Genomic DNA, 143,843 nt, shown 5'->3' on the forward strand with positions numbered 1-143,843 from the left:
AAGACTAAACTTCCACGCGCAATAAGAAGAGAAAAACCTCTGAGCGCGGGGAAACGAAGACCACGCCTTGCGGCCACGGAGTTTCATCCTATTGGTTTCCAACTACCCCGCCTACTGCTGGCTCGACTCAGTCTTTACTTCGCCTGACCTATGGAGATGCACAACTCGCCGCACGGGATCTTACTGAGCCACCTGTGCACTCCCATTGGACAGAAAGAGAAATGTCCGCTTGCGATTGGCGGATGCGTTTGGAAGCCCGTCTTCTTGATACTTCCGTTTGGCCACGTGTTGGATAGAACCCGTGAGAGTGAGTGATCCGTGCTCGTTGCAGGGTCTCGGTGTAAGTAGCGGTGATCTTTGACAGAAGGGGAGGGACTGGGTATTCTCCAGGCGCATTTTACAACTAGGAGAAAGAGGTGCGTCCTGTCGTCTTTCATACCCACTTAGCCTGATCTGAACATCAGTTTTGGCCCAGTTCAATGACACGCATTTAGACAGCAGCTCTGCGAAAGGCAGAGCTTTGCTTAAAGCGGGTAAGATGCAGAAATCTTAATGCTGATCAAGACAAATTCCACAAAGTTCCATTAACGTCCCTAAGTTCCATTTCCCGATGTCTTATCAATGCATCTCCCATCAATGCCCCTGGCCTGTGATGATGCGCTGAAGGGCATCACGTTAGAGATGGATGCTGGAAGCATATTCTGCTTTGCACTGATGATGTTACCTAGTTTGGATAATGAACGTCAGCAAGAAAAATAACCAACCTCAGATAGCAAGCACCAAGGATCCCACATTTCAACCCAGAACTACAAATATTTGTCTTTAGTGGTAACACTTAAAACATTATTGGTACCCAACCGTTGTAGGTAACATTTGTGTGCTTAAATTGTGTACTGTATGTATTGTCTGGATGCAATGAAAAAGTATTGTTTTTGTCATTTCACTGATGGGATAAAACTGAGTAGTTTGGGTAAAAAGGTTTTTAGCAGAGCAAGATTCCAGCTGGAAACATTCTGAGGGGAGCCAAGTGTCTTCAGCCTGGCTTTGCTGAAATCAAATTGCTTTCAATTTATTGTTCTATAGATTGGTCCACAGAAATTACAAGCTTGCATTTTCATCTGATCTTTTTGCATGGGCATTTAAATTATTTTAGGATAAAGTAAAGCAAAAGTGAGTTTCTGTTAATCTTGATAGCTTAAAGATGCTTCTTGTTCTGGATCAGACCGATTGTGCCACCAGATCACTTTAATTGAAGAGATGCTAGTGATTGAATCTGAAACCCAATTAAGCTCTGGACACTCTCCCTCTTCCTTTAATTCTCTAAGCTTGCTTCTTTGGACTCACCTATGGCCACTATGGGAATAACTACTAACAAAGTCCTTCGGGAATAGGGCAGTATATAAATTCAACTAATAAATATATAAACTTATACAACCTGGTTTAAAATTGCCTAGTAAACCAAAAGAATGAAAACAAGACATTTCCCCTCCTTTCCAGTGCATATATTTTTAAAGTGCAGGTGACAATTGATCATAATTAGAGTTTGTGATTTTGAGCTTAGAACTTGGCAATATATCAGAATGGATTGTTCTGTCTTTTAGAAATGGCCATCATAAGATGACTGAATTTGATGATGAAAATAAGGGCATCAAGCCTACTGCCTATGAAAGATTAGTACTGAAGAATGTTTCTCAATATCATTATTTGAAGATCCATTTGTAAGTTCAAATCCCTTTTTTAAATATTCCCATTCCATTTTGCTCAGTTACTGTATAACTTTTAACATGTTTGTGGCTTATTATACTTACTAATAAACCTTATTACAAAAAATGAATTGTAGGGAGTTTGAAGAAGCTGGCATTAGTTTAAATGCTGTTGATTTCAAACAACTTATCATCTCTGCTTTGAAACGGCTCCATGGTGAGGTATGTAAGTTTTGTTCAAATTATTTTGAGATAATTTTGAATACTTTGCAACTTCTGATTTATTTACAGTATATACATAGGGGGGGATTGGAATGGAAGGCTGTAAAAAGTGGTTTGATTGAAATCTCTGTATTAGGAAAACTTTTACTAACTGCAGTTGTGTTGTTGTTGTTAGCTGCGAAGACGTGTCCGACCCATTGCGACCCTATGGACAACATTCCTCCAGGCCTTCCTGTCCTCTACCATCTTCTGGAGTCCATTTAAGCTCACGCCTACTGCTTCAGTGACTCCATCCAGCCACCTCATTCTCTGTCGTCCCCTTCTTCTATTGCCCTCAATCTTTCCCAGCATTAGGCTCTTCTCCAGTGAGTCCTTCCTTCTCATTAGGTGGCCAAAGTATTTGAGTTTTAGCTTCAGGATCTGGCCTTCTAAAGAGCAGTCAGGATTGATCTCCTCTAGGACTGACCGGTTTGATCGCCTTGCAGTCCAAGGGACTCGCAGGAGTCTTCTCCAGCACCATAGTTCAAAGGCCTCAATTTTTTGGCGCTCAGCCTTTCTTATGGTCCAACTTTCACTGCCATACATTGCAACTGGGAAGACCATAGCCTTGACTATACGCACTTTGGTTGACAGGGTGATGTCTCTGCTTTTTAGTGTGCTGTCTAGATTTGCCATGGCTTTCCTCCCCAGGAGCAAGCGTCTTTTAATTTCTTGGCTACAGTCCCCATCTGCAGTGATCTTGGAGCCCAGGAAAATAAAATCTGTCACTACTTCCATTTCTTCCCCATCTATTTGCCAGGAATTGAGAGGGCCAGATGCCATGATCTTGGTTTTCTTAATGTTAAGTTTCAACCCAAGTTTTGCACTCTCCTTCTTCACCCGCAACAAGAGGCTCTTTAGTTCTTCTTCACTTTCTGCCATTAGAGTGGTATCATCTGCGTATCTTAGGTTGTTGATATTTCTTCCGGCAATCTTAATTCCAACTTTTGATTCATCTAGCCCTGCCTTTCTCATGATGTGCTCTGCATATAAGTTAAATAGGCAGGGCGACAGTATACAGCCTTGCCGGACTCCTTTCCCAATTTTGAACCAATCAGTGGTTCCGTGTCCAGTTCTCACTGTTGCTTCTTGACCCGCATATAGGTTTCTCAAGAGACAAATAAGATGGTCTGGTACTCCCATCTCTTTAAGAACTTGCCACAGTTTGTTATGATCCACACAATCAAAGGCTTTAGCATAGTCAATGAAGCAGAAGTAGATGTTTTTCTGGAACTCCCTAGCTTTCTCCATGATCCAGCGTATGTTGGCAATTTGATCTCTAGTTCCTCTGCCTCTTCGAAATCCTGCCTGCACTTCTGGTAGTTCTCGATCCACATACTGCTGAAGTCTAGCTTGTAGGATTTTAAGCATGACTTTACTAGCATGAGAAATGAGTGCAATGGTGCAATACTTTGAACATTCTTTGGCACTGCCTTTCTTTGGAATTGGAATGTAAACTGATCTTTTCCAATCCTGTGGCCACTGTTGAGTTTTCCAAATTTGCTGGCAAATTGAGTGTAGCACTTTTACTGCACTGTCTTTTAAGATTTTGAATAGCTCAGCTGGAATACTGTCACCTCCACTAGCTTTGTTGTTGCTCAGCTTTTCTAAGGCCCACTTCACTTCACATTCTAGGATGTCTGGCTCGAGGTCAGTGACCACCTCATTGTGATTATCAGGGACGTTAAGCTCATTCTTGTATAGTTCTTCTGTGTAATTTTTCCACCTCTTCTTAATCTCTTCTGCCTCTGTTAGGTCCCTGCCATTTTGGTCCTTTATCAGTTGTAGTTGTATACAACACTGAGCTAGGATTCAGGTTGTTAATAAGCTGCTTCTTTGCATATCAGCCTTTGTCTGGTGCTAGTTCATATCCTTTAAAACAGAGTGGTCACTTAGTTTCTTTATACTCTGGCACTATTTCCTGCTTCATAATAACTTCCATTACTAAAGCTTCATTACTTAAATGACAGCAATGTTTTGTTATATGGGAAAAAATAATAAGAGATGTCAAACACTAATTGGCCATGTATCTGTTTTAACCACTCAAGTCACCAAAGATTGCCATGTTCCTTGCTGTCATTTGTAGCTAAAGAGATAAATAACCCTTCCCCAAACTTCATTTATGGTTTTTGGCAGCAAAAGAATCATCTGTGTTTTAAATGAGGCAGGATCAGGCGATGCCTCCAATTACAAATACCAGCTGTTTCTCCCAGATATAAGGGGCCTTGGTGATTAAAATGTGTACAAGAAAAGTAGATTAAAAAAGAATGAAAATGATGAAAACAAATATTCATGATCATCTCATTTTGTGCATTATTCTCCATTACATCCTACAAGTTTGGACTTGTAATGAAATATATTGAAAAAACTTGCAGATTCTTCTTCATTACGTTTACCTTAAATACTAGGTTTGTAATTACATCAAATTAAACTAATTGTAGTGGTGGAATAGAATTGAACTTCTTATGAGAACTTTCTTAATGACTTTGAGATTTTAAAGTGCATCCTAGTAACTGGCATGTTTCCTTTTAGGTTGGTTCTGCATTGCCTGTTGATGTTTTGACATATGAGGAAAAAACATTGAGTGCCATACTTAGAGTATCTAATGCGTAAGACATTTTGAATACTTTTTCTTGGCAAGTGTGGTTAGATAAAGGAATGATCTCTAGCATAATAATAAAAATGAAGAAAATTCTTTTTAAATTCAAGCAAGGTGTCATAAGTCTTGTACCATTGTTTTTCAAACTTGGCAGCTTTAAGATGTGTAGACTTCTCCCATGCTCGCTGGGAAAATCTGGGAGTTGAAGTGCACATATCTTGAGGTTGCTAAGTTTGAGGAACACTGGTTTGTGGAGTTCTCTGAGCTTGATTGTTTGCTTGCAGATGCTTATTACTCAGTTAGCTGACATCATCAGGGATAGTGTGTCTATTTGCTCCCTGTTTATATTCAGTAGCTTGTCCTGCCAGTGTTGGTGGAACATGTGTTCTAATCTATTTCCTTCTTAGTTTTTTTTATTGTCTCTTGAACAGTTTGTAAGTGTGGTTTGTCTCTATGTGTCCATTGATGGCTGATTGGTCTGAATGCCTAGTTTCCAGAAATTCTCTAGCATTTTTGGATTTGACTTGATCTAGATTGCTTACTATTTCCCAGTTGAAACTATGGTTGAATCTGTCCATAGGTATGAGATTAAGGAGCTTTCAATGTGTCTTCTGACTGATAGTTGGAGTTCATGGATGAACTCTGCTCATCCTCTCCAGCAGCCTACATCCAGATAAGCATGGATTAACACCAGTCAAGCAATAAAGCAGAAAACAATACCCTAATTAAGAAATGACCAAGGAGAAAGCCATACCCTCACTAATACTGGCAGAGCAAACTGCTGTATATAAATGGAACAGACCCCATACTCACTACATTAATTACATTAAATTGTTTTATCAGGAAAGCATCAGTTGTTATCTTAGCATAAATGTTGGGAAAATTCAGCCTCAAGTTTATTTGGATGTAATTTCTGGATAGATATTGTTCCTATCTCATTGAACCTTGATTCTATTTACCATGAAATATTTATGGCTTACTTTACTTGCCTACTGATTAGTCATTTCATTAATATATCCAATGCTATTATTTATACAGTGGCCTAGCAAAACTGTGGAGTGCTCTATCACTGTTTGGTTTTTACCAGAACAGAAGGTGTGCCTTCAGGGTGATACAGGTAAGAATTGAGAAATAATCAGTTGAAAGCCTTATTTGTTCAATAAAACAGATTATTGCTCTGGCACTTTTAGATCTTATATTGAAGATGGGCAACCCACAGACTATATTCACATGTACTTCTTTCCAGACTTGTCCTGTTTTTTCCTTAAAGTATTATAGTTGTCTTTCATTGTGTGTGGGTGTATGTTTGGTGTTCTGTGTTTTATTGCTTTATATTTTTTCAATAGTTCTTTAACCTGTCCATAGAAGCAGCATAAATATATTTTTCTAAGAGTGCATTTAGTTAACTGTCTGCTGCTTTACTGTTGATTGCTTTATTTTATTACTATTTTTTTTTCTTTTTTTTTTTGGAGAATAATTTTATTCCAGCTTTTTCTGCTCTTGAGTACAAATAGCCTGTTGCTATTAGCAACTTACCGTATATACTTGAGTATAAGCCGACTCGAGTATAAGCCGAGACCCCCAATTTCACCCCCAAAAACTGGAAAAAGTTGGTGACTTGAGTATAAGCCGATCCGCCGTTCTGCAAGCCTCCGCCGCCGGCTGCTTCGTTCCGCAGCGGAAAGAAGCAGGCAGGCTGCTTCGTTCCGCAGCGGAAAGAAGCAGCCTGCTTCGTTCAGGCTGCTTCGTTCCGCAGCGGAAAGAAGCAGGCAGGCTGCTTCTTTCCGCTGCAGAAAGAAGGCTGCTTCTTTACGCAGTGGAAAGAAGCAGGCTGCTTCGTTCAGGCTGCTTCGTTCCGCAGCGGAAAGAAGCAGGCAGGCTGCTTCTTTCCGCTGCGGAAAGAAGGCTGCTTCTTTCCGCTGCGGAAAGAAGGCTGCTTCTTTCCGCAGCGGAAAGAAGCAGCCTGCTTCGTTCAGGCTGCTTCGTTCCGCAGCGGAAAGAAGCAGGCAGGCTGCTTCTTTCCGCTGCGGAAAGAAGGCTGCTTCTTTCCGCAGCGGAAAGAAGCAGGCAGGCTGCTTCGTTCCGCAGCGGAAAGAAGCAGGCAGGCTGCTTCGTTCCGCAGCGGAAAGAAGCAGGCAGGCTGCTTCTTTCCGCAGCGGAAAGAAGCAGCCTGCTTCGTTCAGGCTGCTTCGTTCCGCAGCGGAAAGAAGGCTGCTTCTTTCCGCAGTGGAAAGAAGCAGCCTGCTTCGTTCAGGCTGCTTCGTTCCGCAGCGGAAAGAAGCAGGCAGGCTGCTTCGTTCCGCAGCGGAAAGAAGGCTGCTTCTTTCCGCAGCGGAAAGAAGCAGCCTGCTTCGTTCAGGATGCTTCGTTCCGCAGCGGAAAGAAGGCTGCTTCTTTCCGCAGCGGAAAGAAGCAGCCTGCTTCGTTCAGGCTGCTTCGTTCCGCAGCGGAAAGAAGCAGCCTGCTTCGTTCAGGCTGCTTCGTTCCGCAGCGGAAAGAAGCAGCCTGCTTCGTTCAGGCTGCTTCGTTCCGCAGCGGAAAGAAGCAGGCAGGCTGCTTCTTTCCGCTGCGGAAAGAAGGCTGCTTCTTTCCGCAGTGGAAAGAAGCAGGCAGGCAAGGCACGGAGATCCGGAGACCTGCCGACGTTTGGGGAGGTTTGGGGAGGTGCCCAAACCTCCCCAAACGTCAGCAGGTCTCCGGATATCCTCCCCAAACCTCCCCAAACGTCGGCAGGTCTCGGGATCTCCGTGCCTTGCCTGCCTGCTTCTTTCCGCTGCGGAAAGAAGCAGGCAGGCAGGTCACGGAGATCCGGAGACCTGCTGACGTTTGGGGAGGTTTGGGGAGGTGCCCAAACCTCCCCAAACGTCAGCAGGTCTCCGGATCTCCTCCCCAAACCTCCCCAAACGTCGGCAGGTCTCGGGATCTCCGTGCCTTGCCTGCCTGCTTCTTTCCGCTGCGGAAAGAAGCAGGCAGGCAAGGCACGGAGATCCGGAGACCTGCCGACGTTTGGGGAGGTTTGGGGAGGTGCCCAAACCTCCCCAAACGTCAGCAGGTCTCCGGATCTCCGTGACCTGCCTGCCTGCTTCTTTCCGCAGCGGAAAGAAGCAGGCAGGCAAGGCACGGAGATCCGGAGACCTGCCGACGTTTGGGGAGGTTTGGGGAGGTGCGCGCGCACCTCCCCAAACCTCCCCAAACTTCGGCAGGTCTCCGGACGGCGGCTGCTTGGGAGAGGTGCGCGCAATCCCGGAAGCACCAAAGCCTCGGCCGCGCACAAGTCCTCGGTAAGTTTTTTTTGTTGACTGGAGTATAAGCCGAAGTGGAATTTTTCAGCCCAAAAAGTGGGCTGAAAAATTCGACTTATACTCAAGTATATACGGTATACTTCTTGAAATCCACCATTACTTATGACATCATTTCCTTTCATCTCATTCTACTTGAAATGTTTGAGTTCAGCCACTTAACCATCCTGTCCTAGGCTTGCAATTATTAAATTTGGTCTCCAAGGAAATTAATCAGCTGCCATTTATTTGCTTAAACTTGCCTGGATGTTCTTTTATGCAAAAGGAATTGGTTTTGTGCTTCTATTTGAATTTTTTTTCCCTTTCTCTCTAGACTTCTCCATTTCTTCTTGCGTTAGCTGGGAATAGCAGAGAAATGGTGCTAGATTAATTATTTGGTTGATTTTGGTTTGTATAACACCAAAATGCTGATGACATTGCCCAAGTACAGATTTTTTGGTGTGAGACTCGGGAGAATATTTTCTACAAAACCAAGCGTATCCATGCCATTCTTCACTCAACACTATGTTCAGCTTTTACACATAAATGTTGGAGACAAAGCTGAAATAATTAAGAAGTTCACATCAAAGGATATCGTTATCTTTTCTGAATTAACAGGGGATACAAACCCATTACACTTGGATGAAGAATATGCAAAGAAATCAAGGTTTGGGAGAACAGTTGTACATGGTGTCTTGATCAATGGACTTATTTCAGCTGTCCTAGGTACAAAAATGCCTGGGCCTGGGTGTATCTTCCTTTCTCAGGAAATTAATTTTCCATCTCCTTTATATGTTGGAGAAGAGGTCTTGGCTTCAGCAGAAGTGAAGAAACTGAAGAGATGTCTTGCTTATATTACAGTGTCATGTACAGTTGTCCAAAGTGGCAAAATTGTCATGGAAGGTATTGTTAAAGTTGTAGTGCCTGAAGATTCCAAACCTGTGACCTGATTGAATGGTGTATCCTATTGGTAGCTGAGGTTATAATAAGCTGTACTTTTAGCTATAATCAACTAGTTACCTAACTCTGTGAAGAATCTGAAACAGTTTAATTCCAACATTTTGATGTTGGTCTCTGACTTAACAGATTGCTTTGCCTTTTCTCAATGATAGTGTGATAGAATGAGAGTTTCAGAAGAATGCTGAGAAAAAAATCAGCATCTAAAATGTCTTGAGTTGCTTAATTTGGTTTTATATATTGAACGGATTTAGGGTCTCATGTTGAATTGACCAATGTCTATATTAGCTCTACATTTTACCAATAAATAATAATAACTGTCACCCAGGTGACAGTTTTATAGCTTAGGGCAGTTGGTGCAGTCTATCCTCTTATTAACTAGAAGTACATTGTAGATCTGTCCTCTGCTTCCTCCCACATGGGTCATTTATATAATATGTTTGATATAAACTGATAAATAAGATTAAGAACTTAATGTTATTTCCTCAAATTCTCTTCCTGAAAAAAAATCAGTACAAGCCTGGTATTCTCCTTATACAAAGAAACACTTCTCTGAAATGTTCTTACCGTATTTTCCGGCGTATAAGACAACTTTTTAACCCATGAAAATCATCTCAAAAGTTGGGTCGTCTTATACGCCCAGTCGTCTTATACGCCGGAAAATCAGCGAGCCCGGGAAGGCACGCCCTCCCCTCACTGTGGAGGAAGCAGGGCAGGCTGGCGTCTGGCGGGAGCCGGCAGGGCAGTCCTGCGCACGTGCGCGCTCCCCGGCTGTTAAGGAGCACTCCTTAGCAGCCGGGGAGTGCAGGGCAGTCCGCGCGCACTCCCCGGCTGCTAAGGAGTGCTCCTTAACAACTGGGGAGCGCGCGCGTGCGCAGGACTGCCCTGCCGGCTCCCGCCAGACGCCAGCCTACCCTGCTTCCTCCACAGTGAGAGGGGAGGGCGTGCCTTCCCGGGCTCGCTGATTTTCCGGCGTATAAGACAAAAAATCTTGAAAATCATCTCAAAAGTTGGGGGGGTCGTCTTATACGCCGGAAAATACGGTATTCTCAACTATAGCAGTTTTATCTCTGTTCTGTATTAACTTTCCTAAGTGATGATAAAAGAAATTTGTATTGTTGCTCTTAATGATCTGGGTAATTCTATTATGTAATTATACTACTGTTTGCAACCACTTCCAGAATACATCTTTGTGGGAACAACCTTAAGAATAAGCCAAAGCAAATAGAGAAGCCCAAACCAGTTTTCTTTATTAAACTATAAAATTATAGTGGTCACTGGGCTGCCAGCCAGCAAGGTCTAAAAGTGCAGATCATATACAGCAGGGGTCTCCAACCTTTTTGGTTCTACGGATTGGTGGCAGCTATGGGTGGGGGAGCGGAACGGTCTCATGCTTGTAACCTAAATCCCAAGTATGCGCAAATGTAGCTTCACATGCTTGCCTGCTGCTTTGGCAGCCCAGTTTCCAATAGGACTCAGCCGGGGGGGGGGGGGTTGGGGACTCTTGACATAGAGAATATAGTGGATAGCTAAGAAAACAAATCAATGAGTCATCAAACAAATCAATCCAGAGTTTTCACTTTAGCTGCAGATTACTTCAGACACACGCCAGAGCCAGGTCTCAGTGGAAAGCTCTCCTGCTGGGAAATGTGGAAGGATAGAAGAGCATGACCAGGACTCAGTTACAGTGGCAATGAGTGCACTATTGGAAAATCCGAAGGACCAGATCATTATGGAGAAAATCTATCAGTGGTTGCTAAGAGTAAACAGCTTGATGCTCATAATCAATACATGAGGGCCAGTTTGGTGCAGTGGTTAAAACTCCAGGTAAGAAACCAGGAGGCTTTGAGTCCTAATTCTGCCTTGGTCACAAAGCCAGGTGGGTCACTTTGGGTCAGTCTGTTTGGGCCCTAGGGAGGAGGGGGCAAAGGCAAGCAGCTTATGAAAATCTTGTCAAGAAAACTTTGTGAGTTAACATTGAATTAAGAGTGTGAACACACGCACCTATACCTGCCTTGAAATGAATATGAAATAATATGAACAATAATAACACCTAATGAGAAGGAAGGATTCACTGGAGAAGAGCCTAATGCTGGGAAAGGTTGAGGGCAAGAGAAGAAGGAGACGACAGAGAATGAGGTGGCTGGATGGAGTCACTGAAGCAGTAGGCATGAGCTTAAATGGACTCCAGAAGATGGTAGAGGACAGGAAGGCCTGGAGGAACGTTGTCCATGGGGTCGCGATGGGTCAGACACGACTTCGCAACTAACAACAACAAATATGAATACATGTACAAAAACATATCACTTATATGTATATTGTGAGCTAACATCACATATATTGATGGGACAGATAGTACAAAGTGGATTATCACAAAATGCCAATTCAGTATGGGGTAGCTATGAAAAATTCCATGCCAGCGATTATTAGTGGAATTTAAAAAAATGCCAACATTGTAATACCCTACACCACAGGTCTGCAACCCGCGGCTCTGGAGCCGCATGCGGCTCTTTCAGCCGTCTCCTGCGGCTCCCAGTCCTCTGCCATGTGCAGTCCCCCCCCCAAAAAAAGTGGGACTAAAAAAGTTCAACCAATCAATTCAAATATGTAGGGTAGGTGCATATCTCGCCTTGGCTCCACTCTTCAGTCAAACCCTGTTCTGTGCATGTGCGCATGTACGTGCATGCGCACACATTTTTTGCGGCTCCCAGTTTATACTTTTGTGAGGGAACCGGTTCTGAGTGGCTCTTTCACTGTTTCAGGTTGCTGACCCCTGCCCTACACAAATCTGTGGAATGTTCACAGTGATTTAGCACGTAAAAATGCAAGTAGAAAAATAGGGACCACTCCGGTTGGAAGGTAACAGCGTTCCGTGTGCCTTTGGCGTCTAGTCATGCCGGCCACATGACCACGGAAACATCCTCGGACAAGCGCTGGTTCTTCGGCTTTGAAACGGAGATGAGCACCGGCCCCTAGAGTTGGAAACAACTAGCACGCATGTGTGGTGGAACCTTTACCTTTAATTACCATGCTTGAAAAAGGTGACAGAAAGCTGAAGGAAGAGTAAAAGAGAGCAGCTAAAATAACCATGGGTCTCCAGCACAAAAAAGCTACCGTAGTTGGGCCCTTTAGCTTGGAAAAAGGGAGATGGGGCATGACAGAGGCCTATAAAATCATGCATGTCATGGAGGTAGTAGAGAAGGAAAGCATTTCTCAAAATGCTAGCAGTAAAAGCAAGCCAATGAAGTGGTGAAGGAGATTTTGTTTTGTTTTTTAAAGAAGCAATTCTTCACGCTGTGCATAACTGACCTGTGGAATATATTATGATGTAATGATCACAACTTGGATAGCTTTAAAAAAGAATAGGAAGGGAGAACAAATCCATCAAGCTCTTATTGGTCTCAACTAATGGTACCTTCCAGCTGGGGGCAGCATGTCTCTGAATACCAATTTCAAGGAAATTATTGTTCTTTTTCTTTGTCTTTTTTCCTGCTTGTGGAATTTGTTGTTCATGAGCAAAGCCACACGCTAACTAGACCGATACATCAGGTCTGTTCTCAAGTTAGTGAAGAATAGATTTCAGGATTGCAGCATCAAGAACATTTGAGATCCACTGTTGGAGCAATAATGGTAGTTCAGGGAAGAAAGCTGGGTCTCTTAGAAGAAAGATAATATGGAGCAATTTTCCTCTCCTCCTTTGTTACAGTTGTCAAGAAGGCAACAGCACAGAGTGCAACGATTGCATAGGTATATTGAATCAAACCTTAAATGTAATTGCCCATTTACTAAATGTTTCAATTCCAGCACAACTACACATTACTCATCATCTAAGCAAAGTGGTTATCTAATAATCAGTTACCAAAACTTCTGTAGCAAATCCTTGATTCTAGAAAGCTTTTTAACATTTCTCTCACACATATACACGCAGTCAACTAACATATATACATAATGCAAGGCTCCTCCTATTAGTGTGTTGGACTCTGATCAGCTTATTTTCATCAATCTTGTCATTGTTACAACTAAAATCATGTCAAGCAGTGGTCTAGCTTGGGCATTCTTGATTGTGGAAACACAACCCTAAACCTAACCCTGACTCTTGGTGCTTTTATTAATCTGTAATACTTTGAAAGTCTCATAGCCTATTGTTATTTTAGTCCACTCTAGTGTGCTTTTCCCTTTCCACTTGTCTCTGAAATTAAATGGAGTGTATATATTTTCTTAAGACTGGGTATTCATCATACTATTCCTTAATGCTCAATATCCATCATGATTATTGAAAAATATTATTTTCTGGGTAAGCTGGCAAAGAGGTTACATTCTGAATCTCTGTCTGATTTAGCTAACTCTTGGTTTTTGTACATCCAAAGCATTCTTCTAACACGAATCTTGTAAGTTATTCCCTGAAATGCCACAGGAAATCAACCAGTCTAATGCAGACCTCAAAATAGCTGCTATTAAGTATTCAGGAATTGCCAATCTATGAATTATCCATGAATGCCAGCAAGCTCTCATCTGTCATTGATCCATTTGGATGGGTGAATTTTTTTCAGGCTTTGAGCCAAACTGTAAATGCCAAATGATGCTCAGGTGTTGAAAAGATGTTTTATATTTTTTTCAAGTTATTCAGAATGATACTGAGGTCCATAGGACTTAATATTCTGGCATATCCTATTTCCTTTGTAGTAATCAAGTCAGCAATAACTTATCTTGACCTTTCATTTTTATTAAACTCAAAAACCCTACAATGCTACAGACCTCCATATCTCCTAGCAGTGGGACTGTTGTTGTTGTTAGCTGCGAAGTCGTGTCCGACCCATCGTGACCCTATGGACAATGTTCCTCCAGGCCTTCCTGTCCTCTACCATCTTCTGGAGTCCATTTAAGCTCACGCCTACTGCTTCAGTGACTCCATCCAGCCACCTCATTCTCTGTCGTCCCCATCTTCTATTGCCCTCAATCTTTCCCAGCATTAGGCTCTTCTCCAGTGAGTCCTTCCTTCTCATTAGGTGGCCAGAGTATTTGAGTTTTACAATCAGGATCTGGCCTTCTAAAGAGCAGTCAGGGTTGATCTCCTCTAGGACTGATCGGTTTGATTGTCTTGCAGTCCAAGGGACTCGCAGGAGTCTTCTCCAGCACCACAGTTCAAAGGCCTCAATTCTTTGGCGCTCAGCCTTTTTTATGGTCCAGTTTTCACTGCCATACATTGCAACTGGGAAGACCATAGCCTTGACTATATGCACTTTTGTTGACAGGGTGATGTCTCTGCTTTTTAGTGTGCTGTCTAGATTTGCCATGGCTTTCCTCCCCAGGAGCAAGCGTCTTTTAATTTCTTGGCTACAGTTCCCATCTGCAGTGATCTTGGAGCCCAGGAAAATAAAATCTGTCACTACCTCCATTTCTTCCCCATCAATTTGCCAGGAATTGAGAGGGCCGGATGCCATGATCTTGGTTTTCTTAATGTTAAGCTTCAACCCAACTTTTGCACTCTCCTTCTTCACCCGCAACAAGAGGCTCTTTAGTTCTTCACTTTCTGCACAATGGGACTGTGCTGAGCTTTAAATAATATACTCCAGCAGTTGTTTCCCAGCTCACAATTTAAATATAATGCTTATTCTATTAATAGTTTAATTTGCATTTTCCTGGTCTCCCAAGCTAATGGTAAAATTTATTTTTGGAGCTTTTATAACCTACCCAATTATAAAAACAACAGGCATTAATCAAAGCATGTCAAAACATTCAATCATGAATAAATCAATCTCTATCAACATAAATGCCAACAAACCTAATTAGGATTGAATAATTGATGAAATAAAACTGTTTTACAGATCTAAAATCATAATATACTTCTGTTCATTATATATATCAGAAATGATTTACATAAAGGTTATAAACAGTAAAAATAGAATTGCTCTTGGAAAACGTTAATTGTTGTAATGGTGGCTGAGGAAAGGAAGCCATTTCATAGTCTGGGCCCACCTAATTCTTATCCTTTGCAATACTCCATGGGAAACTTTCTCTCTGTAGTACAGACACAGTGTATCAACAGAATATCATCTCTAGAATATAAAGATAAGTCAAATCAGAAGTCAATAATTTCTCAGATGTTCTGTACCTAAACACTTCAGGCTTTTAAAAAGTCCCTCAGTAGTTAATTGACAAGCACAGATGTTACACCTTTGGTAAAGGACTCCACTAAGTAATTAGTATACATTCTGGTTGCAGACACAAACCAGCCTTATGGAATATATTAACATTCATCTAATCTACTGAAGATAATACATGGGCTACTATCGCAGTTTTGTCCAATATTGTATCTGTCAAAGATGATCAGGGATGCTCTTGGCTAACAAAGATACTTGACTGTGCTTGGTAAAGTAAGGCTCAGACATCCTTATCCCCAGTAAATTAATTCAGCTGAAACCACTTCAACTATTTCAAGGAACTATTTTCTACACTGGAGAGAATCGTTTCCTTTTTGTTTTTCCACTGAAGAAAAAAAGTGACCAAATCAGGGTTGTTTTCATGATTAGAATTCATGACGTTGAGGGGGTAACTCACAACCTCTTTCTGCCTATTTTTCAACCTCACCACATATGGCCACACAGGTGTCAGTAGGCAGTTATTCACAAAGCAGTTACTGAATATCAACATAACTTATCCTTTAAAATTATACTTCCTTGAAATGTAGTTCCTTTGACTTTCCAGATCACTTTTAAGAATGGTTTCAAAGCTGTTTTTGAAAGAAAGGTAATTATGAAAGGTGAAAAGGATCAAAAGGTGATCATTACACCTTTGTTTTCCAAAGAAAGTTCTTATTTGCATGTGCGAAAGAACAAGCGTAGTAACATAAATGGGTGTGTCTCTGAAACTGAAAAGTCAAGCCATTTATATAGTCAGATGATTTGTTTGTAAGCTATTATAACTCTTTTCATCTATTCCAGGAGTGTCAAACTGCTGGCCTACAGGCCGGATGAGTGATACCGAAACCCCGGCCACCCCAGCTCCGGCAATGGGAAAAAAACATAATGTAGCTTTTCTGTTTCTGTAGCTTTCTGCAGAGAAGAGAAATAACGCAAGACACCGAAACAGCTGTAAATGTTGTGAAAATATTAATTTAATGAATCCATTAGGTAACTGGTAGAATATTGTATTTAGTTCTCTGGCGAGTATTTCATCTTCCTAGGATTTTTAATATTCCTTAGAGACAGTGGCCAGGTAACAAATGAGGAATAATTAAGGCACACTGAGAAATGTTGTTCTCAGGATAAATAACGTTATGTATCCTAGCTTCCATGACCTTGTGTGTAAACAACCCTGTTTGTATACGGTATTGCACAAGTTTTGGCAAATGGTACATAGAAGATCTTGTCTTGCCTGCAGTGTGAAAAGCAGCCCATAACTACCTACAACTATGAGCACCTATGGAACATACTCTCACCTATTAGCATTAATATATGTATAATATAGCCCTAATAAGCAGGCATATACATAGAATGAAGGCTACTGCTAAGCTTGTAAGCCGCCCTGAGTCTTCGGAGAAGGGCGGGATATAAATGGAATTTAAAAAAAAATATTTAGATCATGAGAAAAACTATTAGTAAGATTTGTTCCTGGCATAACTTCAAAAACCCTGAAGACAAATCCAGGCTCTGTGTGTTGTTTCCACCCCTAATGCATATTTCTTTATTAAAAATTTCTACACTGCCACAATCATAATTTTCTTGGTAACACAAACACGAGCATCCATGGTTAAAAAATTGTCTATAGCACAATTATAAATAATAGAACCCTCTCACCCCTTAACATTCAATGTAAAAACGCTGTAAAAAGAGAAGAGGCAAATATAGTGTTTACTATATTCTCATAATTAAGCAAGATCTCTATCTGATTCTGGATGGCTATCAGTATTGGGACAAACTGAATTTCCAGATGAAGGGTGCTCTGCAGCACAATGTCATAATGGAAAAATGTTACAGAAGTGAAGAAACATGCACATTCTTTCCTGTCTGTTTTGGAAAGGTTGATTTTGGTTGGAGGAAATGCACTTAGATCTCCCCATTCCACAAATGGTTTTCAATCTCTCTTCCATTCAATTTAGGAAGGCTGAAGGTGTAAACCAACTGGTAAAGCCCATACATTTTAAATAACTGAATAGGATTAAAGTTCCATTAGATTCTATGGTGGTTGCAGTATTGCCTCTGTGTCATTCAGGAAATGGAGGACAGCCAACAAGTTAAACAAAGTTTTAAAAAAAATCAGAGTATTGTATGTTTATCACAAAGACAAGATTACAGGGAGACATGTTCACGGCTGTTAAGCATTTAAGACCTGTTCATGCAGAAAGTATGACTGAAAAATGCAAGAAAAGATTCTGGCTAACATTAATAGCTGATACTTAACAGAATGAGTTGTTTTCTATAGTTTGAGGTATTTAAAGAGAGACTGAACAGTTATCCTTCAATAGCACCCTACTACACTATTGAGTAGGAGCTTGGATCTGTTCCAGCAGACCTGTTCCAGCAGACCTCTTAATCCTTTTCTGGACTCATCAAATACTAGCAAAGTTTGTTTTTGTTTTCAATCCATTACAAGCATGTTAAATTGGGAAAGTTTTTTTTAAAGATCATAGTTAATGTATAAAGCTTTGCACAAGAGAATACCACAATGTTTTAATTTACTGTTCACTTTTTAAAAAAAGTTTTAAATCAAGATGCATCTTAAAATAAGTGAAAGTTGGCATGACACTATAGTTGAACTACTTAACTTTCACTTTCCTAGTCTTTACCATCTGTTTTGTTTCTCTAGGAAACGGTTGATTAATTCTCAGCCTCTGTAGACTACAATAAGAACATTGTCCAAAGAATTAACCAATATAAGACACACCTGCACTATAGTTAACAGGAGCATTGTGTGCAGGAGGGTGATCTTTGTCCAATTTTTACAGATCACTGCTTTTATTTTAAAAGCCCTACATAACTTCTGAGTAAGATTTTGTCTTATGGCATGTTACATTCCCCATTTTAAAACTTTTCTTTGTACATATCAGGAAAGTTAACATGCCAAATTTTCCATACATTACATTGGATGTTATTTCAAACCTGGCTTAAGACAATCTTTGCTGGCAAAAACTGATTAATTTACTTAAACACACTATTAGTCAGTCTCCTTAAAGATTTCAGGAATTGTTTCCTAGAACAATACAATACAGCATAGCTTTGCCCATTTATGCAATTCTTATTTTCTATAAATAGAAACTGGCATTTTCCAAATATTTTCCTCCATAAGCCCTATGTTCCAAAATCATGCAATTTATCAACAGCATATAAAAATGTTTCTCAATCTTGGCAACATTAAGATGCGTGGACTTTAATTCTTAAAATTCCTAAGCCAGGTACTGTGGGAAATTCTGGGAATTGACATCCACACATCTTAACTTCACCAAGGTTGAGAAACACTGAATAGAAAACTGTTAAGACGTTAGGGGAATAAGTTGTCACATATTTTCTCAAATGTCCTGATCTCGGGGCAACACGCAAGAATGATGAATCAGCATCAAAACCAAAACGTTTCTGTGATTTCAGGCCACCATTTCAAGTTGCCAATCTCACCTGCCCCACTCATCCTCACTTTTCTTAGGCACCCTTCGCCGTTTTTAACTTTCCAAGACGAGGCATGTGCTATAACAGTATACGCGGCCTTGCTACAGGGAGGATAAAGCTCCTCGCCTCCCACGAAACCGTGAACTCTTTGGCCACAATGCGTCAGACCCTAAAATACTACCGCGTTGTTTTCTCTGTTCTGGGCAATTCAACGTGCAGGAGGAGTAAACGAAAATGAAAATAGGGTTTTGCAACGGAGCGGTGGGCTGCTTGCACGCTCGCAGTCTATTGCAAGGCAGGGCCTCAGTCTCCTCCCGCCTTTCCTCGCCCAAGCGCTGCACCGGCCAGGCTGACGTCGCGGGGCCCTCCCTTGGCCGGGGGAGGGCGCCCGGCGCTGCCTACTCCACCGCCTTTAAGACCCGGAGGAGGGACGGCTCCGGACAGGCGGTTCCTGTGTTGACAGCCGCCGGAGTCGCTCAGAACCGGAGGGAGCTGCCTGCGAGGCACCGCGAGGGGCGCTGGGCTTTTGCCCCCGGCGGTCGGCATGGCCTTTATGGAGAAGCCGGCGGCAGGGAAAGTGCTGCTGGACGATACGGTGCCGCTGACAGCCGTCATCGAGGCGAGCCAGAGCCTGCATTCGCACACGGTGAGCCAGGCGAGCGGGGCGGGTGGGCCCGGCTGGTCTGCGGCACGAGCGCGGCGGCGGCGGCTGCACCCGGGGGGCGGCTCGCGGGCGTGGGGTGCCCTGGAAGAAGCCGCGAGCGCGACACGGAGAGTTGTGAGCGGGTGCGGGAGATCCGTCGGAACATGGCCCGGCGCTGCCCTGGTTTTTCCAGCATCCGGCACCTCTTGCGGAGCTGGGGTCCCGGCCAGGCGTTATGGGAGTCGAACTGCAACCCATGATCTGGAAGGGCCCTGATTGGGAAAGGTTGGTTGCAGGCGTGGGCGCGAAGGAGCCTTTCCAAGGGAGCGAGGACGCAGTTTGATCCGGGCAATTGAGCTCCTTCCCGGAGAGACGCGGGTTCAAATTTCGGCCGAGTCTTGTTTCTTCTGAATGAAAAGCAAGCAGGCGCCCCGTAGAGTTTCGCGGCGGGGCCGCTTTTACGCTTGGATACAGTGGGCGGTCACGCCAAGTGTTGGTAAACGTAGGTGCAGAGTAATTTGTAAAGGGTTTTAAATCGGGAATAAGACGCGTCTGAAAACGGTGTTTACCTGGAGTAAATTTTTACCCGGTTCCCCTGGTAATCAGTGATTAAAACGATAACGAACGCCTTATGGAAATCACGCTGCTACATGTGACAGGACTGGATTGCCCTGGGGATAGCTTGCCCTTTTAAAGTACATAGGTTAACAGGATGGGTGTTTGATGATTTGCTACTACGTGTAATATGTGGGTTGTTGTATAATGTTTTCTAGCAAGGGTTGCATATAAAAAAGTGGCAAGCCAACAGAAGCGATTCAGTTCCTGGAAAGTGATTTGAGGAGGGAAATGTTCTTAGATTCAGCTGAAAACCCTGATTGAAAGGCCAGCTAGGAAAGGAGAAATAAAAGTCTACTGGGGTTAAGGATAAACTTTGAAAATGCAATGTATTTTAGCTGAGCACAGGAAAAAGTTAATCTGATCTAGTATTCTTTTGAAAGCAACTTTAATTTATAGAGCCACCCAACTCAGACATTGTGACTCTGCGTGGGTGGTATATAACAAATTAAAAAACAAGATGAACAATTCAGTTAAAATCCAAAACATTAATAGGCAACCAGGAAACCATATATCCATCTCCTGCAAAGCTCGAAGCTCCAAAGCCTGAGGGAAAAGCCAATTTTAATTGCCTTTTTAAAGACCAATGTAGATATTTTTAGATGGTGTTAACCATGGTATTCAGATAGATTTTAGTGAAGGAAAAAAATAAGCAAACATATGTATTTCTTTGTCTTTGTGGAATGAGTCTTTTTGGATAGCAGCAGATTGGATTACCAATAATTTAAAATGTTGCTCATACTAAAAAGAAAACTTAAAAATTAAATGGTATAAAAGGTAAATCTAAGGTATTTTGAATATAGTTATTGCTGCTTGGATATGTTCTTTATTGCCCAATATTGACCAATCAGTTTTGAATATGTTTTGCAATAGGAGCTAATAACTTGAGGGGTTTTTTCAGTGCCATTTTTACTTGCAGAATTGGTGAGATTGGTGGACCTAATGGGGAGGAAGAAAGAAAGCAGTGGCTCCCTTGACTAGGGAGTCGGACGTGAACAGGGCAGGGAAAACTTTTACCTTTATTTTACAATAAAGGGGAAGCCAGGTTTTAGTGGTTAAGGTGCTAGCCTAGAAACCAGGACACTTGGAGTTCTGGGCCTATATTAGGCCTGAAAGCCAGCTGGGTGACTTTGGGCCAGTCACTGTCTCTCAACCCAACCCATCTCACAGGGGAAAATAGGAGTATTAGGTATGTTTGCTGCTTTTTTATATATGAAAGTGGCATAATAATCTTGGAAATTTAATACCAGAGCAACCTTGTCCTGCTTGCTTAGGTTTTTGTTACCAAGCTATTCTCCCTCCTACATTGAATGTTTTCACCAACGAGTTAACCCCACAATAATCCATAAAAAACTCCCTTATTCAATAATCTCAGCAGAGTAGAACAAAATGCTATTGAAGGACTTGAATATAATGGCATCAAAGTCAAATAAGCTGACAAAGGAGGGAGCCCTGGTTGGAATAAGACAAATTATATCAAGGAAGCTGAGAAGCAACTCTCCAACACCTTGTCATACCAACTTCTCAGATTTCACAGCAATACAAGTTGTTTTCAAGTTACAGCCCTAATGGAGCTGGTTGTAATTTGGTTGTAATTTGTGATGGTTGTAAAGTGGGTCAATTGTGACTGACGCATTTTTATGACATTTTTTGCAGCAGTTGTTAAATGCAGTGATTGTAAAGCAAATATAGTGGTTGTTAACCAGTGTAATTCTGCTGAAAACAAAATTGTTTCAGCAAAACAATTCTTAAAAACAGTCACATGACCATGGGACACTGCATCTGGCCCGTAAATGCATCCCAGTTGCAGAGTACCTGAAGTGTGTTCATACAACATTGGGGGATGACAATCAGAACATCAAATCTAGGTTGTAAGTACCGCCTAGGTAGATCAGGTGGAACATCACATGTTAAGTGAACAGTTGTAAATCAAGGACTACCTGAACATAAAACAGAACTACATAATCTGATGAAAGAATTTCCTTAGGACATACAAGACAGTATCTACTGGAAATACTCTACCTACTTCCCAAAATACACAAACCAGACAATCCGGTCTGTCCCATTGTCTCAACCATTGAAACAATCACCACTGGACTATCATGTTTCATGGGCTCTACACAGACATTAAGGCACCAGCATTCCCAGCTGCATAAAAGATACCATAGATTCCTTAGAAGACTGAATTCCATGGGTAATCTAATTAATAGTGCTACTTTAGCCACCAAAAATGTTGAGAAACTATTATTCCCTGAAGCCCCTCCTTTATTTGAGATTGATTGGTGGCATTTTCATCATTTTGTAGAAATAAATAGAAATGCATATAGGCAACCATCCCGCCTGAGCAGTTACTCTCAAGCAATAAGAGACAATTATGCTAACATGTGATCCAGACCCTGTTACCAACCCAGATACCTACTTGTCTCCATATCTACACCAACAGAGCCATTCTAGGCCCCAACAAAAAACATGCAAAATTGAAGATGCCTTCAGAAGCTTTCTCCAATATATAATATATGCTATCACCTGCAAGCAATGCCCCTTTAAATTTTGTGTAGGATGAATGAGACAAATTTGGTACAAAAGAATTAATGGACACAAGTTTTGACGGCAAGACTCAAAAAAAGACACAGCATTTCAGAGTATATCAGAGTATTTCAACTTCCACAGCATGCTATTGCAGATCTCAAAGGGACCACTTTGAAAATGGAGACTATAACAGCAGGGGATTACTGAAACATCAAAAGATCTCAAGAAATAAAGTTTTTAACATATTTTAGTTGTTAATTAATAAGATACTTGTCTGGCTCACAGGTAACCTGTGTATAACCAATCTGTTTTCCCCTCCTACACCCAATTTAATTTTTACATCAGTTTGGCCACTCTGTGCATCTGATAAAGTGAGCTCACTTCATGAAAGCCTACACCATGGGTATAAAACTGCTGGCCTGCGGGCCGGATGCATCATGCCGAAACCATGCCCACCCCATTGCTGGCAATGGGAAAAAAAATCACGATATGTTGCGACACGTGATGTTGCGAGTTTGACACCCCTGGCCTACACCTTTTAATAAAATACATTAATCTGAAAAGGTGTTACCAGACTCCTAATTTTTGCCTCTATAGTAGTGACTCTGTAACTTTTCATTTTAATCCTTTTCTATGTAAGACTCCCATATGGTGCTATCTGCTAAACCAGATAGTATTGCAACTGGAAATATAAAACACTTCATAGTGAATGGTTACAGAGTCCGTCCGTCCATCCATCCATTCATCCATCCATCCATCCATCCATCCATCCTAAACTCTTAACAAATTATAATGGTCTACTCAATAGAAGGATCTAAGAATTCTTGAAATAAGGTGGCATTGCTCTCTCCCACTTCATCACTGATATGTCCAAATTACTCAGCATCAGATACTTAAGAATTTGTTATCTTTTACAGTGGGATTATACCAATACCCAAGTTAATAAGGTTTTATGTGAATTACATAAGGGAACCAGAAACTGCTGGTTTGCACTTTTAGCTTTTTACCAGCACAGAATAGAAAGTTAGGCTCATTATTATAAGCCATAAATAACCTGCCTGTAAACCCTTCTCTTGGCCTTTAGCAACTAATGAAAGCCATTAGGGCAGGAAGCACCTTTATAACAGATACTGTTTTCCAGACTGTCAGTACTACACAAATGAAACACTGAAATAGTCATGAAAATGGATGAGATTTCATTATTTTTATAGATTTACCATATATGTTTAATTATTTAATAATCCTAAAAAAATCCTACTTGCCCATCAGGGATTATTTAATAAATTATTCTTCCACTAGGCAGGGGGTTAAACTAAATGATCTTCAAACACCACTCTTTACATTTTATAATTCTATTGACTTCTATTTTTTTCAAATATACAGGTCATAATGTATATTTCCTGTAGTAATAACCCCCCCTTTGAACTATCTTAAGTTTTGAACTTATCCTGTACTAGGAAAGTGTCAGAAAAATAACCAGGAAGTGAGTTTGCAAGTACTAAGAAATGAACAAGGTGATAACCAGAAACCAGCATTGATGTGTTAAAACAGGTTATGTCTGATAAATCTTTGACAGTGTCACAGTATTTGTGGATAAAGGAAATGCTGTAGTCCATTTAGATTTCAGTAAGGCATTTGACATGTGATTTCAGTAAGCACAGCCTCCTTCTTGATAAACTGGAACAATAGGGAATGGATAGTCACGCTGCCAAAAATTGATTCACATTTGGCTGAACAGCCATAGCTAATGCATGGTGGACATGAAGTAGTATGCAATGGGGTACTTCAGGGTTTGGCTGAGCACCCTTCATGTGAGATGGCCTCACGAGATCGATGGTTCGTTAAGGTGCTTCCAAGTAAAAGGCATCACGCAGGGATGCAATCAGTCAAAGCTTTATTTAACGATAAAGTAAATAGAAAGAGTTCCCTGGCATGGAGGCATCCATGCCTGGATTGAGCTCATGGATCAGCAAGCAAGCAAGCAGAAGAGAGAACAAAGAGAGCAGAGAGAGAGCAGCCCCTGAGCAGAGTTTTTATGGGGGTCCTCAGCCCCTCCCTTACCAATTAACTCTCGCCAATGGGGCTGCAGGGGCCGGGGACCCCTGACCCACCAGTGGGAGCAAAGATGCCTCTTTGCTCCCATCTGATGACCTTTTTGGGGAACTGCCATGGCTGGCACAAAAAACATCTAACACTTCAATTACTTCATAGATGAACTAAATGAGGGAACAGAAGGGATGCTCATTAAATTTGACTTAAAGCTGTGGGGAGGGGGAATTGTTAACATGCCAGAAGATAGGCTCTTGACTGACTTGAAATGTTCAGTGGTAAGAAATACAAGGTTCCACACAAAGGCAGAAAGGTGGTACGCAGCTTAGGAGAGATACTTGTACAAGAGAGCTGGAAATCCTGGTAGATTATAGATTAAATATGAGCCAGCAATATACTGTAGTTGGCAAAAGAGCCAATGTAATGTTGGGCTGTATCAGTAAAGAAAGGTACCGGTAAATGCCATGACCTCAAAAAATGACAATATGCATTGTTCAGATGGCATCTGGAATACCGTGTTCAGTTCTGGTTGCCATAATACAAAAAAGGACGCTAAGGAGATAGAATGCAGAGAAGAGGGACAAAGATAGTAAGGAGCTTGAGCACTAAATCTTATGAAGAGTGGCAAGGAAGAGTATAGAGTTGGTGTGTTGCTATTAGCATTTCAAGAAAAGAGAGAAGGCATTGCAAAGTAGAAATGTGTCACCAATGAGATGCTTATATTTTAAACAAACCTATCTTCACAATTTTAATATAAAAGTGTCTGTGCGCTGGAAACCAAGATCTGATCAAAATCAATTTTCATAAGACTAAAAATAAAGTACTACTATGTAAGGTTTTAATGTAAGCAGCTGTATTGTAGAGTTGTGGATAATTGAGTTTTAGTCCATCTGATTTCACAGGTTGTACATGTTTAAATTCTACTGGAATTTGATAAGATTTAAGATAAGATCTTTTAAATTAATATTTTTCCTATGTATGAAGTAAGCATATTTGGGTTTTGTTGGTCAAAATTTACATAATTATTTACACTCTTCATCAATATCTTCATCAATGTCTGTCAATCTTAGATCAATGCTTCTTTGCTTATATATGCTTCTTTAAGCAAGATTCTACTATGAGTTGTGCCTCATTGTCAAAACTGAACTGGGGAGGTGTGTAGTGTTTGTGTATGTAAACATTAATGTCAGGTTGCATCAGTGTTAGGTTAGGATAGAATAGTGCATTGATCAACTTCCATTTGTGTCTAGGAACAAAAGTCCCTATAATGTGTATTCTGAATAGGATTTGCAGTACTGATGATACTCAATTGATGCTAGATTCTGTTGGAAGGTTTGCTGCTGCCTTTTTTTTAGTATTTTGACTGGCTTGACTGCAGGATCTGTTGTTCTGCGCTCTGCACGCCACTTAGGATTCCCCTCTGGTACAAGTTGCAATAGTTGGTATATAAAAACAAGTGGGAGAGAAAGAGGGAGTCAGGCAGACAGATGGACAGATAGACAGGCGGATGGTTTGGTATAGTGCAGGGGTAGGCAACCTTGGCTCTTTTATAACTCGTGGCATGGCTGCTTAGGAATTCTGGGAGTTGAAGTCCACAAGTCATAAAAGAGCCAAGGTTGCTTACCCCTGGTATAGTGGTTAAGGTGCTGGCCTAGAAACCAGGAGTGTGTTTTAATCCTGCCTTAGGCATGAAAACTGGTTTGGTGACTTTGGGTCAGTCAGTTTCTCAGCCCAACTCACTTTACCGGGTTGTTGTGAAAATAGGTGGAGGAAGGAGTATAGGGTATAATCACTCCCTTGAGATATTTATAAAAATAATGGAAGGATAAAAATAAATATCAGAGTAGACAATACGGTGTCAAAGGATTCCTCCTTTTGGTGCCTAGTACATCCTTTTATTTTTTTTAAGATAGTTTTCATTAATCATGTTAAATGAGAAAAGATTTGCCAGAAGGAAGAGGGGCTCAACTTATTTTCCAAAGCATCAAGAAGGCAAGACAAAAAAAAAATGGATGGAAACTATTCAAGGAGAGAAGCAACCTGGAATTAAGGAGAAACTTCCTAACAGTGAGACGAATTAACCAGTGGAACATCTTGCCTTCAGAAGTTGTGGGTGCTTCATCACTGGAGGTTTTTAAGAAGAGACTGGACAGCCATTTTTCTGAAATGGTATATAGAGTCTCCTGCTTGAGTGGTGGGTTGGACTACTAGAACACCTCTAAGGTCCCTTCCAGCTCTATTCTGAATTGAATTGAGCCTATGCAAAAAAAAAGCATGTTGCAAACTAATTTTCCAAATACTGGTCTCTTTATTTACAAATTTTCTGTGGACCCCACCTAGCCTTCATAAGCATCTGTCATGTTTCCGACAGATGGAACTCTTCAAAGAACTTTGAGGCATTGTTTACCTTAAAGCAGGGGTGTCAAACTGCTGGCCCACGGGCCAGATGCGTCACTGGGAAACCACACCCACCCAATTGCCAGCAATGGCGAAAAAGCTCCAATATGTTGCACGACATCACATGACGTCGCAAGTTTGACACGTCTGCCTTAAAGAATATTCGAGTAGCATAACATCGGTACTAACATAATTGAAGCCAAAAACTGAATTCCCCTCCCCTGGCCACATAGTATTAAAGCACAATTCCCTCCTCCAATTAACAATCATAAATCACATTCCCCAATTAGTTTGAATCACGGGCTTTCCCTCCAGCTCTCCAGCCCACCAATTCATTATCATCTCTTATTTCAATAACCTTGGTTCTCACACTAGGTTCAGTATTGTTATGTCTAGCTCACAGGTCTGCAACCCGCGGCTCCGGAGCCGCATGCGGCTCTTTCAGCCGTCTCCTGCAGCTCCCAGTCCTTTGCCATGTGCAGTCAAAAAAAAAAAGTGGGACTAAAAAAGTTCAACCAATCAATTCAAATATGCAGGGTAGGTGCATATCTCGCCTTGGCTTCACTCTTCAGTCAAACCCTGTTCTGCGCATGCACGCATGTATGCGCATGTGCACACATTTTTTGCGGCTCCCAGTTTTTCCTTTTCTGAGGGAACCGGTTCCGGTTTCAGGTTGCTGGCCCCTGGTCTAGCTGGATTCTCATGCACATTACCCCCCTTCCCAATCTAACTCTAAAAGCGAAAAGAAGAAAATGGCTACATCTCCATCTGTTGTCAATGCAAAAACATCCAATGTTAGCAGCGTTGACAGCATCCTTATCAGATGGTTATAGACAAATACTTTGGTGGAAAAAATGACCAGCTGTCCAGAAAAAAACAAAACTGAAGATAAGCACTAGTAATAAAGTGATTGTGGGGGCCTATAATAAATAAGGGGTAGAAATTTCATTAGTCTGAATTCTGGTCATGCTTTTAACTGAACCATCCATGACATATTTTGTGAATAGGCAGGCCTTCTAAGACACTTTCTGAGAATGTTCACAGCATGTTCTCAAAATTGCAGAAGCAGCCACTGAATCAAAAATGTTGACACATTTGCCATACCATTCATAAAACATAATTGACCTCCTTTTTGATAGCCCTGCAGAAAACATCTGGCTTGTAATTGAATGTTCAATTCTGATTTGCTGTTCCAGCGAGTTTGAACAGTCAGTTCACTACCTTGTTTTCCGTAAACTTGACTTTAAATATGTGAAAATTGGCTTCCTAAAAGAGCTAATATCATATGAGTTTTCTGAATAAAAATGTGTTTTCAGTGTGTGGGCATTGGGAAAAAATATTGCCTAACCTTTTTATCAACAACCAGAACATTAAAGGAAGCTATTTCATTTCAGTCCATCCATGAGTACCGTGAACCGTAATAGATCTTAGTTAAATGTTACACTACATTATGCTAAGCAGTTATCAATTATCTGGTAGTTTCTTCTGATGAATGTATCAGTCATACTCTTCACTTATGAACACAGCAGATCTTTGATCATGGTTGCTTTTATCACATGATCAGTGAGCAAATGACTTGCGCGAGAGCAATGGGACAGGCTAGTATCATATGATATCACATGAACTTTGGAAGGCAAGACAAAAGTAGGCAGGGATTTAGTCATGTGTGACCACATTTGGGCTTGTTTACATCTCTGAATGATTTATTCATTTATATTTCTGTTTTGTTCTGTGTAATTCCATATTTGAATGCTGAGCTGTCCCAGACCTGTTTAGCTTCGGTACTGAGTCAGGAAATATGCCCTTAGGGGGACTGCAGGGCAATCAACCAGTAGTTTTGAGAATATTGAAATAAGGGCTGTAAATGACTTGTAAATGCAAAGTTTTCTTTTCCTGTGTAGCTAAGATAAGTTGATTTACTTGTACTAAGCTTTTCTCCTGATCTAATCTCAGATTTCTGGTTTACTCCTTTAATTGCTCCTTATTTTATTTGGCTTATTCAGTTTTATTTAGATTTATATTATTAGGCTCAATAAATTATTCATTGTTAATTGCCTGCAAATAAAGTCATTCAATTTATTAGCCCCTTTCCTAATAATATGTTTTACTTGTTGAAGTGTTTTTTTGGATAGTTAATCTCTCTGTAATACTAATATTTTATTGTAATCAGTGATGCCAGAGAGAAAATGTGCCTTTCACATGATAAACTAGCAACTCTATCGCTCATAGATTAATTGAATGTTTTATTTCTTTCTTTTTTTACATTGTTTTTAATGTTACATGCAGCCCAGGGTCTTCTGTTGTGGGTTATTCAATAGGTAAATAGAAATGAATATATTGTGGTCACATGGAACCATAATTTATCATTAGATCTTTGGTAAGATTTTTCCTTCAATCGTAGCTAGGCAGACTATGAATTATTATTTGCTTAATTATCTGTTAAAATGTACTGTATAATTACCATAGTTTCTGGCGTATAAGACTACTTTTTAACCCATGAAAATCTTCTCAAAAGATACATCGGGTGCTGAAAATTTAGGGACAGGGCTGGCTGGAAAACCTGGAGCGGATCTCACATTTAGTCTGCGCAGGGAAAGCGGGACCAATTGGAGAAGAAGCTGCAGTCTGTGATTTTTTACAGGCTGGGGTCTGGGTGTCTTTCCTTCTAAAGTTGAAGAGCAGCTGTAGTATATCCCAACTTGAAAGGCAGGTGGGGAAGGCAGCAGCCAGAGCAGCGGCTTAGCTCTAAGGACACATTTGACTCAGGAACTGGGCGGGCTGGCTGGAAAACCTGGAGCAGATCTCCCATTTGGTCTTTTTTTTTAAATCCCATTTATATCCTGCCCTTCTCCAAAGACTCAGGGTGGCTTACAATTTAAAGCACAAATCAATGTGCTTAGCAATAGCCTTCATTCTGTGTATATGCCTGTTTATTAGGGCTTTCACACACCCCCCAAGCAGCATTATTACAAAGTCAGCTTATTGCCCCCAACAATCTGGGTCCTGATTTTACCTACCTTGGAAGGATGGAAAGCTGAGTCAACCTTGAGCCTGGTGGGATGCGAACCTGCACTAATTGCAGGCAGCTGGTGTTACTTAAGGCTCTGCGCAGGGAAAGCTTTAGAGTGAATTAGGAAAAGTGAAAAAGTGAATTAGGAAAATAGGGAACGGTTGCTGGAATTGGGTATGTGTAGTTTAACGAAGAGAAGGGTGAGGGGTGACATGATAGCAGGGATCCAATATCTCAGGGGCTGCCACAAAGAAGAGGGAGCCAAACTATTCTCCAAAGCACCTGAAAGCAGGACAAGAAGCAATGGATGGAAACTAGTCAAGGAGAGAAGCAACCTAGAACTAAGGAGAAACTTCCTGACAGTTAGAACAATTAACCAGTGGAACAACCTGCCTCCAGAAGTGGTGAATGCTCCAACACTGGAAGTTTTTAAGAAGAGACTGGACAGCCATTTGTCTGAAATGGTATAGGGTTTCCTGCCTTAGCAGGGGGTTGGACTAGATGACCTCCAAGGTCCCCTCCAACATCATCATTATTATTATTATTATTATTATTGTTGTTGTTGTTATTATTTTTATTATTATTATTATTATTATAGTTTAATCCACTTGCACTGTTTTATGTTTACATGTTTGATGACAAACATCCTTATGTTTATAAGTGACAGTTTTCCTACTAAGCACCTGCATGTCATAAGCATTTGAATTAAAATTACCATATTAAAATCAAATCTGATGTTTTTTTAATTTTTATTTGGTGTGCGTTGGAAGAGGGGTAGTCTTATACGGCGAGTATAGCCCAAACCCTATAATTTAACAGGAAATGTAGGGGGTCGTCTTATATGCCCAATCGTCTTATACGCCGGAAAATACGGTATTTCTTAAGCAAATATTCTATTGCAGAAGGCAGAAGAAATATTTCATAGGATGTTACATTACACAGAAATGTTAGGGTGTTTTGCATGTTTTTTGTCTTTAGTATTTGTGCAGTATTGGAGTTCTCATAGTAATATAGGTAGTCCTTAACTTACAACAGTTCATTTAGTGACTGTTCAAAGTTACAAAGGCACTGAAAAAAGTGACTTATCACCATTTTTCACACTTACAACTTTTGTAGCATTCCCTTGGTTATGTGATCAAAATTCAGATGCAGGGCAACTGCCTCATATTTTGGATGGTGTCCCAGGGTCATGCAGTCCCCTTTTGCGACCTTCTGACAAGCAAAATCAATGGGGAAGGCAGATTCACTTAGCAGCTGTGTTCTACCTTATCAGCTGTGGTGATTCACTTAACAACTGTGGCAAGAAAGGTCATAAATGGGACAAAACTCACTTAATAAATGTCTCACTTAACAATAGAAAATTTGAGCTTAATTGTGGTTGTAAGTTGAGGACTGTCTGTAGTGGTCCATCCAGTAGAGGTGAAGGAGGAGTATATGTTCAAGAAGAATTGTCATGTGAGGTAATACTTGGTATAACATTCATGAGTTTGTGTGTGTGTGTGTGTGTGTGTGTGTATGTAAAATTCTTTTTTACTTGAAATTTCCTGTTTTTAATGGATTAGGAATGCAGTATTAAGACATAGTGGCAGAAACATCCATCTGGATATTGTTGTCACACAGTTGCTTCCTCCTTTGACACAGTGCACATCAGTTTGCTAAGTTTGCCTTTCAGTAGAGGTAGTCCTTGGATAACAAACATTTGTTCAGAGACTGTTTGAAATTAGGATAGTGTCAGGACCCACCTCAATCCACATCTTAGGAAATAAGAACTCTTGGATGCAAGTTTAGTCCAAAAGGAAAATGTTTACTAGGATGGAATCGATTGTGGGAATACAAGACGGAATCTGACAAAAGTTACATTTCAATCCTATATAAAGCATTCCCATTTCAGCCCCTCCCCTCATCCATTTGGTCAGGCTGTCATCAGTTGCTAGGTGTCAGGTCCTTCCATGGGAAAGGGAACTCTCCTTGGTTTTATGGTTATTGCTTTCCTTTTCAGTTGTAAATGAAGATACAATCCAGACCTGTCTGTCCCCCTCCTTCCCCCAGTTAAAACATCCCCTGTTGTTTGAAAATCGCTTTAGTAACCATCCTCTTCCCCCCCCCCCTCGGAGAGATGGCAGAATCCGCAGAAATAGCACGTTGTTCTACCTATACAATTATGAAATGTGATATAAATGGATTCTGACAGATAGTGATAAATGAGAAGACTTATGGCCAGTCCTCATTGTTGCGGCCATCGTAGCATCCTGTGGTCACACAAGTGCCATTTGTGACCTTCAGTGCTGGCTTCTGATGAGCAAAGTCAGTGGAGAAGCCAGCAGAAGGTTGCAAATAAGGATCACATGATGTTGCATCTAATAACTGTCAGGAGTCACATAACAACTACAACTGTGGTAAGTTGGTGTAATCAGTGATGTCATACTTTATGACTGTGTTGCTTGGTGAAGGAGTTCCCAGTCTCAATTGCCATTGTTAACCAAGGATTACCTGTAACTGCTTCTTTGGGACCTTGAAAGCTTATGCTTGTGACCTCAGTGACAAAGTTCTCTTTATGGTCCAAAGTATTCTCAGCAATTTATTCTAGCACCACAATTCAGAACTATCAAGTTGGCTTCACTCAGCCTTTCTGATGATTCAGCTTTTATACTGACATGCTACATGGCCCTGATAGTTCATTCCTTTATTGTTATTGTGATGTTTCTGCATTTTAATACTTTGTTTAAATTTATCATAGATTTTATCCCAATTAGAAGATATGTCTGGCCTAATTCCATTGTTGTAAAATTTCTAGGAGGACCCCTCCCACCCAAAGCATGTATACTACTAAAACTCACGTTGTCATGACCAGGGTGAAATGGTACTTCATAGGGCAACAATTTTTGAACCAAGGTATCTAAAATGGACTAAATTACAAGATGTGTCCAAAGTCCAGGAGCCATGATTCCTGAGGAAAGTTGTGGCTTCTTTGGTGCTACTGGTTACTACTGTGGTCATGTGATCTTCATTTTCGACATTCCGTGACAGTTTCTCAGCCAGTCTCCCAATCCTTCCCTCACTTTCGCCACTTCCCTGCCTGTGGGAAGGGGAGGAAATTTCCAATGTTCCCTGCCAGATTCCCAGAAGAAACCTCAATGGGGAAGCCAGCAGGAAGTCAGAAGTCACTCTTGCTCCCACTGTTTTTTGCCCACCCATGGTCATTTTGTTTCTATGTTTACGTGAGTAAATATCTCTGAAATGATGACCCTGTGGGGCATGAACTGTCTTGTCCATCCTAAAAGTTGAACAGGAGAGATTTTCATTTTATAGTGATGGATGCAACTGTTCAATGCATTGCAATGTCAGCTAAGAAGTAGGTGAAGAAATGAAATAAAACATGCCCTGATAAACTAGTAGAAAGAAGTGAGTAGGCTGCAAGATGGGGCTCTAATGTAACATTGAAAAATATATAGTTGTCTAGATACCAAGCTCAAGATCAGGAGTCTTCAAACGTGGCACTTTTATGACTTGTGGACTTCAACTCCCAGAAGTCCACAAGTCATAAAAGGGCCACGTTTGAAGACCCCTGCTGAAGAGTGTAGTGGCTTTTAAAGGGCCTGTTAGTCTTAATCCATTCATACATTGAAATTATTTTAAAAGCAGTATTGAATTTTATTTGACAGATCAAATAATGTATGTTAATTGTGTTCTAATTTCTAGGAATATATTATTCGTGTACAAAGAGGGATTTCAATGGAAAACAGCTGGCAGGTAACTTCTTGAATTCTTAATATAAATTATAACATTTGTTTTCAACTTAACTGTTATAATCCAATGTTTTCACCGTATAACCTCAGGGTTTTTAGAATCATTTGGTATAAATAATTTTTGAATGAAAGAAATTGTGAGGTAAGATCAGAGCTTAGCTCATTATATAACAACAATAATAATAGTAATAATAATAATAATAATAATAATAATAATAATAATAATAATAGTTGGAAGGGACCTTGGAGGTCATCTAGTCCAACCCCCTGCTCAGGCAGGAAACCCTATACCATTTTGGACAAATGGCTGTCCAGTCTCTTCTTAAAAACTTCCAGTGTTGGAGCATTCACAGCTTCTGGAAGTAGGTTGTTCCACTGGTTAATTGTTCTAACAGTCAGGAAGTTTCTCCTTAGTTCTAGGTTGCTTCTCTCCTTGATCAGTTTCCATCCATTGCTTCTTGTCCTGCCTTTGGGCTCTTTAGAGAATAGCTTTGGAGAATTTCTGCTTTCTCTTTTTCACATTCAGTCTTCTTTTGCCATAACTCGGTTCATGTTAAATCATCACTAGTTTTTAGATATTTCTAAAGTAATTAAGACCAGTAAAGCCAAAGTCTATTACAGGTAGTTCTGTACTTACTACCACAACAGAGTCTGGAGTTTGATCATAAGTTGTTGTGATCATAAATCAAGACCAAATTTGATTTTAGGACCCTTTTTATAATGGTCATAAAATGGTTGTTAAGTGAACAACACGGTCATTAATTTTAGCAAACCATAAGGTTGTTAAACAAATCCAACATATCCAATGAGCACAGACCAGCAGGAAACAAATTGTAAATACAAGCTGGTTGCCAAGGGCTTGAAATGTGACAGGTTGTAAGTAGCTGTTTTAAAAGCCTGTCATAACTCCCAATGATTGTTAAGTGACCAATTGTAAATCCAGGACTACCTGTATAGATTCTCCTCCCCCTGATCTTATTGAAATTGGGATAAGAGCCCCAGTGCCTGTGAGATAAACTGAATTCTGTTCATTACTGTTAAACCTATACTTTTATAAGATCTTTTTTCTGTGGTTTGCTAGTAATAAGGATAAAAAGGTAAAGGTAGAGGTTCCCCCGCACATGCGTGCTAGTCGTTTCCAACTCTAAGGGCCGGTGCTCATCTCCGTTTCAAAGCCGAAGAGCCAGCGCTTGTCTGAGGACGTCTCCGTGGTCACGTGGCCGGCATGACTAGACGCCAAAGGTGCACGGAACGCTGTTTTTTTTAATCTCATTTATATCCCGCCCTTCTCCGAAGACTCAGGGCGGCTTACAATCTAAGAAGCACAAATCAATGTGCTTAGCAATAGCCTTCGTTCTATGTATATGCCTGCTTATTAGGGCTTTTGGACCCCCCCAAGCGGCATTTTTACAAAGTCAGCTTATTGCCCCCAACAATCTGGGTCCTCATTTTACCTACCTCGGAAGGATGGAAGGCTAAGTCAACCTTGAGCCTGGTGGGACGCGAACCTGCACTAATTGCAGGCAGCTGGTGTTACTTAAGGAGGCATTAGCCCACTGCTCCACCAAAGCTCAGTTACCTTCCCACCGTAGTGGTCCCTATTTTTCTACTTGCATTTTTACGTGCTTTCGTACTGCTAGGCTGGCAGAAGCTGGGACGAGTAACAGGTGCTCACTCTGTTACGCGGCACTCGGGATTCGACCCGCCAAACTGCCGACCATCTGATTGACAAGCTCAGCGTCCTAACCCACTAAGCCACTGCATCCCCTAGTAATAAGGATACTACATTTTAAAGAATAACTCCAGGACATGACCAGCTGACAATTATTTCATTATTCCTGTTGTCTCTCAAATTATGAAGTCCATACTACAGCATAGAGCATAGAGCCAGGGCCAGCAGATGATGGCAGAATAGAGCCCTTCCAAAAGCTTTATTTAAACACTGGAAGTTTTAAAGAAGAGACTGGACGGCCATTTGTCTGAAATGGTAGAGGCCAGGGTTTCCTGCCGGAGTAGGGGGTTGGATTAGATGACCCAAGGTCCCTTCCAAATTTATTATTATTGTTTTTGTAAAACAAAAGTCCTTACGCCTAAAGGATATGAACAGCAGCCAGATTCTTTGCATTGTCTGTCTTGATGAAAGTAGGTTGGTGCTACCTGATTCTGAGTCTGACCAATCTAATATGGAGTGAATAGGAAGCTCTGTGCTGTTAACAACGATTTTTTTTCCATCTGCTGCTCTAGGAGAAAGACGACCTTAATCATCTTTCTCTTTTTCTCTTTTTTCAAATATCTTTAAACTGTTGCTTTTATACCTTTTCTCTTGGGGAGAAAACTCATCCATGAAATTCTAACTACCGGAGAAGATCCAGTAACTCTTTTTTATTATTTCTAAAGTTGGCAGGTTATAACGAATCACTGGTCTCTTGCATCCAGAACAGCCGTGAGGAAGAGTTATAAGGCTGCATAATTCTTATTCATGATATTGATCAAAGACATGTAGTATACTTGACTGTCACAAATACAAAGAAGAAATGGTTTTACAGCTGATAAGAGGAGTAAAGGAAGTAAAGGAAAATATGTAGCCCCCTCAGGGAGAGAGACAATAGCTTCATCCTTTGAAATGCAGGCCTGTTGCTTTGATATGTGAGAGTGCTGGAATTTTCAATGTTGTTTTAAGAAGCTGATCCTATATTTCATTTCAAAAAGACAGAGCGTGCTGCTAATTAGCATCCTTGCAAATATTAGTTATTCCAGAGGCACAGATTCCACATGAGACTCTATAAAGAGTCCTGCTGGATTAGATCACAATCTCAGGTAGTCCAGCATTCTTTGTGATGGACCAAATATATTTGAGAAGTCACAAGTCTTAATGTTGCCAGACGCTACAGATTTTCTTTTTGATATTCTTCTCCAGGAGAGCAGTTTTCGGGCATGTGCCTTAAAATAGTAAACAGCTATTAATATCAGGAATCATTGATAGTCTTATCTTCCAGGAACCTATCCAGTCATCTTTTAAAATTACCTAAATTGACTACCATAACACAACTGCTGGCAGTGAATTCCTCAGCTTAACTGTCCATTGCATGAACAAGTTTTTCCTTCTATTGGTCCTGAAATTAAACAGTTTAAGTTACCTCAGATTTTAGCAGTACGTATGGGAGAATGAAGAAAAAGTCTGTTATCTCAACCATACCTAATTTTTAAATACCTTTCTCAAGCTGCCCCTTACTTCCCTTTGTTCCTGGCAAAGGAGACCCAATTTTATAAATGCATGTGGGAATAATTACTCATTATTCATGTCATTAGTCAAGCAAAAGCCCATTAAATTTCCCTGTGCATACTCTATTATGAGGAGAAACCAGTTTTCATTTTTTCCAACCCCCGAAATATTTTGTATCTGACATTGGCATTTCTCCTTCTTGTCATGAAATCTTCCAGATGTGGGCCAACAGGAGAATTTTGAACCTATGTTTGAATTACACCTTAGATGAGTTTTAAAAGAGTATTTGAATGAGTTGTACCCAACTAATAAAATGTTATTTTGCAGATTATACGAAGATACAGTGATTTTGATTTGCTGAATAACACTTTGCAGGTACATTATTTGTCTTTTATGTAAAACTGTTCTTAAATTTTTGATTTGTATATTGTAGCTGTATCAGTTTTGTTTGTGTTCACTCACATGTTTTTACATTATTTTGTAAATTTTCTAATAGAAATATGCATTTTAAATAAGTAAACATGCATACATTTTAAATATCAGTTTCAACATTATGTCAAAACAATATATAATCAGGACTAACTGTTGGGGAGACAAGATCTGTTTTAGAAAATTGAAAACTTGTAAGCCGCCCTGAGTCTTCGGAGAAGGGCGGGATATAAATGGAATTAAAATAAAAAAATAAAAAAAATAAAATGTGAAATCTAGTGGCTAGCTAAGTGTTAGTTCAGTGATTAAGCCAGGCAATAGATATTAAGAACAATCTATAAGTGACTATAGAAGAACAATATCTGAACGTGAGAAAGTTGCAAGTGTTGACACTCAATAATTTAACTTGAAGGCTCCTCTCATTCACTGCTACAAAATCAAAAGTCATATTGATCTTTTTAATATGAAGTCCTGACATGCAGCGTAGAAAACCATTTTTTCAATTTTGAAAAGCCTTTCTGAATGGTGCTATTTATTGTGCAGTGAAATAGTGTCCTTTTGCTTTTAAAACACTGCAGTAATTGTGTGTTTTTACTTTCCAGGACACTGGTTTCTTTTAGTGTGTGTGGGAAAATACCAGAGAGGCTGTATATTAAAGTGTCTATTGCATTTGTGGGCAGAAGAAGGAAGTTTGTAGCTACATTATGGTTGTTTTCAACAATTCCTTTGCTGCTACTCATGCTTTGTCAGATACTAATAGTAGAAGAGTTGTGTTAATGTGGTTTCATTCACTGATCCTGCTATACATACTACTGGAAATGCACATTACTAGTCTGTGTCCATTCTCAGCATGTGCTGGACTAAAAATATGTTGAATTTCAAAGAAGGATATATTTTTCAGGTCTAATTTGTGAAACATCCAACAACTCTGTTAATGGGCAGTATTAAGAAATATATTGCAAATATAAAAATGAAAGATTATATATAAGCAATTGTATATTGTTATGGAGGGAATCTGAGAGGCCATTAGATAATGGAGGCTTTCATCTCCATGCTTGTCTTTTTATAATGGTGGCAGAAAGGTAATTTATTGGTGCTTATGCTATTCTGAAAGTAAGGATTTTCAAGTAACAATATACATTGATAGGAATATAAGCTTCCTTGTTTATCAAAAAGTCTAATTTATGTCAGTTTTGGAACTGACTGACTGACTTGAACTTGTTTCCATGAGGAGGTGAAAATTTTAAGAAGTGAGAAGAAAACTTTTTATTCTGCCATATTCCTCTTTGGTTGTAATGAATGAGCAAGACATTAGATGTACTGTTTTAGCAATGATATTTTCTCTGCATTGGCATCAGTAAGCAATTTCTTTTAAAATAACTTCTTCCTGAGTACTGTTTGTTTTTTAGATTGTTCCTAAGTTCAAGGATAATTATGCTCTTTCACAATAGCAGTGCAATTGCACATCCAGCTCGGTAATTATTGCTACATCACTTTTTTGGATAAACGTTGCATAACACAGTGCGGACCATGACAGCGTGGACTTAGTGCATTAACAAATTCTCTGTGGGATGTGCAGTGATGACTTCCTGTTTCTGTGATACATCCATCTCTGCTTTTTCTGACCAACACAAGCATCCTGCAAGTTAATTGTTCCAGTTTTGTTCAGACTTAGATAAATACAACAGAAATATAAAGCATTTCCTCAGCTAGCCTCAGCAGAATTTTTTGTTATTTCAAAACTGTTGAAATGCATTAATCAAATGTATAATTTCCTTTCCTGAGAATGAATGAGTTCAGTGAGTTTCTGTAGAAAAACATTCCTCAGATAAAGGGAAGAAACAGTTCTCTCCGTACTCATAAAATCTGTGAACTTTCCTTCCTGTTTCTATATGAACTGATAATTTGGGTTGTTTTTTATACTTTTTCTTTTTCTTTTCTTTTTTAATTGCTGTTTCTGAAAATAATTAAATGTTCCTCGGGACCCCAAAGCACCGTAATTTCCCCCCAAAATCCTTTGCATCTTGTGGATACATTTCTTCATATCAATATCCAAGAAACTTCCATCCCATCATAAATATTAATTTTGTGTTGTGTGCTAGCAGTGAGGTTGTTCATATTTTATCACAATGGATGACTTGTGTTAACTGGTTTTTAAAATGTACATTTATTAAGAATTTAGTGGAATGTAACAACAAAAATATAAACAAACCAAAACAGTACAACAGTACTAAAGAAATAAAAAGGGACCATAAAACATAGATCACTTTTATTTCTATCAGCATAGAACTTAGATAGAATCTATTTTTAGTATATTATTACATCTATACTATATAAAATCATTGCCCCATCTTTTATTTTTAATATATTTATACATTTCCAAAATTGATAAAGAGCACATCTTTTGAATCTATTCTTTAATGTCTGGATTGTAAATTTCTTCTCTACAGTGCAAAAGATTATTCCTTTCGCCAAACCTCAGGCTTGAAAAGAGTTATTTCCAGTGGTGGGATTCAAATATGTAAACAACTGGTTCTCTGCGTGGATGCTGCTTCCGGAAGTCCATTCTGGGCCTGAGCAACAAAAAATTAGCTACCAGTTCTGCCGAAGTAGTGCGAACCGGCTGAATCCCACCACTGGTTATTTCACAATATTTAATTTAATTCTGTAATCACATCTGCATCTTTAACTGCTATGATGTTCTCTGAATTACTTTAATGTATATAATGATTTGGAATAAAAAAAAGCTAAAACGGGAGATGAGTTAATGATAATAGAAGTACATCATAATCTAAATAATTTTTCCTGGAACTAGAAATTCTAAGATCTTTAAATGTTTCCTCTTAGTATGAAAGAATGAGTCAAACTCTGACAGGGGAAATACTTCTAAAAGCTTTTCTACAGCTTCTGCTAAAAAGGGTAGAGAATGCTGACATGCACAGTCTGTTTTCATTCCATGTTATTTCAAAAACCAAGACTTTGACCAAATGTTGCCATTATGCTTCATTTGCTTACGGTACATATCATAGTTTGTTCTGGTGACATAAAGTCATCAGAGTATATTTAGGAATGTAACATATTTTGGTATGTTCCTAAAATCTGCCATTTTATTGCTAATGAATTTATATAAACCTTTAATTGGAAGACTTTATTCTGTGTGGGGCAAGTGAGAATGTTTGACCCTCTCATGTTGCTGAACTACAGTCGTCAGCATCCTTCACTACGTCTAAGATGGTTAGACCTGTTGGAAGTTACAGGTAGTCCTTGATTTAGGACCACAGTTAAGCCCTAAGTTTCTGTTGTGAGATAGACGTTAAGTGAATTTTGCCTCATTTCACAACTTTTCTTGCCACAATTGTTAAGCGAATCACTACAATTGTTAAGTTACTAAAACAGTTGTTTTTTTATTAAAAAGTTTTACAATACATTTTATCTTTAACAAAAAAACCCTCCCAACCCCTCCCCTCCCACCCTCTTCCCCCTCCCCAACCCTCCCCAAGTCCTCCCTCCCTTTCCCCCCCCCCCACTTCCCAGAGCTGAATACAGGGTATAAAAATACAAACAATCATAATCTAACTTACACAAACAATCCTAAACTATTTAAACTATCGCACTTTAACTCATATAGATAAACTCCAAACATATATATATATATATATATATATATATATATATATATATATATATATATATATATATATATATATATATATATATATATATATATATATATATCAGACATGTCAAACACAAGGCCCGGGGGCCGGATGTGGCCCACAAAGTGGTTTCATGTGGCCCCCGAAGCCATCCTGGAAACAGTGAGGGAACGGCTCCCGCTGCCTTGGCCCTGGCCCAGAGACCCTCCTGCCAGAGACCCTCAGATCTGTCCCACTCCTGCCCGGGCCCCCATAGGCACCCTTGATGCGAACGATGTAGAGCTGGCCATGCCCACCCAGTAGGCCATACACACTCTAGCCACTCCCACCCAGTAGGCCACGCCCACCCTGGCCATACCCACCCGGCCCCTTGAGGGCAACCGCAATGCTGATCCGGCCCTCAATGAAATTGAGTTTGACACCCCTGATATATATCATATCAATAATTATTCAAATACAAAATAATACGTTTTAATTTAATACCCAATAAAAACAATCACAGATAAAACAATTTATATCAATTTTCTAAAACTATACTTCTTTCCAACTAGGCTTTAAATTCATACTAAAACCAAGTTTATACAACCTTTCCTTCTCCTAATATATTATACAACTTAAAATACCATACCTTACTTTCCAAACTTAAAATTTTTTATATAATCACGTCATTCTTATATTTCCTATTACCTGTTTCATTATTACCCATAAAAATATTACAAGTTAACTTCAATCACAGATAAAACAATTTATATCAATTTTTTAAAACTATTCTTTCCAACTAGGCTTTAAATTCATACTAAAACCAAGTTTATACAACCTTTCCTTCTCCTAATATATTATACAACTTAAAATACCATACATTACTTTCCAAACTTAAAAATTTTTATATAATCACATCATTCTTATATTTTCTATTACCTGTTCCATTATTACCCATAAAAATATTACAAGTTAACTTTCATCTATAATTTTTCCCAAAGTTGCACCAAAGCATATCACAAAGTATATACCAACCACACAATATCCACCTTCTTATCACACTGTAACTATACGTACCAACCAAATAACAAATCATAACCTACAGAATATCAGTAAGCACTACTACAAATTTTCCCAATTAAATTTTCATAATCATCTTAAAACTAAAGCAACATAAAATATTACATAGTTATTTTATAAGGGTGAAAAGTATATCCCCAAATATTTAGTCCTTCTAACAATTTCAATTCCCATAATCCTTATTACATTATTATCTCCTGCAGTTATGCAACTAAATCTTCAGGCTTGGTTCATTCGTCCAAAAGCAGCATGCCTCTTCCAATTTCTGGCCTTCTCCAGTGGTACTGAAATTTGATCCACTCCTGTAGCTTTCACATCTGTCTGTATTAGCCCTTCATCATCTTGTAGACCTTTTTTCTTTGTAGATTCCAAGAATGGTATGGGGACTGCTTTTAAAACATTACTGTAGAAATCACGTGCCTGAATCACCATAGTAAAACAATGCCTCGTACCTTCATAGGTCACCACCATAACCACTGGTATCTGCCATCGAAACTTGATATCACGTCGTCTCAATTCTTGTGTCAAAAAAGCAAATTCGTTCCTTTTTCTTAAAATTCTTGAAGGGATCTCTTTTAAAATCAGAACTTTTTGCTCAGCAATTACAAAATCAATATTGTAGGAGGCCTGGATAACTTCATTTCTAATCATTCTCTTTGTAAAATAAACCACCACATCTCTGGGTAATTTCCTTTGTCTTGCAATCCAAGAATTAACACAAAATTTTTTATCTATATCTTCCATTATTTCATCTGCTGGTCGTCTCAGCACCCCCTCCAAAGCCTCAGAAACCATTTTCTTCAAATTTTCCTTAGGATTTTCTTTTAGGCCTCTAATCCTTAAAGCAAACTCCATCTGATAATACTGTGTCAAGATCAAATCATAATCAATTTTCTCTACCACATTTTCAGTTTCTGTCATTTTTGCTTCCAGTCTAATATCATTTTGAGTAAGATCTTCCACTCTTTCATCCAAATTCTCAATGCATTTAACCATGCCTTGCATTGCAGATATAATGTCTGCTCTCAGTTCTGTTAATTTCTCTGTAATCTTTTCATCCATAACCTTAGCTAGTTTTTCTGTTAGCTTCTCCTCCAACTTTTTATCCATTATCTCAGCAAATTGTTGCATTTGCTTTTCCATAGTCTCTTGCAGCAAATTCTGCAAATCTTTTACTGTAAAAGCTGATGCAGATACGGGTGCAGGGGACAATAAAGTTTTCAACGAAGACTGCTGCACCAGAGCAGGAACTTTAGAAGATATAGCCGCCATTTTCACCCACTATTGTTAGCTACGCACTTCCACTTACGAGCTCAGCAAAGTCCATTGAGTTAAAGATCAAAACACCATCTTCACCAAAATCTCCTGCATCGCTCTGCCTGTGTCCTCGTTCTCAAAAGTTCTTCCTTGCTAGCAGGGATGGTTGCGAACGCCCTGTTCTGCTCCAAAAAACCCGGAGCAGAGGCGCCTCACAGTCCGGAGCATGCCCAGGCTTCGGGGGGGCTCAGTCCTTCAGCCGCCAAAAGTTTAAGTTCTGGCGGCCCCGGAGAGCTCTACCCCTACCTGGGCGCTCACCCCCTCCTGTTCTCCCGAGGAGGGGGTTTCCGAGCCGCCGAAACAGCTGATCGGCGCATGTTTTCGGCGGCTCTACGGAGCCGCGAGGCTGACAGCCGAAGAATGGCTGCCTCCAGCGACGCCTTGCCATCCGGAAGTCAGTAAAACAGTTGTTAAATGAATCTGGCTTCCCCATTGAGTTTACTTGTCAGAAGTTTGTAAAAGCTGATTACAGGACGTTGGAATACTGCAACCCTCATAAATATGAACCAGTTGCCAATGTCACAAGTGTTATAAATGGTCACTTTTTTCAGAGCCATTGTAACTTTGAACGGGTACTAAATGGGTTGTAAGTCGAGGCCTATCAGTATAGCTTCTTGTAGAAAACAAGCATCCTTGGTTTATCATGATATGACATTTTAAGCCATCATTTGCTGTAAGTTTGGTTCATTGAACGAGCCACAGAGGCCTAACTTATATAAAATATTTAAGCTAGAAATCATGAAAAAGGTATTGCAGTAAACTTAACAAACCATCATATGGTTTATAGAATGTATGAGCCCAGTCAATACTTTTGTAAGATGGGATATTAGTTGCATTTTTTTGTTGCAGATGTAATGAATATATTTTGTATTAGTAGTTTTCACTAGGCCTGTTCTTCTTTTCAAGATTTCTGCTCTTAGCCTACCTCTTCCTCCCAAAAAATTGATTGGAAATATGGACCGTGAATTCATTGCTGAAAGACAGAAGGGCCTTCAGAACTATCTCAGTGTGATTACTTCAAATCATATCCTATCCAACTGTGAACTAGTAAAAAAATTTTTGGACCCAAACAACTATTCTATTAACTACACTGGTAAGGAGATAAATTATTGAAAAATATTTCAAATATCTACTGCAGATTTCACATATTTCCTCTCTTTTCTGCAAAAGACTCCATGACTTTAGCAGTAGCTCTCTACGTATCTGAAACTAATGAAGTGAAAATATGTCAGTTCTATCAGCTCATGGAAGTGCCAGCACTATAGACGTGATGTCCTTGCTGGTCTATTCTACTAAAGCATTTTGCAGCTCAAGGATTTCTCCCCCACTGAGCTTTGCTTTCATGTTCAAAGATGAAACACCTGAACGCAGTAGGGTGACCTGAGAGTGGAATGTGGAATGCTGCCCTTAACTTTTGAATTTCCTGGACTCTCTTGTGATTCTGGCTTCAGTGTTTATTCATGGAATGTTATCATTACTGAGCTTCATGCTTGCCAATCATACTAAAGGAAATTTAGTGAATAGCATATATTTTAGGCAAATGAGACATTATGATTGCAATTGATTTTAATGTGCCCTTGTATTCAAAAATAATAATTGGAAGCTGTTGTAGAATATTTTGTTGTATCTCATGCAAGATATTCTGTGACTGGAGCCTGTCTATCTGTAAATATGTCTCTCAGTTAACAGTTTTTCTCACTTCTCAGCATGGATGGCTGGGTGGAAGTCCTTAGGTATTTATTAATTCCCTGAACCAGCATGATGGAAAATATGTGTTGCCTTACAGAAATTTACAAATACTTTCTCCAGATATCCTACATGGCTAGGTACAAAGTCCAGGTTTTTTCCACCGCACAAATTATACGCGTATTTTCTAGTATTTTGTGTGAATGAAACTGGTAAAATATATTATGATGCCTTCATCCTCATTGTTTGACATTTCCTCCTATACCATGTTGCTTGTAGGTGTATGCTTTCCAATTTAAGCTTTATCAGCCAACCTAGAGATAACTTACTGTGGAATGTTGACACACAGATAAAATTTTAAAGTTGAAATTAACTTCACTGTTAATACTAATATAACATCTTTGCAATCCCTGTCTCTGCAGAAATTGCCTTACAGCATGTTTCAATGTTTTTTCGGTCGGAACCAAAGTGGGAAGTGGTAGAACCATTAAAAGATATTGGTAAGAACATTAGTTATTAGACATATAACATTAATTATATATCACAGACATCAGAATATGTTGTTGCTCTGTCCACCTCTGTATTGTGTTTTAATGTAGATTGTTTTGTAAGCAAACATAAGGAGCAAACTTTGATGTAGTTCCTGATTGTCAGAATCAAGATTCTGCTGTCATGCTACTTATCTTACAGATTTCTGCTGTGTGGGCTCCAATCTACCCCTAGACTACAGCAGGGGACAAAGGATTTAAATAATCTTTCCTCCCTACTCTTGCCAAACAGAGTCCTGATCTATAAATCAAACATTTACAAATTGCTGTGTTTTTTTTTTGTTTTTTTGCTCGGACCTAAGTCAAAGGGTCTTTCCAGTCTTTATATCTTAGTAACTGGAAATGTCAAGTGTCGACTGGGTCCTTATCACATACTGTATTACTGAATGTTATGCTTTGCAGTGTATTTTAAAACAGCAGTTCTTCTTTTTATCTTTCAATGTGCCTTGTGGAATTGTACAATCAGTTAAAAAAATTTTTTTGAATGCTACTACAGTATTGTAAAATACCTCTCTCTCCCTTTCTCCCTTTCTCCCTTTCTCTCTCTCTCTCTCTCTCTCTCTCTCATTTGTATGACCACTCATTTCACAAGAGCATGACTCTGCATGGTGTACAGCAGTTACAACTCATTTTAACCTATTTTGATGGTTTTTCAGGCTGGAGGATACGAAAGAAATATTTCTTAATGAAGATTAAGAATCAACCAAAGGAGCGACTAGTGCTAAGTTGGGTTAGTTTCTTTTTTTTGTGTATGGGGGGAGACTTTTTTTTACCAAAATTGCAACATTGATTTTTTTTCTTTATGTGCATAAGAATAACTTTTAAAAGAAAATTCTGAGAACTTTTTCTAAAGTTAAGCGACTACTGTGATGTTATAAAGAGTTTAGCGAGGACCTTAGGGAAAATGTGGAAGAGTCATTGCAAAAGGACTTAAGAGAACAATTACAGAGTCTACACCAGGGGTGTCAAACTCGCAATGTCACATGAAGTGTCGCAATTTTTTTTCCAATGGGGGTGGGTGGGCACAGTTTCGGCATGATGCATCTGCCCTCTGGGCCAGCAGTTTGACACCCCCGGTCTAGAGAGTCAAGCAAATATGAGAAAGAAAGTCAAAATAGGTCCATTTTCATTTTCTTTAATATAAGATAGAAGAGAAACCAGGACAGGCTTTCAAGATTCTGTTATTATATCCTACAACAGTAAAATAGCATTCCCTGCAGGTTTGTGTCTTGACTTGGCTTATCTTGAATGGCTGATTTTTGTAAGAAGATATTAATTAGCAGAGAGACTAGACAACATATTCAGTCATTTTATCATTTGTACAGTTCACTGATTTTGCTAAATCAACATTAAACAAAAACTGGAGTAATAACTAAGCATTTATTTACTGTAAAGACAAAACCCCTGCAATCTGACATTAGGAATGGGGAATAGAAAAATACCATCTTGTGTATTCATTAGATTTCTGTTGCTAAACTGTGAAAGCTATTGGAGAAATGGAAAACAAATGCTAAATAAGAGACAGGTAGTCTTAAATTTATGATTGGTTGCTTAGCCACTATTTGAAGGTACAACCTAGCTGAAAAAGAGTACTTATGACCTGGATCTGAAGTCCCAATGATTGCCCCCCCCCCGGGCAGTCACTTCAGGCATTTTGCAACATGGCTGCATTTACAGCCATTTGCAACATCCCCTGATCATTTGATTGTGTTTTGTGATGGTTTTGCTGAAAACTAGTACTTCTAGTTTTCAGCAAAACTATGCCCATGTGAAACAATGGGTTCATACTTAAAATCACCATGTTCTTTTAATATCTGCACATTCACACTTAACGATTGCATCATTCACTTAACCACCCCTGCAAAAAACATTGTAAAATTGGGTCGGTCATGCTTTACAACTCTTATGACTATCAGAGGGTCCATTATGGTTGTGACCCGAGGACTCTCTATGTTAGCTGGTCTCTCTTCTTTCCAGAAGGCTCACTGTTTATCTGACTGTATGATCTTTGCCAGTACATTATGTACAAGGGCAATTTGGAAATCAACCTCCATTTGATTATCAATGACAGACACCTGCAGATACAGAACTCTTATTAGACACATTAGAAAACTACAATTAGTTTGCGTGACAATTACATTACTTTTTGACTCAGTGTGTGGTCTTTAATGGAACTGCATCTACATGAAGGGAAGTGTGTAGTGGGGTGCCCCAGGGCTCTGTTCTGGGCCCAGTGCTCTTCGACATCTTCATCAGTGATTCGGATGAGGAGGGTAGATGGGGAACTCGTCAAATTTGCAGATGACAACAAACTGACAAGAATAGCCAACAGTCCAGAAAACAGGCTTAAGATACAGAAGGATCTTGACAGATTTGAACATTGGACTCTTATCTAACAAAATGAAATTCAATAGTGAAAAAAGTAGGCAAGAAAAACCAAATGCACAGTTACAGTATAGGTTAGGGGTAGGCAACCTTGGTTCTTTTATGACTCATGGACTTCAACTCCCAGAATTCCTGAGTCAGCATGGCTGGTTCAGGAATTCTGGATATTGAAGTCCACAAGTCAGGGTTGCCTACCCTTGGTAGAGGTGGTACCCTGCTCAATAGTAGTAACTGTGAGAGGGATCTCGGTGTCCTAGATGACAATCACTTAAATATAAGCCAGCAGTTTACTGCAGCTGCCAAAAAATCCAACACAGTGCTAGGCTGCTTTAACAGAGGGATAGAATCGAAATCACGTGAAATGTTAATACCACTTTACAATGCCTTGGTAAAGCCATACTTGGAATACTGCATCCAGTTTTGGTCATCACGATGTAAAAAAGATGTTGAGACTCTAGAAAGAGTACAGAGAAGAGCAACAAAAATGATTAGGGGACTGGAGGCTAAAACATAAAAGGAACGGTTGCTGGAATTGGCTATGTCTTGTTTAATGAAGAGAAGGATTTTGGGTGACATGATAGCAGTCATCCAAAATCCAAGAAGAGAGAGTCAAGCTATTCTTCAAAGCACCTGAAGGCGACGGATGGAAACTAACGAAAGAGAAGCAACCTAGAACTAAGGAGAAATTTCCTGACAGAACAATTAATCAGTGGAAGTTTTAAGAAGAGACTGGACAGCCATTTGTCTGAAATAGTATAGGGTTTCCTGCCTGAGCAGGGGGTTGGACTAGATGACCTCCAAGGCACCTTCAAACTTTATTATTATTATAATCGCCATTTAAATTGAGGCACTTGTCATAACATCTTACAAGGTTTGAAATTGCTTAGTAGTAATTGCTGGATGCCAAATCTGGGCTATTGGCGGTGTGATCAAAAACATCCCAACAGAACTTCAAAAGTTCTTGGGTGTGTCTAGCAGTGTGTGGGGGCGAGCATTATCGTGAACCAACACCACACGGGAAGTGGTGCCATAGAATATCCCACCAAATGTGAAGATGCCAAAGGAGTACTAATGAAGTTCATGGAGCTTGGTTTGACCATCAGTTTAGAAGTCTACTGTGAAATGTTATGAAAACTCAGACGAGCCATCCAGAACAAGCGTTAGGACATGCTGACTTCTGGTGTGGTGTCAGTTCACGATAATGCTCGCCTGCATACTGCTAGACGCACCCAAGAACTTTGGAAGCAGTTCTGTTGGTATGTTTTTGATCATCCCCCCCCATAGCCCAGATTTGGCACTGAGTGACTACTACTAAGGAATTTGTAGTAGTAAGACATTATAACAAGTGCCTCAATTTGAATGGCGGTTATGTCGAAAAGTAATGTAGTTTTCTAATGTGTATAATAAAAGTTCTGTATCTGTGAGTGTCTGTCATTGATAAGCAAACAGAGCTTTATTTCTGAATTGCCCTCATAGCATCTGGATCCTGAACACTGACAATTTACTAAAGAAGAAAAAGAATGGGGTTTATGTGATCATTTTATCTGCTTTCATATATCTCAAGAGTTTCTATAAGGGAAAAATATTACAATGTTTTTAAACAAATGAAAGTATTGGGAGTGACTCCAAATCCATTTCTGAATGACATCAAAAGTAAATATTTAAATATAACAACACTTTTACACAATGCAACATTTAGAACTATTACATTTTTAGGCTGACCTGGGTCCAGATAAATATTTACCTGACAGAGATCTTCAGTGTGCTGTCAAGTTTCTTTCTTCCTGTTCGGTAAGTAGATAATTAGCTTTAAACAGACAAATTAGCATTTGTTCATAGATTACATAGAGATCACAACTGAAGATTTGTCCATGATTCATCTTGATTTTAGAGACTGGCCTATAGATTATCATCTAACTTAACTTATGAAGATGAAACACTAATTCTTTGTACAGATAAATCTCTTGTCCCTATCTTCTTTCCTTCCTTTCTTCCATTTGCAGATTTCCACTAGAATATTTGTTTCAAAAAATGGAGGCTTTTATCTGCCTTAAGCTCAGAGGCTAAAGTTGTCTTACTAATTCACATCTATAATATGGCTAGCCAAGGTTTCTGTATCAAAGAATTGTGATCCTGTCACTCCAATGCATGATTCAGTCTCATTTAAGTTGCTGAGGAATGGGTATTGGGGAAGGCTTTATATAAATGTGTATATTATGAAAGTAATGTTAATTCATTTTCTTTTCTGGACAGCATCCTTATATTTACAAAGTCATTTTTGCCACAGCCAATGAATCTTCTGCACTAGTAATTAGACACTTCAGTGAAAAAGGAACTCTAAAAGACGTTATTTATAAGGTAATGTAAAGAACATAGATTTGGTGATGTATTTCATACATATGCAATTTAATTGATTAAGGATTTAATTGATTAAGAGTACAGCTAGACTAATGCATTTGCTTTGGTGTTATCTTTTGTTTTGTGGTATTCTATTTTCCTCTGATTGTAATTGCAAACCACCCAGAGATGGTCAGAGACATAAAAATTTAATAAGTTAGTAATAATTCTTCTGTTTTGTGGGGAGTAAATACACATAAATTTAGCCCCCCTTTGTGATAAGCACCTTGGGAAATTTCATCTCCCAACATCCTTTAACTGTGGCTTTTAAGAAGAGATTAGATAAACATTTGTCTGAAATGATATGTAAGGGTCCCTTCCAACTCTGTTAGTCTGTTTTCACTCTTGGATACAAAAAATTTGGTAATTCCTGGTTCATTACATATATAGTAATTTGGCTAAGATAGGTAAAGGTAAAGGTTCCCCCGCACATGTGTGCTAGTCATTTCCAACTCTAGGGGCCGGTGCTCATCTCCATTTCAAAGCCGAAGAGCCATCGCTTGTCTGAGGACATCTCCGTGGTCATGTGGCCGGCATGACTAGACGCCAAAGGCGCACGGAACGCTGTTACCTTCCCACCAGAGAGGTCCCTATTTTTCTACTTGCATTTTTTATGTGCTTTCGAACTGCTAGGTTTTCAGAAGCTGGGACAAGTAACAGGCGCTCACTCTGTTACGCGGCACTCAGGATTTGACCCGCCAAACTGGCTAAGATAGGCGGCTATAAAAATTGAATAAGTAAATCAATATACATAACACTGAGCTGGCAAGTAGCATCTTCAGGGGCATTTTCTCTTATCCAAGAGGAAATTTCAACATTAATTAATGATTAACCATATTTAAATAGTTAAGAATTCATAGTTGAGATGTGTCAATTCTTGAATCTTTTTTATCTGCTATTAGCAATAAGGTCTTTTTTGATATTTGACACTTGTAATCATAGTAGGGATTTCTTTTGAAAGGCAAAACCAAAAGATCCATTTCTGAAGAAGTACTGCAACCCGAAGAAAATTCAAGGTCTTGAACTTCAACAAATTAAAACATTTGGCCGACAAATTTTGGAGGTAAAAAAGGTTCAATCCTCTATATGAATTTTGATGTGGCATCAAGACATAATCATTTAAAAGATAAAAAAAATTACATTTGTCGGAGGATAATAACAAGTGTACTGAACACCATATTTCATTGCATCATTTAAACATATGTTAAAAATACAATTTTTGTGTCTAAAATACCCCCCCAAACCCAGCTTTTTAGAGGTAATCCTCAACGTACAATCATAATTGAACCCAGAATTAATTGTAAGTCGTAGTGTTTGCTAAGCGGACTACCATGTGACTGTGACTGATTTTTGTAGCAGTACCACCTTTTTGTAGCAGTCATTAAGCGAATCCTTGGTCATTAAATGAATGCCATCTGTTTTCCCCAATGGGCGTTTTTAGCATTTGAAGCTGGGATGTCTCTGTGGCAAAACACTGTAGACGGAAGTTCATTTTCTGATTGTCAGACTGAAATATTTTTTGTGTTTGGTGCTCTAGGTCTTAAAGTTCTTGCATGAGAAAGGATTCCCATATGGCCATCTACATGCTTCCAATGTTGTGCTAGAAGGAGACACGTGTAGGTTACTGGATTTAGAGAATTCCCTTCTGGGGCTCCCGTCCTTCTATCGATCCTACTTCACACAATTCCGTAAAATTAATGTAAGTGGAAGCAAATATTTTGGCAGATGGGAATTAATTTTGAACGTGAGGCATGGCAATAGTTTGTTTAAAACAAAGCAAAAAGCCTTCTAATGTTGCGAGAAAATAATTTAATCCAAGAAGCATACAGAAATGTGGATTGCTTTGTACATTCTGCTTTCCTATGAACAATGGGTTGAGTGGGCCTATTGAGTGCTTAACAACTCTATAAACATGAAGTATAAAGTAAATCATACATTTCTGGCTTTTTGTGTTCAAAATGAAGAGTTCATCTTTCAACTTAGAAAGAGAAAGAACAGGAAATCTTACACAAAAGGCGACTAGAAGCAGCAGAAGGAGAACAATTATCTAACTCTGAAATGCAATTTTAGGGTCCTACTTTTTCCAGAAAACTCTCCTAGTAGACAAGAAACATATAGTTGCAATTCATTTGCTGCACAAATACCAGTTGTCTTTTCCTAAGGATGTAGTTATGGAGAGATGCACAATCTATAGTCCAAAAGCCATGTAATTTGGAAAGATAAATTTTAATTTATATCTTGGCGTCAGTTTTTGGACATGATTTGCAAGACGCAACTCGAATGGGTGTAAATTTTTGTGTTTCAAAATTGTGCATCCCAGTATTATGCGATTAAGGATAATAACAGTTTGTGGAGGGATTTTTTTTTTTAAAAAAAAGTAACTAGAAAAGGCTTTCTAGCACTGTTATAATGCTATTCCTAAAATCACCTATTTTTGTGTGAGAGCTCTTCAAGATACCTTGCCTTGGACTTCATATTTTTAATTAAAAGGCTTGTTGAACAAACGGTGTACAAATGCTTAAGAATTATTTTGTTTGGGTTTCTTAAGAGCCAGCAGAATCTCCTAAACCAGGGGTTCCCAACCAGGGGTGCGAAATGATATTCCAGGGGCTACGAAAACTTGGGTTTTCAAAATTATAGTTATATGCATAATTTGTTGCCATTATTTTGAACTTTTGTAAGGGGTGCAAGAATATATCAGAAGCGTTCTAGGGGTGAGGGGTAAAGAAAAGGTTGGGAGCCACTATCCTAAACATACATGATCCTTCTTATATTATAGTATAATTCTACTTCTGACTACTCCAAAGATCTGTTTATTCAATTTATAATTATGGTAGTCCATCAGAAAGGGTGCTCCAAGGAGCTAACAATATATTTTAAGAGTTAAAATTATAATGATAACATAAATTAAGTAAATAAAATGCAATAACAGGATACAAAAAGGATATTTTTTAAATAAATTAAAATTCATGTCAGTTGATCATAAATACCAACTGCCTTTAGGAATAGACTATTTTTGTAGGATTTACTTGCTTGGTAGGAGATTGGATTTTGTAAGCTACCTAAAAATCTGCTGAAGCAGGCGATATTGAAATAAATACAAAATTCCAAAATACGGAGTTGTCTCCCATGGGGGCCCTCTCTTGTGTTTTCATCAAGCATTCTCCAGGGATGGGACTAGAAAAAAGATGCGTCACAAATATCTTCAATCTCCATTTTAGTAGGATTTTGTTCTAGATAAGTCCATGTGTATTGATGGCTGTCATTTATACTTTAAATTTCCGCCCCCCACACCTAATGGTGTCTTAAATGCTTTGCATCACTCATCCAAACTGAGAATAGGGGCATGATAATAATGTTGATATTATCAAATTATTCTAGCAAGTTTATTTTGTTTTCATTCTTCTAGACTTTAGAAGCTATAGATGTACACTGCTTTGGACATTTGCTATACGAAATGACATACGGGAGACCCCCAGATTCTATTCCAGTGGACAGCTTCCCTCCTGCACCATCCATGTCTGTAGGTTAGTGAATAACGTGGATCAGTGTTCATCTTATTTTAAACAGAAACCTGAATTATTCATGTAAGTTTATGTTAAGACTAAGATATAAGCCAAAGCAGATGAGAAAATAGAATCATCTCCTGATAGAATCATCAAGGGAACACCCCATGCATTGTATGCAGGAAGGTATAGACTACGTGGATATTTCTCTGCAATGAAAAGCTAAATCTTGGCTGGTGGTAGGAGATGTGTGGGGGAAATTCTTAATCTGTTGCCCCCGGTTCCCTCCCACTATGTGATTGTAGCCTGAATCAGTATACAATTAAGTTTATCTTTTACTACTGTAATTTAAAAGTCAATAAAGCCTCTGTGCCGAGTTCATAATCTGATTTTAAAAAGGTACTGTAAGACCTATATATGTGAGTGGTGCATTATATCCAACTTTGTATTAGAATCTCTGTTTTCCTCCTCTCTTCTCTTTCTAGTGACTGTTTTAGAATCTATTATTTCTCCTGAGGCCATGAAGAACGGTATGCCAAGTGTCTCCAGGCTGCTACAAATGCCGTAAGTCTCTAGTAATGAAGTAGAACACACAGATATTGAGAAATGATTTGAAGAAGAATGAAGCAGAAACCTAAACAGAATAGAAGAAATCCTCAACTTACGACCACAATTGGGCCCAAAATTTATGTTGCTAAGCAAGGCAGTTATTAGGTGAATTTTGCCCCATTCTTTTTGCCACAGTTGTTCAGCGTATCATTGCAGTTGTTAAGTGGATCATGTGGTTGTTAAGTGGATCTGTCTTTCCCCATTGACTTTGCTTGTCAGAAGCTGCTAGGGAGGTTACAAATGGTGATTGCACGATGCTGGGACAGTGCAACTGTCATAAATACATGCCAGTTGCTAAGCTTCAAATTTTGATCACCTGACTACAAGGAAGCTGCAACAGTTGTAAATGTGAAAATCAATCCTATGTCTCTTTCAAAGGCATTGTAAGTTCGAACGGTCACTAAAAAAATGGTTATAAGTCAAGGACTACCTGTGTAGACTTTGCTTGAAGCTGTTGGTTAAACCCAGATGGTTTAACAAAATCATGTACCTACATTTCCAGTAAGTTTGTTTAAAAGAAGCAATTTAAGTCCAAGTGCAATTGTAGGATGGTTATGCTTTCTTCCAGGTGACTGTTGGTTTTTTTTAATTTCCGTTAGGTTATTCAGTGATGTTCTTCTAACAAATTCAGAAAAAGCACAGTTTAAGGTACAATTGAATGATATTATTTGGTTTGGGAGTATGTTTTAATCTAGCAATGCTTCACACAACATACGATTATTAGCTCATTGCTACCTCCACCAATTGTTCTAGATCGTTATGTCATTTTAGGTCACTTCCACATTAGGATTCTGCATCTGCTTCAAAGCAGCTCCAGATTTTGGTCATCTCAGGATCTGAGTAATTCTATACTGCTAAACTGACTTAATCCTACCCTAGTTACTATATATTTTTCTTTCATTTCTCCAACAATTTTTTACTTCCGTAAAAATCAATCTACGTACCTTTTTCTCTGTTTTAATTTAAGCTGTCCTTTGACAACATTCTTTAAAACTATATTTTTCTCCTTGTACACTTTATATAATGTAATTTCCTCTTTCTCCATTTTACACTTACGGGTACTTTTCTCATCAATTTCTCCAACTTTGTCATTCCATTCCACATCATTTTGTATATTTCCTAGTATAAAACTTCACACCTTCTATCACATTCTGTAAAAAAAATATTTTCATTTTTGTCCCATGAAATTTCCATGCCCTCTTTCCATTTATTCTGTTGGGGGAGAAATTTATCTCCTACTACTTTTTCATACAAGACTTGTACTTTCATTTCCTGCAGTTTCTCTACTTTCACTTTTTTTCACTGGTTTCCTTTTTTCCATGTGTTTCCTAAAGCCTGCTGTTAGTGCTATCAAGAAATGAATAATGTGTCCCACAAAACTTCTGATCACATTGGTGTCTTCTACTAAGTCTGCCATGTATTCAGAACAAACAAATTTTATTCTAAATCATTCCTTTCTTTCATTTTGGAGTTTCTAAACAGACTATAGTAATATTTTTTCACTCATTTTATGGAAACTGCCTCAGAGAGCCAGTTTGTCTAGTGGTTAAGGCACAAGGCTAGAAAACCAGAGACTCTGAGTTCAAGTCCTGCCTTAGCCATAGAAGCCAGCTGGATGACTGGGCCAGTCACTCTCTCCTAGCCCAACCCACCTCACAGGGTTGTTGTTGTGAGGAAAATAGGAAGAGGAAGGTGTGCTGGATATGTTCGCTGCCTTGAGTTATTTGTGAAGGTAATGAAAGCAGAGTATAAACAAATACTCACTTTCATACATTCATTCATGTCAGAATGAATGAAAAGCTTTTTCCTTGGATCATATTTGTCTACAATGATGCACATTTTTTTAAAGCTCATATCTGGTTCTTCCGTTATATCCCTCACTAGACTATAACATGGTATATCATCTTTCTGATTTCCTACCACATCTTGGTGGTTCCTATGTTCTAACATACATATTACCTATTTATTTTTAATTAAACCTACACTTTTACTTTCTTGCATGAATTCATCAACTATACAACACAAGATTTCATTCAGATCTATTTTACCCCTCTTTTACCATCACAGAGGAGACCCAACATATCTTTTTTTTCACTCTTTCATATGATAATTCATGCCCTTTACAATACACTTTGCTTACATTCCAAGTTGCATTACAGCATTTTACAAGGCATGAGCATCACGAGGTGGTCCAAAATATTGAACTCGTATCCATTGTGACTTCAGTTAATTGAGAGTTTCACATAGCATAGTTCAGGTAAGACAGGAGGAATAGAATGGAATAAATGTTAACTTTACTCACAGCAAAAGTTACTATTTTTGGACTCATTAATAAACAACTGATTCTTCTGTTTACCTCAGTAAATATTTTCAACACTCCCATATTTAGCTCTTCTGCTTCTGATCTTGTTTCTCCATTCTTTGTGGAGAGAAACTCCTGCTGTGCATTATATTAATCAGGATAAATAGGAGGATTTGCTCTTTTTGCTGCAGGGCTTCATTTGACTATTAATTAACATGAAAATTTCCATATGGGTCTCAGTTTCTATGATTGTAATTTTGAAAACTTTTCTCTCTTTATCAGATTCCAGCCAAGTTAAAAGAAACTTTAAGGATTGCCAAAGAATGTATAGAGAAGAGATTGGTAGAAGAACAGAAACTGGTAACTTATAAACTTTATTCTATGCTCCCCTGATTAACATTTGTAATATGCTGTAATGAGAAGCATAGCAATTAATATGTAAATACGAGTGTCTGTATTTTCATGGAGAGGCCTGTCCTCTGCTTAATGAAATAATGACAGCAGCATCAAACGACTGTTCTTGAGGACTCAGCTATTTGATTAAAAGAAAGAAAAGCCATTTTAGGAAGAAAAGTGACAGGATGAGCAGCTTAGGAATTTAATAGATAAGTGAACAGACGAAGCAATAAATAAATGTACCAAAGGAGATTGTAAGAAGATATTAGGGATTTCTGCATTTAAAATGTAGCATGCTTTGTCCTAAGTCCATACTTTCCTTTTTCCACTGAAAGATTCATCAGCACAGAAGATTGACAAGAGCTCAGTCACATCATGGTTCAGAAGAAGAGAAAAAAAGGAGGAAAATCTTGGCACGGAAAGTAAGCCCATGCCCAATTTAAAATAAATGCAACATATTTCCAACCAGTTTTTCCAATGACATTTTCTTAACAAATATTTAAACAATCCTGACATAGCCCTGCTATGTCAACTCTTCCCTGAAAGAATTTGAAGCATTGTAGGAAATTTGGAAAGCGAATTTCTTTTCTTCCAATATCTACTGAGAAAAAGCATATAGGTTTTTTGTGATAACCTGGGATTTAGATATTTAGATACTGCCGTTTCTCATTGACTTGCAATAATCTTATGTCACCTGTATGGTTTTCTTGAGATAAAGTTATATTTTGATTTTTTTTTGTGTGTAGAAATTCTCACCAAAAAGAAAAGGCATTTATATCCTGAAATGGCAGCTCTCAGTTCATATTAGTCATCTGTTAATATGGCATAAAAATGACAATAAAGATTATATTATCTTATCTTATACCACATTATTCTGATCCAAATTGGTACTCCTATAAAGAGTTTTCCATGAAAAAATCTGCAGTTGCAAATTTTCTGCCCATGACATCTGTCCCTTTTCCACGTTATCTGCATGAGGAAACTGTTGTCAGTTATCAAATGTAATGATATGAGAAGGCTCGGACTCTGAAGTTTTAACACAGCTTTAATACTGATGATCTGCAACTGCAGTTAAACTTTGGGGTCCATTTACTATTCATAGTCTGCAAACCATACTTAATTTAATTTAATTTAATTTAATTAATTTAATTTAATTTAATTTAATTTAATTTATTGAGATTTATATACCGCCCTTCTCCCAAAGGGACTCAGGGCGGTTTACAGGGCATAAATATAAATAACAATATAAACATTACAAACATTAAAAAACAATTAAATCAGTGCCCAAGTTAAAACAAAAATAAAACAAGCCAATAAAAACCCATGTACCCCCATCAGGCTAGACCCGCTAGTTCAAATAAATGGGTCTTCAACCCGCGACGGAAGGATCGGAGGTCTGATGTCGTCCGGAGCTCCACCGGCAGTTGGTTCCACAAAGCCGGGGCACCCACAGAGAAGGCCCTCCCCCTGGGGGCCACCAGTCGACACTCCCTGACAGGAGGCACCCTGAGGAGGCCCTCTCTGTGGGCGCGCACAGGGCGGAGGGGAGTCGACGCCGGCAGCAGGTGGTCCTCGAGGTATCGCGGACCCATGCCATGTAGGGACTTAAAGATCATAACCAAAACCTTGAACCTTACCCGGAAGACAACCGGTAACCAATGTAGCTCACGGAGCAAAGGTGTAACATGGGAGTACCGGGAAACTCCCAAGACAACTCTCGCGGCCGCATTCTGTACCAGTTGGAGCCTCCGAGTAGTCTTCAAGGGAAGTCCCATGTAGAGAGCATTACAGTAGTCTAGGCGAGAGGTCACGAGCGCATGAGTAACCGTACATAAGGCCTCCCGGTCCAGATAGGGCCGCAACTGGCGCACCAGGCGAACCTGGGCAAAAGCCCCCCTAGTCACGGCCACTATGTGATCCTCCAAAGTGAGTCGTGAATCTAGGAGGACTCCCAAGTTGCGAGCCCTATCCACAGGGGGTAAAAGCTCACCCCCCATAGAAAGAGATGGAACATCCCAAGTGTCCCGGGGAGACGGAATGCACAGCCACTCAGTCTTGTCAGGGTTGAGTTGAAGTCTGTTCCTCCCCATCCAGACCCGAACCGCCTCCAGGCAACGGGACATCACAGCGAGGGCATCACTGGGGTGGTTTGGGGTCGAAATAAAAAGTTGGGTATCATCAGCATATTGATGATACCCAACTCCAAAACCACGAATGATCTCACCCAGCGGTTTCATATAGATGTTGAACAGGAGAGGCGAGAGGACCGACCCCTGAGGAACTCCACAAGCGAGAGTCCTAGGGGTCGACCTCTGCCCCCCTGCCAACACCGACTGCGAGCGTCCCAGGAGATAGGAGGAGAACCACTGAAAAACCGTGCCTCCCACTCCCAATCCCCTGAGACGCTGCAGCAGGATACCATGGTCGATGGTATCGAAAGCCGCCGAGAGGTCTAATAGGACTAGGACAGAGGAATATCCCCTATCCCGAGCCCTCCAGAGATCATTCACCAGTGCGACCAATGCCGTCTCCGTGCTGTGCCCGGGCCTGAAACCCGATTGGTAAGGGTCCAGATAATCCGCTTCATCCAGGACCAGAGGGAGCTGATGCGCCACCACACTCTCAACAACCTTCGCAAGAAAGCGAAGGTTGGAGACTGGACGAAAGTTGTTCAATACAGCTGGGTCCAAGGCAGGCTTCTTGAGGAGAGGTCTCACCACCGCCTCCTTCAAGACGGTGGGGAAATAACCCTCACTCAAAGAAGCAGATATAACCGCCTGGAGCCAGCCTCGTGTCCTCTCCCTAGCTGCATAAACCAGCCAAGAAGGGCACGGATCCAATAAACATGTGGTGGAACTCAGCTTCCCCATAATCCTGTCCACTTCATCAGGGGTCACAGAATCAAACTCCTCCCAGATAACATTGACAAGACCGCCCGTGTCCTGATCGCCAGACTCTGCCCAGCTGGAGTCCAAACCGGTCCGAATCCGAGCGATTTTATCCGACAGATGTTGACTAAACTCCTCGGCACGACCCTGCAAGGGATCCTCCCTCACCTCCTGATTAAGAAGGGAGCGAGTCACCCTAAACAAGGCGGCCGGGCGATTATCTGCGGACGCGATGAGGGTGGAGAAGTAATTACACCTCGCCTCCCTCATCGCAGCGAGATAAGACCTAATGTAGGTTCTTAACCGCAATCGGTCGGGTTCAGATCGGCTGGACCTCCAGCAGCTCTCTAGACCCCGTTTCCGACGCTTCATCTCCCGGAGCTCCGCGGAGAACCATGGAGCTCGCTGGGATCTGCGCCGGGTCAGGGGCCGCAAGGGTACAACCCGGTCGAGTGCCTCAGTGGCTGCCCTTTCCCAGGCTTCCACTAAGGCATCCGCCGAGCTGTGAGCAATGGAGGCAGGTGGGGACCCCAGCGCCGCTTGGAATCTATCAGGATCCATTAGGCGTCTGGGGCGGTACCATCTAGTTGGCTCCGTACCCCCACGGCGGGGGGTGGCAAAATGGAAGACCAGCCGCAGGAGGTGATGATCGGTCCATGACAGGGGCATAATAAATGGAAAGCCCCCACCAAGATCATCCAACCACCGTCCAGATAAAAAAATCAGGTCAAGGGTGTGGCCTCCCTCATGAGTTGGCTCAGAAATTACCTGCGTCAGGTCCATGGCCGTCATGGAAGCCATGAACTCCCGAGCAAGCTCAGATGAACCTCCCAGGGATGGTAGGTTGACGTCTCCCAAAACTATAAGTTTGGGGAACTCAACCACCAACCCCGAGAGGATATCGAGCAGCTCGGGCAGGGCTGCCGCTACGCGACTAGGCGAAATGTACACGAGCAGCAAGCCCAGCTGCGCCCCAGAGCCAAATCTCATAAAGAGAGACTCACACCCGACTATCTGAGAAACGGTGGTCTCCCGCGGACATAAGGTCTCCCTAACAATCACCGCCACACCCCCACCCCTACCCTGAGCTCGAGGCTGGTGTAGCACCCGGAAGCCTGGTGGGCAAAGGTCAACCAAAGGGACCCCACCCTCTGGGCCCAACCAAGTCTCCGTGATGCAAGCCAGGTCCGCATGCTCACCCTCAACCAAATCCCTAACAAGGGGAGCTTTGTTAACCACGGACCTGGCATTCAGGTACACCAGCCGGAGCTCAGGAGGCTGCACATCATCGCTCCCGGAACCTCGGGGAAGAAGCAGAGGGTCGGAGCGCCCCACCGCTTGCAAATAGCGGAGACGGCGCTCCCGGTAACGATATGGCCCCCTGTCTATCCGCCTGCTGCCATTCCCCGTCGTGGGAATTGGTAACCCCACGACCCGCTCATGAGCTCCGGAGACAACGACCCCTCGTTCTCCCCCCGCGCGGTCGGACCCAAGTCTAGCCTGGACTATGGTTGATTGGCTGCCCCCCAAAGCCAGACAACCTCTATCTCCCACCCCCCTCCCCAACCCCATAAAAATTTTTGATAAAAACATAATCAGGGGCCTCTTACTAAATTTATGTTGACGGCCCCTACCCCTGCCCAGCCATCTCTCAGAGACCCAAGACTCGGGCCCTTCATCGAGGTTAGGATTTAAAAAGGCGGGTCGCACCCAGGCGAGGGGGGCACCCCTGAGGGCGAGCAAGTCCGTGCTCGTATATCGTCGCATGTTAGTCCAGCAAGTCCAGAATAGGCAGTCCCGGAGGTGATCATGTCCATAGGAGGGTCGAAGGCCGGAGGAGAAAATATCTGGATCCACACCCAGCTGTACTGCCACTTAGCTGGGTGCCCCAGTAAACAGGTCACCCCCGCCCTCTCACGGCAGGTTGAAACTCTGTACCTGGGGGTGGTCAAAGATATACTCTGGGTAGGCATGCCCCATAGAGCTCCCACCTCTATGGGGCTGCAGATGTAAAAGTCAGCCACTCTCCCACCATGGCTGGTACCCAGGCCCGACCGAATCCAAAAGGGAGAGGGGGAGGCAGACAAAGTTATATATTCAGGCAAAAGAGTAGACGGGGCAAAATGAAAAAGATGGTCTAAAAGCGTCGCCGCCGTTAAAACGGTCCAAAAGCGGTATAAAGACCGCCTGTTGCTCCATTGAAGCGGTCCGAAGACGCCATTGCCAACACAAGCGGTCCAAGGCGGCACAGGAAATATCATCGCCGCTAGGATAACTCTCAATCGCCCTCTCCGCCGCCAAAACGGCCCGAGGACGATAGAGTCATTAAAAGCAGCCTGATACAGTCTGGGGCAAGATGGAAACTTAATTGTACAGTAAATGCTAACTGAGTTAAAATTAAGTAAAATGGGATGGAATGGAATGGAATGCCAGGTTGAAATCAAGGATGGTTCTCATTGCTAGTGCTACCAATCAAAAGGCAAATGTATAATAATAATAATAATAATAATAATAATAATAATAATAATAATAATAATAATAATAATAATAATAATTGATGTTGGAAGGGGCCTTGGAGGTCATCTAATCCAACCCCCTGCTCAGGCAGGAAACCCTATACCATTTCAGACAAATGGCTGTCCAGTCTCTCCTTAAAAACCTCCAGTGTTGGAACATTCACCACTTCTGGAGGCAGGTTGTTCCACTGGTTAATTGTTCTGTCAGGAAGTTTCTCCTTAGTTCTAGGTTGCTTCTCTCCTTGACTAGTTTCCATCCGTTGCTTCTTGTCCTGCCTTCAGGTGCTTTGGAGAATAGCTTGACTCCCTCTTTTTTGTGGCAACCCCTGAGATACTGGAACACTGCTATCATGTCCCCTCTAGTCCTTCTCTTCATTAAACTAGACATACCCAATTCCAGCAACCGTTCCTTGTATGTTTTAGCCTCCAGTATGACTTCCCTGTCATACTTTTCTTTCTGGTAAATAACAATCAGGGGGAAAAATGGGCAGGAAGCAAGAAAGGGCCACAAGTGGAAGATAGTTTAATTATCATTCTTAGGAAAGTTCTTGGCAGAAAAGGGAGTTGTGTAATAAAACCTTGTCCAGTGGCAACCTGGTGTATGAACAGCAATTTACCAAGCAAATGGAAGCTAACGAGTTTTTCTTTTCTTTCTCCTGTTTGAAGAAATCTAAGCGCTCAGCCTTTGAGAATGGAGAAGAACAGTTGATGAAATACAGCAACTCAAACAATTCAGGTAACTGAGTATGGTTTTCCTGCGATGCATGGCACTGACGGGTTCTTTTTTGTCCTAGGGATAGCCTGTGATCTCTCAGGGGTTTTGCCTGTGGTTCAGGCCATGGACTGGGGAAGCTTTCTTCGTAAGGATAGCTGCAATATTTAGGAATTCATGGTGTTTAGTCTTTCTTATTATGAAAATAAAGAGCAGGGCTTACTTACCACTGCCACCTTCCCAAAGGAGCACCATCTCCTCCACTAGTTCCCATGGCAGCTATGCTCTGTTTGGGATGTGCTTGATCAATTATTAAATTTAGATTGTGCCCCTCACTTCTAATGGTTTGAATACTGGTGTGTGTACATGCGAATGGTAATCTCCATTCATAACATCTGATTTGGGCAATTTACCTCTTTTGAGGCCAAGAGCTAAGCTGCTGTAAGCCAGGATAGAGGAAAAGCAGCTACCATAAACATGTATTAGCGATCACATTTCCAGTCTCAGCTAGAGGGCAGAATTTTTGGTGGCAACTATATTATTGGGGGTTCCTTTTGGTCTCTAAAAATATGAATTGTGAAGATATGAATAGGACGGGTAGGCAACCTTGACTCTTTTATGACTTGTGGACTTCAACTCCCAGAATTCCTGAGCTAGCCATGCTGAGGGAAAAGGGAGAGGTTTCCAAGCGGAGCCATGCTGGTTCAGGAATTCTGGGAGTTGAAGTCCACGAGTCATAAAAGAGCCAAGGTTGCCTACCCCTGGAATAGGATACTATCTACATCAGGGGTCCTCAACCTATGGTCTGTGGCCCGGGACTGTGGGCTCTTAGCCAGCGGGCAGCAGAAATGGCTGGCTGGTGTGCGCATGCGTGGACGTGCATTTCCCCCCACTCGCGCTAGCGCCCACGGCCCTATTTGCGCATGTGCATGGGAATGAACGGGAATGCTAGCATGGGGCGGGTCTCCGCAGCCTGTTTACGCATGTGCCACTAGCCCAGGCAGTTTGCTCGGCCTGTTTGTGCATGCACACCAGTATTGAAGCTGTTCTCCTTCCTTCCGGTCCTTGAGCCCAGAAAGGTTGGGGACCTCTGATCTACGTGCTTTGTGCCGGAGTACAAACCCAACCAGTGCTGGACCTGTCCAAATGTGACAGCCGAACGTGAGGTGACATCAGTTTAGAGAAAACCCTTCAGAATGCTGTTAACCATTCTGAGTGCAGAGCTAATTCGCCCCCTGTGGTCCACCCTGGATAGCATGAGAGATCATGAACCAAATGGACTAGCAATCATAGACAACCAAACAACTACTCTATACTAACATTGTTGTCTCCTGGTTAAAGTACCATCACCATATGCTAAATAAATAAACAATTGCCAATTGTACCCTGGATCCCTGCCCATTGTGGCTGCTTCCAGAAATGCATGGAGACGTAACGCCTGGATCCTGGAGGTTGTCAGTGTCCCTTTGTAAGAGACAAAGCTATTAGCGGACTTAAAATTCCCTACTGGGACTGGGAATTGAAGATCTTGGATTGGAGGCACGTTTCTGCAGTGTTTATGTTCCTTCTTCAATGTGTACTTTCAATTTGTTGTGGTGGAGGTTGAGACGTCAGCCCAGTGTGCTTTATTGTATGGGATGCAGCAGAGGTCAATCCTCTTTCATCTGCCTTTTAACATCTGTATGAAATTGTTGGGGCCGGTCAACTGACTGGAGTGCTATCTTAAGTATACTGATGGTATACATTGCCTCCTTCAGGCTGGAGGGAAGATGCTATTGATGTTCTTGTACAGAGCTTGGAGGCTATGTAGGTCTGGATGGAGAGAACAAGCTAAAGCTAGGCAAAATTACTATTTGTGGAGCACTGTTTTTTTTACCCCCTTTGGACAAACAGGCACTACCTATGAAGGAGACGATTAGCAGTTTAGGATCTTCCTGGACTCACAGGTCTTATTGAAACAGCAATTAGAGGCCATAACTAGAAGGGCCCATGCCCAGCTTCAGCTGGTATGTCATTTGGGGTCTTATATGGTGTAGGAGTACTTATCTTGCTACTAGCCAGATAAAGTATTGCAGTGTTAGCAATACGTGGGACTCAGAAATTACAACTGGCCCACAGTATATTAACAGATTCCTAGTGTTGGGAACATATAACAACAGTACTAATGTCCTGCAAGGAACCAAGAATGATAGGATGAATTGCACAGAATAGTTTCTTTATTGCTGCTGTTCACCTATACAGTAGACAGGAATCTTGCCCGACTAAAGTACACTCTGCATAACAATGAGCTAAATGTTATGAAGGTTTTACGGAGGATTCCTTCTGAGCATCTTTCTGCATACCAAGGACTCAAGGCTGATTTAACTTTTTGTTTTTTGAGAAAGAGCCCCCTTCTTCTTGCAAGCCAGCTGCAGAATCTTATCATACCTGCAAAGCAATCTCCTGTGACCTGGATTGACCCAATTTACAAGAGCATCAAGGGAGAAACTATTTCTGATTTTAGCGGTATATAAATTCAGCAAATGACTATGTATGTATAGTTTGGCCCCGAAGCCCCTTTTATATTACTACTTTGGGAGATGCTCTTTAGTTTGGAAGACTCTCACTAAAAAAAATAGATGTTGAAACTGAAACTACCTTCATGCTAATTATGAATATTTCTTATCCAGCAGGGTCTGGGACAAGTTCCCCTTTAACATCACCTTCCTCTCCTGTTCCTCCTCCTACAGCAGGTGAGTTGAAGAATGTATCCTGCATGCTCATCTAACTTCTAATGGGCTACCTTGTCCTTCATGGGTCATGAAATCGCGTTGGCTGTAAAAATGAAACTAAATAAAAAGGGTTTTTTTTCTCTCTCATAATGAAGGGAAATATTTCCATGTTCTAGTACATCCACTTATTTTTTGAAGTGTTCTTGCTGCATACTTTGTATTAACCTAATCTGTTTCCCTTGTAAGTTTTAAGAAGAATCCATATGTATCAAACTGGGTCAATCAAAATGAGTAACACGTAGTGCCACCTAGACTCCACCTGGATGCTCTGGTTTTGTCTTTTGTGTGCAATAAGACTAATAATTTATTCCCTGAGTTTCAACAGTAAACACACCCGTTGTTTGGCATGTCAACAGAAGAACAACATGGAAAAGAAATAAATCTAGAAACTTGGGCAGTTGGTTTCTAGCAAGAGGATCCAGGGAGTTTGAAGCTGCTTTTTCCTGCAGTGGCAATAGCTGGTTCTAGTTCAGTAGTTGCAAGTGTAGTGATTGAGAGATTGAACTATAAATCAGAAAAGCTTGTCTGTGCCATAAGGCAGCTTTAGTAAGCCACCTTTTGTTCTTCCTTTGTAATATGAGGCTCAGAGTTCTGGGCTGTTACATAGAAGAGTTTCAAGAAGTACAAAAGATGTTTGAGGCTCTTTAAAGATTCTACACCTGTATAGAACACAAGTGTATCTGAGCAAAAATATGGTTTTCATCCTTTGGTATCTCACAGACTGTGTGAGATGCTATTGAATTGTATGTGCTATTTCAGCTATTGCCAGGAAGTTTGTTTTTTTTTTGAAAAGTAGCAAAGACTAAAGGGGTTATTTCTTATATAGGCTAAGCTTGTAAGCCGCCCTGAGTCTTTGGAGAAGGGCGGGATATAAATGGAATTAAAATAAAATAAAAATAAAATAAAAGAGCAGTTATGCATCTTGCAGTAACGAGGAATCTACAAAGATTCTAGGTCCCTTCAAAGCAGTTGTAGACCTTTGTGTTTTCACAATAGCAACTTTGGGTGGCTGAGCTATTTGTTTTAAATTCAAATGTAGCTAAAATTGTTGCAAAGTAGACAGAACACCTGTCTTAAACCAGCATATGAATGCCAGGGCCTGTAAAGGAAATATTGGCTGGTTTTATTCATTTATTCAATTTATATGTCTGCCTACTGGATAGAGAACTTGGGGGTGGGGGTGGGGGGAGCAAGTTAAAAACAACGGTAAAAAAGATTACTAAAAACTAAAACTTATCAAATCTGGCCAGCATGCTTATCTATATCAGTTGCTCACCCAATAGCCCAGACCAAATGTGAATGAATTAAAATTGGGAAGAGGGTATTTTTTTTTCAAATTTCCCCTTCTCTTCATTTTAGGGGATTGCTGAGTTCTGTCCTGTTTCTTCTGTGGGGCAAAAGGACCCACATCTTTGCCCTTTGTACTCCTTCAGTTCAGACTGATAAAAATAACAATAGTGGAATTCTTTCAAACCGCTACTGGTGGTTTGAGGTAACTGGTGTGAAAATATCCAGAATTAGAATTAGTAGATATGTTTAGTGAAGGGATTAGTGACAAAATAGACGTATCAGAGAAAGTTGTTTTACAAAATGTTTGCAAGCCGAGTATCAATAATACTAATGTGGTATATGAAGCACATTACATTGTCTTTCTAATAATTGCCATAATTAGTGTGTTGTAGCAAAAAAAAAAACCCAATATTGATGTTTTGTAGTAGCTTAAATGTATCTATTACACTAAAGTATTCCAGATTTTCATAGTGGTGAGTTTAAATTCAAACTGCTACAACCTTTATCTAGTCATCTAGTGTATGAAAATGATTACTGAAGGTATTTAAAATATATTTCAAAATTTTCTTTTCTTTGCTAATTGAAAAACCTCCAGTTGTATAACAGAAAATGGAGAGGTAGAGATAGTCTTCTCAGAAATACTGTATTCTTTTATTATTTCCCAAAGCACAGAAGCTTTGAAGCAAGTGCTTGCTTGTCTTGTTAAGCTGCTGATGAGTTGCTTTAGATCCAGTCACTAAATTTAAACCTCTGGTGGAAAAGTTGTTTTAATTCCCCAAATAAGTATTTATTCTTCCTGCCTGGGAACTGTATGAGCTTGTCCGTATCAATTCATTATTGAATTGCAAGAAATCACGTAGTGGATTTGAGTTTGAGAGACGTTGGCCCTGGGCTATTCATAGCAAAGAGATTACCAGAGCTTTTGTCTAAAGGAAAAGCTGATTGAAAGTAAATGCATTGGGTAATTTACTCTCACAATACAGTGAATTAAATTTTAAATATTTTAAAAAATGCAACTACCCTTTAGATTCTAATTTTGTGAAATTTATGGCTCACCTGTGGCAAACAGACAACATAATGCCTCAACCTTTTAACATCCCCCCTGAAAATTGTTTTGATCTCTATGGAAGGCTAATCCAAAGGGGAGTGTATTATAAGATGTCACACGACTCCAGAATTGGAAGCCACTTAGCACATGGGATGCTTCTTTTGGGCTAATGGTAGTTTCTGGGCAATCTTAAAGGACAGTCCCAGCAGTCTGTGAAACTGTGTGACATGAATATATTGAATAAATATATGTCTTTCTTCTTTCACTTTAGTCCTGAGCAAAATCCTTTTTCTGAAGCTACAGATTGGTACTGTGAGGAAATCTCCATAACAATAATTATGACACTTTTCAACTAGTACTTATTTTTACAATTTTGAGACATTAAACGTCAAGAGGCATTTTAAAGTTGCATTTTGTGTGAATTATTGTACAGAACTTGTGTGCCCTTATGATGTGTGTGTTTAGGCTTTTAAAGCCACACTCTGTGCCATAATACTGAAGCGAGTATACAAATAAAAACAAAGCTAATTTAAATGAAAGACAGGACATGGTCCATGGTGCTCTCTGCTTATCCCTCTAAGCAGTAATCTCCAAATCCTTCAACCATGGAAGATCATTTCCCTATAAAGCTGTATTTTAACCTGGTGATAAAAAAACTAACACAATATGCCCAGGCATGTCTGACCATTGTCCTGCTTAGAAAACTTCCAATAGGTAACCTGATGGCTAAGACTGTTGACATTGTCTACTTCAAGCCTAATTATAGTTTGAAGTTACAGAGTCATGCCCTGTTATTTCATCTTGTACGATGGCCTGATCACATAATATATATACACATATGTTTAAAAAGTCGCCTTCTCATAAGATTTTTGGAGATTTCATCCAAAGATCTTGTGCAACAATGCTGAGATTTCCAGCTACTTTGTAAAATAACTTATTTTTTTAAATTTGGGGAGCTATATATATTAGAAGGTGGGATACCTCTCTTGTCTGCAACTGGCCTTTATCTCCGTTTGTTTATCTAAAGAATTCTTGAAGGTCATATACCTTTGACCAAGATTTTGGGAAAATTATGCTATTTGCATGTTCTTGGCTGTTGCTTGAAAACTTAAACTATGGTGCACATATCATTTGATTTATCTTAAAAACAGAAGTCACTCTGTGATACAATTTGTCTTGATAGAAATATGTGCTTTTTAAACTTGTCCTTCCAACATTATGTAATTGAGCAGCTAGTATAAAGGGAGAGTCTAGATTAGAGCTTCTTAAATCCTGTTCTTAATTAGTGTAATTGCAAATTGCGAATTGATAGTGATATGTGAGTGTTTATGGTTATATGTCTGCAATACATTTAGTTTAGGTGCTTAGTTTCATATTTTTCAAGGGATGGATGCATATGGACATTGCTTGTTTGTTAGTTTTTACCCTTAAAACATTTACATGGAAAAAGGTGGTAAAATTGTCATGGATCCCAGTAGGAGTGTGATTCTGCAATATCAAAACTTTTCACAAATGTGTATCATGCTTATATCAGATAAGCAGATCTTTAAGAGTAAACCCCATTGAACCCAATAGCAACATATTAATCATACAATAATCATGTTACATGGTTTTTGACCTTGGTTGCAAAACTCTTTTGTCTCCTACTTTCCTAATCAAGTGGGATTGCACAAAAGCATTAAGGAGAGACAAATTGAAAATAAAAGAGAGAATATGACTAACCCGTGACATCTACCTTGACTCATTTACAATACTTAGGTTCCACATTTGGTTATAGTAACGTGAACCTACTGCCTGTCTAAGTTTCTTTGAGGCTGTTTTCACTGTAAATTAACCTCAAAACCTAGTGATGGAGATTAGTAGTACCATATCTTAAATCATTTTATTGCAGACACTTGCTGATTTAGTGTGAGACAACATGTCTGTGGAAATAGGTTTCTGTCTGTATATCACTAATAAGGTGAGAATATATAAAAACTGCTACATGCAGAGTTACTCAGATTAATTCCCACTTCAGTAGAATGAGAATGTAAAGCTGACTGATAAGGATTACTATTATTAACAAGGTTAAAAAATGCCAGTCATTAGATTTTAAGCAACACAGTATCATTGGGATGTTTTATGTACCGTAAAATATGGACTGGACCTCTTTGTGTACAGGCAGTTGTTAACTTATGGCCACAGTTGAGCCCAACATTTCCATTACTAAGCAAGACAGTGACTTTTGCCCCATTTTACAACTTTCCTTGCTACAGTTGTTAAGTGAATCACTGAAGTTTTAAGATAAGTACGTTAGTAACACGGTTGTTAAGTGAATCTGGCTTCCCCATTGATTTTGCTTGTCCGAAGGTCAGAAGCACATCATAAATACATGCCAGTTGCCAAATGTCTGAATTTTGATCATGTGACCATGGGGATGCGGCAAAAGGCATAAGTGTGCAAAATGATCATAAGTCACTTTTTTTTAAGTGCTGTTGTAACTTTGAATGGTCACTAAATGAACTGTTGTAAGTCAAGGGCTACCTGTATTTATGTATTTTTTTCATCTTATTTTCCAAAAGTTAATTTCTAGATTGTTTATTCATGATACCTCCTCAAGGGATCTTATTTCCAGGATTGAAATGGACAACAGGCTATAGGCATGCAGCTTTTATACAATTAAGTTTGGCAGATTATTTCTATAGTAAAGGTAAAGGTTTCCCCTTTCCAATCGAATCCGACACGAGGGGGTGATGCTCACCTCCATTTCTTAGCCAAAGGAACCAGCATTGTCCAAAGACACTTCCATGATCATCTGGCCAGCATAGCTGTCTGCCAAGGCACACACCACACTATTACTTTCCAACTAAAGTGGTACCTATTTATCTACTCACTTGCATGTTTTTGAACTGCTAGGTGGGCAGGATCTGCGGCAAGTAACAGGAGCTCACTGCATTGCACGGCACTTGAGTTTTGAACCTGGGCTGTCAGTTTTCCAGCTGACAGGCTTAGCATCTTTAACCACTGAGCCATTGCGCCCCCATATTTTTATAGTAGTTCTCGTAATATATAAACTGTAACTCATAGCAGAGTTTAGAGACTATGCTCTTTAATCTAGATTCGGTTCTTAGCATCTCCAGTTAGAAAGACTGAGGAAAATTCCATTTTTGATGGTGGGAAATTTCTGCCAATCGGAGTGGACAAATCAGGATAATGTGGACCCATAGTTCAATCATTTTTTTTTTAAATTCCATTTATATCCCGCCCTTCTCTGAAGACTCAGGGCGGCTTACAAGCTTAGCAGTAGCCTTCATTCTATGTATATGCCTGCTTATTAGGGCTTTCACACACACCCCAAGCGGCATTATTACAAAGTCAGCTTAATTGCCCCCAACCATCTGGGTCCTCATTTTACCTACCTCAGAAGGATGGAAGGCTGAGTCAACTTTGAGCCTGGTGGGACTCGAACCTGCACTAATGGCAGGCAGCTGGTGTTACTTAAGGAGGCATTAGCCCACTGCTCCACCAAGGCTCTAGGTATTAAGTGGCCTCATATGTTCACTGCAATTTTTAATGTTTAAAAAAGGTGAAAAGTTTTCGAATGTGTCCAAGGTTACTGTGTTTGTCACAAGTGCCTGTTTGTACCTATAGATAAGGCAAACACGACAGCAGACCAATTAATGCGATTATGTGCATTCGGTTCTGTATATCAGGCTATTTATACCTGTATTTCTCTCCTCTTGTTGTTGAAAGGATATAACTGAATGCTGGAATACTCACTGTTCTGCTTTCCCCCCCTGTCTTTCTTCTTCCTTTCTTCTGTCTTCAGTAGAGCATGCGCCATTTTGAACATTCTCGGTAAAGTAATCCGATATTGATGTCCCTTTCCTTGTGTGATATTTCAGAGTGTGAGAATATTGATGCTGAAAGGAAAAAATATGAAACATTGATTTAAATAATTTTTCTGAATTAATGTTAAAAGGCAGGTTTTCCCCACTACCCTCCCTGTTACCAATGGATCAAAGTTGCATCTGCTATTATTTAAACAAATACTTGAAATAATTATTTTTTTTACAAAACGTTTTATTAACTCCTCTTTAGCTTTGTTAGTATTAATATTAGCCAATATTCAATCAATTTGAAGTAGGTGCCTTCTTCAAATAAACCTACGAGCAAACAATACTATACACTGCCAGCATTTTAAAAACAATGTTTTTTTCCCTAGCCAGTTGTAAAATAAAGCCAAAGAGGAGCTTAGGGAATTACAGCAGAAAAGAAACTGGAAGAAAAGAACAAACAACTTCCAAGAAGCCTTTCCTCTAAAATGTTAAACTTTTTTAAAAGATTAATCCAAAATTATAAAATGTCAGAAATAATGATGGAGGAGCAGGTTGCAGGGACAACTCAGTATATTACGGTGTTTCCCATAGAAAAGATAAATGGTACCACATCATAGTAAAAAGATCTATAAGTAATTCAGAGTAAAAAGCCCACTTAACTGTACTAACTCCCTTCAAGCAAGCAGTGTTTCTTAATCTAACTTAACCCATCAGGGTACTTCCTATTCTTCCATAGAAATTAGTACGTTTTAGCAAAAGAGTGGCATTAAGCTCCTGTCAGCTAAGTAAATTGCTTCTTGCAAGAATACAAAATTAACTTGGGGATATATGGATATTGGAACTGCCTTACCAGTTATGGAGCAAATATTAATTTGCAGTTTTAAATGCTTTTTTTTATAGATCTCAGCCGAATTACTGAAATTTTGTAAATCTTTATGAAATAACTGGGCAAATAAATAATTTCAAATGTTCTTTAGGTACATTCTCTCTTTGTCTAGAAAAAATATTTTAGATGAAATGGCATCTAGGAATAGCAGATGAGAAGCCTGAGCAATTCATTTACTTGCATGAGCATTATGTAATGAGAGAACATTCAGGTACTTCCAGCTATCCTGTTCAAGTAAACATTCTGTTTTCTGGTATGGCAGGAGTTACGTAAAATACTTGGGGGAATATTTTTGCTGTAGGGCTGGGTTTCCACATGAAGGCAATTTACATCTTGAAAGCAAAGAGATGTACTCTTTTGTTAAGGAGAGAAGAGCATAGATTTAAAGGAGCTAAACATCAAACATGGTTTCTGGGTTGATACGGTTTTGGTAGCTTGTTTTTTTGGGTTCATGAGTACTCATTGGGTTTGGTGACATAGAGGAACATTTTACTTTTATAAAAAACGTCACGTGTGAGTAAGGATGTGCTGTTCAGTGCTGGTGAAGCCATGGCAACCTTTGTTTCTGATGGGCATTCCATGCACAGTTTACCAGTGAAATTTGCTAATGGAAAGCATAACAACAAAATGTCACTAATTTTAATAGCTTGGGATCTCTCAACTATTTCCGTTTTTCACTTGAAAAAGACCACTCAGGTTTTGGGCTAGAAAAACGGTCCTTGGAATAAAATCAAAGTCAGTAAAGGAAACGTTGGTGTAAGACCATAGTTAAATAGATGCCCCAATAACTTCATCATATAACTGCAAAGTGATGGGAAAACTACCATCCATTGCACTGTCATTGGTGATCCGTAAACTTGGCACTGAGTTCCAATTTAATTTTTTTTAATTTCTATCCTGAGCACCTTATACACTCAGTCGACTTTGATTGCAGCATTTTACATGGGCATTAATTCCTGTTTAGCTTGTCTTAACAACACAAAATGCACACACTAATAATTATCAGTAAGAGCTTCACGTTTATAAAGCTTATTTAGCAGAAGGTGCACTTCAAAGACATCTTTTTAAAAAGACAGGGTCACTCACCATTCTCAACAGGTTGATCATATTTGGCTCATATAACAAAAGAGTTACTGCAGTTGGGGTGATGAGCACCTAAAAACAGTGCTGATTTAACAGGCCTGCTTCAAAGTCTCTTGCCAGGATTTAGTCTCTATACTGAGAGGCTGTTCAAGGAAAATTTTTTAAAGATATTTTATCTTGCTTTTATTATTTTTATAAATAACTCAAGGCGGCAGACGTGCCTAATACTCATGACTCCTCTGATTTTCCTTACAACAACCTTGTGGGTAGGGCTGAGAGAAAAAGATTGCCCCAAGTTACCATGCCAAAGGCGGGAGTAGAACTCACAGTCTCTTGGTTTCTAGCCTGATGTCTTAAACATTTGACCCTTCCATTATAATGCCTTAGAAAGAGCTGCTCTGGGAAAGACTGGATCTATAGGAAACTCCTTTACTTAACTGGGTGATCTGTCTACCCTGGATTATTTTTATATTCTCAGGTGAATGTAATTGACAAAAGATTCCTCCCCCCCACCAGATTTCTTTTAATAAATAATACAGACTTACTGTACATGACAAAATAAAAATATTTTTATTTTCTCATGAAGATAATTCAATTAATATTTAATTCATGAAAAGTCCTAAAGCTCTGGTATTATAAAGTAATTTCTTTCCTGAGCAATGGAACTGCTCTTTAAAGTTCATTCTGAAAATTACCTACCTAGGCCCATATTCCCAAACTGAGACAAATATTCATAGATTTGAACATGTTATACATGGGAAACAGTTTTCTATAAAAAATATTTTGGAATAAATCCTTTTTCTTCATGAATCCTATCAGTCAGTGTTTCTTCAGACTGAAGAATTCTTAAAAGAATTGTATTGCTGAGGTTGAGAAACACTGCCCTGAATCAGATGTAAACCATATATAATGTTCATATTTTTCCTTACAACATGGTTTTATGATACTGTAAGCCGTCAAAGTCACTTGATAGTGAGATGGGTGATAATTTAATTTAATTTAATTTTTTAATTTAATGATTGCAAGAACTGACTTCCATAGGTTTATAGAGAAAAAGATTGCCAATTTTAATACAGGAAGATCTGCTTTTATTAATCAGATAAGTTATAAATGCAGTTAATAGTAGTTGAGATACTTAGCCTTAAACAAATATCTACTTACAATTGGAAACTGAACAAGTTTAGCTTATTCTGAACTTGAACTGTAAGTTATTGTCAAATGGTTTTAAAGTAGAGGATGCACCCTAAAACTTGATATCTGTTATTCATCCACCTTATAGCTTAGCTTTTCTGTCTAAGAATGGGATCAGGTGTGAAATTTCTCCTTCAGTGATGAAAGTTTATGAACATTTTATAGAGATCTATAATCAAACAGTACTGTAACCTACATATGATCAGTCAGGTCATGCAAGTAGTGAGCGAATAAGGAATTGTGGCAGCAAATTTTTCAGGAGAATGTCAGAATAACTGTGAGCTGAAGATTTTAAAAAATGTGGGCCACGGCAACAGGTCACCTATCCTAAATAAATAAATCTACAATAGAATAGCTGAAGCTATTTGCTGCTAAAGGAGATGCCGCCAGTTACCAAAGACTGGACAGAGTTTTGGGTATTATTGCTTAACCAGAATCTTTTATCTCTTAATAGGGCTCAGGTGAAGCTTTTGACAACATTGCAGATTATACTAGATTACACTACTGCATGGTTACGGATAGTTCTAAAGAGTTCACAAAACTTTCACCATATTAAGGGTCGTCAGTCCTTAGTAATTGTACAGAATGTTGTTTTTTTTAAATACCTGCACTCTTCTGCAGTATGCCATTACTCCTTGTTTTTAAACCTTCTTTGCTTTTACGTTGTATGATTTTCTACCTCTTTTCTTTTGTGTGTTGGAACTTCTCCAGATCATGCTTCTGTTGCCCATCATTTGCCAGCAGCATTTCCTTCAAGTTCAACACTTTATATAACTCGTCTTTCTTTCTGACAGGTGCCTCAACAATTCCGTCGCCACCAGCAGCTCCTGGTCCTCCTCCTCCTCCTCCTCCTCCTCCTCCTAATTTGGATGTGCCAACCCACCCTGAGCTGCAGCCTGTCAACAGCACAAGCAGAAGCGCCTTACTCAGTTCCATTCAGAATTTCCAGAAAGCAGCGTTGAAAAAAACAGATACCTGTGACTGCAGTGCTCCCAAAATCAGCTGAAATTGTTTACAAATCAAATTTGGTATATTTTCTGTTTCTGTTTTCCGAACCAGTTTTCCTGTAATAATTTGATCTAGCCACTCTTTGTTTAGAGTCATTTCAATCTTTTCCCCCCTAAAAATAATATAATTGAATAACTTATATCAGAGTCCTTGAAGGGTGAAAAGGTCCTATTTAGAGATTTATTTCGTGGAATCTTCTTGGGACAGATATTATTTCTTCTGATAGAGTGGCCATTTATATTCTGAGCCTTGCTTTCCAAAAAGACTGAACTATAAATCCTGGCCCATCGATGTTAGCTGTACTACATGCCAAGTTAGCTCAGCTATGCTTAGAAGTATGGCAGTGCTAGGAATTTTTTTTTGCCCTGCAAGATGCAGGTAATCCATGGATTATTCAAAGTCTAAAAGTACAGCTCCCAGTACAACTCAATTTAGAAAAATTATAACGCGATTAGACTTGGGGTTAAATTGGGTATCAAGCTATTTACATTTGCAGGGTTTCCATTAATTCAAATTTAACCTCAATGTATGATTTATTATTGGGCTGGGTGTTTAAAAAAACCTACCTTAAGTTTAATGTTTTAGTGGGAAAACATCATTTCTCTGATTTGTTGAAAATCTTAAATTGCACTTTAAGGATTAGTAATCCATTTTTAAAGTCAAGTATGTGTCAAGTATTTGTTCCTATGCAGATAATGTCATTGTGTAGAAGAGTTCATGTAGTCTGAAATATACTCATATTTTTATTAAAATGTGAATAGAATTTCATTGGTCTTGGAAGAAAATAAATCTGCTTAATCTTTCAGTAGTACTGTACTGCTAAACATGGTAAAACATTAAGTGCCTTGAAAATCTGAAAGTCCAGTTGCTGAGTATAGTAACCCTGTATCAGGGGTGTCAAACAGCCGGTCGTGGGCTGGCTGCATCATATGAGGTAGCACCCACCACAGCTCTGGTAATGCAAAAATTGTCATGATAACGTTGCGACACATCACGTGACGCGAGTTTGACACCCGTGCCCTATATCATTAAGCTGAGATGAGGAAAGATCTTGGTTATAGCTGATGCATCTAAAACAGTCTTCAGCTTAGAGCAGTGATGCTAAACTTATCACGTGTGTCAAAGGTGACATGCCTTTTGGGTGGCATGCCAGCATTCACCAACACCAACCAAGCCACATCTCATTCTCATGCGATTTTGGAAAGCTGCAGAGGTCAAACAGGAACAGGGTGTTCTTTTGTGCAGCCTCTGAAAATTGCATGAGAATGGGGTATGCTTTTGTGTGGTTTTTGGCAGCTGCATAGCTGTGGAAGAGCATTCTCCAAAACTGCTTCAAAAAGAGGCCCACTGAGTGCCACTGTCCAGTGTGGCCTAGCTTGGGGGTGGGGGGAATCGTTTCTCTTTTGTTCGGGGAGGTGTGCATAAGACATGTCAACAAAGTCAAGTTAGGCAATTTCTACATTTTTGACATACCCAGCCCAAAAGGTTCACCATCAGTAACTTAGCCTTAGAGGAAAGAATAGCAGAGGGCATGATTGAGCTGTGAAATAAAGGGAGAAAGGAAGAAATACAACACCAACACAATTTAGTTAATACCTTTATTACAAGCTACATAAGTTACAAAAGAAGCACAAGCTGACTCTTGATAAGATAGGCTGCTCGTGAGAGCAAACCTGATCTTGTAGTCTATAACAAGACATTTTACCATATAATGAAAGTTCTTTAATAATTCATCTCCCTTTGCGTTGGCTTCTTGAGAGAAAGCGAGACAACACGGTCTGTAACAAACATGCTTTCTATTCCTTTTGTAATGCCTTATCCCAATCCACGTGCAATATAAGGTGCAGTTCTGAATACAGTGGCTTGCAGTATGCTTCATAAATAATAGTTAAAAGATAAATTCTCGAACAGAATTTGCACACAAGATCTAGATATTGAGCGTCTTTTTCACAGCAAATATTATGTCCTTTACTTGAGGTACGCAGTTTTCCTCTAAGATCTTTGCATAAGGCATCGGCACATCGGCACCTGTGACACGAACCACAGGTGCATCCAAATGGTTGAAAGCAGGACCTGAAATCAGAAGAATAGATTTGAAATTTATTTCTCAACCTTAAATTGGATATTTTCAGCCTGCTGCCTGGTATGTCTAAAAACTGCTTGTGAAAGATTAGAGAACCAAGAATCTGCTTGAAGATATGTCAAATAGGGCTTTTGTAAGTTTGAAGGTTTTTATTATCCATTTATATTTTATTTTATCCCTGAAGCTTTATTTTTATAAATAACTCAAGGCAGCAAACATACCTAATAGTCCTTCCTCTCCCTATTTTCCCCACAACCACCACCTGGGGAGGTGAGTTGGGCTGAGTGAGTGACTGGTCCAATGGCGCTCAGCTGGCTCTCATACCTAAGTGGGACTAGAACTCAGTCTCCTGGTCAGTGGCCCAAAATCACCTGCGTGCTTTCAACCTAAGGCAGGACTGGAACTCGGTCACCTGGGTTCTTGCCTGGTGCTTAACCACTAGATCTAACTGGCTCTTTTTAGTATATGGCTGCATATACTTGACCTTCACCAAAAGACTGCTCTTGCAGATGGGATGGCCTTTGCAGTCTAAAGGGAAACTCACTCTAATGAAGGATGAGGGCAACTGAACTTTCATTGGAAGCTTCAAAGAAGAGAGTACCAGCATTCTGATGTTAAGAACCACCGCCGTATGACTCTTCAAATACCTTCCATAATTCTGGCACAGATTTCAGCTCCCACCCCAAACTGGGGCCAGCCACCTTCTACTGTTACAAGATTATTGGTCTTCATGATGCTAGTTTCAACGGTTTCAATATCCAATGGCCGAATACTACGAAGGTTTATAACCTATGAGAAAGGTTAGAGAAATTGGACCAGTTGTCAGTTTTGTTGGAGTGTGGAAAATAAATGGAGATCGTAACTTTTTCTCAGTAAATAGAGCAAATTCACAGAAAGGCAGTGTTCCGCGCTTGTGTACCACTGAAGATTCCATTTTTCTGTTGATTTTGGAAAATCTTGGAAATCATTCAACAATGGTAGATAACTGTCCTCCGTCCAAGTCTCCACCTTGTCTAGTAGGCGTAGCCAAGGAACCAGCAGAACTCTTAACACATTTGAAAGGTAGGCAACAAGTTTTGAAGATATCTCTTTCATGAATTGTATCTCAACAAAATACTTTGTACCTCACATTCCACTCCATCTTTGGCAAGGACAGCAGCTGCTTCTAGACAGTGGCTTACAGGTCTTGAGTGAGACGCTAAGGTTATATGGGTTCCTGAAACACAAAATAGATGATTGAGAGTTGTAAGTTTGGCAGAGACCTGTTCTAAATTCAAATTCTTTAAAAAGGATTTTCCAATAGTCACCATCATGTCAACTTTTAAACCCTTGAACTGAAGTTGAACCTATTACCTCAAAAATGTATAATGTTCACTGCTAAGAAATATACCTAATATTATCCAAACACTTTAGGAACAGTATGAGTGTTGTAATTAGAGCAATCGGGACTGGGATGGCTGAGCAATGGCAATCCTGGTTGCCATCATAACCAGGGAACTTTGAGCCACTGAGGACTTCACATGACTACGATAAGAGGAAGAAGAGGGAATCCAGGCAATGGGGTGGTGGTTGTAAGCTACGGGCAGGTAGCCAGGCACTTTGGGTGGATGCTACACAGTGGTGGGATTCAGTCAGTTTGCACCAGTTCGACAGAACCGGTAGCTATTTTTTTGTTGCCCAGGCCCAGAATGGACTTCCGGAAGCGGCATCCACACAGGGAACCGGTTGTTCACCTATTTGAATCCCACAACTGATGCTACAGCATATAGCTAGGTTAAAAAAAGCAGCAGGAGCAAGAACAACCTGCTGGTTTCCCCACTGACTTTGCTTATGAGAAGCTGGCAGTAAAGGTTGCAAATGACGATTGCACGACTGCAGGGGTGCTGCAATAGCTACACTTTGAGAACTGTTCCCGAGTCCCCCTTGCTCAGCACCACTATAACCTGAACGGTTGTTCATTGAATGGTCATAACCCGAGGACTACCAGTACTGTCAAACATAGTGTCAATGCTGCAAACATTGATATTTTTTTGCACTGACAATATAAGAGACAGCCTGTTACTTTAATTACTTCGCTTGGGGGTGAGGAAAGCTACCCGGATGTTTTAAGAAGATAAGAACTTGGCAGGTTGTCTAAAGGAAGAGAAACTAATTCTCTAAATTAATTGGAGAATGTGACTAATGACAAAAATAAGACAGGTGGAGAATTGTATTTAATATATTGTGCAAGGGGGGCGGAGATTTCAGATTCTGGCATCCCTCCATGAGTGCCGATGTTTCGTTTCATTATTAAGACTTTTTAGATAAACAGTGCTTGCATTTTGTTTGAATTGTCTCATTTATCAGAACCATGACACACAGGAGCTGAAGCATTCCTAACACAGCAAATGAGTAATATTTTAGACCCATCTAGAAATGAGAAGGGGAAAATCAATTTTAAAAAGATCAATGAATGTTTGTGCATACTTCTATCGCCAAATTAAAAAAACAGATGATGGGCCATTGGGGAGCGTACTTACAATAGAGAAATGTACGCGCCAGACAAATCTAGCCAGCGGAGGGATTAATCAGGCACACTCAAAAACAACCTCTCAAAAATCAAAATCAAGAAATGCCTAAGGTTTTGGATTGTTTCCATTCTCATTGAGTTTGTAAAGATACTTCTACAAGGAATAATGTATGTTTTAAGACTTGAAATAATGGGTAACCATTAGGGGTAGGATGAATTCTGGAAGCTTGCAAATTCAATTTGTTCTATTCTTCGCCCGGACCTTTCAAGCCCCCCCTTTTTTTTCTTCTTCTCTGTTTCTGTTCGAGTTTAGCAACTCTGCCATCTATTTTCTTTTTGCTTTGGGAACCAGGCAGCATATAAATTCAATAAATTTTGATTATGAGTTTGATGATGCAAGGAAGCCAACCTGGCTGATCTTAAAAACCATATCAGAATCTCTTTTTTAAAAAAATAATACTTGCAGAATAGAGCAAATTGAACTTTAAATCACTTGCACATATGCATGGGTACCAGCACGTGCGCCATGGGGCCATGTGGCCCGCTTGCATATCTGCGCTAGCACCGCCGTGAACCCACCCGTTCGCGGCCCCGCAGGGGTACACATTTCCCTGCTCCTCCTTTTCCTTCTGGGCCGCCAAGGCGGAAAGGTTGAGTTGCTCTGCTCTAGAGCACCCAGAGAACTTGGGAAGGCTAAATGCAAATGGCGTGCTTGCTTACCTTGCCTTTCTATCTTGGCCTTTCCTATAGGAACGATGAAATCTTTTGAAAGTACTTCCTCAGACAACTCAAAGGACACACCATACATTAACTCATTTTCCAACATGACAACTATGAAGAATAAAAAAAGAAGTGAATTTTGATCACGGTCAATTTTTTGTGCTCGTCAGAGATTACTTTTATAGTGAAAGACTCTTAAGACACATCACAATAGAGGTCTGCACAGTACCAGCTTGATATCTTGGAGTGAAACCTAAAGTACAGAGAAATATCTCATGAAACATAAATGCCAAGAACCATTTGCTTAAATCAGTTACTCCTTGGCCTACTACATATTCCAATTTCCTACTGAAATCTGGAATATTCAACCAGAATTGCTGTCACAAGTTTAATTTTCATAAGTGCAAAAAAACTGTTTGATGCAGATAAAATAGAAGAAGGCAGTGCACTCATATTACATAGCAATTTTTTGGATTTGTTTACCTGGGTTATCATCCCTGATGGATGCCTTAAGGAGACCTCTTGCATCCTCTGCACTCCAGGGGCTAACTACTTTCAATCCAGGGCAGTGCCCATACCAGGCTGCAAAACACTGTGAATGCTGGGCTGCTACACCTGCTGAAGCACCATTTGGACCCCTGAAGACAATAGGCACAGGTACCAACCCAGAAGACATATAGTAGGTTTTAGCAGCCGAGTTTATTATCTGATCAATAGCTTGCATGGAGAAATTGAAGGTCATGAATTCACAAACAGGTCGCAAACCAGCCTGGTAAAACAAACCATATGGATTAATATTAAGAGACAAACTCAGACAGTCTACTGCTGCTTAATCCCTCTTCTATATATTCCTCTATTCATTCCCTATGTCTACTTAGAGCTGCCAGGCCTCTGAATACATCATACCTGTTTTTTTTTTAAAAAAAACCTCTTTGTTTAGAAATCATCAGTTTGTTTAATGAATCAAGCGTGCATGTTTGTGTGTGTGTGTGTGTGTGTGTGTGTGTGTGTGTGTGTGTGTGTGTAAACAAAAACTAAAATACTTAAAATACTTTTCTTTATAACATATGGGAGTTACATACCATGGCAGCACCAACAGCAATTCCAGTAAATCCCATCTAAAGAAGGAAAACAAACAAATTAGAGATTTTATAAACACACCATTACTGTATGAAGTAAGATTTACAGCTACCAAGGAATTTACTTGCAAGCAAATTTATTTAAAGACAAATACTAAAATAAAAAGATTAGAAATACCTTCTGGGTTCATACCTCTGATATAGGAGTATCTATTACCCTCTTATCCCCATATTTCTTCCAAAGTCCTCTGCTAATCTGTGGATTTGAAAAAGGAAGTCAAATTGCTGCTAAAATAATATCCTTTTTAAATAACACACTAATTATACTGCAGTGCCCTGGTAGATTATCTTACCTTGTATGCACCATCATACTGCGCGACTTCCTCTCCGAGCAAGAAAACTTTCTCATCCCTCTCTATCTCCTCATCTAAGGCCTGGTTTAAAGCATCACGGACAGTGACCTGTAATGATAAGATATCTAAGTCAACATCCACAAACTGCTACTTCTAACAGTTACTGTCCTGAGAGAGGAAGGAAGACTGCAATATTTTTACTGGTATTTGGATTAGAATTTCGATAGTTGAAAGCAAGTATTTTATGCCAATCTGACATGGATTAGGAAGGATAGGTGATCTTCTACCCTGGAGAAGCATTTACTGAACAGGTGAAGGGTATCTGTCTTACTTTTGTACAGGGGAAAATGTCTGAATGGTGCTCATAGTCAAGAAATACAATTTTCCTACACAGGCACTTACAAGGGGAAAAGATTATGTGACCATTATGGAACTTTCTGAATTACTCAGTACTACAGTTAGTCCTCAATTTACTTGAGCCTGAAATTATGGTTGTAAGTCATAATTTATAACAATTTCTGCGGCAGTTGTACAGCGAGCTCATTTTACTCAATGGGCGCTTTTGCCAGAAACTGGAAGTAAACACCAGAAACTAGCAAAAATTGCAGAAAACCAGTCCCATGACCACAGGATGCTGCAAATGGTTGTATACGCAAGCCAGTTGCCAAGCACCCAAAATATGACCACATGTCCACAGGTGGAAAGAGGTGTGTAGCAATCAGAACTCTGGAACCAGGTTATAGTTTTGAAGAGGTTGATCATAACCTTGAACAATCATTAAGTGAGGAGTATTTGTATTTTTAATGAATGTTAACATTCTTTGTGCATTTTCATGTTAAGTCCTGATTACTATTATTGATTCAATAAATCACAGCTCTCTGGGTTTACACACTGAACTTAGGTAGAAACAATGGTTTACAAATCATAACATCTGGATTCAAAAATTGTGCTAAATTAAGACTAAGCAAATCATATTTTGAGCCAGCACAATCATGAATAATTTTCTCCTGGGCATTAATAGCACGTATTCTCTGAATAGTAAGAGCACTCAAGACACAGTTAGTCTAGAACAGTGATGGCAAACCTTTTAGAGACCGAGTGCCCAAACTGCAACCCAAAACCCACTTATGTATTGTCAGGTGCCAGGTGGGTGTGGCCCATTGGATGGGTGTGGCCAATTAGATGGGTGGGCCCCATTGGGTGGGCTGTGGCCCATTGGGTGGGCATGGCCCATTGGGTGGGCATGGCTGCATTGTTAACGGCAGACTGGGTGGGACTAAAAAGTTCAATCAATCAATTCCAACTTTGCGAGATCTTTCCCCCCCCCCCCGCAAGAAGTTGAAATTGATTGATTGAACCTTTTTTTTGCACACAGCAGCGGTGGCCTAAAGCGAAAAGGTTTTATAAAACCCAGTTGAAGGCCTAGGACTGGGGTGATGGCGCACGTGCCCAGAGAGGGCTCTGCGTGCCACCTGTGGCACGCGTGCCATAGATTCGCCACCACGGGTCTAGAACAATGTTCCTCAAGCTTTTTACTCAGGAGGAACCCTTAAATAATGTTTAAGGCTCAAAGAACCTCTGCAAAACAAATATAAAAACTTTGCAATACAATTCACTTCTAACCTACGCAATGCACCTTTTACAATGCTTATCACAACAGCAAAATGGCAAGCCAGCAACTGGGTGTCAAGTGTGTAAAGGTTTTCACTACTATAAGCACTAAAACTATACAATATGCCAAGCTTAAAAACTGTATTTATCTTTTTAATCACAATCTCAGAATACACATTATACTGGGATTAAACTAGGATTTTTTCCCATGTTACTGTCTGGTGGTGGTCCTATAAATAGGACTGCAGTTAACACCATGCCTTTAATTTACAACTGCTGAAATGCTACACAAATAATCAATGGTGTCAAAAATCTGAAAAATCCAGAAGTATCATTATGTTTTTAATGAAAGTTATTTCCATGTAACCTCTAGGCTTAAAGATAGACTAAATGGATATAAATAACAGGTTCATTCTAAGCACATTTACAACTGCATAGCTACCACTCACTAAAGCACCATGTTACAGAAAATATGAGGGGTCCTTGGTGCTCTCTGAGCTTGCTTTTTTCTTGCAGACATTTCATTACCCAAACTAGGTAACATCATCAGTGCTAATAAAGGTGGTCTTAAGAGATTCTTTGGTTGCATTGTTTGTGTTGTCTTCTTTCTTTAATAAACTAAAGCCCTTCAAAACATCCTAAGCAGACCAAAAGACCCAACAACCCCAAAAGAAAAATCAGGAGTCATCTACAACATACAATGTAAGGAGCGCAACAACCACTATGTAGGATAAACAGACAGATAATATCCACAAACACCAACTAACAGTCAGAAGACATGATAAAAATTCTTTAAATTCACAACATATAAATTTAACCATAGTTTCAGCTGAGAAAATGTGACCATTCCAGACTAAACCAAGTCCAAAAATGCCAGGAAATTTCTAGAAGCCTGGCACTCTGACAAGTCAGCCATCAGTACTGGTAGACACACAGACATTAAAAGGAACAAAAAGTCCCAAGCACCTCTCCACCAGCAGTCAACACTCAGATCAGCATAAACTCCAAGACCAAAACATAAGACCAACAACCAAGTAAACAATACCCCAATCAAGAAACTACCAAAGAAGCCAAGAGCAAACAGCCCAATCAAAAAATCTAGAAGACCACCCCCACCAACACTGAAAGGCAAGACACTAGAACAGGAGTGTCAAACTGGCAGCCACGGGCCAGATGCATCATAAGCAGGCCAAGCCCACCCCGGCTCCACAAAGGCAAAAAATGTCACGATATGTCACATGACACTATCAAATCTGACACCCATGCACTAGAATAAACTGACAGCAAATGGCACTCCTTACTAGCACTGATGATGTTACCTAATTTGGGTAATGAAATGTCTGCAAGAAAACAAGCAAGCTCTGAAAACACCAAGGACCCCTTATTTCAAAACTGAGCTACAAATATTCTCCTTTATTAAGGCAGAAAATATTTCCAATTGAATACTAGCTGATCGAAATCTCAGGGACCAATGACAATACCATTATTTCCTTCATTTTGATCAAGATAACTCCTTCTGCAGTGGTGGCGAACCTATGGCATGCATGCTGGAGGGGGCACTCAGAGCCCTCTCTGTGGGCATGCGCACCTTGCTCTTTGGCTAAGTTTTTGCAGGAAAAAGACATTTCTCAAGCTCCTTCCTCTCTTACTGAGAGCAATCCTGCAAAAGCAAGGATGACAAAGAACAGCAGAGTTAGTTTTGAAAATGAAATCCTTAAAGTGTGGAATTCTCTGCCAAATAATTTTAAGTAAATGAAAGCATTTGGAATTGTTTTCCTTACTTTGTTTGGATCATCTTATGCTTGTGAGCAGCTGTTTTCAGCTTTGAATTATATCAAATCTGACACCAGAAATAGACTAACAAATGACCTGAGGGCTGCATGGGTTGCTCTCAAACTTACAAAGTACGAGCCAAGGTTAGACAAATTATCAGCATGCATACAACAGCAAAAATCACATTAATTGTTCAAAAGCATGCCAAATGCAAACTTTTACCTTTCAATAAAAAGTTGTTTGTATCATTGAAAGTTTTGTTATTGTGTTTTTCTTTTAAGACAAAAAATGTTAATGTATGAGTTGTTTTTTCTAAACTAAAACCTCAGTATTCAGGTTAAATTGCCACGTTGGCACTTTGCAATAAATAAGTGGGTTTGGAGTTGCAGTTTGGGCACTCGGTCTCTAAAAGGTTTGCCATCACTGACCTAGAGGCACTAGCCACATAACTAGATCCTTTCTGAAGGTATTGATAAATGTTTAGAGAATAGGAAGTTCATGGTCACATCTTTGGTCTGCTAAAACTCAAACACCTCCCATAAACCTTTGTCAATTATTAGGGCATCTTTACCTGCCTTTGCACATCTTGCAATGTCACCAACCCATTTCTTCAATGAGTATTATAACAAGATGCATAAATTGCCTTAATTTCTCTCTATTTGTTTATAATCATTTACTCCATTTATTTTTTCCAGTCAAGCACAACTACATACCTCTTATTCATGTTAACTGCCATGTCCGCTTTCCTTGTAGTATCATACAATCTAACCTTTGCTGCAAGTTATTCAGGTTGTTGGCCATTAACATGATTGTCTGCATACAAAAGTACCCTTGCTTTCACAACCTCAAAACACATCTACAAAGTCACTAGCATCCCCTACCTAAACAACTTTTTTCCTCTTTGGTATTACACTCACTTAAAACTGTTACTATTTTAACTACCATATAACCTTTCTAAACTGGATGATTAGATTTGTTGTACAGGTAGTCCTTGGTAAATGATGGCAATTGGGACCAGAATTTCTGTCACTAAGCAACACAGTTGCAAAGTACATCACAGAACCAAACCACTTAGCAGTGGAAATTTTAGTCCCAATTGCTATTGTTATGTGAATCCTATGTCACATGGTCTCTATTTGCAACTTCCTGCCAGCTCCCTCACTGCTGGTAGGAAGCCAGCCACAAAAACTGTTTAGTGACAAGGAATGCTGCTGTTCCAACTTGAGCCAGATAACAAGCAACAGCCACAATGCAAGTACCAGTATGTACAATCAATGCTCCTCAGAGGTTCTAGCAGTCGCTAAACAAATGGTTGTTAAACAAGAACCACCTATACTGAACATTTTTGAAGAAATTACGGGAAAATGACCTCTCTTCTCTAGGACATATACAATGGTGCAACACAACAAATAAATAGGTGTTATTAGGTGCCAGATTTAAATTGGAAAAATACAGAAAGCTAACCTTGTGTGAAAAATTAAACACAGCGAATGGTTTTATTCGCACCTGCTCTCCCTACAGGCCAACTAAACAATGCCCACACTTAGATCACCTCCATCCAAACATCTTTTCAGCTGATTCAAAGCCTGTCCTTAGACTTGGGGAGAAATTGACCTTCGCTTGCGTGGATTTTGAAGGCGTTTTAACCTTTCCTTAAGGTTCGCTCGAGCTCTTGTACCTGAGCAGCAGCAGACCCAGACGACCGGAAGCCTCGCTTTGGAGGTGCCGACAACCAGCCGGCTTCTAGCCTCAGCACACACCGAACAAGGCCTCGGAGGGGACCCGCCGCCATCTTGAACCTGCCCTCCACTCGGCGCGCGGCTGAACGTAATCCTTGCGCCGTCCGCCCATCCTGCTTTCGGGTTCCACAGTTGCCCAGTAACCGGGTAAGAGAAAGATTCTCGCGAGGTTGAAATAACGAGAACTGCCCCGGTAGCTGCTCGCTGGTACTTTTTGCCCCACTTCCGCCCTCAGTTGAGAACGCTAGGATTCCAACATCAGAGATTATTTTCCAGCTGTAATTCGAGGTGGTCGTAGAAAGTTGGCTGGATGAGAGAGAGAGAGAGAGAGAGAGAGAGAGAAAGAGAATGAGAATGAGAATCTATGTTATTATTAAACCTGTCTCTGTTGAGCATCACAGAAAAGAGCCCAAATTTTGAGCCAGATAATGGAAAAAAACCTTAACACCTTTTTCCCTAATGGAATCAGCTCATATTGCCAATTCGGAGCCCCTACTCTGTTTAAAAATCCCTCTATGACCCAATTCTAGAGCAGCGTTTATGTATTTGAGTGTATTTTAAACAGAAAAAGCTTCACAGTTAATAAAGAAGAGGCGGGGTCGGAGACGGGGATTGAAAAAGCTTCTTTAAATGTAAACAGTTATTTAAGGAAGATTTGCATACCTTTGCTCACTCCCAAATAATAAATAAGGCCATAGGGATACGTGTGTAGGACTAAGAATAAAGCTTTAGAATGGAAGTCCATCTAAGATTATTGAGCCTTCACATCAGAACTCATCTGGAAGAAGTAGAATGGATGGAATATGCTTGCTAATCATACTTTGGAAATGAAGCTCATTCTTTGTTGCAAGTTCAGTTACAAGTTTATGAAAATGCATTATATGCAGGATAAAGGCAGCCCAATTGGTACAAAAGCTGTCTTTCAGTTCCAACTGAATTGGTTAAACACTAGTACCTTGGTCTTGTAGTATTCACTAAGAATAAATGATCTACATTCCTTCAATCAGATTTCAGCCAAATATCTTCCCAGGCAATGGAACAAATTAATTTCTCTGTGTGCTCATTCTTGCTGGCTTTTTTTTTTTTTGTATATGGGAGCGAAAATAGTTTTCTTCCAATTGTCAGCTATAGCTACAATTTTTTGCACATGTTAAAAGAAATCCCACAGCCACTCCATATGCAAAGCACGTTTCTGTAACATTTACAGCATCTAATTCTGCATGCATGTTCTGTGGCTCTTTTCAACCAACATAAATCATTTTTTTGCAGCTTTCTTTTTCTTTACACATAAACAGTGTCTTTCTGTCTTTGATTTTTGAAATAATTAGTCTCTCATAAGTTTTTTTCTAATCCCCAGCATCTTTTATGTTATCATTGTATCAAGTATGCTTTTTATCATTGTTATTAGCATAACTCCAGACAGTTCTGCAACACTCAGCAACATAATTATTCACTCTGTTCTAAGCAGCCTGTATACTTACAGCAATGTTGCATTAATTATGCTGGAAGGCTAAACACTGTATTTGTAAGCCACCCAAAGTCATTTCAAATCTAATAATACGATAAATCTAAGGAGACCATTCAAAGCAAAACTGATTGGTGGTATATTCATTAATGCCAAAGAAGAGCTTGTGGGAAATCACACATTTTTAGTATCTAAGGGGTAATGGCACCACAAAATTTGAGAATCCCTGTTGTTGTTTTTCACATACTTTTTGCATTCACTGTGTTTTCACTCTTGTGTTTTTTTAGTTTTTATTCCATGTTGATTTATTGCAAAGATCCAGGGCTTTTTTGTCATAGAACGTCCAGAATGGAGTTCCGGCACCTTTTTTGGATGGAACCTTGTAGGGTAGGCAAGGCAGGTTGTATGACATGTGTGAGTTCCGGCACCTTTTTCTTTTACAAAAAAAGCACTGCCAAGATCTATTTTTATACTACCCCAAAACTCCTATTTCCATGCCCAGAATCTCCTATTTCATTGTATTTTTATTAGTTTTTCATCAAAAATAGTCAATCCTGCTTTTAGATTCATTCCTTTTTATGCATACATATTAAGAGACTTATTTTTAAAACACATAAGTCAGAATATACTTTTTTCCTAATCAAATGTTCATCAATCATCATTTTCATTCATATTTTCCATATAGTACATTTATTCAAAATATTGTATTATTTCCCCAAAACTCATTTCAAGTTCTTCTGTTATTATTTATTGGAGCATAATAATCTATTATGATTTTCCACTTTCATATGCAGTCACAAGAATCTAGATTATAGCAATTTAATTTTTCTCACTTGTTTTAGCCCTTTCACTCACAATTAAATCTACTTCATTTCCCTGCACAACCCAACCCCTCAATATTGTACTTGCATTCATAATTTATTGCAATATTTTACTTTCACAGACCTGCATTTCCTCCCTTTCATTTTTCATTTCTTAATTCATAATTTTCATCCTCTGTTCTTCTTAAGATTCTTACAAAACGTGTCCATTGATATTGACATCTGCTGCCCATTGTAAGTTTAGTCAATCAGAATTTTCACATACCACTTTTTTAAATTAGATAGCAAAATCTTGATGAACGCATTAGCTTTAGTAATAACAGTACTACTTGCAACATTTCTGGAAATAGTTAGGATAGTGCCAGTTTTGTTTTATTTTGACCAAAATAAACCAGTTTTACCCAAAGTGTGCTTTTGCTATTCCTTAGAAACCAGTATCTCTATTTTAGGGATTCCTTGCAAGCTAACAGAATACTGTCATTTCCACCAACTAAAATGTTGGATATTTCAGCAAGAGTACAATCTGAAACACACCTTTATTTCATTTATAAGATGCTTGCACAAAAGAAAGATCATAGTGCATGCCAGAAGGCCTAATTATATTAGAGAACTGTTAGAATTCTGAAAGAATTCTGAAGAATGGAAAAACTAAAAAAAAGCAAGTATAAAAAGGGTTTTGGTTGGGTGCACGAAACATCTGGAAACTCTTATTTTTGCTGAAGATATGTTAGGAAGTACTAATTGAGAGGTTATTCAAATTTCTGCACTTGCCATATTGTTTTCTTATTTTGAATCTGTTAACAGCTGCACATGAATAGTTAGGTAAGTGTTCAGATTTGCAAAAAGGTGTTACGTTTAACTCTTTTCCTTGTAGAGGTTGTGATAGCTTCTATTCATTTAGGGATTCGTGAAAATGTGGAATGTGACATATGGTACCTAACATTTGGATGGAACAATGCAGATAGGTCAGTTAATTCCCAACCATCTAGACTAGCGTATCACACTAGGTTGGTTGATTGGTTGGCTTATTACTTTCTTTGTTTCTGAATTATGGGGGCAAAATTATTCCCTGTGGAAAGATATTTTTGCAACAATTACAGATAGTCTGCAACTTACAGTCATTTGTTTAGTGACTGAAGTTACAATGGTGCTGAAAAAAGTGACTTACAATTGATCCTTGTATTTACAATCATCATAGCATTCCCCACAGTCACATGATCAAAATTCTGGCACTTGGCAACCAGCATGTATTTATGATGCTTGCAGCATCATGAGATCGATTGCCATTTGCAACATTCAAGCTGGCTTTCAACAAGCAAAGTCAGTGGGGGAAGCCAGATTTGTTTAACAACTGCATAATTCACTTAACTGCAGTAATTAACTTGGGGGCAAAAAGTCTAATAATAATAATAATAATAATAATAATAATAATAATAATAATAATAATAATAATAATAATAATAAGAAGAAGAAGAAGAAGAAGAAGAAGAAGAAGAAGAAGAAGAAGAAGAAGAAGAAGAAGAAAAAGAAGTAGTTGTAAGGGACCTTGGAGGACATCTAGTCCAACCCCCTGCTCAGGCAGGAAACCCTATACCATTTCAGGCAAATGGCTGTCCAGTTTCCTCTTAAAAACTTCCAGTGTTGGAACATTCACCACTTCTGGAGGCAGTTTGTTCCACTGGTTAATTGTTCTGTCAGGAAGTTTCTCCTTAGTTCTAGGTTGCTTCTCTCCTTGACTAGTTTCCATCCATTGCTTCTTCTCCTGCTTTCAGGTGCTTTGGAGAATAGCTTGACTCCCTCTTCTTTGTGGCAGCCCCTGAGATATTGGAACACTGCTTTCATGTCACCCCTCACCCTTCTCTTCGTTAAACTACACATACCCAATTCCAGCAACTGTTCCCTATATGTTTTAGCCTCCAGTCCCCCAATCATCTTTGTTGCCCTTCTCTTTACCCTTTCTAGAGTCTCAACATCTTTTTTACATCGTGGTGACCAAAACTGGATGCAGTATTCCAGGTGTGGCTTTACCAAGGCATTGTAAAGTGGTATTAGTACTTCATGTGATCTTGATTCTATCCCTCTGTTAATGCAGCCTAGCACCATGTTGGCTTTTTTGGCAGCTGCAGCACACTGCTGGCTCATATTGAAGTGATTGTCTACTAGGACTCCGAGATCCCTCTCACAGTTACTACTATTGAGCAAGGTACCACCTATACTATACCTGTGCATTTGATTTTTCCTGCCTAAGTGCAGAACCTTACTTTTTCACCATTGAATTTAATTTTGTTAGATAGCGCCCAGTATTCGAGTCTGTCCAGATGCTCCTGTATTTTAAGCCTATCTTCTGGAGTATTGGCTATTCCTGCCAGCTTGGTGTCGTCTGCAAATTTGATGAGTTCCCCATCTATCCCATCATCCAAATCATTGATGAAGATGTTGAAGAGCACTGGGCCCAGAACAGAGCCCTGGGCCACCCCACTACACACTTCCTTCCATGTAGATGCAGTTCCATTGAGGACCACACGCTGAGTATGGCCTGTCAGCCAGCTACGAATCCATCTGGTGATGATGCTATCTAACCCACATTTTTCTATCTTATCAAGTAGTAGGTTGTGATCTACTTTATCAAATGCCTTACTGAAATCCAAGTATAATCGGGCATGACTAATTTAACAATCACCTTGCTTGGCAATGGAAATTTGTGTCCCAGTTGTAAGTCAGTGATTACCTGGCAGGGCTACCATCTGCCCTCCTAAGAATTCAAGGCCATCAGCTAGCCAGGGGTAGGCAACCTTGTCTCTTTTATGACTCGTGGACTTCAACTCCCAGAATTCTTGAGCCAGCTGGCTCAGGAATTCTGGGAGTTGAAGTCAACGAGTCATAAAAGAGACAAGGTTGCCTACTCCTGATAGCCCTTCTGTATTACATGGCTCTGAAGTATCCAATATAAAATTCATCCAGGGAAAGAGAAACTAAGGTTCTTATGACTTTCAGGTTCTTGTGTTTGGTTTCCACCTCTTGTAGGTTCTAACCATGAGAGAGGCTATGTTTAAGATTGTGGCTGGTGGACTATAAAGTGTCATAAATAAATCAGTTATAAACAAATTATGATATAACACGTGGTATTGAAAAGTGTTGGGTATAGGTGAGAGATATACAAACCTGAAAGGGCCATTTTTCTGCCGACTACTCAACTCTCAGTTCAACCTACCTCATAGGGCTATGAAATTCTGAGAAATTTACTGGGGATGAAAAAAATTACTTGCAGTATCTTCTCATTTTTTTCCAAAAAACAACAACAACAACCACCCAACAATTCTTATTTATTTTCCTTCCAGTGTTAAAAAAAAGCTCCCTCTAAAGGTTGGAATAGACATTTCCACAGTACACAATGCTCCAAAGAGTTACCCTAAGAAGGGATCCCCACGGTGTAATAGATGGCATCATTAATGTAGAGAATTTTGTTGTTGTTGTTGTTAGCTGCAAAGTTGTGTCCGACCCATCGCGACCCCATGGACAACGTTCCTCCAGGCCTTCCTGTCCTCTACCATCTTCTGGAGTCCATTTAAGCTCACGCCTACTGCTTCAGTGACTCCATCCAGCCACCTCATTCTCTGTCGTCCCATTCTTCTCTTGCCCTCAACCTTTCCCAGCATTAGGCTCTTCTCCAGTGAGTCCTTCCTTCTCATTAGGTGGCCAAAGTATTTGAGTTTCAACTTCAGGATCTGGCCTTCTAAAGAGCAGTCAGGGTTGATCTCCTCTAGGACTGATCAGTTTGATCGCCTTGCAGTCCAAGGGACTCTCCAGCACCACAGTTCAAAGGCCTCAATTCTTTGGCGCTCAGCCTTTCTTACGATCCAACTTTCACAGCCGTACATTGTAGCTGGGAAGACCATAGCCTTGACTATATGCACTTTTGTTGGCAGGGTGATGTCTCTGCTTTTCAGTGTACTGTCTACATTTGCCATGGCTTTCTTTCCCAGGAGCATCTTTTAATTTCTTGGCTGCAGTCCCCATCTGTGGTGATCTTGGAGCCCAGGAAAATAAAATCTGTCACTACCTCCATTTCTTCCCCATCTATTTGCCAGGAATTGAGAGGGTTGGATGCCATGATCTTGGTTTTCTTAATGTTAAGTTTCAACCCAACTTTTGCACTCTCCCTCTTCACCCGTAACAAGAGGCTCTTTAATTCTTCACTTTATGTCATTAGAGTGGTATCATCTGCAGATCGCATTCTTCAGTAGCCCTCAACGATCCTGCAGCGCAGGCCATAGAAGAGGTAAGCTGAGCCCCATAGAACTGTGCCTCACTATGCGTGAAACAACGCTGCAGACAACCATGTGCAAATCTAGACCAACATATGCAAGAGTGAATGATGTAGATTAGAACTAGAGGTCGGCAGATAGGAATATATCGTAAAACTAGATTTTCCACACAGTTTGGAATACCTTTGGAATAAATTGGCCGCATCTGGCTGCGCAGCCATTTACCCTGAGATAAAACCCGTTTGCTACATAGCAGATTTCATGAAGCTTTAATATTTATTATTTTATTTTATTTTATTTATTATATTTGTATACCGCCCTTCTCCCGAAGGACTCAGGGCGGTGAACAGGGCACATATAAAAATACAGAGTACAAAAATTAAAAAAAGAATTAAATAGGAGCCCGAGCTAAAACAATAGATAGTAATATAAAAATCCACAATAAAAAACCCCAATAATAAACACGTTCAGCGTCGAAATGCGCTCCCGCTGTTCGGTACTGCCGGACGAGGGAGGCAGAGAGAGGGGGAGAGAGAAAGAGAGAGACTCTCCAACAAAGGCCTTGCAAGACGCGGGATGCGAAACGCATTGGCAGTCTTGCCTTCGGGGGCCGTCGCTACCCAGCCTTGCCGGCAAGGTTTCCCTACTCCTTTCGCTCCCCGCTCAGGCCAGAGCAAACAGGCTCCGAGGGGCGAGGAGGAGGAGGAGGAGGAGAAGGCGGCGTCGGGGAGGAGCCAGACACGTAAGCGGATTCAGGCTCGGTTGTGCTCGCACCCACCGGCCTCTCCTGAGCCCAGCGGCGGTGGAGAGCGCGAGCGGGAGAGACGGATGGAGCTTGCGGAACGGCACAATCCCGGGTGCGTAAAGCCAGCGGGACTTAAGATGGCGGGAAGCCCGGAGCGCTGTCTTTATGAGGGGAGGTCGGGCGCTTAGGGGAAGGGGCGAGAGAGCCCTGCGCTCTCGGAGGTGGGGGGAGGGTCAGGAGGAGATGCGGAGTTGTACTGCCTGGGCGCCGAGGGCTCCCTTTGGGAGAGAAAGGGAAAGGGGAGCGTTGGAGCTCCCGGGCTCTTCGCGGGGATTGAGAGCCGGGCTCCGCTCGGGGAGAGGAAGGCGGGCTGGCTCTTTCTTTTGAGGAAGGGGGCTAACTTGCAGCGTGGGGATGCGAGCGGTGTATTAAACAGGGCGAAGAGGGAGCTCTGCAACCTCGGATGCTGCTGCTTTCCCCACTGCCGTCTGTCCGTCTCTCCTCCGGCGGTTATCTTCATAGTGGGGTGGCTCGTCGTGGGACTCTTCCTTCCCCCACGCCGTTGAGGAATGAACCCATCGTGGCGTGCGAGTTTCGTACCTGTCACCAAAGCGGGATCTTAAAGTTGCTTTTCAAGAAATAAAAGTGCTTGAGCAAGCATGGTTAGGCGAAAGGCAACCGCCCAGCGGGTGCCCTCCAGATGCGTGGGGCTGCCTCTTGCATCACAGCCAGCTGCCATAGCGAAGGAGAGTCAGCAGTGTATTTATTCCCTCTTTGGGGACTAGGTTGGGCAAGCGGACTATGTGTCTAAAGTTTAAACTTAAAAAAATAATAATAAAGAAGGGCGTTCGAAACGGAGTGGGTTGAATGCCTGAAATAATAGGTAGAAGGTGCCTGGAGGGTTGGGAGCTGGTGAGGTGAAGTGGAAGGAAGGGGTGCATCCGCAAGGAATTAGAATCCACGTTGTGTGCACGAGACACCTCAAGAATGCATAAGCAGGGAAGATGTGCTGAAGAAAAAGTGTGCAATTTTCCTTGCAAGTCCAACTGGATTATATATTCTATGATCACAGGGCTTTCTCTGTAACCGTCCTCTATGCATTCCTTTTAAAGTCCCAAGGTAGCCGAACGTTGTTATGTAACGTAGTTTTGAAGATAAAATAATAGAAATTTTTAATTTGTTGCTTGTCAATTGTGGTTTCCAGTCAGAATATTTATTGCATTGCAGAAAATCCATTTCACATTCAGTGAATCAGTTTTCACTTATATTTCACTTTCTGTTCTGTACTGATTGTACGATCCTGAATGTACGTGCCAACCCAAACTGGGCTTTTATGATCCTGAATGTACGTGCCAACCCAAACTGGGCTTTTATGATGCATGATTTCAGTAGACTTATATAGTCAAGTTATTTAAAAATTTGGTGTAGTTTCATTTTATTTATGTCATAGGAATAAAGCCTAAATCTGACCAGAGCCAGTCTGGTTGCTTTGTGCATCAAAATAGAGGTTCACATGTATAGTAAGTACTTGTAGGGGAAGATCAGTTTCAAATAGATCCTGATGCTTGGATCAGAAAATTCAGATTTCAGTTCCTGTTGTGATGTTATAGTAATATTTAATAGTAATAAATAAGTAGAGAGTTGTTTGTCCTGAAGGTTGACCTGAGTCAACAAGTTTTGTTTATCTCAACCTTCCTAATGACAGGTTCAGACTTCTCAGCAAGAGGATCAGTAAATGTTGCAAATTGATGGATCAATTTGGAAACTCTCATAGATAATGGAAGATGAGTTCTGAATTGGTGTCATTAAACTAAACATTCGAGTAATTCTATTCAGAACGTAGCAACTTGGAATAAGTAGTATATTTTAATGGTGTACTAGTATATATATCATTCTCATAGTTTTGACTTAGAAGCTTCAATCCATTTATGATTATTTTATGATATTTGAAAGGCTGTTCAATTAATTATATTACTTGGATTACTGATTAAGTTGTGAACTGCCCAGTCATTGAGAATGGGGTGTCATACAAGTTTTTCTGGTGATAGAAGAATGATAAATGTTAAGTTCAGAAGGAAGTGAAATGAAATGTAGAAATTATTAACAGTGGTCATTCACAAAACTATTTTTAGGTGTGACACAGATGTACTCAATGTTGTCGACTTTATTTCACAGATTATTCATTTATTATTCCCTCCCTACCAGCCATGTCCATGCATGTTTCTTGTTCAGCATATTCTATGTATCCAGCATGCAAATTGTGTAAAGATTTATATCATAAAAATAACAGCTATGCTGCTCAAATTGTTTGAATTTAAAGTACATAAATTGGGGCTAAAATTGAAAGATTTCCCTGAGGCTCATGCATGGCTAATTTAAAATTTCAAACAAGTTCTGATGTCCGGTCTTAGTGCTCTGTTAAACAGTTAATGGTTGCCTGCCAGTTAGAATATTACTGAAGGTTTATAAACCGTTTTTCAATCAATAAGTTGTAATTCATAATTCAGTTATGAATAGAAGATTTTTTGGCTTTGTGAGATTCCATAAGGGATTGCTGCATATTCTACCTACCCAGGACACTACTCTTTGGTGTAGCATTGCTAAGGCAAGAAGTAGTAATGCATCCTGAAATACAGTGTTGAATAACTATTAGCAATAGAAATATTGCAGTTTTCACTTTTCTCTCTTGGTTTTCTTTTCCTCGTTTCAAAAACCAATTTCCTACAGCTATTGATCAGCTAATAGATAAGTTGTCTGAAAATCTGTGATGGAAAGATTTTTCAGAATAACGTAAGGAGGAATTGCTATATACGTGAGTGTAGCTGATTATTTTAAACGTACATGATCAAAAATCAAATTTAGGTTTTGGTCGTATCTTCCTTGCTCTGTCAATAATTTGGGGTGGTTTTTTTTAAGCTTAGAGGTGGTAGTATAGTAAGCTAAGGAAAATTCTCAGCCAAGAAAAAAAGCCAGACCTCTGTAGTACACCTAGAGTAGCTGAGTTACTGCTAAAGATAATGGATAGTGGTGAGTATAGCTGGAGGAACACTGTGATTGCTCATTTAGGAATATTAAAAATGTACTGTGTCTCATTCCTTGCGCTTATTGAAAAGCAGTTATGTTACCTCAAACTATGAATCTTGGTATTTTCTACAGGGATTTTATTAATTTAAAGCATTGATGTGCTGCTCTTCAGCCAGGAAAAAATTCCCCAGTAAGGCTATATGCTAATTGGTAAGGAAGACTTTACTAAGGAAAGAGTAGGAACATTGGGGAAAACTTACAATATGTAATTTATTTATTAAACTTACATGCTGTCCTTCTCACTCTGCAAAGTGACTCTGGGTGGCTTACAATTTAAATCCTATATTTAATGCTTGATTTTAAGGAACCTAAAACTTAGTGTAACCACAAATGCATTCTAAAAGGCAAATTAAATAATAATAATGACAATAACAATACTAACAATAACAACAATAATATAATAATAAAGTTGGAAGAGATCTTGCAAGTCATCTAGTCCAAATAAAAGGAGCAGTTAAAAGTAGGATGTCCTTGAAAGAGAAACTGCTGGAAAAGGGGTTTTTAAAGATGGAGATATTAAAAGGAAATTGTAAACAATTTTATTGAGATGAAAAAAAAAACAGCAGAAGAAGCTAATGTGGTTACATGAAAAGCTTAGTGCACGGGTGTCAAACTCGTCATGTGACGTGTCGTGACGTATCACGACTCTTTGCATTGCCAGCAGTGGGGTGGGCACGACTTCGGTTTGATGAAACCAGTCCGCGGGCTGGCAGTTTGACCCCCATGGCTTAGTGAAAAAATCAAGCTGTAAGAAAAAATATAGGAAATGGAAAGAGGTCTAGGTCACACAGAATCATACTGACTCTATAACTGGAGCTTTGCAGCCCGCCGCCAGTAGTTCAGAGAAGCTGCCTCTGAGCTGGACAGCTGGCTGACAGCTGAGGAGGCGATGCAGTGGGTTGTGCCCAGGAAAAGGAGAGCATGCGAGGCCAGGAGGGATGGGACAGGGGGGAGGGAAACCAGCCGTGCTGGGATGCATCCAGCCATATGGGACCTCGGGCGGCTGGCTGAAGAGGGACGGTTGCCATCTCCAGGGCATGGCATGTGTGCCCACAAAGAGGGCTCTGAGTGCCGCCTCTGGCATGCGTGCCATAGATTTGCCACCACTGTTATATGCTATTGATGACATCTTGTGGCAAAACTTGGTACAGCAAGTATTTTTTTTTCTACTGTGAATGCTGACTGAATAACAGAGCTGTCCTTGACATCACTTTTAAAGATAAGCGTGGGAACACCTGGCATTGAAAACAACTCTTTTGGAGGTGGATAATCTTTGACTCTTATTACAATAGCCTCCATGGAAGATTTAGCTGCAAACAACAACGAAATGGATGAATATATCCCACCACTTAACTACAAACTGATACTGGACACGATTTTGGCATTGACAGAGCAAATTAAAGCCAAACTGCAAGAAAAATCTGACAATTTAAAGCCACCAAATCAAACTGTGACCTTAAATGAGGAGCAACATTAAGAGTGAAGACATTAAAGGCCTTCAAATGCACTATATTGAGAATTCAGCTAATCAAACGACAACCATAACCCCAGCTACTACTTTCTACCTAACCCAGATGGAATTGGAAGAAGGAAAAGACCTGACTGATCTAATGACAACTATATTGCATCAATCATCAAAAACTGAACTATTTAAGCAAAACTTCAATGGTTACAAAGGGGACACTTTCTTTGCAAAACTGACATTTGGATGCTCTCCCTGGATTCAAATAAGAGATATAGGGAGAAAGGGAGATACATTTGAGAATTTAAATATGCCAAAAGGGAAGCCTGACTGGCAGAAAAGGAAGGCAAGAGTTAGATTTAAAAAATTGAAATTTAAATTGTTTCTTCTTTGGGATTCCTAAGGATAGAGTTTAAAAATATCTTTTAATGGATTAAGAGGAATCTCTAAAAAATATAACTGATTTTACATTTAGGTTTTAGATCTGTAAGGGAAAACAAAATTAAGCTTCTAGAATATAATTCTGAACTATATTATAGAATTTGGAATGATATAACGAAAGATAGTATTTTAACAATTGATGAACGGTTAAGACGACATATAGGATATATTAGTTGTAATGATATAGACAGAAACTCATCTTGTATTTAACTTTTAAAGGAAAGTTGGTTATTAGAATCGATATATCGATATATGTTATAGAATTTGGAAAGATATAACATACTTTGCTATGCAGTGAATTGTTAAGATAATAAATAGACGTTTTTGGAAAAAAATAAGAATGTTTTGAAATGAACAATTAACTTTTGTAGACAGGATAATTACTCTTTATTGAAATAGGGAAATGTGGGTTACCCAACAAGTAAGCTTTCTTCCATTTATTATAGGCTACTCTAGATTATTTTATTGCAATTAGGTAAAACCTAAAAGCAAGATATTGATATGTATTAGTGAAAATATATTGAAAATTATTTTAATTGACTGGGTCACAATTAGAAATGTATTAATTTGATTAATTTGGCTATGTTATAGCTAAGGGAAGAGGAGAGGGAATTTTTGTTGATGTAACCTGAGCTATGTACAAATAACTTGTTCTTTGATATTGTTTACTTTTGATTACCCAACCACTGTATTGCTTCACAAATATTTGAATGTAAATAGTATAAAATTAATAAAACTTATAATAAAAAATAATGAGAACAGAGGATAGGGAAGGAGACTAATAGAAAGGAATTATTTTGAAATGTTCACATTAAAAAAGGTCAGGATCTCGTGTCTTTTTCTGAAATAGTGGATTTAAGCTACAAGAAAGCAGAATTTAACTCAACAGATGCAGTTTTCCAATGTGGTAAGTTCACTTTCATTGGATGTGTTCAGGTTGAAGCTAAACAACCATCTACTTGGAATGCCAGCACTGAACGGGAGGCTGGTGGCAATGTAAATAACTCCTTCAAACTCTCTAACTTTACAGAGACTAACTCAACTTTGTTGTGTCTGGGTAAGAAACACCTTGAAGGGATTCCCACAGCCAAATGCTACCTAGATCAGTCATTGATCCTGTGTGTTTGAATGTTATCTGATCATGAACCTTAGTTTTTGGAGGATAAGTTACATGGAAGGGATGAGGGTTAAAGCAGTGAGCTGGTCAATGGAAATCAGAGAGAAGCTATTTCTTCAAGAATATGAAGAAAATGTTTTTGTTATTCTGAGTCTTGTTTACACATGTATGCCCTACAGTAACCCTTCCTTTCCTGCCCTTTCATCTTGTTGTACTCAATCTATACTTGTACTCTACAGGTACTTCCTGCATTAGATAAATAGTGGGGTTTTTTGCTGTCCATTTGTGCTTCGTAGATGTCAACAAAATTTTGCTATTTTATATCCTCCATGGCCCCACTGGATTTACAGATGGTCTAAACTATGCTACTATAATCATATACAAGATAGAAATAGTAGAATGGAGCCAAAGTCTTTTGAATCCTGAACATTTAAATTTCTTGCTTGTAGTTGGAAAGTAATATTGTATTTTATTGTGAAGCAAGTTTATTATGAAGAAAGAGGGTCATATTCTAAAACTGGAAATGGCCATAAAATCTAAATCTGATTTAATTTAATTTATAAAATAAGGGTTGCTTAACGGTCACGGTATAGCTGGAACATGCAATTACAAAATTTTGCTTCAGAGTAGAGTGCTGCATCAGAGTAAAGCCGGATTAGACATCTCCATCACTGCAGGTCAGGGAACATATGCATCTGTTGCTAGCTGTTGCATTTATGCGTCTACAAAAGTTAGTTCTGGCTAGGGAGTGCTCAAACAGCAAAGCACAGAACAGGAAGTTAGATCAATCAGCACATTAGGAGGCGCACCTTCTCACTGTTCGCAGTCAGGACTTTGGGAAGTGTGTTCCTTGGCCCCTCTGTAGCCATCTGCAACCTACGCTTACCCATCAACCCCTTCACAACATAAGTATATGGTGATACCCGCAATTGCGGGCAACTCAAGCTTAAGGCCAATTTACAGTGTAATTCTGTATCTTTTAAAAATGTTGCTTAGTGTCAAGAATTCTTGCACAAGTGTGCAAGTAAAGGTGGGCTTTTGTATTTGGACACAGTTGAGGTCATTGGTCAGCCAATTCTCTTGGAACAGTTTTCTCCTGAGGAGCAGCCTGGTCACTGAATAGGCTTGAGAGTCCATGATAAGTATCTGTGCTTGGTTTCCTGATGATGAAATACTTGTTAAAGTATGGCTCTTTCATCAATACACTCAACTTCCTAAGAGTGTTCCTGCTTTTTCTGAAGTGCTTTTTCTCTTTGTTCCCCTTCATTAGTGCTTCTATAGGTAAGCAGTAACTGTAACATAGGGACACGGTGGCTCAGTGGGTTGGGACGCTGAGCTTGTCGATCAGAAGGTCGGCAGTTTGGCGGGTCGAATCCTGAGTGTCGCGTAACAGAGTGAGCGCCTGTTACTCGTCCCAGCTTCTGCCAACCTAGCAGTTCGAAAGCATGTAAAAATGCAAGTAGAAAAATAGGGACCACTATGGTGGGAAGGTAACAGCGTTCCGTGCGCCTTTGGCGTCTAGTCATCCCAGCCACATGACCATGGAGATGTCCTCGGACAAGCGCTGGCTCTTCGGCTTTGAAACAGAGATGAGCACCGGCCCCTAGAGTCGGAAATGACTAGCACGCATGTGCGGGGGAACCTTTACCTTTACCTTTACCTTTTTAACTGTAACGTAAGGCAAAAAGAAAAGCAGCTGGTTTCTATCATGTGGATTGTGATCTTCCAGGATAGTATTCATATATTGGAGCTGATGCATCATGATTGGGAGCTGATATAATATATCCAATAGTCCAGAGGTTCCCAACCTTTGGGCACCAGGGACCGGTTACATGGAGAGAGGTTTTTCCGCAGACCGGAGGGGTTTGCCTGTATCCCGCAGATGGGGCTTTGCTTTTTTCTGCGGACTGGTTGCTAGCATGCCGCAGCCCAGTACCGGTCCATGGACCGGGGGTTTATTTATTTATTAGATTTCTATACCGCCCTATTCCCGAAGGACTCAGGGCGGTTTACAGGGCAAAGTTAAAAGCAGTTAAAACAGTACAAAGGTTAAGATAAAATTAAAATAGGATTAAATAACAATAGCCCAAATTTAAAATTTAAATTTAAAAATTTAAAACCCCTCAGTCCAGGCCAGATAAATCAAACAACCAGGTTATTAGGTCCCGGCGAAACGAACGAAGGTCGGGGGCGGTCCAGAGTTCCACAGGCAGGTCATTCCACAGGCAGGTCATTCCACAGGGCAGGCGTGCCCACAGAGAACGCCCTCCCCCTGGGGATCACCCACTGGCACTCACTGACCGGCGGCACCCTAGCTCCCTGTGGGAGTGTACAGGACGATGGGAGATTGATGCCGGCAGCAGGTGCTCCCGAAGATAGTCCGGACCCATGCCATTTAGGGCTTTATAGGTCATCACCAGCACCTTGAATCTCACCCGGAGGGCAACCGGAAGCCAATGCAGCTCGCGGAGGAGAGGCGTTACATGGGAGTATCGGGAAACTCCCATCACAACTCGCGCGGCTGCATTCTGCACCAGTTGAAGCCTCCAAGTGGTCCTCAAGGGCAGCCCCATGTAGAGAGCATTGCAGTAGTCTAACCAGGAGGTCACGAGCGCATGAGTGACTGTGCGTAGGGCATCTCGGTCCAGATAGGGCCGCAACTAGCACACCATGCAAACTTGGGCAAAAGCCCCCCTGGTCACAGCTCCTATATGATCTTCCAAAGTGAGCCGTGAATCCAGGAGGACGCCCAAGTTGTGAGCCCTATCAATGGGGGGGGGGTAACACCTCACCCCCCATAGTTAAAGATGGACAAAACTGGTTCATCCAAGATGCTGGTATGCACAGCCACTCAGTCTTGGTGGGATTGAGTCGAAGCCTGTTTCTGCCGATCCAAACCCGGACCGCCTCTAGGCAACGGGACATCACGTTGAGTGCATCGCTGGGTTGGTTCGGGGTGGAAAGAAGCGGCTTCATATAGATGTTGAACAGGAGGGGGGAGAGGACCAACCCCTGAGGAACTCCACAAACAAGTGACCTTGGGGCCAACCTCTGCCCTCCTGTCAACACCGACTGCGAGTGGCCCAGGAGGTAGGAGGAGAACCACTGTAAAACAGTGCCCCCCACTCCCATCCCCCTGAGACGCCGCAGTAGGATACCATGGTCGATGGTATCAAAAGCCGCTGAGAGATCTAACAGGACTAGGACAGAGGAGCAACCCCTGTCCCAAGCCCTCCAGAGATCATTCACCAGCGCGACCAGTGCTGTCTCTGTGCTGTACCCGGGCCTAAAGCCCGATTGGTACGGGTCTAGATAATCAGTTTCCTCCAGGAACAAGGGAAGCTGGTGCGGCACCACGCTCTCAACAACCTTCACTGCAATAATCTGTCTTTAATGATATGGACCAAACAATTAAAGAGATAGTGTCTCTTTTCCACCACTTCCCTTTCCATTTAGTAACACAAAATATTTTACATATAGCGCTGGGGTAAAATTCTGTCGTTAATGATGTTATAATGCCCTGATGCCATTGAGTGGATAGGCAGAGTTTGCAGAAGTGCAGTATAAATGTACTCTTCTGTTCCTTCTTTATCTATCACTATTGTAACTTAAAGTTTTGGTGGTGGAACACTGTTGCTGATAGAATCATGTCTTTTGTTGCTGTATGTCTGGACAGTTTTGTCAGTGTATGAAATCTTACAGTCTACCAGCAAAACAAAACTGCCAAGTTTTAGGATCCCTCAGGTAACGGGTCTCAGTTTAGCATTCTTTGTCTAAAAATCAGCAAGACCTGGATAATCTGAGAGAAGGGGATCAAGGAGTAAGATGTGACCTAGTAGATGAAAAATGCCGTGGTGTGCCCATTCAAAGTCATCAGAATACTTCCTTTGTACTATTATTATATTTTGTACTAACTTTGATTCCTCTTGCTTCGAGCGGCTCTCTGAAAATATCTCTCCTCCTTCACCTCCTCTTATATTTTTCTCTTTTCTTTCTTCTGCCAAATTCGGTTTGTAAGGGAAGAAATTCAGCAGAAATAGCACTGTAGTTCTCCTTGAAGCTAGGACACATGCTCCATCTGTTAAATATATAAAACATTTCAGTGCCAGAGGCAGGAAGCTTGGCATAATGGGATGTAATTGTCAGTCTGGGAACAGCTTGAGAGCCTGACAGCACGGAGTTGTGTAATGAAAGTTTCAGCCTCTTGTTGGGTAAATTCTTTTAAAAGAGACCTTTTGAAATTTTGGGATTTTTAGTCAAGACTAAAAAGTGGCCAGGTTTCAAAAAGTCAAAATGCTTTTCAGTTTCCTAGATGGGTAGAAAATCTGCCCATTGGTGGCAAATTGCAAACGGAATGACCCAGGTTCCATGACAAGACTGAACATCGACATCTTAGGAATCAGCTAACTAAAATGGACAGGAATGGGTGAATTTAATTCAGATAACCATCAGGTATACTACTGCGGGCAAGAATCCCTCAGAAGAAATGGAGTAGCCTTCATAGTGAATAAAAGAGTAGGAAAAGCAATACTGGGATACAATCCCCAAAATGACAGAATGATCTCAGTTCAAATCCAAGGCAAACCATTCAGTATCACAGTAGTCCAAGTCTATGTCCCAACCACTGGTGCTGAACAGGATGAAATTGACCGGTTCTATGAAGCCGTACAGCACCTTATAGAACTAACACCAAAAAATGATGTCCTTATCATCATCATCATTGAAATGCTAAAGTAGGAAGCCAAAAGATAAGTGGAATAACAGGCAAGTTTGGCCTTGGAGTACAAAATGAAGCAGGGCACAGGCTGATAGAATTTTGTCAAGAGAATACGATGGTCATAGCAAACACTCTTTTCCAACAATCCAAGAGACGGCTTTACACATGGACATCACCAGACGGTCAACACAAAAATCAGATTGACTATGTGCTCTGCAGCCAAAGATGGAGAAGCTCTATACCACAGGTCAGCAACCCGTGGCTCAGGAGCCGCATGCGGCTCTTTAAGCCGTCTCCTGCGGCTCCCAGTCGCCCGGTGTGCACGCACCTCTCCAAACGGAGAGTGGTGCCGCCCGTTTGGAGAGGTGCATGTGCACCTCTCCGAACGGGCGGAGGTGCGCGCGCAGCTCTCTGAACGGGCGGAGGTGCGTGCGCACCTCTCCAAACCTTTGGAGAGCTGCGCGTGCACCTCTCGGAACGGGCAGTGGTGCCGCCCATTTTGAAAGCTGCCGTGGCCCGTTCGCAAAGCTACCACCTTCGGAGGAAGGCGGCAGCCTGCAAACGGGCCGTGGCAGCTTTCCAAAAGGGCGGCGCTTTGGAAAGCTGTCGCGGCCCGTTTGCAGAGCTGCCGCCCTCTGCAAATGGGCCGCGGCAGCTTTCAAAAAGTGCAGCGCTTTGGAAAGCTGCCGCGGCCCGTTTGCAGAGCTGCCGCCTTCGGAAGAAGGCGGCAGCCTGCAAACAGGCTGCGGCAGCTTTCCAAATCGGCGGCAGCAGGTCTGCAAATGGGCGGAGGTGCGTGCGCAGCTCTCCAAAGGTTTGGAGACCTGCTTGCGCACCTCTCGGAACGGGCAGTGGCACCGCCCTTTTGGAAAGCTGCCGCAGCCCGTTTGCAAACTGCCGCCTTCCTCCGAAGGCGGTATCTCTGCAAACGGGCCGCGGCAGCTTTACAAACCGGCGGCAGCAGGTCTGCAAACGGGCACTTCTCCGAACGGGTGGCAGTTTGGAGGTCCTGGGGGTGGCTCCGGCGGCGCCCGGGCTGAAGGTGTCGGCACAACCCAGCACCCGTCATCCGGGAGACCCGTCACCGCCACCGCGCAGGTGCGTCCACATAAAAAAGTGGGAACCGTGCGCGTGCGTCCATGTATGCGCATGCGCAAAAAACAAAACGTTTTGTGCATGCTCCCACTTTTTTTATGTGTGATAGAACCGGTTCCCAGTGGCTCTTTTGCTTTTTCAGGTTGCCGACCCCTGCTCTATACAGTCAGTAAAAACAACACCAGGAGCTGTCTGTGGCTGAGACCATGAGCTTCTCCTTGCAAAGTTTAGGCTTAAACTGAAGAAAGTAGGGAAAAGCACTAGACCACTCAGGTATGAATTAAATCATATCCCTGTTGAATATACAGTAGAGGTGACAGATTTAAGGAATTAAATCTGATAGACAGAGTGCCTGAAGAATTATGGATGGAGGTTTACAACATTGTACAAGAGGTGGCAACTAAAAGCATCCCAAAGGAAAAGAAATGCAAGAAAGCAAAATGGCTGTCTGAGGAAGCTTTGCAAATAGCTGAGGAAAGGAGGAAAGCGAAAGGCAAGGGAGAAAAAGGAAGATACTCCCAATTGAATGCAGAATTACAGAGAATAGCTAGAAGAGATAAGAATGCCTTCTTAAAAGAACAGTGCAAAGAAATAGAAGAAAACAATAGAATAGGGAGGACCAATGGAGAGATGAAGGGAACGTTTCATGCAAAAATGGGCATGATAAAGGACCAAAATGGCAGGGACCTAACAGACGCAGAAGAGATTAAGAAGAGGTGGCAAAATTACACAGAAGAACTATACAAGAAGGAGCTTAACATCCCTGATAACCACGATGAGGTGGTCACTGACCTTGAGCCAGACATCCTAGAATGTGAAATGAAGTGGGTCTTAGAAAAGCTGAGCAACAGCAAAGTTAGTGGAGGTGACAGTATTCCAATTCAAAATCTTAAAAGACGATGCAGTAAAAGTGCTACACTCAATTTGCCAGCAACTTTGGAAAACTCAACAGTGGCCACAGGATTGGAAAAGATCAGTTTACATTCCAATTCCAAAGAAAGGCAGTGCCATTGCACTCATTTCACATGCTAGTAAAGTTATGCTTAAAATCCTACAAGCTAGACTCCAGCAGTGTGTGGATCGAGAACTGCCAGAAGTACAGGCAGGATTTCAAAGAGGCAGAGGAACTAGAGATTAAATTGCCAACATACGCTGGATCATGGAGAAAGCTAGGGAGTTCCAGAAAAACATTTACTTCTGCTTCATTGACTATGGTAAAGCCTTTGATTGTGTGGATCTCAACAAACTGTGGCAAGTTCTTAAGGGGATGGGAGTAGCGGATGGGAGTAGCAGACCATCTTATTTATCTCTTGAGAAACCTATATGCGGGTCAAGAAGCAACAGTGAGAACTGGACACAGAACCACTGATTGGTTCAAAACTGGGAAAGGAGTCCGGCAAGGCTGTATACTATCACCCTGCCTGTTTAACTTATATGCAGAGCACATCATGAGAAAGGCAGGGCTAGATGAATCAAAAGTTGGAATTAAGATTGTCGGGAGAAATAACAACCTAAGATAAGCAGATGATATCACTCTAATGGCAGAAAGTGAAGAGGAACTAAAGAGCCTCTTGTTGTGAGTGAAGAAGGAGAGTGCAAAAGTTGGTTTGAAACTTAATATTAAGAAAACCAAGATCATGGCATCCGGCCCTCTCAATTCCTGGCAAATAGATGAGGAAGAAATGGAGGTAGTGACAGATTTTATTTTCCTGAGCTCCAAGATCACCACAGATGGGGACTGCAGCCAAGAAATTAAAAGACGCTTGCTCCTGGGAAAGAAAGCCGTGGCAAATGTAGAGAGTACACTAAAAAGCAGAGACATCACACTGCCAACAAATTGCGTATAGTCAAGGCTATGGTCTTCCCAGTTGCAATGTACAGCTGTGAAAGTTGGATCGTAAGAAAGGCTGAGCACCAAAGAATTGAGGCCTTTGAACTATGGTGTTGGAGAAGACTCCTGTGAGTCCCTTGGACTGCAAGGCGATCAAACCAGTCAGTCCTAGAGGAGACTGCTCTTTAGAAGGCCAGATCCTGAAATTGTAACTCAAATACTTTGGCCACCTAATGAGAAGGAAGGACTCACTGGAGAAGAGCCTAATGCTGGGAAAGATTGAGGGCAATAGAAGAAGGGGAAGACAGAGAATGAGGCGGCTGGATTGTGTCACTGAAGCAATAGGCATGACCTTAAATGGACTCCAGAAGATAGTAGAGGACAGGAAGGCCTGGAGGAATGTCCATGGGGTCGCGATGGGTCGGACATGACTTTGCAATTAACAACAACAAATGGAAAACATCTTGCCTAAGATAAATCAATGGTTGAATTTACATTGTGTAATAACCATGGCTTGCTTAATCCATGATTTGTTCCCTTATCTAGAAATCCTACAAACCATGACAGCTACGTTCATAGAATACTTTGAATCAAAAGACTACATTATGTCTTAGCTATGTGAAAATGCAGACATAGTGATTTGTAAGCTGCTTATGATATTTGAACCCAGCCAGTTGAGACTTGGTCATGTGATGGTTGAATTAATTGTAATGTAGTGTGTGGCATGTAAACCAGTGAGCATATCGCTGCCCAGATTAATAAATTAGCTCGTGTTACCGGTAAACGTAGGCACAAACTCATTCATAACCTAAATCACATACCCATTTAGCTTCTTTCTTGAAGTAAAGGAGAGAAGAAGGAGAGAAGAAGGACATTCCTAGAAGCCAATAAAAATGTTTTGATTAGAATTGTCCAAAAATATATAGTTATATATTCTTGGTTTTTTAAAAAAATATTTTTAAAAACAAATTTTGAGGGGATGCCAATAAGGGCCTAAATATTTGGTATTCAGTATAAAGTTTTGATACTATTAGTAATGCTAAAACTATATCATTGTTAAAAAAAACCCTATCATCATAGTCATGTTTTTGAAAACCTGCTTAGTCATGTTGGATTACAGCAAGGTATAGATCCTGATAAATTAATAAATAAAATAAATATATGGATAAATATGCTATGTTTTTATCCTAATCTGGCTAAAGCTAGTTAAATGATATTTCCAGATTAATTAAAATACACTCTGTTTTTCTATTTTTGCCCATTTTTTTTTTGGTGGTGGTGAGAAATGAAAGAAGTGATGGGAAGGTTGGAATTAGAAGAAAATGTTAATCTGGAACTCTCATAAAACTACTGACTCAAGCAAAACGATTGCCAAATTATTTTAAGGGATTCTGTTCCAGATGAAACCAATAAAATGAGGTTGTTGAGACTAAAGGAGTGGTGTACAATCCTTAGAAATTGGGTCTATGGAGTTCAGTGCTTTACCCCAAATAATAAGTTATAAAATTCAAGCCTTTTAAGGCAGCGGTCCCCAATCTTTCTGGCTTGGCGGACCAGTGGGGGAGGGAGAGGGTATAGTTCTGCGTGAATGGCAGGCATGCACAAGAGCAGCTCACACAAATGGAGCTTTGTTCATGAGCACCTACGGCTTGCACAAGTGGAGATGCACATGTGTACTTGCCCACCCCTTGCACGGCCCAATAGTAGGCTGCACCCCAGGGGTTGGGGACCCTTGTTTTAAGATGATGAAATTAACTAGCTTGGTGCCACATTGTTGAATATTATCATTGCATTTTGTAATTCTTTTGATTTCCTACCCATCTTGTTGTGATCAAGAATTAGGGAAGAAAAGCTTTTATTGATTGAAAAGATGGGGAGAGATCACCTATCTTCATTGGGGGTTTTTTTTTAAACCTTTTTGGTCACCTCTCCACTAGAAATGGTTAGTATTTTGTTGTGCGACTAGCTAACAGAGACACATCTTCCCTAGCTTAATTTATAAACACTATTCATCTGAGTAATAAAATGTTAGGTATTCTGCCTGTTCCAGGAAAAGTTTTGCCTTGAGGTATCTCATGAAAATAGCAAGGAGTCTTTCTTAGCCAAGGCAACTTTCAGTAAATAAGAGAGGTAAGATATGTACATATATATTTTGCTTTCAGGCTGCCCTATTTTGCTGCCTCTAGATGGCTATAAAATACCTCAAAACTGTCATATATATAAACAAAAATCCACAAATCAGCATCAACACATACCAATGTCATGTGCTAGCAATCCTAACTTCAGCAAAGGGATAAATAAATCATCCTAACTTGAAAAATATATATTTTTTCTCTTATTGTTATAAATAATCAGAACCAATGTTACTTTTATGGAATCAGAGTTGGCAAGATGTGGGAAACATAGCAAATGCCAAATAAATACGCCTTTTTGTATTCTCAGGCACCTGGCACAAAGAATTTGCTTTGTGATATGTTGTTCATATTATCTTGTCCTATATGTACTATTCTTGTACTTCTACTCTGGGGACTGATTCTGCATTTTTTCACGTTTTCATTTTAAGATGGTTATAGTTTATGTAGAAATATAAGCCTTATAGTAATTCTTTATTGAAAGCTGCAGAAAAAAAATCAGGGTGCAACAATTCCCTTCCAATACACAGCTTTATTATTTCCAGATTAAAATTGTTGATCAGAATCAGCAGCCCTGCTGTGTTTTCCTGTACAAGGTACACTAGTTGGTGCTTTTTGCTTTATGGTGCATTTTAAAACTAGTTGCATAGTTGGTGATACTGGAAATCTACGCTAAATCAATAAGCCTGGATGTGTGTGTGTTTTGTGTGGAGCTGAGCAAATCTGTCCATGTGTAAAGGGCTTATGAAGTGCTTGCCTGAACTAATTGCTTTAATAAATTATGCATTTTGATGCTGCACAATTTTGTGATCAAAAGCTGTCTCCTCTGCCATGGAGGAGACAGGAAGATGTAAATGTTTTTTACTTCCCTCAAAGTTGCTGTTTATTATCTTTTAAGGCCTTCGGGGATATTAAAGGTAATGGAAATTTGGTCAGTGAATTTAAATTGATTGGTCAGACTGATCTATGTAGGCAAGGAGTATACATGGGATGTCAGTGGACTTCCAAGGCCATCCCATCCAATAAAATGAAACATCAGTGAAATTCTATAATAGTTTCTAGTAGGATTTTTTTTAAAACAATTGTTGCTTGTGGTAACCTTTCTCATGAATATGTAGTAGGTTACTCAGTTTTGAAAGAGAGAATGAAGGCTACTAGCAGCTTCTACCAAAGGCTCCATTTGTTTTCCCTTATGTATTTATAAAATTGAGTGGATTTTCACATTGTCAACTCATTTGTACTTTCTTACAAGAAACAGCCTATAGTTCTGATAGATCAGATCAGCAAAAGTAGAACTCCAAGGCAAGAGGTTTCCTTAAAGAACATATTTATTGGCTGCAAAGTATCTGCACAGTCAAAAGTGAAACCAAGTCTGGAGTTCCCTAATGTTACAAAATTGAACTTCCTACCCCAGCACTATGTAATTATCCACTTTCCCCAATAGAATAATTTGGCGGACTTTCTAACGGAAGGCTCAGCCCGCCAAAAGTCAGACAAGCAATGACCTTGGTTCCCACTGGATAATTTATTGTTTAGTCTAACCTTAAAACCACTCATCCCCCCTCCCAGTACTGTGGCAACAGAAAACAAAGCAAAAATGGCTTCAGCCAAGATCGTTGTAGTGTTGATAGAAAGCTTTTTTGAAGCGTAGGTTTAGTTGATCTTTTCTTGTATATGTTAAGATCAAGCGAACTAGCCAACTACGGTAGTCAGATCTAGTTGCACCTGAACTTGATTTACTGCCTTGAGAAAAATTAGATTTTTATATGTTCAGGTCTCATGAACTTATTTTGATATTAAAGGGGATTGAGAACTGAGATTAACCTCTGCAGTTGGCAGTGGTTTGTCCAGCCTAATCAACAGATTTGTTTGAAAACACATATACTGAGTCTTGTCTCTGAAGAGCATTTGGTGGGTTATAACAACTCATAACTTAAAAGGATCTTTCCAAATTATAGCATTGCATGAAACACAAAAACCCAGCAATTAAAACATTTGGAATATTAAAAAGAGCTGAGTTAAAATGGTAAGTTATAATTATGTTTAATTCCTTCTTATATAAATAATGTTAGTTTTGGAAGATTATTGAGACAGACTTCCCTTCAGATTCAAGCAAGAATGGCTCCTTTTTATATATCATATCACACTTCTAAGGGGGAAAATAGATGAAGGGACCTAATAGATTCCTAATTCCTAATGCTTACAAATAAATTGATTGAAATTAACAGTTGGTGTACAGTGAGGTAAGAGTGCACTTTGCAGGTAAATAGTTTCTTAAATGCTTTATTTTATTTTTACGGGCTTTTTAAATTAATATTTTTTTCAAATAATGGAATTTATTGCATTTCATAATTTCATTGTAGGATTTATTTTTATTGTCTATTGCTTTTGATATCTGTATTTTGTGTATTTTGAAATATTAGAAAAGTTAATTTATTAATAATTTTAACACATTTCTAAATCCATTGTTTATTTACCTGGTCCCTCCCTTTCTGGAGTCTTTTCCTTCTGTTTATATACATATATTTTCCTCAAGATCTTCAGTAAATAATTTATATACTACTAAAACTCTCATTATATTTATCTGCTTGTACTCTCAAGTTAGCCCAAGTGATACATTACACCACAGCATTTTTTGACTCAAGGTATTTAAAATCCGTTAATGTAAAGAAAGTAAAAAATCCAGAACCCCTGTGGAATCGAAACTTCTATGACAGTGATGGCAAACCTTTTAGAGACCGAGTGCCCAAACTGCAACCCAAAACCCACTTATGTATCATTGGGTGCTGGGCGGGCGTGGCCCATTGGGTGGGTGTGGCCCATTGGGTGGGCGTGGCTGCAGTGGTAAAGGCAGACTGGGTGGGACTTAAAAAGTTCAATCAATTCCAACTTTGCAAGATCTTTTTTTTCCCCACAAGAAGTTGAAATTAATTGATTGAACCTTTTCTTTATTCTCCGCTCACAGCGGCGGAGGCCTAAAAAAGGTTTTATAAAAGCCAGCTGAAGGCCTAGGACTAGGGCGATGGCATGCATGCCCACAGAGAGCGCCCTGCGTGCCACCTGTGGCATGCGTGCCATAGGTTCACCACCACTGTTCTATGATATCCACACTAGGTGTGGCTGTTGCAGAACTTTTGCCACCATATTCTCTGCTGGCTTCCCACAAGCAAAATCAATGGGGAAAGTCATAATTGGACCACACAGAGTCATTCTGTTTGGTCTGCTCATGGCAATTCTTTTATCTCTTTAGATTAGTAAATATTGACCAGTTATTGAAATTTGTTTGCCACTGCAATACATTTGTTTTCGGTTTTTTGGTTTTGTTCATGGGACCATAATGTAGCACTGGGGTAAAAAAAACAAAATTTAATGTTTATTCTGGTCACATCAGACTACACTACCTTTCTCTCAGAGGATGATCCAATGGGTCACAAGGAATACACTAAAAAAGAGATATTTTTTTTAAAGAAATGGATTACCAAGTTTAAGTGAGCCACCAAAAGACCATGCCTTAGGGGTTGTTTGGTCATAGAAAATGTCATAGCAGAGGATATCATTAGACAAATACAGTAGGTGGATATAGAAAATGAACATGGGAGAAGCTAGCCATTTAAGTATTCTAGCCCCAAACAATTCAAAGCGTTAAAAATATTCAGTAGATCTTCTGTAGCACTTAGAAATAGAAAGTCAATTTTTAAAAAACAAGGGAGCCATCATGTTCCATGCAACCAGCTTTGGTTAGCAATTGGGCTGCTATACTACAGATCAACAATGGTTTCTAAAGTCAATATTTATTTATTTATTTATTTAATAATATTTCTATACCGCCCTTCTCCCGCAGGACTCAGGGCGGTGAACAGGGCAAGAATAAAAATACAAATTACAAAAGTTAAAACTAAATTAAATAAATGTCCACATACTAAAATACATATTTAAAACCTAATAAATAGCAATAGCAAACCCACCCCCCGATCCCCTCATCAGGCCAGGCCAGCTTGTTCAAAAAAGTATGTTTTTAGCTCGCGGCGAAAGGAGCGAAGGTCGGGCGCCGTCCGGAGCTCAACTGGGAACTGATTCCATAGCTCCGGGGCGCCCACAGAGAAGGATCTCCCCCTGGGGGCCACCAGTCGACATTCTCTGACCGGAGGCACCCTGAGGAGGCCCTCTCTGTGGGAACGCACAGGGCAGAGGGAAGTCGATGCCGGCAGCAGGTGTTCCCTCAGGTACTCTGGACCCCTGCCATGTAGGGCTTTGAATACCATTACTAGTACCTTGAATCTCACCCGGAAGACAACTGGCAACCAATGCAGCTCACAGAGCAGAGGTGTAACGTGGGAGTATCGGGAGACTCCCAACACAACTCTCGCGGCTGCATTCTGTACCAGTTGGAGCTTCCGGGTGGTCCTCAAGGGCAGCCCCATGAAATATATTTCAATAAGGCACATGTGGTGAAACTGAGAAGTAGCACCTTGGTAAGATCTGCATCCTTCAGAAGTAGGAATAATTGGTAATGGACATAAATGACTTAAAACACATTTTCTTCTGGTAATACAGCTTACAACTTTGGATCTTAAATAGGCAGTATCAAAGCAATGGTATGGTGCAAATGCATCATACATGTAGTAGACAACGTCTACAAATAGATCAACATTTTCGGTTCTGTTTTAGCGGCTCTCTATCCCCCTTTTTTCCCCTTTGTCCTCACACTTTTTCTGTGAAGGCACATTTAGCTACGTTTTTCAATATAGGGAACTAGTATTTTATATTTATATTTATATTATTTATATTTATTAAATTTTTATACCGCCCTTCTCCCGAAGGACTCAGGGCGGTGTACAGGGCAATATTAAAAATGAAGTACAAAAGTTAAAAAACAATTAAATATTATGCCCGATATAAACAGTAATTAAAACCATGTTAAAAACCCAGCCCTTAACCCATCAAACCAGGCCGGATTGCTCAAATAAATACGTTTTTAGATCCCGCCGGAAGGAGCGAAGGTCGGGGGCCATCCGGAGCTCGACCGGCAAGCGGTTCCACAGGTCTGGCGCGCCCACAGAGAACGCCCTCCCCCTAGGGGCCACCAATCGACATTCTTTGATCGGAGGCACCCTGAGGAGGCCCTCTCTGTGGGAGCACACTGGACGGAGGGAGGTTGACGCCGGCCGCAGGTGTTGCCGTAGGTAATCCGGACCCATGCCATGTAGGGCTTTGGGGTATAATGATTTTTTTTTAAAAAAAGATGAGAGTGACACTGCTGTTTCTAACTAAGCATTAAGCTTTCATTGATCTCTTGCTACATATTGCAGAGGAGTCTTCATGTTCTGCTGTGGGCATGGGTAACCATTTGGGGTGATTTATAATATTTCCCCATTGTAAGAGGCAAAGAATGATATATGTGAACTGTTGTTTTTGCTTATACAGTGTAATGAAAGGCAGCCCATTATGTTGTATTATTGTACTGGAAGCCATGGTTTCCCACAATAATGGCAGATTCCCAGTTTGCTGCTTATTGAAAAGCAAAATTTTAGCTTTGGAGAAGAAAGTTACACCACCCAGAGCTGTAGATTGGGAAATTGAAAAGTATTCTGAGGGAAGATAGGAATGAACTATTTCCATAGAATATTGTTGCCAAAACAAATATAAAAGGTAAAAAGGTAAAGGTTCCCCCGCACATGCATGCTAGTCATTTCCGACTCTAGGGGCCAGTGCTCATCTCCGTTTCAAAGCCGAAGAGCCAGCGCTGGTCCGAGGACGTCTCGGTGGTCATGTGGCCGGCATGACTAGACGCCAAAGGAGCACAGAACGCTGTTACCTTCCCACTGTAGTGGTCCCTATTTTTCTACTTGCATTTTTACGTGCTTTCAAACTGCTAGGTTGGCAGAAGCTGGGACAAGTAACAGGCGCTCACTCTGTTATGTGGCACTCGGGATTTGACCCGCCAAACTGCCGACCTTCTGATTGACAAGCTCAGCGTTCTAACCCACTGAGCCACCGCGTCCCAAAAAACAAATATGCAGACCATATAATCACGAGGAATTGAGCACGACTTGAGATAGACTTTCCCTTTAGTCTTGCCCATACAATATCTCACTAAGCTTGAGTGAAAAATAAAAGTTGTAGTTATTTTTCATATCAAAGTCTTCTGCTCATCTCTAATATGTTAGGCAGGAATGACAAAATTGATACTATCATTCTTATTCCTAGAATATTTCTTGGGATAGGAGTTTTAAAATATCTGAATTGTTTTGAAAATGATCTATTTGTTTCTAGAATAGTAACTGTATTAACCTTTTCCAGTAAAAACAAATAAGGTTTGTTTTAGACTAAAAGATATTATTATTGCAAAACCTTCTTGTGGACTTTGGACTGAAATCCATAAAAATGTTCTTGATAATAAATGCCTTAGTAATTTGGGTGCTGTGTTTTTTATCTGGATTAGAACATTGTTAAAATACATGCTGAAATAATTTGTTTTATTATTAAAAATCAGGCTGAAAACTCTTGCATGGTTTATGCGGAAAACTTTCTGTCTTTTTATTTTTCTTCCCTTTACATGATTATTCTTCAGTTTCAGCTGGGTCTAAAGCAAAATACTTAAAAAATTTACTGCAGGATAATCTCAAGTGATGAATTTATGGCAATAATGTGAAGTGGTATTTAAACAGACATAACATAATTTAAAAGGTGAATTAATTCCTTGACTATGCTACTTTGCCATAAAATGTTATTTGCTGTTAGTAACATACTGTTAATGAAAAAGTAAAGGTTTCCCCTCTCCAGTCGTGGCCAAGACAAGGGTGGGGGGGTGGTCATCTCGATTTCTTAGCCTAGGTAGCTGGTGGTGTTCTGCAAAGACTCTTCCCTTGGTCATATGGCCAGCATGACTATATGCTGAGGTGCACAGAATGCTGTTACCTTCTCACTGAAGTTGTACCTATTTATCTACTCGGCATTTGCATGCTTTTGAACTGCTAGGTGGGCAGGAGCTGAGGCAAGGATGGGAGCTCACCCCATCGCACAGTGCTAGGGTCTCAAACCAGGGCTGTCAGCCACTCAGCCATTGTGCCCCCTACACCCAAATAATATACTATTATCCCTAGCAAAGTATGTGCTTCATTTTAGCATCATGAAAACTGGAACATTTTGATGACTTGTTAGCTTATTTTCCACTTTGTTATTCTGATAAACTTGAGGGTTTCTTTTTTTAAAAAAATCTGCTAGTAGTAATTGATCTGCTAGTAGTAATTAAATAGAATAGTGTTTTTCTCATTAACAGAGATACATTTATATCTTTGATTTGGGGAAAGTAAGAGGAGATCCTGGTAATGTGTTTGGCAGAGTTGACCAGCTGTTCAAAACCAGCTGCTTTTGACCAGATAAAATTGTATGGTGTTTTTAAAGTGAAATCTTTTTGAGAGAAGCTACAGCTTGTTATTTAAAGCAGGCAGCATAACCAAACAGTTTCCATATTTCCTCGGAGGCTATAAAAAAATTCAAGGTAGTCAGCATGCATTAGGGATTCTACCATATTTAATTTAATTTGTGTTTCTTTGTAGCTAGCATCCAAGGTAGAGACTACTTGCTTGTTATGTTTATTGTAAGTGCTCATAGTGTGCAATGCTTTTTCTCCCCCCCTCCCCCAAACAGGGTAAGAGTAAGTGGTGAATTCTACAGCTTTTCAAAAACACCAAGTAAATCCAGATTTGTGTAGATCATACATTGGAACATGGATAATGGAGACTGGGGATATATAGTAAGTATTCCTATTATTCAATAACATACATTTTTCAGAATATAAAAAAATCTGTATCGTACAAAGTGGTGCTGTTTTCACAGCAGTTAAATTAAATATGTAGGTCTGTGAAATCTTTTAATATTTTTAAATGTAGCTTTGGGATTAAGCAGTGCTTATATAGTGGAGGTGACAGAAATTAAACAATAATTAGCTGAAATGATTGTTTGGGAAGAGGACAAATTTCATGCAATCATTTTTTCCAGAAAGCCTGATGTAGCAATCCTATTTTCAATTAATCTCTGCCTGCAAGGATGGCTGTTGCCTGGTAAAATCTCACTCCGTAAAGCTTACATTGGAGCATTTCCCAGTATTCTTCTTAGATGTTCTAGTTAATTCAAGTGAATATCTTTAGTTTCACAGCAGAGATACTGTATTCAAAAAAAAATATCTGTGTACTTTGGATTCTGCCCCATGTTCTTTCTGCATGACTTTTTTTCAGTGAAGCAAACTACTTTCCAATTGTGTTTTAAGTAATCGTTGCCACTTCAACTATTTCCTCTAATAAACAAGGAAATGTTGTAAGATGTTTACCTTTTCTAGAGCCTCTATGTCAGGGGTGTCAAACTCAATTTCATTGAGGGCCACATCAGCATTGCGGTTGCCCTCAGGGGGCCGGGTGGGTATGGCCAGGGTGGGCGTGGCCTACTGGGTGGGCGTGGCTAGAGTGCGTATGGCCTACTGGATGGGCATGGCCCATCAGCTCTACATCGTTCGCATCAAGGGTGCCTATGGGGGCCTGGGCAGGAGTGGGACAGATCTGAGGGTCTCTGGCAGGAGGAGGGTCTCTGGGCCAGGGCCAAGGCAGTGGGGGCCGTTCCCTCAGTGTTTCCAGGATGGCTTTGCGGGCCACATGAAACCATTTGGCGGGCCGCATCCGGCCCCCGGGCCTTGTGTTTGACATGTCTGCTCTATGTCATATTTAAAAGAGCCTTACATGCCAGAAACAATTTACACCTTCTCTGATGCACACTGTTTTTCAGTGGTACAATTTTTCTAATAAATTATTTCAGTGGGGTTTTTTGTGTGTTATTTGACTCTTCTGAAAACTCCATTCAAATCTGATACATTGGTCCTCCCACATTGCATTCTTTAAAATATATTATTTGATTGGGTTGTTGTCAATTATAAGCTATCATAGAACAAGGCCTGTAGGGGAAGTTAAAGGCTACAGGGATGGCACTTTAAATTGTGATCTATTGGATTTGCTTAGCCTTTTCGATATCTGAAAGAAAAAGGTCAATTAGAAGGTTAAACCTGTTTCCCATTCCAGAGTGCAGGGGATGGAATAAGGGGTTAAAATTACAGAAAGGCAATTTCCAGGTAAACATTAGAAAAATACTTCCTAACAATAACATTAGTTCAGTCTGATAAGAGCTTTTGTTCTGGATATGTTAATCAGAGCCTAGACAATTAATTGTTGGAAAGGCCTTAATTTGGATGTCTGCATAGAGCAGTGGATTGCACTCAGTAATCAATTCCTAATAACTACAGGATTCTATGTTACTTGACACTCTGTTTTCATGGTGTGAATTGAAGCTGTGCAACACTTACTGTAAAAAATTAGATGTGTTCTTTTAAATTGACCTCCAAAATTAATAAGAAAGGTATATAGAGAAAAGCATAGAAATAACACCTAGTGATGTATGTACAGGTAATTCGACCAGTCACTTAACAACCGTTCAAAGTTATGCAGATCCTGAAATACCTACTTACGACCAGGATTCGAGGTTCCAACAGTGAGGGCCCCCCACCCCTTGCAGTCATGTTACTGCATTTTGGGCAGTTGGCCCTCATTTATAGCATGACCACAATTTAATTTTTTTTTGCCAGAAACAGTTTCCTTTAAAAAGTCCCATAGCAAACAGTGGGTTTGCTTATCAACCACAGTGTTTGTTTAACAACTGCCACAAAAAAAATCATAAAATTGTGTGCAGTCACATGAGGACTTGCTTAACAACCATCACGACATACAGTTGTGTTTGCAGGGCCAATTACAGTTGCAAGTTGAGGACTACCTGTAAATGAAACAAGGGTTTGTGGAAGCTGCCACATAAATTTATTTAAAGCATTCTACAGGATGACTTTATCCAATCAGAAGTGATTGAACTGGTAGCGTGTGCTGCCTAAATAATTTGCGTATTCTGTAAGCTGTTCTTTTAAGTTACACAATTCCTATTTTGTCTTTCTAATAAACAGGTGAATTCTGGTGGTTTGTTGAATATCTAAAACTGGGTAATATGTGCTCATATGATTGTAAAAGAGTTCTGAAACTTTCTTTTTCCTCCCTAAGATGACTGAGCCGATCACTCTAAATGTGGGTGGACACTTGTATACGACATCGTTTACCACTCTCACGCGATATCCCGATTCAATGTTGGGGGCCATGTTCAGGGGCGATTTCCCGACTGCCAGAGACTCTCAGGGCAATTACTTCATTGACCGAGATGGGCCTCTTTTCCGGTACGTTCTCAACTTTTTACGAACCTCAGAGCTAACTCTACCTTTGGATTTTAAGGAATATGATCTGCTTCGGAAAGAAGCAGATTTTTACCAGATCGAACCCTTAATACAATGTCTGAATGATCCTAAACCTTTGTATTCTGTGGATACTTTTGAAGAGGTAGTAGAGTTGTCTAGTACACGCAAACTATCAAAGTACTCCAATCCTGTGGCGGTGATCATCACACAGCTAACCATCACAACCAAGGTCCACTCATTGCTGGAAGGCATTTCCAACTATTTCACTAAGTGGAATAAGCATATGATGGACACCAGGGACTGCCAAGTTTCTTTCACATTTGGGCCCTGTGACTACCACCAAGAAGTCTCTCTTAGAGTCCACCTGATGGAGTATATAACAAAGCAAGGCTTCACCATCCGAAACACGAGGGTCCACCACATGAGCGAACGAGCCAATGAAAACACAGTTGAGCACAACTGGACTTTCTGCAGGCTGGCGCGGAAGACGGATGATTGATTTTCTGTTCATTCTGTTTTTAATTTTTTTTAAAAAAAAATGGCCCAGCATCCTCAGAACAATGTATTAGGGATGGGTCTGGCTTTGTCTAAAACAGTATTGGAGGCTCTCTGTTCTTATTTTGCTATGAATATTTATTACTGGTTTTTAAAAACTGGAGAGTGGACATGTGCTGAACTCTTCTGTCTTTTGTCTCGTGAGAAACGTATGCATGTGGCTGCTCTAATATTTGCGACTTTTTAAAAACAGAGGATAAACAAGGGGGCATTCTTAAAAAAAATGGCAGATGACCACATTGTAACATTTTTGTTTTCTTATGGTCATTGACCACAATATAGAATGATAAAAATCAGCTTCAAAATGTGTTTAATCCATCTCATTATTACAACTTCTGAGAATAAGAGTTAAAAAGTTAAATAAGCAGTTAAAGCTGGAGAAATTCCTTCTGAATTGTCCCCAGAAAAGGCTATGGTGTTTTTGGAGATGAAATACTACCATCATGTAATCCAGCGTTTCCCAACCTTTAGGAACTTGAAGATGCGTGGACTTCAACTCCCAGAATTCCCCAGCCAGCTATGCTGGCTGGGGAATTCTGGGAGTTGAAGTCCACGCATCTTCAAGTTCCTAAAGGTTGGGAAACGCTGATGTAATCTAACCTTGTTTTTCCTAAATCAGTGAGCAAGCAGTATTATAACAATTTAGTTGCCAACAAACCTCCATGGCTTTTATTTTCCAAAATGCAGCATTTTGCAGTTATGGCAACTGTTCCTTTCTATGCATTATAAATCAAGCAACTAAATATTATATCTGCAGCTACGAAAGTACAATTAGAAGTATTTATATTGGATTCTGAATGCAAAACCATCCTGTGGTAAAAATCCTTATTTTTTAATGCCAGGTGCAATATTATTTCCAAATGTAATGCTTTCCAGCAAAACACTAATAAAACACAATCTGGAAATTATATTTGCAAAATGTTTGTTCCTACTTATTTGTTTTATACTCTAGGACATGTAAGAATGGCAAAGGAAAGAACATTTAAAAGAGGGAAAGTATTTAAAATTATTGGCTGGGTTTTTCAAAGCATTTTGTAAATGGAAAGTAGGCTGGACAATGCAAATGACATTTTCTTAGAATAGGAACCAATATGCCGTATCTCCCGTTCCGCTCTCTGCCCCATCTGATAATTAAATGAGAAGTTGGCATGCTATGCAAAACCCTACTCTAGCATAGCGTTTATTCCCTAGGGGGCCTTTGGCCCCACGTAAGGCGTTCTTAGAAAATGAAGTGGGTTGGGGTGCAGGGAGCAGAAGTTGGTTGCAGAAGCAACTTCATTATTTTGGCTCTGATAAATTGCATTTTTTGCCTGAGAGCATCTGAAAGCAGCCTTTCCATGGCAATCCTTTGTTGACAATCTCCCCAACATGATCTCAAAATTCCAAGGATCCCTTCAGATACAGAAAGATTATTCTTTCCAGTGTAGAATCTGAATACTTGGTCCATTTGGCCCAAAGCTTGTTAAAATGTCCAGTGGTTTACTTTTGCATAGGAATCCAGAATTATACTTTAGAACTAACCTTCATGAATATTTAAACAACCTGGTGATTTTTTTTCATACTTTTATCTGTAGCCATAAAGCAGAAACTATGGAAACTGAAATTGTTCTTATCTTCCTGGCCATATAGAGAAGTTGGATGAATAAAGGCATGGTTTTCCTTGAGTTTTCTCATGACTCATACATGTAATGTTAAACCATAGTTTAGTATGTGCAAATGTAGCCAGTAAGCCTGTATGCATGTACTTTTCATATGGATTTGATTTCATAGCCATGTTGTTTGCATTCTGGAACAGAAAAATGCTACTGCTGACCTGCATCCTTAGGGGATTAATCCATGTAGCTATTAGTCCCAGCCTTTCTTATATATGTCCAAAACTTACTAATTGGCCTAAATGTTCCTGGCTTGAATACATAATTTTGACTCCTGGAACAATATTTTGACAACTCCATAGAGCAGTACAGAAATTGCTTCAAAATTCATTTAAAAGTATGCAATTAAGAGACGCAGGCTCCAGTTTAAGTGTTTCCTAAGCATGCTGATTTCAGGCTATTTAAACTGATGCACCAGATCATGGCAGATTGCCATGAAAAGATTTGTTTAATTCATTTTACAGAGCTTATAGGCTACTCTGATCACAGACCATTGGGTGGTGGCTGGAGACTCATAAATCTACCAAATTTGGAGTAACCTGAGACAATCTTGAGAGGCATATAGGAAGAGTGCATAAGGGAAGCAGCCATGCTGAAAAGCAAACCTCAAATTCTCTGAATGTCAGCAATTACTACTATTTCATTTCGGTAAGTTAGAAGGGCCTGGTTGTGACACTGAAACTGCTCAGGCTACATCCACTTAGTTCATTTCCCATTCCCAAATGGCAAAGGACACTTTATTGGCAGTGGGATTAGAGAGAAAGAGGATGGAGACCTACCACAATTTATTATTTCAGGCTACATCCTTAATGTTTTGAAACAGGAAATTGTAAAGCATCAGGCGTCCTGATACAACCTAACCATGCTATGTCCCAAATGCCAGCATTGCATAAGGAATAAAGCAAGAGGTATAAGGTAAAGGTAAAGGTTCCCTCGCACATGCGTGCTAGTCGTTTCCAACTCTAGGGGCCGGTGCTCATCTCCATTTCAAAGCCGAAGAGCCAGCGTTTGTCCGAGGGTGTCTCCGTAGTCATGTGGCTGGCATGATTAGTCACCAAAGGCGCACGGAACGCTGTTACCTTCTCACCGTAGTGGTCCCTGTTTTTCTGCTTGCATTTTTACGTGCTTTCGAACTGCTAGGTTGGCAGAAGCTGGGATGAGTAACAGGCGCTCACTCTGCTACGTGGCACTTGGGATTTGACCTGCCAAACTGCCAATCTTCTGATCGACAAGTTCAGCATCCTAACCCACTGAGCCACCGTGTCCCTTAAAAGCAAGAGGTATACTTGGTTGAAAAAAAACATGTTTCTCCTGAAAGAGGTGGCATCCATTCCAACACGATCCTTAATGATAAAACAATGCAAAACAAGATGGATACCTCATGCATAATGTAATTGAATGTTGCAGTGTGTTTTATATGGGGCTGTCCTTGAAAAGCATCCAGAATCTGTCAGTTGGCTCAAAATGCAGTGGCCTGCATGGTTTTGTGCGAGTCCAGATTTGCATTTGTGTCATCTCTTTTGCGGGAGCTGCACTGGTTGCTGATTTGCTTCCTGGTGTAATTCAAGGTGCTGGTTATCACCTTTAAAGCCCTACATGGTTTGGAGAAGGTTAATTGAGAGACTGCCCCTCCCCAGTTATATATACCTGGCCCAACACAACAGAAAGGCAGGGCACGTTGCAAGTCCGAACTATCAAGAAAGTACATCCAATGGAACCTAGGAATAGGGCCTTCTTTGTGGTGGCTCCCTCCCTTTGGAGCCTTATTCCCCCAGAGATAAGATTCACTTCCACCTTGTTGCTATTCTGCGAGGCCTTGAAGAAACAGTTTTGTCAGTGGGCTTGGGCGTCCCACGCAGAGCTGATCAAGTGACTTATCTGATTCTCTTGTCATTGCAACAGGGTATGTGTGGGGGTGAAATTGTGGGTTTTAACCACCTGGCATCACTGTATATTGAATTGGGCAGCTATACATGTAGTCGTCACAAACACACTTTGAAGTTATAATGGCACTGAAAAAAGTGACTTATGACCAGTACTCGCACTTATGACTGTCACAGTATCGCCACAGATATGTGATCAAAATTTGGGTACTCTGCAGCTGGAATATATTTCTGACAGCTGCACCGTCCTAAAGTCATGGGATCACCATTTGTAGCTGGCTTCTGACAAGCAGAGTGCAGGGGGGTGGAATCCAGATTAGCTTAATGATTGCATGATTCACTTAGCAACTGCAGTGATTCAGTTGTCAACTGTGGCAAAAAAGTTCATAAAATCAGGTATGACTCACTTAACCAGAAATTCTGGTCCCAATTGCCATAATTTGAGGACTACATCTTAAATTAGTTTAAATATATACTGTACATGTATACATGCAGTGGGATGCCCCAAGGCTCTGTTCTGGGCCCAGTGCTCTTCAACATCCTCATCAATGATTTGGATCAGGGGATAGATGGGGAACTCATCAAATTTGCAGGTGACACCAAGCTGGCAAGAATAGCCAACACTCCAGAAGACAGGCTTGAGACACAGGAGGATCTGGACAGACTCGAACACTGGGCGCTATCTAACAAAATGAAATTCAATGGCGAAAAAAGTAAGGTTCTACATTTAGACAAGAAAAACCAAATGTACAGGTATAGTATAGGGGGTACCTTGCTCAATAGTAGTAACTGTGAGAGGGATCTCGGTGTCGTACTGGACAATCACTTAATTATGAGCCAGCAGTGTGCTGCAGCTGCCAAAAAAAACCAACACAGTGCTAGGCTGCATTAACAGGGATAGAATCAAGATCACGTGAAGTATTAATACCACTTTATAACACCTTGGTAAAGTCACACTTGGAATACTGCATCCAGTTTTGGTCACCAGGATGTAAAAAAGATGTTGAGACTCTAGAAGGAGTACAGAGAAGAGCAACAAAGATGGTTAGGGGACTGGAGGCTAAAACATATAAGGAACGGTTGCTGGAATTGAGTATGTCTAGTTAAATGAAGAGAAGGACGAGGGGTGACACAATAGCAGTGTTCCAATATCTCAGGGATTGCCACAAAGAAGAGGGAGTCAAACTATTCTCCAAAGCACCTGAAAGCAGAAGCAATGGATAGAAACTAATCAAGGACAGAAGCAACCTAGAACTAAGGAGAAATTTCCTGACAGAACAATTAATCAGTGGAACAACCTGCCTCCAGAAGTTGTGAATGTTCCAACACTGGAAGTTTTTAAGAAGAAATTAGACAACCATTTGTCTGCAATGGTATAGATAGAGTTTCCTGCCTGAGCAGGGGGTTGGACTAGATGACCTCCAAGGTCCATTCAAAATAGTAGTAGTAGTAGTAGTAGTAGTAGTAGTAGTAGTAGTAATAATAATAATAATAATAATAATAATAATAATAATATAATCAATTATATAACAGAGATCATACATTTCTGGGACAGGAGCTATTGCAGGGTTAGGAAAGCAAACAAAAGTTTAAATATTAATCCAATGCAAACCTTTAGCACTTACTATATTAAATTAAATTAAAATTAAAATATTAAATTGGTCCCTGAATTACATTCTGGTGTATATGCATATGCATATGTAGTTTAATTGCATCACAAAATAATCTATCATTTTTAAATAAGATAAAATCTATAACAAATCTGGGCAAATAGTAATATTTTATAGCTAAGCCACCCCTTATTTTAGAATTTGCAACATGGTACACAACTCTCAATGTTACTTGATTTGAAAAAAAATGCAATTTTAATAAGATTTTCATAAGCCCTGAAATGTGCAATGAAAAACAATGGTTTGGTTTTTGCTGTTGCTGACATTGCAGGAAATTATACCTCTACTTCTGGCAAAAAGAACCTTTGTGTGGATAATTATTATTTTTGCTGTTTCTTTTCTTTTGTTGGGGTGGGAAGATTATCTCTAAAAAGGAATAGCAATAGAAACTTTGAAATAAATGTTAAATGTTGTAGAGGAGAGTAAATCTGATAAAGGAAATGGCTGGAACAAGCTAATTTTTATTGTCTGTAAATCAGACATTCATCATTCATCTGTGCCCAGCCTAGATCATAATTTATTAATTAAAACCTTTTATAATAAAATGTGATCTTTATTATTCATAGCATTTAATTGAGATTCTGAAATATCACCTCTTTTAACTTTAAAATTTCAATCCCTCATGACTACAGTAGTTAAATATTTTAAAAAATGAGTTTTGTGATACACTTGATTACCAAATTTTAATATATTATTAATTTCTATGTCTATATTTTCTGTAATTCAAGGCAGCATATCTAATGCTTCTGATCCCTGTTTGCTGCATAGCAACAACCTGCAAAGTGGACTTACCTTGGAGAGAAAGTGGACCAAAGTCACCTTAACTGGCTTTGGTGCCTAAGGGGGAATAGAAGAAACAGTCTTTTGACTGGTCTGGTTTCTAGGCCCACACCTTCACCGTTGTAACAAACTTATCTTCCCTTGAGTTCATGGAGAAACAATTTTAACAGCTTTATGAGGTGAATTAGGCTGCCTTTATAACTTTTAGTAGCACCCAACCAAGGCCCATGGTTGTGATACCTGATCTGCCCAAATCCATCCTTTGCACTTGGTTGCCAGCCAATTGATTAATTGCTAGCCTTCAGGGGAACAAACCTAGGGCTGCTTCTGTGAGTATATATTTTGTAATACCCATAAGATTTTAAAAAATAGAATCTTTTCACTCCTAATTTAAAATACATGCCCGATGAGCAAATTCTTTACATGGTGGAATTTTATCCATAAGAAGAGACTGTTTTATATTCAGAATATTCCAAGCTTGAAATGGGTTATTCTGATGTTATTGGAAATGTTCTGGATGTTCCAAAATGTTTAATGCTTGATTTAGAACTTGTAACTTCTCCAGAAAAATCAAAACAATATTGGAAACTTTCCAGAAAGGTCTGAACAATTGCTTCCAACTGGAAACAGGGCATGTTGAACAGTTTTTTAAACATAGTGGCTGTCAGTCATTTTATTCTTAATTAAGCCACATAACAAATATAATTAATTGTATATTGATTGTGTTCTTTTGTCCTTCAAAAGCTCCTCCATAAATGGGATTGTAGGGCAATGACTTAGAGACAAATATAATGTAACTACAAAACAGAAGTAGACAAATCCTATATCTCAGTTTAAATTTACTTAGCTCATCACACAAAGGATCATAAGCGTCTTTATAACACCTCTGGCTGTACTTAATTCCTTGTTTTATTCAATTCTCATCTATGTTTCAGGGTTTCCTCTGCAAGATAGCATTATTATATTTCATCATACTCCTCTTAACCTCAGTGTGATTTTTTCCACTTTATTTGTAGAAGATGGAGAAATAGCAAATGTCCAAAACACAGTTAAAATGAGACCCAGTCTGAATGCAGATCTGAATCCAGTGTTAACAGTCGCAAGATAAAATAGCAATCATTTGTAATATGCGTAGTAAGAAAAAGAATCACCAAGTTTCAAGATTTTAGAAATGATGTAAGGGAGAGGTAGCTCACTATACATGATGTGTTTGGTTCTGAGAATGCATTTATTAAGTAAAACAAAATCAGATTTAATGTCAGCATGTACTCAAACAGTAACTGGCCCCCAGCAACGTTATCTCAGGGTCATTTTGTGACATTGATTTAGTCTGTAACTCTAGTAAGCCTCCAATAACTTTTTCAAAAATTAAGTAAGCCCTAAAATTTTCATGAGAACCAGTTTAGTGTAATGATTAAGGCACCGGGTTAGAAACTGGAAGACTGTGAGTTCTAGTGCCACTTTAGGTACAAATTCAACTGGGTGACCTTGGACCAATCCATTCTTCTCATCCCTACAACCGCAAGGACTAGTCTAGGCAGTTGTTAGAAATCTGCCCTGACTCAAAAGCAACACCCCCAACCCAACTACATGAACCCTTTCCTATTAGCATCCCATCATTACTGATTTAGGGCATCCTTTCCTAGTTCCAAATAACATGGTATACAACTTCCCTGTGGACAGTTGCCGTCTAGTATATTTGAACGATATCAGGGTGGAGTAGGTTCTGTTGGGGAATATGTATGGCTTTTTCCTGGTTCTGACTTCATGGAGAATGGAAAATGAATACAGGATCACTATTTGGTGGGGAACCATCTTGTGAGCATCCCACCATCACATGCTCTTTGGGAATCAGAGCCTGCTTTTTTGTATAACAAAAGGAGTCTGCCATTCATGGAGATTCCCAGTGATCCAGGTCATGATTATCCCAAAGGTGCTTTTTCCAAAAGACAACTGGACTTTCTTGTTTCCCCCTCCCCCTTTGAAAACATTTATTTATTTATTTATTTATTTATTTATTTATTTATTTATTTATTTATTTATTAATTATTTTATTAGACTTATATACCGCCCTTCTCCCGTAGGACTCAGGGCGGTTCACAAGGTTTTTAAAAAATTTAGCTTCTTATCCAAGAAGATTCTTCACGTCACTTTATTTCACTTTTAAAGAAGCTCCTTGGATGAGAAGTAAAATGTCTTCAAAGGGGGAAAAAAAACCCAAAAGTCCAGTTGACTTTTGGAAAAAGCACTTATGGGACAATTGAGTCTCCTGTTACCCAGCTTAAAGGTTGTCCACAATTGCATCACATGGGCTTATTAAGGAAAATCGACAGTGTTGCTTGGAAGGCATTTTCGGAAGGAGTTTCTCCATGCCAGACCCCTCTTCATAGCTTGGAAAGAGCATTCTGGAAAAGTGGTTTTAAGTATGTCTTGAAGACCCGATCATCCTGTTGGAAAGCAAAAGGGAAAGGGAAGGGAAAGCATTAGGTATATGACTCTTGGTGGCAAAGACAAGGCAGAACACAATAGCTTGATTTTAATCATTACAGCCTCATAACTAACTGTCCAATTTTATGTTTTCACTGTGTTAAACTAAATGTAGTGAAATCAAAGCTCCTAAGTTCTTAATAAAAAGTAAAGGTTTCCCCTGTCCAGTTGTGTCTGACTCTAGGGAGTGGTACTCATTTCCAATTCACAGTCAAAGAGCCCAACGTTCTCCAAAGATGCTTCTGTGGTTATATCTCCAGCATGAACATAGGCCGAGGTGCAAGGAATGCTGCTACTTTCCCATTGAAGTGGTACTTATTTATCTACTTGCATTTACATGCTTTTGAACTTCTAGGTTGGCAGGAGCTGGGCGCATGTGTCTCAAACTGCCAGCCTTTCAGTCAACAAGCCTAGCATCTTAACTGCTAGGCCACTATAAACCCTCCCCCCCCCCGCCGCCCAAGTTCTTACCCAGAACAAAATAGTGGTCTGCAAATATCAGTCCTTAAGACTAAGAAATCAATGCCATATAGGTCAGGAACTGCTTTCACTGTAACAGTTACAGAATCCTACTGGTCTGAATGTGCTTTCCCCCTCCTTCGCTTTGTCTTTGTGTGAACAGGGGAGGGGGTGTCTGAGATGCTTTTTCAAATTACTTCGTTGGAATGGACTCAGGCCCGCTTATCTGACCATTGCTTTGGTAGCAGTTCTTCCTCTTGTCCTTCAAGGCCATTCCGTATGGCCTCTACAGCAAGGGGGTTAGGGCTTGGGTGAAAGAGTCCCCATCAAACATTTGAAAATGGATAAAAAGGGGAGTGCGTGTGTTGCAAGCACAAGTGGTATGATAATTCTCAGAACTTTAGAATGATTGTTACAAATTGCATCTGATGATCAGAGCTGTCAGGGATAGAGGGCAATCCATTACAGGTAGCCCTTGGCTTAGGACCACAATTGGGGCCACCATTTCTGTTGCTAAGCAAGGCAGTTGTTAAGTGAGTCGCACCTGATTGTATGATCTTTTTTGCCATCATTGTTAAGTGCATCACTGTTGTTAAGTGAATCATGCAATCATGGTTCCTTGTTGGCTTTGCTTGTCAGAAGGTCATATGGTCACAAATGGTGATCACATGACCCCGGGGCACTGCAACCCTTGTAAGTATTGTACAGGACAGTTGCCAAGTGCCCAGGATCTGATCATATGACTGTGGGGATGCTGCAAGGGGATGCTGCAACAGTTGTAGGTGCGAGGATTGGTTGTAAGTCACTTCAGTGCCACTGTCAACTTTGAGTGGTCACTAAATGAATGGTTGTTAGTTGAGGACTACCTTAGTGTGGCAATATAGTCCTTGCCTACTCTTGCGGAGCTTTCCTACGCCAAATCTCTATCCTTGACTTCTGGCACTGCTAGTTTTTTTCCCCCTTTATTGCTCTTTCTGCAGCTTGCTGGCTGCTACAAGCTATGCTCATTGGGTTATTTGAATCCAAAACTTAGATTACTTCAGTTGTGGGATTCAAATATGTGAACAACTGGTTCTCTATGTAGATGCCGCTTCCAGAAGTCCATTCTGGGCCTGGGCAATAAAAAAAATAGCTACTGATTCTGCCGAAGTGATGCGAACCAGCTGAATCCCACCACTGGATAACTTGTTTGTTTGAGTAGGAAACTGAGATTACTTGCTTCCTTTCTTATCATTATAATCATGCCAGTCACTCCATAGTGGAACAGAAGTGCCTAACAGGAATGGAGGCACCAACATTTTATCAATAAGCAGAGAGCATATATTTTTCTGGGCAACTTAAAATCCTACAGACAACCTGACAAAATTCAGACAATGTTGGACAAAATGCCGATGAAACAGATATACAGATACTTTCTCTTGTTTTCTGATTTACTGTTGATGCTCAGATTATTTGGGAGATGGGAAGGAAGGGCTTAATGAAATGCAAAAGTCTGTCCCATTTAATGTCCCATTGATTTTTTTTGTAATACCTTCAGAGTTAATTAAAATAGGCTATGTTGATGTAGGCCTCCATCCAGCTGAACTGTAATTTGAGCACTAATTTTTGTAATTTTCCTCTCATGGAGGAAGAAAAGCAAGGTAAGAAAACTAGCTCCCCACCTTCTCAGACTTAACCATTTTTCTCTTGGGCTCTTCCATTCAGTACTAACCAGGTCTAAACCTACTAACATTTCACAATCAGTCACATGCTTGAGAAGGGGGTTGGACTAAACATGGTCTCTTCCAACTCTATTATTCTGTATATTTTGTAAAAGTGGTTAGCGACCATGTTTTCTTATTGCAAGTTTAGTGTGCTACGTGAAACCAGCTATTGCCTGTTCCCATGTTTATAAAACCTGTACATAGTTTTGCCTTTTAAAGCATTTTCTTGTCCAACTTATCATGAAAGGACTTCAGAAAAGGAGTACAAGGTCCTATTTAGCAACATTGAGATAATCTCCGCATCAGGCTTGAGGCCTAGAAGTAATATACATGTCCATTTCAATCCCATTAGGCCATTAAATCCAGAATTCAAAGTTATTCAGGATGACTGCTTCAATTTTCCATCACTCTTACTACCAGGTAATCTGTATTCTTGTGATGACAATTTTTTGTTGTTGATATCCTGCCTCTTTTGTTGTTTGCAGAACTGCCTTTTTCTTCATGCTTTTTCTCTCCTCCAAATCAACCCTCATATCCCCCTTTTTTCTCCTTCCAAAGGTGTCACAAATCATTTCAAACTTATCTTTTCTGTATGTTTTGAGTCCTGTTAACACTAAACACTAGTTTGGTTATACAGCTAGTTCTATCCTATTTATCATTTGTTTTGCCTAGATTTGTACATATTTATATGTTTATATAAGATTAACCAGGATATAGGGAAATCACACAAATAAAATGTTTTAATAATAGATCTTCAGACTACAGAATAGATTTTGCCTTGGTCTGATGCTGAAAACCAACTACCGTATATACTTGAGTATAAGCCGACTCGAGTATAAGCCGAGACCCCCAATTTCACCCCCAAAAACTGGAAAAAGTTATTGACTCGAGTATAAGCCGATCCGCCGTTCTGCAAGCCTCTGCCGCCAGCAGAGGCTCGATCCGCCATTTTGCAAGCCTGAATACACAGGAATACCCTGTGTAGCCGCGGCTCGTCAGCAGGTCTCCGTTCCTCCTGCCGACCTTTGGGGAGGTTTGGGCGCCTCCCCAAACCTCCCCAAACCTCGGCAGGTCTCCGTTCCTCCGCGCAGACCTGCCGACCTTTGGGGAGGTTTGGGCGCCTCCCCAAACCTCCCCAAACCTCGGCAGGTCTCCGTTCCTGTTTGGGGAGGTTTGGGCGCCTCCCCAAACCTCCCCAAACCTCGGCAGGTCTCCGTTCCTGTTTGGGGAGGTTTGGGCGCCTCCCCAAACCTCCCCAAACCTCGGCAGGTCTCCGTTCCTCCGCGCAGACCTGCCGACCTTTGGGGAGGTTTGGGCGCCTCCCCAAACGTCCCCAAACCTCGGCAGGTCTCCGTTCCTGTTTGGGGAGGTTTGGGCGCCTCCCCAAACCTCCCCAAACCTCGGCAGGTCTCCGTTCCTCCGCGCAGACCTGCCGACCTTTGGGGAGGTTTGGGCGCCTCCCCAAACGTCCCCAAACCTCGGCAGGTCTCCGTTCCTGTTTGGGGAGGTTTGGGCGCCTCCCCAAACCTCCCCAAACCTCGGCAGGTCTCCGTTCCTCCGCGCAGACCTGCCGACCTTTGGGGAGGTTTGGGCGCCTCCCCAAACGTCCCCAAACCTCGGCAGGTCTCCGTTCCTGTTTGGGGAGGTTTGGGCGCCTCCCCAAACGTCCCCAAACCTCGGCAGGTCTCCGTTCCTCCGCGCAGACCTGCCGACCTTTGGGGAGGTTTGGGCGCCTCCCCAAACGTCCCCAAACCTCGGCAGGTCTCCGTTCCTGTTTGGGGAGGTTTGGGCGCCTCCCCAAACCTCGGCAGGTCTCCGTTCCTCCGCGCAGACCTGCCGACCTTTGGGGAGGTTTGGGCGCCTCCCCAAACGTCCCCAAACCTCGGCAGGTCTCCGTTCCTGTTTGGGGAGGTTTGGGCGCCTCCCCAAACCTCCCCAAACCTCGGCAGGTCTCCGTTCCTCCGCGCAGACCTGCCGAGGTTTGGGGAGGTTTGGGGAGGCGCCCAAACCTCCCCAAACAGGAACGGAGACCTGCCGAGGTTTGGGGACGTTTGGGGAGGCGCCCAAACCTCCCCAAAGGTCGGCAGGTCTGCGCGGAGGAACGGAGACCTGCCGAGGTTTGGGGAGGTTTGGGGAGGCGCCCAAACCTCCCCAAACAGGAACGGAGACCTGCCGAGGTTTGGGGAGGTTTGGGGAGGCGCCCAAACCTCCCCAAAGGTCGGCAGGTCTGCGCGGAGGAACGGAGACCTGCCGAGGTTTGGGGAGGTTTGGGGAGGCGCCCAAAGCTCCCCAAACAGGAACGGAGACCTGCCGAGGTTTGGGGACGTTTGGGGAGGCGCCCAAACCTCCCCAAAGGTCGGCAGGTCTGCGCGGAGGAACGGAGACCTGCCGAGGTTTGGGGAGGTTTGGGGAGGCGCCCAAACCTCCCCAAACAGGAACGGAGACCTGCCGAGGTTTGGGGACGTTTGGGGAGGCGCCCAAACCTCCCCAAAGGTCGGCAGGTCTGCGCGGAGGAACGGAGACCTGCCGAGGTTTGGGGACGTTTGGGGAGGCGCCCAAACCTCCCCAAACAGGAACGGAGACCTGCCGAGGTTTGGGGACGTTTGGGGAGGCGCCCAAACCTCCCCAAAGGTCGGCAGGTCTGCGCGGAGGAACGGAGACCTGCCGAGGTTTGGGGAGGTTTGGGGAGGCGCCCAAACCTCCCCAAACAGGAACGGAGACCTGCCGAGGTTTGGGGACGTTTGGGGAGGCGCCCAAACCTCCCCAAAGGTCGGCAGGTCTGCGCGGAGGAACGGAGACCTGCCGAGGTTTGGGGACGTTTGGGGAGGCGCCCAAACCTCCCCAAACAGGAACGGAGACCTGCCGAGGTTTGGGGACGTTTGGGGAGGCTCCCAAACCTCCCCAAAGGTCGGCAGGTCTGCGCGGAGGAACGGAGACCTGCCGAGGTTTGGGGAGGTTTGGGGAGGCGCCCAAACCTCCCCAAACAGGAACGGAGACCTGCCGAGGTTTGGGGAGGTTTGGGGAGGCGCCCAAACCTCCCCAAAGGTCGGCAGGTCTGCGCGGAGGAACGGAGACCTGCCGAGGTTTGGGGAGGTTTGGGGAGGCGCCCAAAGCTCCCCAAACAGGAACGGAGACCTGCCGAGGTTTGGGGACGTTTGGGGAGGCGCCCAAACCTCCCCAAAGGTCGGCAGGTCTGCGCGGAGGAACGGAGACCTGCCGAGGTTTGGGGAGGTTTGGGGAGGCGCCCAAACCTCCCCAAACAGGAACGGAGACCTGGGGAGGTTTGGGGAAGCGCCCAAACCTTCCCAAACGTCGGCAGGTCTGCGCGGAGGAACGGAGACCTGCCGAGGTTTGGGGAGGCGCCCAAACCTCCCCAAAGGTCGGCAGGAGGAACGGAGACCTGCCAAGGTTTGGGGAGGTTTGGGGAGGCGCCCAAACCTCCCCAAAGGTCGGCAGGAGGAACGGAGACCTGCCGAGGTTTGGGGAGGTTTGGGGAGGCGCCCAAACCTCCCCAAACGTCGGCAGGTCTGCGCGGAGGAACGGAGACCTGCCGAGGTTTGGGGAGACGCCCAAACCTCCCCAAACGTCGGCAAGTCTCCGTTCCTCCGCGCCCTGCCTGCCTGCTTCTTTCCGCTGCGGAAAGAAGCAGGCAGGCAAGGCGCGGAGTTTGGGGAGGTGCGCGCGCACCTCCCCAAACCTCCCCAAACTTCGGCAGGTCTCGGACGGCGGTGGCTTGGGAGAGGTGCGGGCGATCCCGGAAGCACCAAAGCCTCGGCCGCGCACAAGTCCTCGGTAAGTTTTTTTTTGTTGACTGGAGTATAAGCCGAAGTGGAATTTTTCAGCCCAAAAAGTGGGCTGAAAAATTCGGCTTATACTCAAGTATATACGGTATTTCTTGTTAAATACTGCTTTTTAATGTAAAGCTGACATCCTGTCCTGTCCTGTCACAATTTCCCATTTCTATTTCCGCTGATTCTTCTCACCTGTTGATTGGTCGGTGATTTCTTGGCCCACTCATAAAGCCTTTGATAGACATGGCCATCATAGCTTCCCAGGGCTGAATTTAAGTGTGCATCAGAAAAGTCAAAGGCATCCACCAGTGGCACAGCATCTCTCCTGAAAGAGCATGGAAAATATTTTATGAGTCATAATTTATCAGTCGTGTTCTACCTCATAAAGTACTCAAAATATAAACCAAAAATCCAATAGAAGTTTTCACATAAAAAAATTGTGCGAAATCAGATTAAAAACATAAAGGACCAAACGTACTGATCAGAGGTAGCAGCAATTTATAGGCATCCGTTTAAACAAGTTTTTAAAAAATCAGGCAGTAATGAATGATGTGACTCATGGGCAGGAAATGGATGGATCACCACTGGGATAGAAGTCCCTAGAGCAGGGGTATCAAACTGCCGGCCCGTGGGCCGGATGCGTCATGGCAAAACTGCGGCCACTTCATTGCCAGCAATGGAGAAAAAGTTGTGATACGTTGCGACACGTCACATGACATTGCCAGTTTGACACCCCTGCCCTAGAGAGACAACCTGTGGCTGTCCAAATACGGCAGAACTATAGCTCTCCGTGTCTCTTGCCATTGGCCCTGGCCTGAATCTTCTGCAAGTTGTAATTTTGGTTCTAGACTTTTATTTATACAGAACCACGTGTCCTTTTTAAGTTTGCAAAATCTGGAAAAACAGAGATTCAGAAGTTGATGCAACAATCTCTAACTGAGCATGAAAGCTAACAAAAGTTAAGAATGAAAAAAGGTACTTTGATCAACAATTTGCATAAGCTAAATAATAGTATAGTTAATTTTGTTCACAATACTTCCATTTAATATAATTAACAAAACACATTAATTATATTAATAAACAATCGTACAGCATAAACTATATTCTTGACCTGCACACTGGTATAAAGAGTGTTGGGCAGGTTACAGCAAAAATTTAGTCTGCACTCCAACCACATAGGTAACGTCAATATCTTTCTCTTGCCATGTCTTGTAAAATTTTAATCCAAATCTTGTCTATCTCCTTTTCAGGCACCCTTGAAACCTAAGCCCCCAATAACTTTTGCATTTATTCTTGTCACCTTTCCCTATTTATGCAAACTTCATTTCATCTTTTCTTTGGCAGGGGGGGAGTAATATTTATAAGACCTAATTTCAACTCTACTTTTAAGTATTATTTAACTACTATTATTCCCAAACATTTCTATAAACTACTCCTTTCTCCAATTCCATTTCCTCCCAAATAGTTAAAGGTAAAGGTAAAGGTTCCCCCGCACATTCGTGCTAGTCGTTTCCGACTCTAGGGGCCGGTGCTCATCTCCGTTTCAAAGCCGAAGAGCCAGCGCTTGTCCGAGGACGTCTCCGTGGTCATGTGGCCGGCATGACTAGACGCCAAAGGCGCACGGAACGCTGTTACCTTCCCACCGTAGTGGTCCCTATTTTTCTACTTGCATTTTTACGTGCTTTCGAACTGCTAGGTTGGCAGAAGCTGGGACGAGTAACAGGCGCTCACTCTGTTATGCGGCACTCGGGATTCGACCCGCCAAACTGCCGACCTTCCGATCGACAAGCTCAGCGTCCTAACCCACTGAGCCCCCGCGTCCCAAATAGTATCACTACTTTAATTTTTAATTCCATTCATTTTGCTGGAGGCTCCTTTTTTACCCTTTCCACCCACTTCTAAAAAAATCTTCTAATTTCCCTCTACATTTTGCCTTTGTCTGCCCTTTGCTCTTTGATTATGTTTTTTGAAATTGTACACATACCATTTCAACAAAACAAAAAATATGTACCATAATTGTCCGCCAATACAACCAGGTTCTGTAAGCTTTATATACACAGTCCATTTGTTTTGCAATATAATTTATTGTTCTTTTAATTCTGGGGATAAAGCAAGAAGCTTATTGGAGCCATGCCCTCTTATAACCATTGGAAATTTTTCTCAGCAGCTCCATTCACTGTGGTTTATTCCCTATCAGTCTTTTTACAATCTTAAAGACTACAATGATTCTCAAACTCCAAAAGAAACATAATCCTGCTCTACAGAGGAAAGAAGTGGGTTGGGGGAATATTAGGATAGCATTCCAGTGGTAGCAATAGAGCACAAAATGGAAAAAGTAGTCTTTATGGTCCTGTTTATGATAAGTCAAGCATATTAGATCTAGGCTGCATTTCTGCTCTCTGTAAAAATCAACTTGTCTTATCCTCTGCCAAACAGATGTTGCTTGTCCAATTCATTTTCACTGTGTCAAACAAGATTTATATACTGCTAAAACACTTCTGTCTGTAACCTTTAACTGGGCAAAAGATTGCATCATAGGGCAAAACTCTGTCAACAAAGGTACAGTACCTCAAATGGGCTAACTTATAGAATGCCAGGACTCATTATTCCTGAGGGAATGAAATTTGGGGAAGTTCTGACTGCTTCAGCATTGCTGGGCTGCTGCTATGATCATGTGATCCTTTTTTCAATGTTCTGCGACAGTTTCCCATCTATTTACATAATCCATCACTCCCTCACCCCGCAGCAGCCTAATTGGGGGGTGGAGGGAGAGAGAAAGAGGGAAGGAAGAAAGTTGGTTTTCTCTTTTTCTATTCAGATAAGGAAGGATAGAGGAGGGAGGGAAGAAAAGAAGGAAAAGGGAAGGAGAAAAGGAGGGAGGGAAGAAGGAAGGAAAGAGGAGGGTGGGAAGGATGGAAAGAAGATTTCCAACACTCACTGCCAGCTTCCCATAAGGAAATTCAATGACGAAGTCAACCAGAAGTTTGAAGAGGCTGATATAGCGTGAACCTAGTGCAGGGGTAGGCAACCTCGGCTCTTTTATGACTCATGGACTTCAACTCCCAGAATTCCTGAGTCAGCTATGGATTTAATGAGCTATGCTGACTCAGGAATTCTGGGAGTTGAAGTCCATGAGTCATAAAAGAGCCGAGGTTGCCTACCCATGACCTAGTGTGTTCCTCAGTGACTGTGGTATAGGCATCAGGCTAGAAACCAGAGACGGCGTGCGCTAGTCCCACCTTAGGCATGGAAGCCAGCTAGTGACCCTGGGCCACTCGCTCTCTCTCAGCCCATCCCAGCTTACCTAACAGGGCTGTTGTGGGGAAAATTGGAAAAGGAAGGAGTATTACAGTAAGTATGTTCACCACTTTGAACTATTTGTAAAAATATTAAAGGCAGGATACTTCTTGGGCAAATTGGCTTTTGCTCAGACATGGTGAGTAAACATTAACTCCATTTTCATATTCACTCATTCACACAGAAGGGAGTACGGTGCCCACAGAAATGTCACTGTTACTAGGTCACAGCACACTGTACGGTTAATCTTTATAGAGAAGCAGATGCAAAGTAGTCTTATGGAGAATATGAAAACCAACTCAGTGCTTCTCAAAGGATCCCTGAAATGTGGCAGCCTCCCTTTTTGTTCATCCAAAGGTTAAGCAGTTTGTCAGATTTGCAAGAGCACCACCCAAATATGGAATTCAATGCATTTTTGCGAAGAAGAAAATCACCTCACCGAATGACTGCCAAGAGGTCCAGGTAAGTTTCAGTCACCCTGTCAATTTGCTCTGTAGAAAAAAACCCATCCTGCATAAAATCTCCTGCATTAGAGAAAATCCCATGTAGTGCAAAGAGGTCACAGAGATTTTTGAGGACCCTCTGGATAGCAGATTCTTTGGCATGTTTCCCCAACTCTTCAGTAAATTTTTGTACCACGATGTAATGGCTATGAGCCTGAAAAAGTTAACAGAGAGAGTCATATCCCAGATCTTTGTACCATAAACTTGCACATATATTAAAAGTTTGTCTGTCAAAGATGGTTGGAAAGAGATCCATTGGAAAGGTTCTACTTCTACATAGTAGGGTTTTGTCAGGTCCGCAAAGAAATGAATTTAACCCTATGCCTATTTTCTACTTTCCTGTAGCCTTCCTTTGTGGCCTGCCATTCTGTTGGGAGGGAGGAGTTTTTGGGATTGCTTTTCACTATCTGCAGGAAGCCTTTCCCCCAGGGGATGGATGGAACGTCTCTCCCTTATCTGAGAGATGGTTTGTGCTTGGAGCCAGAAGAAATCAAAAGTGAGAAAGACCTTGAGGAGCCCACCGAAAAAACCACTTAACCAAAACACGATGCCACCTGTGGATTGGCTAGGATTCAAATGAACACAGGGACTCTGTTGGCAGGAGTATGGAATGTTGGTTTTAATATACTGCTTTGCAGGTTTTTCTCTCAGACCTTGCCTTGATTTCCTGCTGTCACTAGCCCCTAATAAAAGTTCCTTTTGAGACAATGTCTGTTTCAAGAGTTCTGCTTTCTTGGGTGGCTTAGTTGAGGTACGTCCTTACAGGTTTCTATTTCAACATGTGCAATAGCTGCTCAAAGTGTTTTTGGGAACTGAGATCAGAAAATTTGGAAAGTTGTTCACATATCTGAGATCTACATCTGAAAGGCACGTTTCTCCAAACTGGTATACTCTTCCTTCATATGTGGTTAATTTGAGGTTGGAAGTGGATGTCTCTAGACAAATCCCCATGTTGTTATTAGTAGGGCCTATTGAGCAGCATTAATCTAAGTAATTGTATCCACCATTTTGAATTTACATTCACCTAATTCCTCAGAGAAGATACAACAGACCCAAATGAATGGCCTGAAAGATCACTACAAAAAAGGAAAGTCAACAGAAAAGAAAGAACTAATTGGTGGACCATGCAGAAAGCAGCTAGCACCAACAGCTGCTTACTGTAAGCTAGGACTCTGTTCTTTTAACCCTGCCGCCCCCCCACAAATTTGACAATTGTTATAAGTCATGGTCTGACTTTGACCTAGAATATGACAATGCTACTCCAGCTAAGCCTGTGCTTCAGGATTGTCAGCTTCAGAAATCAAGTCAATCAGCATTCAGTGGAAGCTTATCAATCATTTTGGCTATCCAGTTCTTGAATCATATTCCTGCTTCATGTTTGTGCCTGTAGATGAAACTTGAATTACTGAATGCTAGATATATTATAAAAAATTGTATGGGAATGCTAGTGATAGGATGTAGAACTTATAAGTCCAAAGCCTACTAACTGCATAGAACCTGACTCAATATGACATATTTTGGGTCAAAATATAATTTTTAATATAATTTTTAATATAATTTTTGACCCAAAATGTCATCAAAAATTAGTCTTTTTAAAAAAGTCATTTTTAAAATAGGGTTAAGACATGTCACATTGGAAAAAACCTGGCACACCTTGGCACAGCGTAAAAAGTCAATGCCATCTTTCCCTTCCATCCTTCCTACACAAAAGGTGGTTTTGCAAAGTGTGAAGGGCCTCATTTTCCTTGACTTCATTGCCTGAGCCTAATTTAATTGGTGGATTCTCAGTTCCTGGCAAAATAACTGATCAGGGAAAAGCACAAAGCAGTTACCAACCATCGCAGCTCTTGCTAGTTGCACAGTGCACTGGTTCCAGGCTTCATGTTGTTGTTTTCCTGCCTGAACCAACTGCTGAAGCTTGATTGCCACATTTCTTACAAACCTGAGAAGAATAAATATTGACATGTCAACATGTTCAACTAATATTTATAGCTGATTACCTCATTTGTAAAAAATGCTCTTTAATAATGGCAGAAGATGGGGACTGACCCATGCAATGACATGGGAGGGTGAAATTCTGGAATGAACAGTTGCAAATAAAAGAGTTTTCTGAGCACTGTGATATATTTTATTTTATTTTTATTTTTTTAATTCCATTTATATCCCGCCCTTCTCCGAAGACTCAGGGCGGCTTACAAGCTTAGCAGTAGCCTTCATTCTATGTATATGCCTGCTTATTAGGGCTTTCACACACACACACCAAGCGGCATTATTACAAAGTCAGCTTAATTGCCCCCAACAATCTGGGTCATAATAACTCATTGCAAATCAAAAACAATTCAATACACCAACCAAAGACCATGTTACAACTTTAGGCCCATTATGATACATGGAAATCTCAGGCTCTACTTGATGTTTATAAAATGGTTACGTTTCAATACAGGTGGTTTTTCTGTGTAAAGCTCTGACTATGTGAGTATTAGGTTCAAGTGTTAATCAGCTGAGATGATTATGATGCTATGGGTATCAGTTGAGGTATTTCATCAACAGTCCTGAAGACAAAGTCATGGGATCTAAAAATATTTTATCCAGCGGCCTTCCCAGAAAATAGGTTAAATAGAATCCTCTTCAAACCAATTATTTGTGAATGAGACAGGAGCATCATTTTGAAAGTAGAGATTGCAAGAAACAAGAATCGGCAGAATCAGCAGAAGATGGAAGTGACTGTAAACAGTCCTGCTAAAAAATCTTGAGTCTTTGATTCTATTTATTTGGTTAGGAAATCAGGCCTGCATGCAATCTGTTTGCTAAAAGTATTATCTTTATCATCATATCATCATCATCATTACCATCATCATCTCCTCCTCGCCTTCATGCATGACCGTGAGAATTTGTGTGCATTCTTGTTTATGAGGTAAAGTGATGAGTGATGGGGTAAATCACTTAATTTATAAAGGGGGATCTTAATTTACAAGTTCTTTTTAGTCAGTAGTTAACATTTGACTTTAATGAGACAGTGGACAGAAGCATGCATGCAATATTTTCAGTATGGTTTTAGCTGCAGTTGGCATCCTTAAATGGACAAGGTAGGAAACTGAATTTTCTATTTTTGAATCCCCCCCCCCGCCCTCTTATTTATTCTTCCTTTGGAGATGAAGAACTTCCTTCATCTGTGCAGGACTGAATGAGTGCTGATTTTTTTTAGTGATTATGTGCCCTTAGTTGGTGTCAACTTTTAGTAGCAACACAGATTTTCTCCTGCTATTGTTATATTCATATGATCAATTTGTTTATTCCTGAGAATTAGGGGAACCACCTGAAGAACATATGAATTCTGGGAAGAAGCTTCTACTATGACATAAGACCTTAGGGCAAAGTCTTCTGCCTCGTCTTCTCTGAACTTTTACCATCCAGCCTATGTAGTCCTCGACTAACAACATTCGTTTAGTGACAGTTTGAAGTTACAACAGCACCAAAAAAGTGTCTTATAACTGGTCCTTGCACAGACCAAGCATCACACTATCCCTAAGATTATGTTATCAAAATTCAGGTGCTTGTTATCTGGAATGTATTTACAACAGTTGCACAATAGCTGCACCATTTGCGACTTTCCCAGCTGACTTCTGACAAAAAAA

General features: G+C 40.5%; 5 protein-coding genes across 18 annotated transcripts in view; 3 read left to right on the forward strand and 2 right to left on the reverse strand.

The window, feature by feature from the left end:
• Window positions 1-289: 289 nt before the first annotated feature.
• HTD2 (hydroxyacyl-thioester dehydratase type 2) lies at window positions 290-9,418 on the forward strand. 4 transcript variants are annotated; one of them, XM_083350880.1, is made up of 5 exons: window positions 319-416; window positions 1,602-1,718; window positions 4,497-4,573; window positions 5,602-5,680; window positions 8,176-9,418. In XM_083350880.1, the coding sequence occupies exon 5, from the start codon at window positions 8,267-8,269 to the stop codon at window positions 8,789-8,791; it is 525 nt and encodes a 174-aa protein (XP_083207006.1). In that variant the 5' UTR covers window positions 319-416; window positions 1,602-1,718; window positions 4,497-4,573; window positions 5,602-5,680; window positions 8,176-8,266; the 3' UTR covers window positions 8,792-9,418. The 4 variants fall into 4 exon arrangements, 3 of the variants coding, with proteins under 3 accessions (XP_083207006.1, XP_083207007.1, XP_083207008.1); XM_083350881.1 differs by lacking the exon at window positions 5,602-5,680; XM_083350882.1 differs by lacking the exons at window positions 319-416; window positions 1,602-1,718; window positions 5,602-5,680 and adding an exon at window positions 1,841-1,925.
• Window positions 9,419-18,416: 8,998 nt separating this feature from the next.
• On the forward strand, window positions 18,417-77,092 carry PXK (PX domain containing serine/threonine kinase like). Of its 7 annotated transcripts, none has more exons than XR_014491212.1 (19): window positions 18,417-19,043; window positions 33,340-33,390; window positions 36,937-36,984; window positions 43,977-44,163; window positions 45,179-45,256; window positions 45,961-46,034; window positions 49,406-49,480; window positions 49,943-50,047; window positions 51,048-51,149; window positions 51,624-51,785; window positions 53,496-53,613; window positions 54,078-54,156; window positions 54,801-54,849; window positions 56,786-56,863; window positions 57,235-57,321; window positions 63,098-63,163; window positions 65,685-65,747; window positions 71,936-71,961; window positions 75,897-75,913. XR_014491212.1 is itself a non-coding variant. In XM_083352654.1 (19 exons), the coding sequence occupies exons 1-18, from the start codon at window positions 18,942-18,944 to the stop codon at window positions 71,950-71,952; spliced, it is 1,545 nt and encodes a 514-aa protein (XP_083208780.1). In that variant the 5' UTR covers window positions 18,417-18,941; the 3' UTR covers window positions 71,953-71,961; window positions 75,897-75,994. The 7 variants fall into 7 exon arrangements, 6 of the variants coding, with proteins under 6 accessions (XP_083208780.1, XP_083208776.1, XP_083208777.1 ...); XM_083352654.1 differs by lacking the exon at window positions 63,098-63,163 and adding an exon at window positions 62,970-63,039 and having other exon boundaries at window positions 75,897-75,994; XM_083352650.1 differs by lacking the exons at window positions 63,098-63,163; window positions 71,936-71,961 and adding an exon at window positions 62,970-63,039 and having other exon boundaries at window positions 75,897-77,092.
• A 608-nt stretch (window positions 77,093-77,700) lies between these two features.
• On the reverse strand, window positions 77,701-88,053 carry PDHB (pyruvate dehydrogenase E1 subunit beta). 2 transcript variants are annotated; one of them, XM_083352040.1, is made up of 9 exons: window positions 87,917-88,053; window positions 82,855-82,962; window positions 82,695-82,757; window positions 82,505-82,540; window positions 81,906-82,191; window positions 81,423-81,533; window positions 79,318-79,409; window positions 78,841-78,982; window positions 77,701-78,183 (listed from the first exon to the last, which is right to left on the reverse strand). In XM_083352040.1, exons 1-9 carry the CDS (start codon window positions 88,028-88,030, stop codon window positions 78,038-78,040), a joined length of 1,098 nt encoding a protein of 365 aa, XP_083208166.1. In that variant the 5' UTR covers window positions 88,031-88,053; the 3' UTR covers window positions 77,701-78,037. The 2 variants fall into 2 exon arrangements, 1 of the variants encoding a protein (XP_083208166.1); XR_014491136.1 differs by having other exon boundaries at window positions 78,053-78,183; window positions 78,738-78,982.
• A 7,242-nt stretch (window positions 88,054-95,295) lies between these two features.
• On the forward strand, window positions 95,296-140,930 carry KCTD6 (potassium channel tetramerization domain containing 6). Of its 3 annotated transcripts, XR_014491689.1 has the most exons (6): window positions 95,296-95,385; window positions 118,803-118,908; window positions 121,241-121,410; window positions 132,970-133,037; window positions 140,063-140,167; window positions 140,554-140,930. XR_014491689.1 is itself a non-coding variant. In XM_083356084.1 (3 exons), exons 2-3 carry the CDS (start codon window positions 118,882-118,884, stop codon window positions 121,925-121,927), a joined length of 714 nt encoding a protein of 237 aa, XP_083212210.1. In that variant the 5' UTR covers window positions 95,296-95,385; window positions 118,803-118,881; the 3' UTR covers window positions 121,928-122,435. The 3 variants fall into 3 exon arrangements, 2 of the variants coding, with proteins under 2 accessions (XP_083212210.1, XP_083212211.1); XM_083356084.1 differs by lacking the exons at window positions 132,970-133,037; window positions 140,063-140,167; window positions 140,554-140,930 and having other exon boundaries at window positions 121,241-122,435; XM_083356085.1 differs by lacking the exons at window positions 95,296-95,385; window positions 132,970-133,037; window positions 140,063-140,167; window positions 140,554-140,930 and adding an exon at window positions 117,641-117,839 and having other exon boundaries at window positions 121,241-122,435.
• The window catches only part of ACOX2 (acyl-CoA oxidase 2), a 35,333-nt gene continuing 18,791 nt past the window's right edge, over window positions 127,302-143,843 (reverse strand). The window contains exons 12-15 of one of the 2 annotated variants that reach the window (XM_083355988.1): window positions 142,045-142,150; window positions 140,145-140,362; window positions 136,601-136,733; window positions 127,302-130,415 (exon numbers count right to left, since the gene is read on the reverse strand). In XM_083355988.1, the coding sequence (XP_083212114.1) occupies window positions 130,353-130,415; window positions 136,601-136,733; window positions 140,145-140,362; window positions 142,045-142,150 (520 nt within the window). In that variant the 3' untranslated portion in view covers window positions 127,302-130,352. The remainder of the gene's footprint in view (window positions 130,416-136,600; window positions 136,734-140,144; window positions 140,363-142,044; window positions 142,151-143,843) is intronic. The other variant, XM_083355989.1, reaches the window with a different exon arrangement.

Source organism: Vipera ursinii (genome assembly GCF_947247035.1).
Source record: "Vipera ursinii genome assembly, chromosome: 2".
In the NCBI taxonomy this organism is placed as follows: domain Eukaryota; kingdom Metazoa; phylum Chordata; class Lepidosauria; order Squamata; family Viperidae; genus Vipera; species Vipera ursinii.

What these genes read in the sequence shown, in the direction of transcription:
- PXK (XM_083352650.1), top strand. Translation starts at nt 18,942, where the DNA reads ATGGCCTTTATGGAGAAGCCGGCGGCAGGGAAAGTGCTGCTGGACGAT. An exon ending in AGAGCCTGCATTCGCACACG is followed by an intron (nt 19,044 to 33,339) that starts GTGAGCCAGGCG and finishes TCTAATTTCTAG; the next exon opens with GAATATATTATTCGTGTACA. An exon ending in CACAATTCCGTAAAATTAAT is followed by an intron (nt 51,786 to 53,495) that starts GTAAGTGGAAGC and finishes TCATTCTTCTAG; the next exon opens with ACTTTAGAAGCTATAGATGT.
- PDHB (XM_083352040.1), bottom strand. Translation starts at nt 88,030, where the DNA reads ATGGCGGCGGGTCCCCTCCGAGGCCTTGTTCGGTGTGTGCTGAGGCTA. An exon ending in CTGGGTCTGCTGCTGCTCAG is followed by an intron (nt 82,963 to 87,916) that starts GTACAAGAGCTC and finishes TTATCATTACAG; the next exon opens with GTCACTGTCCGTGATGCTTT. An exon ending in AAGATGGAGTGGAATGTGAG is followed by an intron (nt 78,983 to 79,317) that starts GTACAAAGTATT and finishes CCTTTCTCATAG; the next exon opens with GTTATAAACCTTCGTAGTAT.
- HTD2 (XM_083350880.1), top strand. Translation starts at nt 8,267, where the DNA reads ATGCTGATGACATTGCCCAAGTACAGATTTTTTGGTGTGAGACTCGGG.
- KCTD6 (XM_083356084.1), top strand. Translation starts at nt 118,882, where the DNA reads ATGGATAATGGAGACTGGGGATATATA. An exon ending in ATGGAGACTGGGGATATATA is followed by an intron (nt 118,909 to 121,240) that starts GTAAGTATTCCT and finishes TTCCTCCCTAAG; the next exon opens with ATGACTGAGCCGATCACTCT.